The 144,179-nt window shown below is 43.9% G+C and overlaps 2 protein-coding genes across 2 annotated transcripts; one reads left to right on the forward strand and one right to left on the reverse strand.

Annotated features, from left to right (window-relative positions):
• The first annotated feature begins 11,426 nt into the window (after window positions 1–11,426).
• Window positions 11,427–51,903, forward strand: RASSF6 (Ras association domain family member 6). Its single transcript, XM_084627177.1, has 12 exons — window positions 11,427–11,630; window positions 16,628–16,791; window positions 17,323–17,415; window positions 36,271–36,349; window positions 37,940–38,091; window positions 40,717–40,808; window positions 41,248–41,438; window positions 44,708–44,809; window positions 47,061–47,112; window positions 47,727–47,845; window positions 47,937–48,034; window positions 49,741–51,903. The coding sequence occupies exons 3-12, from the start codon at window positions 17,342–17,344 to the stop codon at window positions 49,814–49,816; spliced, it is 1,035 nt and encodes a 344-aa protein (XP_084483303.1). The 5' UTR covers window positions 11,427–11,630; window positions 16,628–16,791; window positions 17,323–17,341; the 3' UTR covers window positions 49,817–51,903.
• A 1,374-nt stretch (window positions 51,904–53,277) lies between these two features.
• LOC311520120 (uncharacterized protein) lies at window positions 53,278–112,846 on the reverse strand. The gene is made up of 28 exons (XM_084627360.1): window positions 112,747–112,846; window positions 111,308–111,368; window positions 110,220–110,352; window positions 108,898–109,112; window positions 108,025–108,157; window positions 106,508–106,605; window positions 104,189–104,318; window positions 103,035–103,249; window positions 102,563–102,695; window positions 100,674–100,771; window positions 100,154–100,292; window positions 99,277–99,500; window positions 97,255–97,387; window positions 77,711–77,909; window positions 76,001–76,061; window positions 73,429–73,561; window positions 72,162–72,373; window positions 70,243–70,375; window positions 69,084–69,181; window positions 66,362–66,491; window positions 65,267–65,481; window positions 63,060–63,192; window positions 61,909–62,006; window positions 59,171–59,309; window positions 58,057–58,280; window positions 56,029–56,161; window positions 54,780–54,834; window positions 53,278–53,459 (listed from the first exon to the last, which is right to left on the reverse strand). The coding sequence occupies exons 1-27, from the start codon at window positions 112,829–112,831 to the stop codon at window positions 54,790–54,792; spliced, it is 3,750 nt and encodes a 1,249-aa protein (XP_084483486.1). The 5' UTR covers window positions 112,832–112,846; the 3' UTR covers window positions 53,278–53,459; window positions 54,780–54,789.
• Between the last annotated feature and the right edge of the window lie 31,333 nt (window positions 112,847–144,179).

Here is a 144,179-nt window from a genome sequence, read left to right on the forward strand (position 1 = left end):
CCTTTGAAACTTTGACACTTTATAGCACAGCTTCCCAGTGTATATTACAGTTGTATCCATTCAGTGCACTGGAGCACTCTGAAAGCCCTCATGGTGTGAAGAGCTGTACTTACCACCAGCTATATGAAATTCAATAAAAACAAGTGCAGAGTTCTTCACACAAGGAAGGAAATATCAAATGCACCACTACGAAAGGGGGAATAACTGGTGGTAGTACTGCTACAGGAAATTTGGGAGTTATAGTGGACCACAAATTGAATATGAGCCAACAATCTGGCCATTCCGGGGTGTATTAACAGGAATGTCACGTTAAGACATGGGTGGTAATTGTCCTGTTCTACTGAGCACTGGTGGGCCCTCAGCTGGAGTGCTGTGTCCAAGTGTGGGCACTATGCTTTAGGAAAGATGTGGGTGAACTGGACAGAGTTCACAGGAGACCAATAAAAGTGATAAAAGGTTTAGAAAACCTGACCTATGAGGAAAGGTTTAAAAGAAAAACTGGACATGTTTAGTCTTGAGAAAAAAGTGAGTGGGGACCTGATAAGTCTTCAAATATGATAAGGGCTGCTATAAAGAGGACTGTGATCAATTGTTAACTGTAAGTAGGATAAGAAGTAATGGGCGTACTCTACAGCAAGGGAGATTTAGGTTAGGTATTAGGAAAAACTTTCTAACTGTAAGGGTCGTTAATCTCCGGTGTACGCCTCCAAATCAAAGTCAAGCTTTTCGGAGCTACGTGTTGCCAGTCATTAGGCTGCTCAAGGGAAGGGACATGAAATGTGGGTATGTCGATGCTCCTGCTAGGAGCAGCCTTCTCAGCACAGGTCGACGTGCCAGCACACTGAAAATAGCATGTGGAGTTGCAGCTCAGGCTCTCAAACCCACTCACTCCCTGGGCCTGCGATCCTGAGCTCCAGCCCAAGCTGCGATGTCTACACTGCTATTTTTAGTATGCTAGCTCAAGCCCTGCTAGGGCAAATCTGTCTACCCAGGCTGGAAGGCTCATTCCCAGCTGCAGTGAAGACACCCACAAGGCGGGCCGTAGGGTGAGAGGTCATCAATCCATCCTCATCCTGCCATAAACCGGTTTAACAACCAGAAGGGCTTTGCTACATAACTGGGTGTCAGTGTGAATAGCCATGAAAGAGCAACATGCTTCTGACTGTTCCTGCAGCGCTGTAAGAAGAAAGGAGCCTGGCTATAGTGTCCCATTTCGTTACGGGGGTGGGAAAGCGTGCCTAGGTGTTACTCCAAAAGGACAATTAAATTTTGTATACATATTTGTTAAACCCACTCCACAGCTCATACGCAACAGGAAGTGCGGCTGATTGGGCAGCTGATTCCAGGAGCTGCTGAAGTTGGGGAGACTTGCAGGGCTGTCAGTTCCTCTCAGGAGCAGGATCTGTGAAATTTCAGGAGCTGGTTCGGAGCAAGGTGTGGGTGGTTTCCTTTGAGAGTCTGATTCTCTATGGTGCTGAACACCAACTGGTAGGTGTTAAGTACCCACTCCATTCCCATTGACTTCAGCAGGAGTTAACCATGCTCAGCAGCTCACAGGGTAGGGTTCTAGTTTGTATATCAGAGCTGTTTTGCCATTCAGCAGCTAGGACCGCTTGCTGCAGCAAATAGAGCTGTGCAAAATATTTGCCTCTCCCACACTCAGGAGAAAATCTCCTGATATGGGGTTTTATTCATTACCAACTCAACACTCACCCAGGTTCACTTTTTTAAAAAAACTTATTTGTTAAGGTGCACAAATCTGGTGTGTGAATCTAGGCCCAGTTTTGAGTGAACTTTTTGCACTGGGACTTTGGGAAATTTGCGGTTCCTCGTGGGTTTGATTCAAAATGAGGAGAAAGTCTATGGTTACAGCTGAAGTTTGCTTTGTGATTTTGGCTTAGTGTGGAAAGAACCATTCAAATCCGGCTGTGAGGTAGCCAGGCTTTAAAAAGAAAAGAGATGGGTGAAGCCAAAGATCTGGATCCAAAATGTGGGGGGACCTGGATCCAGTGTTCCCAAGTGGGCTTTTAACAGGGTGGGCTGTCCCCTTCAGAAACCGTGGAAGCCTGAAATCAGCCCACCCTGTTCCAAGACATGGCCTCTTTAAGAACAAGTAGTTCAGAGAAGGATCACCAGAGCTGGGAATGGCAGCCAGGTGTCTAAATGGTGTGATCAGCTGATGATTATAAAGGAGTACTCTATGTCTACACTACGAAATTAGGTCGAATTTATAGAAGTCGTTTTTTTAGAAATCGGTTTTATATATTCGAGTGTGTGTGTCCCCACAGAAAATGCTCTAAGTGCATTAAGTGCATTAACTCGGCGGAGCGCTTCCACAGTACCGAGGCAAGCGTCGACTTCCGGAGCGTTGCACTGTGGGTAGCTATCCCACAGTTCCCGCAGTCTCCGCTGCCCATTGGAATTCTGGGTTGAGATCCCAATGACTGATGGGGCTAAAACATTGTCGCGGGTGGTTCTGGGTACATATCGTCAGGCCCCCGTTCCCTCCCTCCCCCCCTGAAAGCAAGGGCAGACAATCATTTTGCGCCTTTTTTCCTGAGTTACCTGTGCAGACGCCATACCACGGCAAGCATGGAGCCCGCTCAGGTAACCGTCACCCTATGTCTCCTGGATGCTGGCAGACGCGGTACGGCATTGCTACACAGTAGCAGCAACCCCTTGCCTTGTGGCAGCAGATGGTACAGTACGACTGGTAGCCGTCATCGTCATGTCTGAGGTGCTCCTGGTCGCCTCTGTAAGGTCGATCAGGAGCGCCTGGGCAGACATGGGCACAGGGACTAAATTTGAAGTGACTTGACCAGGTCATTCTCTTTAGTCCTGCAGTCCTATTGAACCGTCTTATGGTGAGCGGGCAGGCGATACGGACTGCTAGCAGTCGTACTGTACCATCTTCTGCCAGGCAGGCAAGAGATGAGGATTGCTAGCAGTCGTATTGTACCATCTTATGCCAGGCAGGCAAGAGATGAAGTTGGCTAGCAGTCGTACTGTACCATCTTCTGCCAAGCAGCCATGAGATGTGGATGGCATGCAGTCCTTCTGCACCGTCTGCTGCCAGCCAAAGATGTAAAAGATAGATGGAGTGGGTCAGAACAAGAAATAGACCAGATTTGTTTTGTACTCATTTGCCTCCTCCCCTGTCTAGATCACACTGCAGTCACTCACAGAGAAGGTGCAGCGAGGTAAATCTAGCCATGTATCAATCAGAGGCCAGGCTAACCTCCTTGTTCCAATAACAACGATAACTTAGGTGCACCATTTCTTATTGGAACCCTCCGTGCAGTCCTGCCTGAAATACTCCTTGATGTACAGGCACACCCTTTGTTGATTTTAGCTCCCTGAAGCCAACCCTGTAAGCTGTGGCGTCAGTCGCCCCTCCCTCTGTCAGAGCAACGGCAGACAATCGTTCCACGCCTTTTTTCTGTGCGGACGCCATACCAAGGCAAGCATGGAGGCCGCTGAGCTCATTTTGGCAATTAGGAGCACATTAAACACCACACGCATTATCCAGCAGTATATGCAGCACCAGAACATGGCAATGCGATACCGGGCGAGGAGGCGACGTCAGCGCGGTCCCGTGAGTGATCAGGACATGGACACAGATTTCTCTGAAAGCATGGGCCCTGACAATGCATGCATCATGGTGCTAATGGGGCAGGTTCATGCTGTGGAACGCCGATTCTGGGCTCGGGAAACAAGCACAGACTGGTGGGACCGCATAGTGTTGCAGGTCTGGGACAATTCCCAGTGGCTGCGAAACTTTCGCATGTGTAAGGGCACTTTCATGGAACTTTGTGACTTGCTTTCCCCTGCCCTGAAGCACAAGAATACCAAGATGAGAGCAGCCCTCACAGTTGAGAAGCGAGTGGCGATAGCCCTGTGGAAGCTTGCAAAGCCAGACAGCTACCGGTCAGTTGGGAATCAATTTGGAGTGGGCAAATCTACTGTGGGGGCTGCTGTTATGCAAGTAGCTCACGCAATCAAAGATCTGCTGATATCAAGGGTAGTGACCCTGGGAAATGTGCAGGTCATAGTGGATGGCTTTGCTGCAATGGGATTCCCTAACTGTGGTGGGGCTATAGACGGAACCCATATCCCTATCTTGGCACCGGAGCACCAAGCCGCCGAGTACATAAACCGCAAGGGGTACTTTTCGATAGTGCTGCAAGCTCTGGTGGATCACAAGGGACGTTTCACCAACATCAACGTGGGATGGCCGGGAAAGGTCCATGATGCTCGCATCTTCAGGAACTCTGGTCTGTTTCAAAAGCTGCAGGAAGGGACTTTATTCCCAGACCAGAAAATAACTGTTGGGGATGTTGAAATGCCTATATGTATCCTTGGGGACCCAGCCTACCCCTTAATGCCATGGCTCATGAAGCCGTACACAGGCAGCCTGGACAGTAGTCAGGAGCTGTTCAACTACAGGCTGAGCAAGTGCAGAATGGTGGTAGAATGTGCATTTGGACGTTTAAAGGTGCGCTGGCGCAGTTTACTGACTCACTTAGACCTCAGCGAAACCAATATTCCCACTGTTATTACTGCTTGCTGTGTGCTCCACAATATCTGTGAGAGTAAGGGGGAGACGTTTATGGCGGGGTGGGAGGCTGAGGCAAATCGCCTAGCTGCTGGTTACGCGCAGCCAGACACCAGGGCGGTTAGAAGAGCACAGGAGGGCGCGGTACGCATCAGAGAAGCTTTGAAAACCAGTTTCATGACTGGCCAGGCTACGGTGTGAAAGTTCTGTTTGTTTCTCCTTGATGAAACCCGCCGCCCCTTGGTTCACTCTACTTCCCTGTAAGCTAACCACCCTCCCATCCTCCCTTTAATCACCGCTTGCAGAGGCAATAAAGTCATTGCTGCTTCACAGTCATGCATTCGTTATTCATTCATCACACAAATAGGGAGATGACTACCAAGGTATCCCAGGAGGGGTGGTGGAGGAGGGAAGGAAAATGCCACACAGCACTTTAAGCACAGCACTTTAAAAGTTTACAACTTTAAAATTTATTGAATTACAGCCTTCTTTTTTTTCGGCAATCCTCTGTGGTGGAGTGGCTGGTTGGCCGGAGGCCCCCCACCGCGTTCTTGGGCATCTGGGTGTGGAGGCTATGGAACTTGGGGAGGAGGGCGGTTGGTTACAGAGGGGCAGCAGTGGCAGTCTGTGCTCCAGCTGCCTTTGCTGCAGCTCAACCATACACTGGAGCATACTGGTTTGGTCCTGCAGCAGCCTCAGCATTGAATCCTGCCTCCTCTCATCACGCTGCCGCCACATTTGAGCTTCAGCCCTGTCTTCAGCCCGCCACTTACTCTCTTCAGTCTGCCACTTACTCTCTTCAGCCCTCCACCTCTCCTCCCGGTCATTTTGTGCTTTCCTGCACTCTGACATTATTTGCCTCCACGCATTCGTCTGTGCTCTGTCAGTGTGGGAGGACAGCATGAGCTCGGAGAACATTTCATCACGAGTGCGTTTTTTTTTCTTTCTAAGCTTCACTAGCCTCTGGGAAGGAGAAGATCCTGTGATCATTGAAACACATGCAGCTGGTGGAGAAAAAAAAAGGGACAGCGGTATTTAAAAAGACACATTTTATAAAACAGTGGCTACACTCTTTCAGGGTAAACCTTGCTGTTAACATTACATACATAGCACATGTGCTTTCGTTACAAGGTCGCATTTTGCCTCCTCCCACCGCGTGACTACCCCCTCAACCTTCCCCCCTCCCTGTGGCTAACAGCGGGGAACATTTCTGTTTAGCCACAGGCAAACAGCCCAGCAGGAATGGGCTCCTCTGAGTGTCCCCTGAAGAAAAGCACTCTATTTCAACCAGGTGACCATGAATTATATCTCACTTTCCTGAGGATAACACAGAGAGATAAAGAACGGATTTTGGTTGAATGCCAGCAAACATACACTGCAATGCTTTGTTCTACAGTGATTCCCGAGTACGTGTTACTGGCCTGGAGTGGTAAAGTGTCCTACCATGAAGGACGCAATAAGGCTGCCCTCCCCAGAAACCTTTTGCAAAGGCTTTAGGACTACATCTAGGAGAACCGCAAATGCCAGGGCAAAGTAATCCTTTCACATGCTTGCTTTTAAACCATGTATAGCATTTTAAAAGGTACACTCACCAGAGGTCCCTTCTCCGCCTGCTGGGTCCAGGAGGCAGCCTTGGGTGGGTTCGGGGGGTACTGGCTCCAGGTCTAGGGTGAGAAACAGTTCCTGGCTGTCGGGAAAACCGGTTTCTCCGCTTGCTTGCTGTGAGCTATCTACAACCTCCTCCTCCTCATCATCTTCTTCGTCCCCAAAACCTGCTTCCGTATTGCCTCCATCTCCATTGAAGGAGTCAAACAACACGGCTGGGGTAGTGGTGGCTGAACCCCCTAAAATGGCATGCAGCTCATCATAGAAGCGGCATGTTTGGGGCTCTGACCCAGAGCGGCCGTTCGCCTCTCTGGTTTTCTGGTAGGCTTGCCTCAGCTCCTTCAGTTTCACGCGGCACTGCTTCGGGTCCCTGTTATGGCCTCTGTCCTTCATGCCCTGGGAGATTTTCACAAAGGTTTTGGCATTTCGAAAACTGGAACGGAGTTCTGATAGCACGGATTCCTCTCCCCAAACAGCAATCAGATCCCGTACCTCCCGTTCGGTCCATGCTGGAGCTCTTTTGCGATTCTGGGACTCCATCATGGTCACCTGTGCTGATGAGCTCTGCATGGTCACCTGCAGCTTGCCACGCTGGCCAAACAGGAAATGAGATTCAAAAGTTTGCGGTTCTTTTCCTGTCTACCTGGCCAGTGCATCTGAGTTGAGAGTGCTGTCCAGAGCGGTCAGAATGGAGCACTCTGGGATAGCTCCCGGAGGCCAATACCATCGAATTGTGTCCACAGTACCCCAAATTCGAGCCGGGAACGTCGATTTAAGCGCTAATCCACTTGTCAGGGGTGGAGTAAGGAAATCGATTTTAAGAGCACTTTAAGTCGAAATAAAGGGCTTCACTGTGTGGACGGGTGCAGGTTTAAATCGATTTAACGCTGCTAAATTCGACCTAAAGTCCTAGTGTAGACCAGGGCTTAGGGTGGAGGGGAGCCTAGAGTCAGGGAAGACTTTCAGAGTGTGTCTTCTGTGGTGAACCAGAATGAACTGGGGAAGCCTGCAGGGCTTGAGACACGGCCCTAGGAAGGAGAGCTATGGAGCCCTGCCCCAAAGACAGAAGGAGTTTGATGCCAGGACTAGGAAGAGACCCAGGGGAAGGTATTTTGAGAGAGTTCCAGGGGCTGCAGTGAGACTGGCATAGGAGGAATGGGGGAGCTGAGAGAGAGGTGCCCTTTCAAGTCCTGAGACAGGAAGGGTTTAAACCTGGAAGGACCACAGGAACTGTGTGGTGTGAGGTGTTGGAAAAATTAGACCATGCTGTGAGCATGATCATTGGAGACTCCAGAGCAGTGGTTCTCAACCTGTGGCCCAATCTGCACGCAGCTGCGGCCCACGTGACAGCCACGTGACAGGTCATACAGGCAGTGTGTGTATATGTTGTGTAGATGTGGCCCACATAACACCTAGAGAGCTGCATATGCAGCCCACAAAGGTAAATAGGTTGAGAACCACTGCTCCAGAGGCATGTGTAGGTGGGGTGTGTACAGTGCCGTGTTGTGGGGTGCTCTGGGACAGTACCCTACACAACAGGGCTCATCTCTTGCCAATGGAGAGGGCACTTCACAAGTATTCTTTCAATGTCCCCATCAGGGTGACTCAGCTGGAAATGGTCAGTGGCAAGCAGTCTAAAGCATGAGCCTGATGGCATTTGAGAACAGCTGTGTCTCTGAGCTGGAGATGGGCTGTAACTACAAAGGGACTGATTCTGTAAGTCTGCATGCAGGTCAGGGGTTTTGCATCCTAGGGATTTGGTTGGGGTCCATTTTATATCTGAGCCTGAAGTTTGTTTACCCCTCTCCCCTTCTCTTCCCACAGCTCCCTGCAAGTGAGGGGAAAAGGCCACTTTTTAATGGGAGAGGAAGATGTTCTATCAAATGGAATTAATCCATGAGCTTGGTCACCTCTCCTGTGTCTGCTGTTAAACTGCTGCTGCTCTTAATGTTAGCCACAGAGAGTCTGATTGTGTCTGGGCCTTATGCAGATGCACAGTGGGGATGGAAGGAGTCTTGCCAACCTTTATAAAAGGGCCTTGTAGTCTAGGGACACTCCCGCACTCTTCCTAATAATTCCCCAAAGAGGACTGGGAAGGAGGTGGGGCCATGATCCCGTCACACTGGTGAGAACAGATGGACACCAGAACGTGGGCAAGTAAGAGTATGGTTAGTGGATGTGCATGCTCTGTGTGCCCAGCAGTCAGGGCAACATTCTGCCTCCTTGTTCTCCCTCTGGGCCAATGTAGCTCAGCACCATCCTGTACCAAGGGCTGTGGGTACAAGGCAGACTCTACCCCATTGCTGCTGTCTATGAAAATGAGGCACTGCAGAGCAACTGCAAAAATCTGGTTAAAGATTAAGAGGAGTTATATGGTTAAGCCAGTTGTTTTTAATTCCTTGTCTTCTTGCAGATGTCAACAGAAGAACCCCCATGGTGCCCCCAAGGGGGGGGGGGAAATCATGGACTGATGCTCAGCTAATGTAAATTAACTTCAAAGGAGCTATAGCACTTACAATCAGATGAGGATCTGATTCTGTAATTTGTCTTTCTTAGATTTGGATCTGGACCTGATCTCTGTTTAATAAATGTTGTTCTTTGAGTAGTTCCCTTCTCAGCAGAAATCTTTGAGAGGAAAAATCTGTCTTAAGGTGATGCATTATGTACTTATAGTAGCATATCTTTGAAAACAAGCTACACCAAATTCCAGGCTGCCTGCTTCATCTTCGAAGGACACGTTCATTCATTCGTTCTGGCTTTCCAATACAGTATTTGAGTGTGAATCCCTCTTGTTTCTTCCAGTTCTCCCAAATATCATTCACTGCTCTAGTGATTTATTTGCCAGTGACACTGGGTCAGATCCTCAGCTGGTATAAATTGATGTAGCTCCACTGACTTAAGCTAAGCTAGGCGTATTTAGACCAAATAAGGACTTTATTTTTTAAGTAATTCGCTATGTAGCTTAGTGTCTGTACACACATACGCCCTGCAACTTCCACAATAACTCCTGTCTTGTAGTAACAAAAGAAGGATGCAGCATAACTAAACTCACTCCTTTTGTTTGATATAACTATAAAGCAGGCTTGGGGGGCATGCAGATCCACTGCATGAAAGCATAGTATCTTTCCTCATCTCTCCCCTTTTGCAGCCACAACTTATGATCCAAGATAGGGCACGGCTTCCATATGTGGAGAGACTAAAAAGATTAGGACTCTTCAGCTCAGAAAAGAGATAATTAAGGGGGCAGATATGATAGGGTTCTATAAAATCATGAATGGTAAGGAAAAAGTGAATAAAGAGACGTTGTTTACTCTTTCCTACAATACAAAAACCCATGGGTCTCCCACAATAAAAACGATAGGAAGTACTTTTGCACACAACAAATAATTAATCTGTGGAACTCATTGCCATGGTATGTCATGATGACTAAAAGTAAAACAGAGTTCAAAAAAAGAACTGGCTACGTTCATGGAGGATAGGTCCGTCAATGGCAATTAGCCAAAATGGTCAGGGATACAACCCCGTGCTTGGGGTGACCGTCTACCTCTGACTGCCAGGACCTGGGAAGGGAAGAAAGGGGTGGATCTCTCCAAAAACTCCCCTGTTCTCTGTGCTCCCCCTGAAACTCTGGGACTGGCCACGGTAGGAGGCAGGATAGTGGGCTTGATGGACCCCTAGTCTGACCCAGTATGGTGGTTCTTGTGTTCCTATGTGTTCTAATTTAAAGCTGGTGGGTTTTTTTTATTTCAGGGTGTTGCCTATTTCTGATCTTCAGTGTTGTTTCAGTGGCATTATTCATGTTTGGCTTTAAAGCAAGTGAGATCAGAATTAGGCCATAGCTGGGAGTGGGGGTTCCACAGTAGAAACAAAAGATACAAACAAACCTGAGCCAAGATCAGGTCAGTCAGGCAACAGAACTTTTTCTCTTTCTGGTTAGAACAATTTTGCATTTACTGAACCACAAAAATAGTTAAAATAAAAGATTTTCCAGGTGACCCTGTGTATATTAAGCGATTTGAGGATTTATTATTATTTATTTTATGGGCATTTGAGATTGGTCCAAAACGGTCTACCTCAGCTGGTGTATATTGATGTAACTCCATTGATGGCAGTGAAGCTATGCTGATTTAGGACCTGGCCCTAAATTTTAAATATTCTTTTTCCAGAATCACCTCCCCACCCCCGAACCGCCAAATAAAGGTCCAGGCAAAAACTGGACTGTAAAAATGGTAAGTGTGGTTCAGGTTTTCAACTGGGTGACCCACTTAGAATCATTGGTTGCTTGTATCTTCACTTCAGTTCACAGGCATGAGTGTGAATGTTATCCCTTTCCTGTCTCGCAGAGCATTGAAATGTTCATGAGTCCTAAGCTGTAGTGTAAACCTGCACTAAAACTCTGGATCTAAGCACATGCGACTTTTGAGTAGCTTGAAATCTAAACCCATAAGTGTTTTTTTATACTGTCTATATCTTGACGTTAGTAAGGCTTTTGATACTGTCTCGCATGACCCTCTCATAAACAAACTAGGGAAATACAACCTAGATGGAGCTACTACAAGGTGGGTGCAAAACTGGTTGGAAAATCGTTCCCAGAGAGTAGTTATCAGTGGTACACAGTTATGGTGGAAGGGCATAACGAGTGGGGTCCCACAGGGGTCGGTTCTGGGTCAGTTCAATATCTTCATCAATGATTTAGATAATGGCATAGACAATACACTTATAAAGTTTGTGGACAATATCAAGCTGGGAGGGGTTAGGATTAAAATTCAAAATGATCTGGACAAACTGGAGAAATGGTCTGAAGTAAATAGGATGAAATTCAATAAGGACAAATGCAAAGTACTCCACTTAGGAAGGAACAATCAGTTGCACATATACAAACTGGAAAATGCCTGCCTAGGAAGGAGTACTGCGGAAAGGGATCTGGGGGTCATAGTGGATCACAAGCTAAATGTGAGTCAACAGTGTAACGCTGTTGCAAAAAAAAGCAAACATCATTCTGGGATGTATTAGGAGTGTTGTAAGCAAGACACAAGAAGTAATTCTTCTGCTCTACTCTGCACTGAAAACAGGTGGTGAATGTTTTTAGGATGCATCTGGCCAGTAAATAGCTAGTTAGCATCAACAGTTTGCCTTCCACGATAAAATCAGCGATTAAAGTGTTAACAAGAATAGTCAATCCACTTCCCTTAGGTGTGTAACCCTGAGTAGGGAGTGCTCCTATCAGCTGCTCATAGAAAGGAAAGCAAACACTCCCAACAGGCACCAAGGTGCAGGGAGTGTCTCGTGTTTCCAACACTTCCCTGCTTGTTGAGCAAAGTAACAATTAACAGCTCCTGGACTCTTGCATAAAACTGTTGGAAGCAACTGTCAGGTAGAGTACAGTGCTGTCATGCTTCGTCCGGGGCTCAATAAAAAGGCACGTGAAACTCCTCTGTTACTTTTCAGCTGGTTTTGATCACACATACAGGTAAGTGAATTTAGCTGGAGCCGCACTTCTGCTTTCTGTTCAATGTGCAGTGTCAGTAAGTGATTGGTATTACGGCATTGTAGAGACTGCGTGTCAAATTCCTTTCAGCTGGTTAGTGTACTAGAGCAAAGGAGACATGTTAGTGCTCACCTTCAGAAACGATCTTTTATAAGATGACGCTCATACTTAAAGGTAGTCCCTGCAATTCAGGATAGGCAGAGGAAAGTGTTTTGTACCTGTCTTGTAGCTAAACAGAAGCCATAAGTCTCTGGTGAGGTGTCTCTGCTATTTTTCATTAATGCTATCACAACTATATTTTCAAAGGTCACGTTGACCTTACTTTTCCCTGGTAGCAGGAATCCATAAAAAATGCTTCCTCTGCATAAATGTCAGTCATCCATTATTAGAACAGAATAGCTAACGTAAGCCTTTTATTAAAGCCCCGTGTATAATGTTTACCGAGGCAAATAGGACAAGGCATGCTTATAGTTCTATCTCTTTCTGTCTGACACTAGAGATACTGGGCCACATTCATCAGTAAACTTGAGGTGCTTTGCACTGCTACAGTGGCCCAAGCTAGCTGTAATACCTGACTTATTCAGCCAGTTAACCTGTGTTATCATACCGGTGAGTCTGGCCCTGTGTTATGCACTGAAACAGTTATGGTGGGTTTTTTTGTCATCTTTCAGGTTGTCCAAACTTATGCAAAATAACACATCATAGGAATGAACTTTATTTTCCATCAGTACTATTGAGGCACTGGGAAGAAATAAGGTCCTTCAAAACACAATCTACGTTGGGTGCTCAGGACGCTACACCTAACTTACAGCATCACAGAACAGTATAAAAGCAGATAAAATCCATTTTATGCTGATGAAAAATGGATTACTTTTTACATAACATGTTTACATCCACAAATATTAAATAAAACCAAATCAACAAAAACAAATACCAGGATACATACTGAAACAAGAAATAATCCATAAAGTACCAGACCTCATGGAACCTAAGAAAGAAAGGATTAAAGGTCACTCCTACACCCTTGTATCTATAATGTTAAGCCCTGCATCCTATGAGGTGTACATTTTGTTGTATGGTCCTTCTAATGTAGATGGCTGAACTGCACTAGAATCTGAGGCAAACAGTAAAGCTATGTGAATAAAGGATGTCTTGGTTTGGTGAGAGTTCCAAAAACTTTGGAGGAGGGAATAATTTTGGATTGACCAGATTTTTTGTTTTTGTTTTGTTTTTTGAGATTTTTGGTGAATCAGAAGATCAAATTCAGTTTGGTTTGAAAGAAAACACTTAAAAATGAAAGTTTCACTTTTGAACTTTCTTGCCTTTTCTGTTTTTAATGAAGTTGAAGGAAATATTGAAAGTCATTCTGAATTGAAAAATTAAAACGTTTTCATTTAAAAATGTCAGTGAAACATTTTGATTTTTGTTGGAATTTTTTGGCAAACAATTTGTAACTTTGACATAAATTTGACATATTTCAGTTGACCTGAATTTGCATTGTTTTTGCCACCCCCCTCCCCCAAATGTTTTCAGTTAGTATAGGGAAGAATATCTGATTCTCCTCTGACCTACACTGGTATAAATTGGGAGTAATGGCATGTAAGTCAGTGGAAATATGCCAAAGTAAAATCGGTTTGAGAGAAGACTCAAGCTCAGTATTTAACCTGTTCTTCATCACAACCTCTCTTTATATGTCAGGAGATGAAGGTACAGCTAGATAGCGGGAGAAGCTGTAAAAAGATAATACCTAATATTAACAGACTCAAAGTAATGTCACAAGAGCTGGCAACTTTGTATTGTCCTTCCTGAAGTGAACAGTCTCATCTCACTGTTTCCCACCCAATCGTCTTAAGGGCAGCATTATGCAAATGGTGCTGGAAACTCCCTTTGCGCCGTTCTGGGGAGGAGACAAACATGGAGAAGGGAGGTGATGTGGAAAACAGACAAACCAAGGCACTGGAATATGTCAGGACAATGGCTGCTTTTGTAGAGTTATGCAGTACTAAGGCTTATGCAAGGGTAAATGCTATCGTCATTTGTGCAACTGCATAATGCATGTGTTTTTGTGAGGTGCTGAATGCCCTCAACTGTCATTGACTTCAGTGTGATGTAAGGGTAAACGGCATAAGACTGATATATTGTGTTCCACCTATAGGCATAAAGAAGGAACAGCTAATAGTTTTTTCAAACCCCTCATATGCAAGTCACTCAAGAAGCTGCTGTGTTTGGTAGCTGTAGTGTTGGGTTTTAATAAAATTGGTCACAGGAAGGTTATTTTTGTTTCAGCTGAGCTGGGCTACGTGTGGGGAAAGGGTGGGGTGTTTCCTAGATCAGTCACTCTAACTAACTGAACTGGGAGAGGCCAAAGCCCTCCCTGGAGTAAGGCAACAAGGGAGGTTCTGCGATGAGGTGGGCGGTGCTGGCTGCCTAATACATGACAGCACTTGTGTCCTGAGAAAGCTGAGCCAGACCAGATGAAAGCTGGGTCTGGCCTTGATAGATCCAGGCCAGACCTGCCTTAGGAATGTGCAGAGCCTAGAGAGGAGGACCTGGGCAACCGAGTTGCTATGGAAACCAGTCAACAACCCAACTGTCATGTCCTGTTGGAGGCAAAAAGAGAACAGGAGCTGGTATGAACTGTGTGGGTTTGAGACTTGAAGTCTTGCGGGTTCCAGATCTGAGTGTAAATGCGTGTATCAAAAGAGGTACAAGGGCTGCCAGGTCTATTTCACCATGTAGCTATAACACAACAGATTGACTTAAACACCTGTTTCAGAAGAGCATTGTAAGCAGCACTGGCCAGAGAAATAAAAGTAATGAAAATTTTGTAAAATCTTCTCACCACACCCTTTCTTCCTAACCCCCCCTCCCCTCCCCCCCGGTCACTCGAAATGTTTCATCCATGTGGGGGGAAATTGTGAAAATATTACTGGTTGGTTGGTTGCCTTGTGTTTGGCCTTCATCATCAAAATTTGAAATTTGGATGGAAAGTTTTATCAGCATATCAAAATTGAGACAAAATTCAGCTCTATTATGAGTCCCCCTGAGCATATCCATGGCAAATGTCTTCAAGGGAGGGCTTTTGCTCTGTGTGTGTGCAGTGGATGATTAGGCCATCAGTAAAAAATCTTCCCCCATACAAAAGATGCTCTTCACTGTGTAGGAAGCCATCTGCAGCTCTTGGGATCCACTCCTTAACTGAATAAATGACCTGACTGCTACTATATAACAAATAATCTGTTAACTCTGTGATCAACAAAGCAACTCGAGAGCAAATAATCTAGATTTAATAATTTTACCTGTAGTGCTGGGTGTTAGAGGCAATGTGTCACTCGGCTCTTATTGGTCAGCTACATTCTGTTACATATAAGGGACAAACCTAATTGTGTATTGCTGGCCAGCCAGAGACCCATGCAACCATAAAAATAAAATTTTCTCAAAGTATGAAAAAGGGTTATTTATGCATGGTCGACTCTTTATTTTTTCTTAACTGTTATCAGTGAATAATGGGGTAGCCATCTGGACTGACACACAGGTTCCGTTTGGTATAAACTAGTGTCTAGCTATCAGTGTTAGTTAATAAATCAGATTAAATCAAATTACTTCAGAATACATTAGATGGTTCCTATAAAATACACTGAGGAAGAGAATACAATATAATGAAAGTTGTAGTTAGGGATCTCCATTTTCAGTCATCCACCAGAACATTCTCTGTTTTACAGTAATCACTGAGCAGATTTCATTTCTCAGAACGTATATTTAATTGGACTCAGCATGATCCAATGCCCACTGAAGTCAATGAGACTCTTTCAGTTGACTTCAGTGAGCTCTTGATAAGTGACTTAACTCTGAGTTTGGCGGGGGGAAAGTTTCTTGCATGCCTTTACCCATAAAGTTGTTTAATTATAGTCCCTTCTGTTCTTATTGGTTAAGTTGTAGGATTTAAACCTATGGGGACATAATGATGCATGCTAATGACTAGCTTTCTTAGACTTACCAACTGTTAGAATCCTTTCCCTACCTTCTTCGTCTAAGATCAGTATGCAGAGCCATCCAGTCCTCTGGTGTCTCCTGCTTTCGTGACTGCAAATTTTCTTTCCAGGCTACCTCAGATGCTCTTGTATGTCAAGGTGTAGTGGATGGATGGGATAAAGGTATTCTATAAATGGGATGATAAGCCTCTTTGCTTGCTAATATTTGTTTAAATGTATTTTATTTTTATTTTGGATATCTATATACTATAAATGTATCCAGTTATAAAAGATCTCTCTTCAGAGGATCAAATCTTGTCTAAAGGAGAGAGATTAGAGGCTGGCATGCACCAGGGTCTTTCTGATTTTTAATTTTCCCACTTCTCATTTCTGGCCATTCTGAACTTCACTTCTTCAAATGCTTTTATTGTATCCATTACTGCAGATGTAAAGCTGGGTTCACCCAGACCCTCCTTTGACCTGGGCTTTGTGGCCTCCAGCTCATCCACACATCTTAATGGAACTGGTCCAGGTTCACACGGGTATAAATGAGAGCAGCATTTGACATTCAGTTTTTACTCATTCCTCAAACAAATGCACACCAATTGGCTTCAATTGACATTTGCCAGCATACGGACTGAGTAAAAGCTGAGGTAAGGATCTCTGAATTTAGCCCTTAGAGATTTGAGAGATTTATATTCGTAACTTTATCTCTTCTTGTCCATGTACCACAACACAAGCCTGACAAATGATACTTCACTGAAAAAGCTTAATCTTCATTCTCTTCAGTTACACCCTTCTCAGCCTGCCTTTTATTTCTAATACCGTGGAATGAATTGAGAACAGCCAAAACTCCATAATCATACTTCCCAGGAATTCACTCTTGGAGTCTCATTGGTCTAGCTTACGCAGTGCCGAGACAGCTATATGGAAAGCAGTCGATAATATTGCAATTAGTATCCTTGGTTTCTTTTTAATACCTCTGCTTTTTTACTTTGTGTGCCACAGGACTCCACTGGATCAACTGGAATTTCTACGTTTCCCATCCAATTCCACGGGAACCTGGTTCAGCTTTACTTGCTAGGACACTTTCACTTTGTGACCTGAGGCAACTTTACATCAGTTGTCCATGAGCTAATCTATGCTGTGACAAGGATTCTAGTCTCGTCCTGGTATTGAGTCTCTCTTGTAAAATAATACTGAAGTATTTTAGAGTAGTTGCTGCAAATCGTTTGAATTAGTAATACCGTTGTAAGCTGTAGTATTTGGGAGTATTACTATACATAGTACATATAGTCCCCTTATATTATAGGAACAGTATGGACTATGTATAGTAATAGTCCTACCTATAGTGGGAATGGCCTCCTTTTATAGTGCTAGCACAGAATATATCATGTTCCATCAAAGAAAAATGACATTATTTTAATGTGAAGTCCCAAACTTTAGGAAAAACCAAGTATACAAAAACAAATTTTCCGAGTGTAGCACATGATTTGAGGACTTGAATAGCTCAGACCTAGGTTAGGGGTTTGTTACAGGAGTGGGTGGGTGAGATTCTGTGGCCTGCGTTGTGCAGGAGGTCAGCCTAGACTATCATAATGGTCCCTTCTGACCTTAAAATCTATGAATCTATTAAGTGAAACTACATTGCAAATAGAGAGATGTAATGAACAATGATTAGTACTTCTGTTCCTGTTATGTAGTGCCATCTAATCCGAATAAATGAAGAAAGTGACTATGAAATCGCAACATCTATCATCTGCTGTTTCCATCAACAAGGACAAGTACATTACTAGGTAACTTTTCTGTAAGAATATTTAATGTCTTGGTAATGATCTGTTCCACTTCTTCGTTAAGATTAGATTCTGTAAAGGAGAAATGTTGTCTATAATAATAATGCAGATGTTCAGAGCCTGATCCTACTAGCAATCTACTTTTACAGAATGAAGTCAACAGGTATTCACACATATTGGTCTTACAGAACTGGGCTTTTCATCTTTTTGATTGACTTGTACACAGACATAGAGGCCAACGTTTTCTAACATGGGTGCATAAATTAAAATTTGGTGTGTGAGAAGTGGATGCTCGTCACCTCTAAAATCCGGTTTATGGGTCTAAATATGGTTTTATAGGGTTTGGGGGCCTAACCCTTGCTCTTTTGAAAACTTGGACCAGACATCTTTCTCCAAATTGTCTACATGAGAGATGCACAGAGGCCTATCACGTCATCTGCTCCATCCTCCTACAAATGTACATGTTTGTTCGGTCAAGTCTGAAAAGTCTCCAGGAATGGAGCTGGCATTATGTTTCCCTTGGCAGACTGTTCCACAGTCATAGGGTAGATCTTGCTGTCAAGAAGTTTTCCCGATATTATACTAAACCCTGAGCTTTCTGATGCACAAGGCAACTGCAGAGATTGCACCGTCCTGTAGGACATAGAGCCTCCTCCCCAGGCAGTACCTGGCTTGATATGTGGGCCAGTGTGACAGGAATGGGGTCCATTGCCCCACCTCTTCCCTGCCTTTCTTTGAGCCCCTATGGGAAGATGTACATACCAGGGGACCCACAGAGGGAGCCGTCCCTAAGCAAGTACAGGGGTTATGACTGTCCTTTTCCCCCACTCCCTATGCCCCCATGCACAGACCCATCACAATCTGTCCCTTAGTGTTTATACTTTCAAATATCAGACCAGACTCAAACCCCCTTACTCTGGTTCAGTAGCACCTTACCCTGTGTGGGCCTGTTGATTTCAATAGCATTACTCAAGGGAACTACTCATTGTAAACAGGGACATCAGAACCTTACCCATGGCACATAATTATTACCTACCTATGTGCTCCGTGCTTAGTCATCATTCCCTTTATGATAATTCTGCTTTAGGACACCATGCGGTAGGTCTCACCAGTAATTAACCAATTTAAATTTGTGAGAGCACAGCACACGAGCTCCCGATAAGGCACTAAGCCAGCCAAAGCCTTTTGCTTCTTGTAAATACACATGTGCCTAATTAACTGGCTGAGAGACCTGGATCAAAGCAGAGGTTTTTCAGTCTTTCTATTACCATTCACGTTTCTCTGCTTTAAGGGAAATGAACATTTGAAAATGAATGGGCATTAAAATAGTGTTTGCTGACTAAAACCACTTCAGATACAACGTTCATATTGTATCTTTCCATGACGGTAACTTTGGATCTGCTGTTATTACACATGCCTCTTTCAGTACTGTCCTGCACAGTGTTCCACAACACAAGCCCATTGTCTTCAATTTGCCCAAGGGGTGGATCAAGAGAGAACAAAGGGGCGTGTGAAATGAGCTGGCTGGCATGCACAGCACGTTCTCTTCTCTTGATAAACACCCTTATTAAAGGTGCCCACAGAAAACACCAGCATAATCATGCTGGAAGGGACCTTGAGAGGTCATCTAGTCCATCCAGCCCCCTGCATTGAGGCAGGACCAAGTAAACCTAGTCCACCAAGAGCTGTTTGTCTAACCTGTTGTTAAAAACCTCCAGTGATGAGGATTTGACAACCTCCCTTGGAAGCCTATTCCAGTGCATAACTATCCTTAAAGTTAAAAAGTTTCTCTTAATATCTAACCAAAATCTCCCTGGCTGCCCAGTAAGCCAATTCTTGTCCTATCTTCAGTGGACATGGAAAACAATGGATCACCGTCCTCTTTTGTAACAGCCCTTCACATATTTGAAGATTATCAGGTCTCCCCTCAGTCTTTTTTCTCTCAAGACTAAATAGGCTCAGTTTTTTTTAACCTTTCCTCATAGCTCAGGTTTTCTAAACGTTTTGTAATTTTTGTTGCTCTCCTCTGGAATCTCTCCAGTTTGTCCACATCTTTCTTAAAGTATGGTGCCCAGACCTAGAGACAGCACTCCAGCTGAGTCCTCACTGGAGCCAAGTAAAATGGGACAATTACCTCCCGCATTTTACATATGACACGCCATAATATTAGCCTTGTTTGCAAGTGCATCACATTATTGGCTCATATTTAAGTTGTGATCCACTATAATCAACAGATCCTTTTCAGAAGTACTTCCACTATCCGGTCATTCCCCCATTTTATAGTTGTGCATTTGATTTTTCCTTTCTAAGTGTCATACTTGTTTTTATTTAATTTCATCTTGTTGATTTCAGACCAGTTCTCCAATTGGCCAAGATTGTTTTGAATTCTAATTCTGTCCTCTGACCCCTCCCAGGTGGTCTCATCTTGCAAATTTGATAAGCATAATCTCCACTCCATCATCCAAATCATTAATGAAAATACTGAATAGTAGCAGACCCAGGAGAGAGACCTATGGGCCCCACTAGATAACCTCCCCCTCTCCCCAGTCCAATCAGTTTGACAGCCAGCCATTGATAACTACTCTTTGAGTAAGATTTTTCAACCAGTTGTACACCCACTTTACAGTAATTTAATTTAGACCCCATTTCCCTAGTTTGCCTATGAGAATGTTATGTGGGACTGTGTAAAAACCCTTACTAAAATCTAGATCATAACATCTATTACTTCCCTCCTATCCACTAGGCCAGTAACCTTGTCAAAGAAGTGAGTTAAGATGGTTTGGCATAACTTGTTCTTGACAAATGCATGTTGGCTATTGCTTGTAATCCTATAATCCTCTAGGTGCTTACAAATTGATTGTTTGATCATTTGTTCTTGTATCTTTCCAGGTATGAAAGGCTGACTGGTCTATAGTTCCCTTGGTCCTATTTGTTCCTCTTTTTAAAGATAGGTACTATGTTTGCCCTTCTCCAGTCCTCAAAGATAATGCTAACTATTCTGAGATTGTTGCAGCTAGTTCCTTCAGTATCCTCGGGTGCATTTATTCAAGTCCTACTAACCTGAATATGTCTAATTTATCTAAATATTCTTTAATCTGTTCTTTCCCTTGCATTCCTTCCCCCTTGTTAATATTGTGTTAAGTATCTGGTCACAATTTTATCTTTTTAGTGAAGACTGAAGAAAAATAAGCATTAAACACCTCACTCTTCTTGATGCCATCCATTATTAGCTCTTCTTCCCCTCCATGGAAGAATCTATGCTTTCCTTCATCGTTTTCTTGCCCATAGTGTATTTATAGAGCCTTTTCTATTGCATTTGATGTCCCTTGCTAGGAGTAACTCGTTTGGTGCTTTATCCTTCCTGAGTTTTTGTCCCTACATACTTGTGCTATTCTTTTGTACTCATCCTTAGCAATTTGACCACATTTCACTTTTTGTAGGGTTCCTTTTTGATTTTCAGGTCATTAAAGAGATCCTGATGGAGCCATATTGGCCTCTTACCATTCTCCTTCTCTTTCCTTTGCATCAGGAGTGTTTCCTCTTGCACCTTTAGTGTTGTCTCTTTGAAGAATGGCCTGTTCTTCTGAACTCCTTTTCTCCTTAGATTTTCTTTCCATGGGACCTTACCTACCAGTTATCTGAGTTTATTAAAGTCTGATTTGTCCTCATCCCGCTGCTCCCATTCCTTCCTTTCTTTAGAATCATGAAATCTATCCTTTCATGATCACTTTCACCCAAATTGCCTTCTACCTTCAGATTCACAGCCAGTTCCTCTCTGTTAGGCAGAATCAAATCCAACATGGCTGTCCCCCTGGTTACTTCCTCCACTTTCTGAAACATAAAGTTGTCCCCAGTACAATCCAAGAATTTATTGGATATTTTGTCATGTTACTTTTCCAAAAGATGCTGGGGTAGTTAATCCCCTGTAATGGGTTTTACAAACCCCATAATGAGCCTAGGCAGAAGAAAGAGGAGAGTCTCTCCCGCTTACAGGCAATCCGCTTGATTGCACCTCCACACAGCTGCCAGAACTGCCAATCATGGAGACAGGCACCCACAGCTGTGACCAATATAGAAAACAAGACAGGCTGTAAAGGGGAGAGTACGGAGAAGGAGGCAGAAAGGCCTGAGATAGCAAAGGGGTGACAGCCCTATGCCAGGCTGCCTCTGAGAAAGCAACCAGGAGACTGCAAGCCCTGGAGTTGAAGGGCTGATAGACTCCATTTAAGATGAGAGTTCCTGGACTGAAAACAAACTGAAGAGGGCTGGTTAGGAGAAGCTGGGACCCCTCGGAAGTCTACATCAAGAGATTCTGACACCCCCATTACTACCAGGTCTTATGTCTTGGATATATTTCTGTTTTGTTCTAGAAATGCCTCATCCGCCGCCAACTTCTCTTGATTTAGTGGTCTGTAGTTGACTCCTATCTTGACATAGCCTCTGCTTTTTCCACCTCTTATCCTCACCCAGGGGCTTTCAACTGCTCTGCCTCTCAATTCCTTCTACATCTCAGAGTAAATGCATATATCGCTGACGTATAATGCAACACCTCCTGCCTTCTTCCCCCGGCCTGTGCTTCCTGAACAAGCTACACCACTCTATACCAATATTTCAGTCATGAGACTTATCCTACTAAGTCTCTGTGATGCCAGTTTAATCAGAATTTAGCTTATGGACTTCCAGTTCTCCGTGTTTATTCCCCATGGTCCCCCGTTTGTATATAGACATCTAAGATGTTGAGAAGATTCCCACACTGTTATCCCTGTTGCTGCTCCTATGACCCTGTTGTTTGTAATGGATACTGCTTGTCATAACATTGTTTTGTAATGTGATCAATAATGTCACAATTCAACAAGAAGAGGGGTTGATTTTGAAATAGATAATGGAAAAACAGCCCAACTCTGAGGACTGGATTCTGCCCTGCATTAGCTTGAGGAAGACTTCATATCTAAAACTCCATGATGGGGCCATGCTAAGGACTGAAGAGCCTGTTTGGGCTCAGAGAAGAGGGCATTAAGGGCCTTGTTTGGGGTCACGGAGATGGAGAAGGGCTTCGAGAATAGGCAGGAGGGAGTATGTATTCAAACCAAACCTTTAAGTGATTAGATTTGATTTGGGGAAAGAGGGTGAAGTTTCAAGCAAATTCTTGTGTTTTTTCTAAATGATTTCACCCAACTGTAATCTGAACACTGTTCATACTCAGCAGTTTTTAATGACAAATGTCATTAAGTATCTCAGTGCCCTCACTGAAAGACCCAGCCTCCCACCAAGCATAGGGATGTCTGTGCTTAAAAACAGTGGTTGAGAAAATCAATGCCAGTTACGTGATTTAACCACACGGCTCCCTGTAGTCAACTTGAAAAATCTTAACCACTCTGTGTATACAAATATATAGTAAGTTCCTTATATTTTAATAAGGAAAGAAAATTAACATCACTTAAGTCAAGTCCATTTTGGTCTTCTAAACTATTTTCCAAGGTCCCACAGTCAGGCAGAAAGCATACCGGACAAGTAAATCTGATCTGCTACCAAAGTTCCCCTATAGGACTTTATTTCCAAATGGTTTGCACAATTTTAGTCACACTGTTTATTGCACTGATGCACCTGATGATGAATCTGATGATGTTTATTGCACCTGATGAGGGTGTTAGTTTTTATTTATGTCAACTCCCACAGACAGCTGTCAGTGGGTGTTTTGCCTGAGCAAGCGCTGATTAAAGTTGAGTAAAGATTTTTCAGGATTAGTCTCTATTTTAACCTGATATAGAGCCAATCTCAAAAGTAACCCCCACAGGGTCATGCAATGCCCTCAGTCCATGGCTAAAGTTCTCATTGCTGTCTATAGGACTTGCAGCATGCATGGATCAAGGGCCACATATGGCCCTCAGTGTTAGACCAAAGCTGTTAAACGCTTTCTTTATCCCTTCTCCAGCAAGGAACTGGCAACCTTTACAGAAAGGAACCCATCAACCAACCTCCTAGCTGTTGAGTCATCACTGCCAAGTGGATGGATTATGCACAGATTAAAATGTCATAATTAAAAGCTTTCAAAGCATGAAAAAAAAATTTCATTCATGACTTTTTGGAGATTCTTGCATTCAGGATCAGCAGGAGCTCAAATGCTACATATTTCTGAAAAAAAGTGCTGAATTTTACCCTCCAATATTTTTGAGGCACCTGCATGGTCAAAGACATTGTTGACCCTAGTCGTCATCAGTCATACGACAGGGAATTTTTTGCTTGCTTGTTTCTGTCATGGTTCAGGGCAACATTGCCTATATTCCCCCTCTGTGGCTCTCGAAGGCACCCACTCCTGACTCCTCAGCCCTCATTTGGGTAGAGACCTGTGTGTGTCACCCTCATGATCAGAGGTTTTCATGCCGCATGGTACCCTGCCTACACTGTTATCTCCTGCAAACGAGAGCATGCAAACAGACCAGAGTCTGTGCTTTGCTAACTCGCCGAAGGCTATGAGCACCTGTAATTGCCAGCAGTCACAAGTTACCCCACAGCCCTTTCTAAGCAAGCACATTTATTATTAAGGTGAAAGCATTGCAGAGAAGATGTTTAAAAACAATAAAAGCACCTGCACACATGCTAAAAAGCTTACTGGAGATCATCCCCAATTCCAGCAAGGGCTGTGGTAGGAGTCAGTCCTTCAAACCCGAGAAAAGGCTTTTTCTGTTTATTACAATTTCACAACAGTCTAGTGCACAACTGGTACCTCCTTCTTCCACCCCCAGGAATAGATAAGTCTTTCCTTTATACAGTTTTGGCCTTTGATCATGAGACTCTGGGAACAGTTAATCAGCAGACAATGGTCTCTTCCTCAGGGCACAGCTTCAAAAAATTCCTCTGGCAAACCACTTGACACTGTTTTGTCCCAAAAGTCCATTCTTGTGTGGCCTGTTGGTCAGTATAGTCCCTTGAAGTTTATAACACTTTCCAGGGTTCACATCCCCCTTCCCCCCCTAGAGAGAGGTTACGTACAATTCTGGCCCACAATAATACCTAAACCGTTCATTTAATGCAATGGACCCTAACTATACTTAAACTTAATTCGATAAGGTCTCCCAGAGATATTACAGGCAAATGTCTTATCTGTCATGGTTTGTTTCACTTCTCTTTGTATTTCAAGCTTTCTATTTATTATTTTGTTCTGGGATGACTCAAACATCTTGCTGTTTTTTCCTGGCTGATAGGACACAAAGGATGAATGACAAGCAAATCCAATTCAATACAGGGAAGTGTTTTCAACATTCTCACTATGATTAAAGGCAAGGACAAATGGCAGCTAATAGTTGCTTGGATTAGCCAAAACCCTTTGGCCCCAAAACTGCTCTCCAGTTGGGGGAGCTACTGTAAACATTATTTTTGGGGGGATCACTTTGGTCAACAGGGCTGTTGATCCATACAATAAGGTCCTATTCCAGAGCCAACTGAAGTCAATGGAAAAAGTCCTATTGACTTTAGTGGGCCCTAATGCCTCAATCTAGTACTGAATAAAGGGCGCACCACCAAAGAAGAGATTAGCTTCAGGAGCCACTTCAGACCTATGCTCCTTAGGAAAGTACAATACAATGCTGTTCTGTTTAGTATCTTTCAGAGAGACTGTTTTACCTCATGCTTTGCATGTGCAGAGATGGGTAATACAATTAAATACAATTAAATACTAACAGAGGAAGAAACAGAGACAGGGCAAGGAAGAAAATGGGGTTTGAAAACAGAAGAGCTGGTAGGCTGCAGAGACAGGAACATTGTTACATATGGCAGAAACCTCAGAGAAACCTCTTACTTTACTTGTAGTAAGACAGTGTAAAGGAACAGACAGAAGGGAAAGTACTCCTGTCTTTCATAAGCCCACCATGTATTATTTAATACCTTTCTAAAGTAAAAGGCTGCAAATCTTGTATATAGCTAGTCTACACCGCCATATGTTGCTATCACTCTCACCCTCGTCCTCCTTTGTCCACCATCTTTGCTTTCAGTTATACCAACTTTTGTTGCTTCTCGTCTTCAGCTGTAAGCTGTTTGGGACGAGGACTGTCTGCTGTGAATGAGGCAGAGCAGGGACTTGGATCTGGGTCTCCCACATCCCAGGCAAGTGTCCTAAAAGCGGGTCGGGAAGAGTTTCTCTCTCTCCCTCTACCCCCTGAACTGAAAAGCTCATGTTTTGGACACAGACAACCCCCACTCCACTTCCAAACTGAAAAGCTCAGTTTTCGATCTGAAAATGGACATTTCACCAGAATTCAGTTTTCATGAAAATGTTGGAAAAGCTTCATTTTCACATCAATGCAGAACAAAAACAAATGTCAAAACCTTAAAAGTTGCCCCAAAACAAACTTGTGATCCTCTGATCGGTTCTACTATCCATCAATATGTTAATCATTTATGCGTGCTTTCTGGTACTTGCAGGCACAAATCACATTGGAGGAACATCCAAGTAATAGTTGCTGGAGGAAAATGGGAAGCTGGTTTGAGACACTGTTCAAAATCAGGCTCTTAGTCTTTCACATCAGGCTTCCCTATTCACTTATTTACTTATGATCACTTATTCAGGACCATACAGTGTCCTCGATCAATACAATTAACTCCCATTGCCAACACTAAACGTTCTACTTGCTTGTGAAGGATTGTACACTGCAAGGCCTTAACAATATATAGATATTGTACATGGTTCTTCTTTAGGTTCCTGGTCAACTAAGGGTCAGTTCTAATATTTACACAGTAATCTGTTGCTCTTTATGATCCTGTGCGTGATTTAAATGTCACTTTTTCCTGACACTACTATAAATATATTCTTGTAATTTTCCACTCCCTCTGTAAATCATCATTGGCAAAGGGATTAATTAAATAATAGCTCTAAGAGTAGGTGTGTGCAGTGTGTTTTCAACAAATGTGTACATACCTTTTGTTTACTTGGGTGAGTTTGCAGATGCTGTGTGTTTGCTTTGCTCACAGACAGGTTTTTATTAATATTTATTGTGCTTAACGGATTAGGCCCTCTGGCAGTGATTTGCATGGGTTTGTACCTCTGGTTCTGCTTTCAGTTTCAGGTTTGATCAAACCCACAATCTAAAATCAATCATCAGCTGAAACGACCAGCTTTCTCCTGATTCATAAATTCTGCCATGCTTGTTCAAAATCCTCCTCAAATTTGCTAGCCATGTTTAGTGAATCATTCAATGGATGGTTTGAATTTCAAATATATAATATAGCCTGAAACGTAGTGAGTTTCCCTGGGTTTGGTTTTCACTGCAAACGTTTTGCACAGCTCTAGTCTTAAACAAATTATGGTAAACTTGTGTAAAACCGCCACCATCATACTCACCTTCCATCTCAAGGGCCTAGTATGTCAAAAGGGCGTGCCTGTCTGTGGTTCTTGTGATAAGACACAATTTGTCAGATGTGCACTCAAGAAGAAAGGAACATTCACCAGAAAGGGTCTGCATGTGAAGGGTCCCCATTCTGGCTTAGAGTATTTTCCTTTTTTCTAGGTTGTGAGTGTGTTTTAAATCCTGACACAATGGGATTTAGACACTTATTTCCTCCTCCTGCCATTTTTAAATGCCAGCTACCTATAAATAACATCAAGCAGCAGGACCAGGGGCATTCAGTCTGCTTTCCCTCATATTTTCATTGCAAGATGTCAGTGCAGGAAACTTTGTGCTCGTTACTAATTGGTATGCTATTTTAGGCCTGTGGTTTATTGTCTTTGTCCTGGAAATATTGAAAGGGCAGCTATCTTCATTCTCATGCCCATTCCCCCTGAATGTGGAGTGGATACATTTTTCTGTAACTCTGAAAGCAAAAGAAAAGTAAGATAGCTCGTGTAGTTATTTAATAGCTCCATCAAATTAAGGCAGAATAAACATACAGTTACCAAACCCCCATTAATATTCCTCTCACCAAAGAGAACTTCTTCAAAGTAAATAAAATGAACCATAGTATTTATTTAAGGCACAGTTTTCCTGCTTGCTTCACTACTCATTAATAGAATCTGGGTACAAAGTGCAAATTACTCTCTAGCACCATTATTGCTGGTACTGAGTCAAACTAAAACAACATCATAGGACCTAATCACACCAGCCACGCCATCAGGGGCTCGTTCACCTGCACATCTACCACTGTGATATATGCCATCATGTGCCAGCAATGCCCCTCTGCCATGTACATTGGCCATGTACAGTCTCTACGCCAAAGAATAAATGGACACAAATCTGACATCAGGAATCATAACATTCAAAAACCAGTATGAGAACACTTCAACCTCTCTGATCACTCAGTAACAGACTTAAAGGTGGCAATTTTGCAACAGAAAAACTTCAAAAACAGACTCCAACAAGAAACTGCTGAACTTGAATTGATTTGCAAACTAGAAACCATTAACTCAGGCTTGAATAGAGACTGGGAGTGGCTGGGTCATTACACTAATTGAATCTATTTCCCCATGTTACGCATCCTCACACCTCTTGTCAACTGTCTGAAATGGGCCATCTTGATTATCGCTACAAAAGTTTTTTTTTCTCCTGCTGATAATAGCTCATCTTAATTAATTAGCCTCTTAGAGTTCGTCTGGCAACTTCCACCTTTTCATATTTTCTGTATGTGTATATATATCCTCTTACTATATGTTCCATTCTATGCATCTGATGAAGTGGGCTACAGTCCACAAAAGCTTATGCTCAAATAAATGTTAGTCTATATCCTCAAAAAGAACAGTAGTACTTGTTGCACCTTAGAGACTAACACGACTGCTACTATGAAACCTAAAACAACCTTGACTATCTGTCACAGGGCCTTCAGTTGCCCTCACACTAAGGGACCCCTGCACCCACAAATCAGCATGAGACCTCTTCTGGGTGCAATCACCAGTGCCTTTTATTTACAGTGTCAGTTCCCACCACCTTCTGTTTACAGATGGCTCCAAACTAGCAACCTAGGAGGGGGACAGCTAGTTTCTCCAGCAAGCAGGGACACCCAGCCCATAGCTTCTTTCTTTCTCTTCCTTCCTGCCAGCCCTATATAGCCCCCTGGCTAATGAGGCCCGGAGGTGCTTCCCTTCTATCAATTAGGTGTGACATACCGAGCCAGCCCCAATTAATGCTTCTTAATTGGAGCTGGGCTAACAGAGGGCTGGCTCAGGACCTCCTGGCCAGCACCCTGTCACACGATCCTTTTAAAAAAATTGATAGAAAAATGCAGGTCAATATTCCAGAGGGAAATATGCCTCCAACAGGATGTGTGGTAATCACTAACAAACTGCCACAAAGCTATAATGTGTAACTGATTAACATACCCTTCTCTCATATCATACAGTGGCTTGTGTGTATAGCAGCCCTGTTCACTGTTAGTATATGTTAAACTCTGCATATCTGCTCCTTCAGTATTGGAGCTAGGGGAGATGACTGCCACCTACATGTGTTTTTAACTTTTAACTTAGAACCCCTTTGCATATGGTAAAAGCACAAGCTATTGCATTATTTCAGAGTAGTAGCCGCAAAAAGAAAAGGAGTACTTGTGGCACCTTAGAGACTAACAAATTTATCTGAGCATAAGCTTTCGTGAGCTACAACTCACTTCATTGGATGCATGCAGTGGAAAATACAGTGGGGAGATTTTATATATTGCATTCTCTACCTTTTTGTTTTTGAATATCATGAATGAGATCCAGCCCCATTGAAGTCAAAGGCAAAACTACAGTGGAATAATATTTTGCCCCATATATTTGTCCCAGAATTGTTCAACTGGAGATCCAGATTTTCAGAATTCTGTCTCTCATTTTCACAGAGATTTGCATTCTCTGTGGATCTACAGTAAAGGTTTTCTTTCCTGTCTGTTCTATAGCACCATCCCAAATAAGGAGAAACTTAACATTTTACACTGGTCTTCTTTACCTTGAATATTGTCACCCAGAGTTTCACAGGCCTCCTGGCTCTACTCCTTTCCATTTGGAAAGTTAGAGGTGTTATTAAGTTTGATATCTAGGAGCAGTGCAAAGTTTGTAAATTTCCTAGACTGGATGGACTATGTAAGCTTTATTTCCAGTATTCTTCCTTTTCTGGCTGTGCCTCACTTATTTTATGGTATACCTCCTCAGTAGTATCAATCTGCCTTACATTTTGAAACAAATGCTATTCTGTGGATCATGGTCTTAGAAAAGGGTCAGGGCTGTGAATTCTGAGTGTTACCTGGGAATGGTGGACACTAATTGAAGCTCTCCTTAACAGACTTCCTAAGGGTATGTCTACACTACGGAATAAGGTCGAATTTATAGAAGCCGGTTTTTTAGAAATCGGTTTTATATATTCAAGTGTGTGTGTCCCCACAGAAAATGCTCTAAGTGCATTAAGTGCATTAACTCGGCAGAGTGCTTCCACAGTACCGAGGCTAGAGTCGACTTCTGGAGCGTTGCACTGTGGGTAGCTATCCCACAGTTCCCGCAGTCTCTGCTGCCCATTGGAATTCTGGGTTGAGATCCCAATGTCTGATGGGGCTAAAACATTGTCACGGGTGGTTCTGGGTACATACCGTCAGGCCCCCCTTCCCTCCCTCCCTCCCTCCGGGAAAGCAAGGGCAGACAATCGTTTCGCGCCTTTTTTCCTGAGTTACCTGTGCAGACGCCATACCATGGCAAGCATGGAACTCGCTCAGGTAACCATCACCGTATGTCTCCTGGGTGCTGGCAGACGCAGTGCGGCATTGCTATACAGTAGCAGCAACCCATTGCCTTCTGGCAGCAGACGGTGCAGTATGACTGGTAGCCGTCCTCGTCGTGTCCGAGGTGCTCCTGGCCACATCGGCTGGGAGTGCCTGGGCAGACATGGGCGCAGGGACTAAATTTGGAGTGACTTGACCAGGTCATTCTCTTTAGTCCTGCAGTCAGTCCTATTGAACTGTCTTATGGTGAGCAGGCAGGCGATACGGATTGCTAGCAGTCCTACTGTACCATCTTCTGCCGGGCAGGCAAGAGATGAGGATGGCTAGCAGTCGTATTGTACCATCTTCTGCCGAGCAGCCATGAGATGTGGATGGCATGCAGTCCTTCTGCACCGTCTGCTGCCAGCCAAAGATGTAAAAGATAGATGGAGTGGATCAAAACAAGAAATAGACCAGATTTGTTTTGTACTCATTTGCCTCCTCCCCTGTCTAGGGGACTCATTCCTCTAGGTCACACTGCACTCACTCACAGAGAAGGTGCAGCGAGGTAAATCTAGCCATGTATCAATCAGAGGCCAGGCTAACCTCCTTGTTCCAATAAGAACAATAACTTAGGTGCACCATTTCTTATTGGAACCCTCCGTGAAGTCCTGCCTGAAATACTCCTTGATGTAAAGCCTTTGTTGATTTTAGCTCCCTGAAGCCAACCCTGTAAGCTGTGGCGTCAGTCGCCCCTCCCTCTGTCAGAGCAACGGCAGACAATCGTTCCGCGCCTTTTTTCTGTGCGGACACCATACCAAGGCAAGCATGGAGGCCGCTCAGCTCACTTTGGCAATTAGGAGCACATTAAACACCACACACATTATCCAGCAGTATATACAGAACCAGAACCTGGCAAAGCAATACCGGGCGAGGAGGCGATGTCAGCGCGGTCACGTGAGTGATCAGGACATGGACACAGATTTCTCTGAAAGCATGGGCCCTGCCAATGCACACATCATGGTGCTAATGGGGCAGGTTCATGCTGTGGAACTCCGATTCTGGGCTCGGGAAACAAGCACAGACTGGTGGGACGTTGCAGGTCTGGGACGATTTCCTATGGCTGCGAAACTTTCGCATCCGTAAGGGCACTTTCATGGAACTTTGTGACTTGCTTTCCCCTGCCCTGAGGCGCATGAATACCAAGATGAGAGCAGCCCTCACAGTTGAGAAGAGAGTGGCGATAGCCCTGTGCAAGCTTGCAATGCCAGACAGCTACCGGTCAGTTGGGAATCAGTTTGGAGTGGGCAAATCTACTGTTGGGGCTGCTGTGATGCGAGTAGCCCACACAATCAAAGATCTGCTGATATCAAGGGTAGTGACCCTGGGAAATGTGCAGGTCATAGTGGATGGCTTTGCTGCAATGGGATTCCCTAACTGTGGTGGGGCCATAGACGGAACCCATATCCCTATCTTCGCACCAGAGCACCAAGCTGGCGAGTACATAAACCGCAAGGGGTACTTTTCAATAGTGCTGCAAGCTCTGGTGGATCACAAGGGACGTTTCACCAACATCAACGTGGGATGGCCGGGAAAGGTACATGACGCTCGCATCTTCAGGAACTCTGGTCTGTTTCAAAAGATGCAGGAAGGGACTTTATTCCCAGACCAGAAAATAACTGTTGGGGATGTTGAAATGCCTATATGTATCCTTGGGGACCCAGCCTACCCCTTAATGCCATGGCTCATGAAGCCGTACACAGGCAGCCTGGACAGTAGTCAGGAGCTGTTCAACTACAGGCTGATCAAGTGCAGAATGGTGGTAGAATGGGCATTTGGACGTTTAAAGGCGCGCTGGCGCAGTTTACTGACTCGCTTAGACCTCAGCGAAACCAATATTCCCACTTTTATTACTGCTTGCTGTGTGCTCCACAATATCTGTGAGAGTAAAGGGGAGACGTTTATGGCGGGGTGGGAGGTTGAGGCAAATCGCCTGGCTGCTGGTTACGCGCAGCCAGACACCAGGGCGGTTAGAAGAGCACAGGAGGGTGCAGTACGCATCAGAGAAGCTTTGAAAACCAGTTTCATGACTGGCCAGGCTACGGTGTGAAAGTTCTGTTTGTTTTTCCTTGATGAAACCCCCTGCCCCTTGGTTCACTCTACTTCCCTGTAAGCTAACCACCCTCCCCTCCTCCCTTTGATCACCGCTTGCAGAGGCAATAAAGTCATTGTTGCTTCACATTCATGCATTCTTTATTCATTCATCACACAAATAGGGGGATGACTACCAAGGTAGCCCAGGAGGGGTGGTGGAGGAGGGAAGAAAAATGCCACACAGCACTTTAAAAGTTTACAACTTTAAAATTTATTGAATGCCAGCCTTCTTTTTTTTGGGCAATCCTCTGTGGCGGAGTGGCCGGTGGCCCCCACACCACGTTCTTGGGCATCTGGGTGTGGAGGCTATGGGACTTGGGGAGGAGGGCGGTTGGTTACACAGGGGCTGTAGTGGCAGTCTGTGCTCCAGCTGCCTTTGCTGCAGCTCAAACATACACTGGAGCATACTGGTTTGGTCCTCCAGCAGCCTCAGCATTGAATCCTGCCTCCTCTTATCACACTGCCGCCACATTTGAGCTTCAGCCCTCTCTTCAGCCTGCCACTTACTCTCTTCAGCCCGCCACTTACTCTCTTCAGCCCGCCACCTCTCCTCCCGGTCATTTTGTGCTTTCCTGCACTCTGGCATTATTTGCCTCCACGCATTCGTCTGTGCTCTGTCAGTGTGGGAGGACAGCATGAGCTCGGAGAACATTTAATCTTGAGTGCATTTTTTTTTCTTTCTAAGCTTCACTAGCCTCTGGGAAGGAGAAGATCCTGTGATCATTGAAACACATGCAGCTGGTGGAGAAAAAAAAAGAGACAGTGGTATTTAAAAAGACACTTTTTCTAGAACAATGGCTACACTCTTTCATGGTAAACCTTGCTGTTAACATTACATACAAAGCACATGTGCTTTCGTTACAAGGTCACATTTTGCCTCCCCCCACCGCGTGGCTACCCCCTCAACCCTCCCCCCTCCCTCTGGCTAACAGCGGGGAACATTTCTGTTTAGCCACAGGCAAACAGCCCAGCAGGAATGGGCTCCTCTGAGTGTCCCCTGAAGAAAAGCACTCTATTTCAACCTGGTGACCATGAATTATATCTCACTCTCCTGAGGATAACACAGAGAGATAAAGAAGGGATGTTGTTTGAACTCCAGCAAACATACACTGCAATGCTTTGTTGTACAACATTCCTGAGTACGTGTTACTGGCCTGGAGTGGTAAAGTGTCCTACCATGAAGGACGCAATAAGGCTGCCCTCCCCAGAAACCTTTTGCAAAGGCTTTGGGAGTACATCCAGGAGAGCCACGAATGCCAGGGCAAAGTAATCCTTTCACATGCTTGCTTTTAAACCATGTATAGTATTTTAAAAGGTACACTCACCGGAGGTCCCTTCTCCGCCTGCTGGGTTCAGGAGACAGCCTTGGGTGGGTTCGGGGGGTACTGGTTCCAGGTCCAGGGTGAGAAACAGTTCCTGGCTGTCGGGAAAACCGGTTTCTCCGCTTGCTTGCTGTGAGCTATCTACAACCTCCTCCTCATCATCATCTTCTTCGTCCCCAAAACCTGCTTCCGTATTGCCTCCATCTCCATTGAAGGAGTCAAACAACATGGCTGGGGTAGTGGTGGCTGAACCCCCTAAAATGGCATGCAGCTCATCATAGAAGCGGCATGTTTGGGGCTCTGACCCGGAGCGGCCGTTCGCCTCTCTGGTTTTCTGGTAGGCTTGCCTCAGCTCCTTCAGTTTCACGCGGCACTGCTTCGGGTCCCTGTTATGGCCTCTGTCCTTCATGCCCTGGGAGACTTTGACAAAGGTTTTGGCATTTCGAAAACTGGAACGGAGTTCTGATAGCACGGATTCCTCTCCCTATACAGCGATCAGATCCCGTACCTCCCGTTCGGTCCATGCTGGAGCTCTTTTGCGATTCTGGGACTCCATCATGGTCACCTCTGCTGATGAGCTCTGCATGGTCACCTGCAGCTTGCCACGCTGGCCAAACAGGAAATGAGATTCAAAAGTTCGCGGTTCTTATCCTGTCTACCTGGCCAGTGCATCTGAGTTGAGAGTGCTGTCCAGAGCGGTCATAATGGAGCACTCTGGGATAGCTCCCGGAGGCCAATACCATCGAATTGTGTCCACAGTACCCCAAATTCGAGCCGGCAAGGCCGATTTAAGCGCAAATCCACTTGTCAGGGGTGGAGTAAGGAAATCGATTTTAAGAGCCCTTTAAGTCGAAATAAAGGGCTTCATCATGTGGACGGGTGCAGGTTTACATCGATTTAATGCTGCTAAATTCGACCTAAAGTCCTAGTGTAGACCAGGGCTTAGTATCAAATTTGAGTTGCTGGGTCTTTAAAGCTCCAACCCCTTTGCCAAATAAATAGATTAGAGAACTTCCAACTGGAAGTCGTGAGTCCAAGCTGCGAGAAATGAAACTCATTGTTTTGTTCTTCAACCAGATGAGAAAAAGGGCCTGATTCTGACAGCCCCTCTCACACTAGGGAGTACTTTGCTCTGTAAGTAGCTCCACTGATTTCAGTGAGATTACAAATTATCCAGCGTGTGTAAGACTTTCAAAATGCGGTCCAAAGTGTTTTGTGGTAGCTTTAAAAATTTGAGCATAGGAAGCAAAAACAGAGAAGTATTGAATTGCTATCTCATAAAGGTGATTTTTTTCTGTATATGAAGCTGAGATCTATCCTGCAGCTTCAACTATTCTGAACTGTATTTTTCATGTTTCACGTCAACCTAGCTAAATAAAAAATGAGACAAATTGTTATTGTAACATTGTTATTTTAATCACACAGAAATAAAGCAACTGAGAGTAAAGAGTCCTTTAGGAACCTTATATCTCTCCTTGTATGTAAGCATTGCAATAGGGTCTTCCTTTCATAATCACAAAACATGTCTGCAATCATAATTTTGTGCATATAAGATTGTGTGGATAATGTTGTTCCTTTGTATTATTTGCCACATGACATTGTCCAGTACTTTGTGATCATCTAGTAAAGGACCCTGCTGAAAGATAGATGTGCAAAGAAGGCACAGCTCCAGTCTTTCGAGGAACACTAGCTCTGAATTTCCAGACTCTTGCATGATTCAACTTTCAAGCTTAACATTACAATACTGTAGATTTAGAATAGAAGTGTCCTCTCAACTGTAATTTGAGGGTCTCTACTGCAACACCAGCATATAAAAATGCTTAAGGGGAAGATTTTCAAAGGCACAAAGAACATTTAGGGTACATCTATATTTTGAGCTATCAGGTGTGATTCCCAGCTTTCACAGATGTCTCTGCACTATCTCTGCTTGAGCTAATGCCTAAAACCAGCAGTATGTCAGTGGCGGCATGGATGGTGACTCACTCTAGCTGCCCAAATACTTACCCCGGGCAGGATTGTACTTGGGGCAGCTGGCCCGACCGGCCACCAGTGCTGCCACAGATGCACTGCTATTTTTAGGCACTAGCTCAAGCAGAGCTGGCGCGCGTATGTCTCCGCAAGCTGGAAATCACAACTCGCAGCTCAAATACAGATGTATCCTTAAACACCCAATTTCCATCTTCCCTTTGAATGGTTTGAGAAACTATTTATATTGATTTATAAGCAATGTTTTAACTAGGACCTGTTCCAAGCGCTATACTAGACAGTCTTCAAAATGTCTTATTTTCTCATGAGCTAGCAAATCCCCCAATTTTAGTGTTCCAGTTACCAAACAAGCACTTCTAACTGCAGCATGCCCAGAGTTCTGAAGACAAGTTTTGGAATCAGTTGTTCCCAGTCCCGTTATGTACTGAAGAAGACATTTTGTTATTGTACAGTATACTTGTTTTATATTGTCATTGTAAAGTGTCTGTTCCCATTAAATTACTGTATTTGGCCAACATTTCAAACTTGGGTGCTTTAAAATTGGCTGCCACCAGAATTCATGGCCTGATTTTTCAGAGGTGCTGATTGCCCCACAATTACCACTGACGCCGGTGCAATTGTAGAAGCTGAGTGCTCCTGAAATCTAAATACGGATTTAGAAGTGTAACAATATTTGAAAATGTTGACCTTGACATCTGGATTTTATGGTACTAGAGAGATTTTTAAATAGTCTCATTGTGTTCTCTTCTTCTAGGGATCAACTTAACTCTTTACTGAAGACGTATAACTATTTTTATGCTGACCAAGAGAATCTGCAGCTCTCCTGTAATCAAGTAAGGAATGTGAGCAAACAGAACTGTCTATTTGAAAAGCACAGCAGGAGGAGGTGCTAACGAGTTCTTGGTACATACTGCAGGTGAACTGTGGAACATGGGATTTCAGATACCTTAGGAGTGCATTAGTGGCACATTAATGTATAAGATGGAGTGTGCGTCTTCAGTTATAACATGAGTCTTTACAATATAAAAAAGCAAGCATGACAGCCAAATTCTACAGTCCCATTCTTCAAGAGTGGTGGAGCACTGAAAGTTACAGATCGAGGTTAGGTGAGTCATGAAAAGGGGAGGAGTTATTGACTCAGCAGCAGGAGCTCCCTGCCACTCCACTCTTTAGATCCCAGGGAGTCCTACTCGGAGAGCTTGACAAGGATCCAGAATCATCAGCTGAGGGAAGTAGGGTTGTGCCAGGACTCTCTGTACCTCCCCCAACCCAAGGGAGGAAATTGCATGGTCATTGGTGCTCAAGTTTGCTGTAACTTTTTCAGCATCCTCCTCAACACAGGGAAACCCCCAATAGGCCTCTGGGGTGGTAAACACCCATTTTTTCATGGTTTGTATGTATAAAAGCATCTTCTGTATTTTCCACAGTATGCATCCGATGAAGTGAGCTGTAGCTCACGAAAGCTTATGCTCAAATAAATTGGTTAGTCTCTAAGGTGCCACAAGTACTCCTTTTCTTTTTGCGAATACAGACTAACACGGCTGTTACTCTGAAAGCAGTCAGGGTAGATCTTGGTAGCACAATCCTGGCATGGGCCATAGGGGCCAGGGGCTGGTGTGGAGGCAAGGGACCTCTGAGTGAATGGGTCTTGTTTCTGGTGTGTCCCCCAAGATCCCCTGGTTTCGAGGTCTGACTCACTTATCCTCTTCCACAGTGGAGAGCCTCCACTCTTCTGCCTTCACGGGAACACATGGGGCCCTCAGAGAAATAACCCTGGGAAAATAATCTGTGAAGGGGGAGCATATGGGCTTCTCAATCTGTACTCTGTCAAAACTCCGTGAAGTCATTAAGAATTTTGTCACAGTAAGGGCGCTACGCAAGGACAACAGGATTTTGGCCTGATGCAAGGCCCACTAATATCAGTGAGTATTGGAGTGGGCCCTTTCCCCTCAATTTACAACGTAGCCCTGCAGTGTGGTCCGCAATCCACTCCATGATTGCAAAATCCAGGCCAGGACTTAAGCAGACCCTTTTTGGGGACACACCAGCCCGGACTTGGTTCCTCAGTCAGTGAGCTAGAGTGCCAGGGTTGTCTATATCCACACAGCAAAGCTCTACCTGGGCTCTCCTACCCAAGCTAGCTTGAATCCAAGCTTGGGGTGGGTAAGAGTAGCAGTGAAGACAGTGCACCAGGCGTTTCAGGGTGGGATAGTGAGTCAAGTACGTACCCAGGGTCTGTGCCGGGCTTGTGCTAACCAGAGGCTACCCCTTGCTGATACCTTCAATAAAATGCACTTGTCCTGCTGGCTTCACCATCTGACAGGCGGGACTTGGCTCTTAGTTTCAACTGTTTCCTGCAACTTCACATGGAACCTGGTTCCCTGGGCCCGTCATAACACTGCACTCCTGGATTTTTTTTTCAGCCAGAAGGCAGCAAACCAGTTATCGAAGGAATCCTGGCTATTTTTTGGGGAGTACGTTGTCCCATCTGGTTAAAAATCCAAGATGAGAAGCAAATTCCACCTTTTGTGACTCTGAAGTCGCCGGAGCTTGTGGGTTTGTTCCCTAGTAAAAGGTAATATATTAACTTCTGTAAGCCTTATGCAGGCTGATGTTCCCACAGTCCAACTGTGAAGATAAAACAAAGATGACATTTGCACACCAGATTCTGTGAAGGCTCTGCCTGTCTTTTGCCTGGTGGAAACCTGTGCAAGGTTTCATTTGTTGCTTGTTTGGCCTTGTGGCAGCTTCTGCAATGCAGAAAGCAGACACTTTAATATCATGAATCCAGGCTTTAAAGTGGGATTTAAAAGTAGTTCCAAAAATCAATGACCTAAAGGACCCAATCTCCTATATGAGCTACTTGCATACCTGAGATGGGGAACTCCGCGCATGAATTCCCACTGTATTCTGCCGTTATGGTCGGGGAATGGCACATTTGCTTCCCTCCCCTCGAACCAGCAGATCCCCTGAGACAAGTGAAAGTTGTGTGCTTCCTCCTGAACCCTAAGCAGGAGCATCGCTGCTAGGGAATCCTCCTCCATCCTCAACCCCTTAAGGGCCCCTTTGGGTGAAAGCCGACTGAATCAGCATTAATTTAACCCACTAATGTCCCACAAGTTTCAGGGTGATGAAATCACAGAGATTGTCTGTCCCTGCCTCCAGGGCATAATTCTCAAATACAGCTGAGCAACCTGATTTCAATAATTTACCTGATGACACTGCCTACAATGCCATATGGCCCATCTGTGACTGCTAGCAGCAGATATCCCCAACAGCCGGAGCTGGAGCACTAAATGGAAAGGGTTCTGAGTTACTACAGAGAATTCTTTCCCAGGTGCCTGGCTGGTGGGCCTTGCCCACATGCTCAGGGTTCAACTCATCGCCATATTTGGGGTAAGGAAGGAATTTTCCCCCAGGTCACATTGGCAGAGACCCTGTTTTCTTTTGTTTTTTTGCCTTCCTCTGTAGCATGGGGCACGGGTCACTTGCAGGTTTAACCTAGTGCAAATAATGGATTCTCTGTAACTTGAAGTCTTTAAATCATGATTTGAGGACTTCAGTAACTCAGCCAGAGGTTAGGGGTCTATTACAGGTATGGATGGGTGAGGTTCTGTGGCCTGCAATGTGCAGGAAGTCAGACTAGGTGATATGATGGACCCTCAAAGTCTATGAGCTGAAATCCAAAACAGGATTTTTTGTTTGATTTTTTTAGATAAAACACCAAGGTCACGGAAGTCATGGATTCTGTGGCTTTCCATGACTTCTGCAGTGGCCGGTGCTGGCTCAGTGGCTGCCCTGGGACAGCTGCAGCTGTTTGGGTGTGGGAGGGGGCTCAGGGCTGGGGCAGGGGGTAGGGTGCAGCGCGGCACTTACCACCCACCGGCATGTCCCTGAAGCTCCTAGGTAGAGGGGCAAAAGGGCTCCGCGCTCTGCCCATGCCTGCAGGTGCCACCCCCAAATCTTTCATGGCTGCGGTTCCATTGGCAGGAGCAGCACACACAGGCCCCTGGCTGCCCCTCCCCTAGGAGCTGCAGGGACACATGGAGCCAGGTGGGGAGCCTGCGAGCCCTGCCAATTCTCTTCTCTCCCCCCCGGCCCCCAAAAGGAACAGTGCAGGTCCTGGGCCATGCACTGCTGCGTGCCACCCCCACCCCGCCTAGCACCAGCAGGGCTCCCAGGCCACCCCCCAGCAGCCTGGTTCGCTCCCGCAGAACACCTGCGGCCCCGCGGCTGAAGTTTTAGTTAGGAGTATATAGTGAAAGTCATGGACAAGTAATGGGCCATGAACTTCTGTTTACTGACTGTGACCTGTCCATGACTTTTACTAAAAATACCCGTGACTAAAACATAGCCTTAAGTATGAGCCATCCACTTGATGATATGATCAGATTATTCTTCAAATATAGTTTCTGACATGTTTGCCATTATTTGTTGCAATATATTTTCATGCAAGTTGTTTACTGCAGTACTTGATCAGTGCTGTAGTTGGTCAAAGACTATTTGTCAAATAATTTAATGAATAAAGGAATTATTTATACAGAGGAAGTTGGGGCTTGTGGTTAAGGTACTTCATGGCACTTAGGAGAGCTTGGTTCCCACTGGGCCACAGATTTCCTGTGTGACCTTGGACAAGTCTCTTATTATTGTTTTATTTATATTATCACAGTGTCTAGGAGCCCTAGTCATGGATCAGCACCCCATTGTGCTAGGAGTACAGATCTCTCTGTGGATCAGTTCCCCATCTGTAAAATGGAGGTAATGAGGCCTCATTGGCCGGTTTTGTCTATACAGAGTATAAGCTCTTCAAAGCAGGAACTGTCTCATACTATGTCTCTGCACAGTGTCTAGATCATTGGGACTTTCATCTCAGTTGGGACCTCTACATGTAACTATAAAACCAATAATAATAAAGTTAGAATAATTTGTCTCATTTTTTCCGTAGTTGCCCTGTTCCACTTAGGCTGATGAGCAACTTGTGGTGCCCTTGGTCCCACAATTCATGTTTAGTAAAACATGATATTGTGATGTGCTAAAGTTGCCTACTTTATACAATCAAATGAAAGACTCTAACATGATGTTTACAGTTCTGAACAGGAACGGCCATCTGTTACGTGATGCTTGGCTGGAGCCTAAACTGAATTCACCTCAATTAAAAAAGAGTATCAACCTGTAAATATATGCTTGATCCCTGTTTCAGGGGGATGATGCGCTGGGGAGAAGTTCATAATCTCCATCACATTAGCGAAGAGACACCAAGTTCTTCAGTAGAACCCCCAAACCATGAGAAAGGTCAGTGTTCTTCATATATTCATCAGAAAGTCCTCTGATGTGATACAACTGATGACAAACTGTAGCCCTGTCTGTGGGGAGGAGTAATACGAGACATCTTGGGATATTTAGACCCTGCTTGAATACACTATAATACATAGTAGTGATGGCAATACACCTGCTCATTACCTATATAGCAATCAGCCCATAATAATGAATTATGCTGTCTCTACGGAGATTATCCCCACAGACTCAATGGAATGACATACTGTTACTGGTGGCCAGTTCAAACAGCCGATAACTCTGACTGCTTTATGAACACTACAAACCATTATACCTTCGTACCAGCATCACCTATTGGCAAACAGCTATAGAAATGATGCTGCAAGCAGCACTAGGCTGTACTAAAAGGGAGGTGAAGTAGCTCTACACTGTGCTGATGATGTTTTATTTTGTCCAGGTTGCTCCTCTTATGAGAGCAGCACCCTGAAGCCTAGGAGTGTGCAGGAGCTCAACTCCCTGACCCCTCACAGAACCAGAACCATGAGTGATGCTGCACAAGTGAGGAAAAGGGAAAATTCCCCCACAATAGCAAGAAAAGACGTGGAAACACACAGGTTCTCCATTAATGGGCATTTCTACAACTACGAGGTGTGAACGCTCTCCTGTGCTAAAAGTTACTGTGAATGCGGCAGAGAACTGATGGGGTGAAATGCAACGATTTGTTTAAGGCTTGATTCTGCCTTAACCATCATCAGGTGAAGTGTGGCATGAGAACCCAGCAGCCCAAGCCCCCAGAGAGCTCCCGCACAGTGCGCTTGGCCATGTCTGCTGCACCGTGCTTAAGGAGGGAGCAGTGTCCTCCCCCCTCTGTGTCTGGCAAGCTCGACTGGCTGGTAAAAAGGGGGCATGGAGTCATAGCTCTGCCCACCCCCCATCCCTCCTTGCCCTGCTCCCAGCACCTAATACTGCTAGGGATGCTGTATGCCCTGGTCTGTGTCTATGTCAGAGAAGGCAGGCCACAGAAGTGTGCCTTGCCCTTGGAAGAGAGGTTTGGGATGGTCCTTCATTCCTGCGGGATTTTGTTCGGCAGCCTTGGACCAGCCCCCAGGCAAGCTCTGTCTCCTGCAGAGGCAAGCGTTAGCCTTATGGCAAATGATTCCATTGTGCCTGAGAGGCGAGACTGTCGCCTTCACTCCCAGAGCTTTAACCGATCTTTTAGCTATCCTGGGCCCAAACCATTGAGAGCCTTGAAGCAAAGGGCCAAGACTTTGAACCTGACTCAGTAGCCTCTGGGAAGCCAGCGTAGAGAGCAGGGAACTATGCATCTTTACTGCGATTCTGGACAGTACCTATACAATGGTCACTCCTTGTACTGGTACCGCCCTGCCCTCTTAGAGGGGCCCTGGCTCCCTTATGCATATCCACAAGGGCTGAACAGAATCTTTCCCAGGTGTGTTTGCTCACTGGGATAGCCCCCTGAGATACATCTCCCAGTTTTACAAGGTCGACGGCAGTCATGGGACTTATTCCAACATGCAGTAATTCAGCATTGTCTCACCAATTGTAATTGTTGTATACGACCTTAAAATGTTTGGGTTTTTTTAACGTTTTACTCTTGTTTTTCACCTCATTAATTTTTTTACCCGACATTAATTTAAGGTCTATTATCATAGGTTGTGACATGACAGGTACATTTGCTTCAGTTTCCTCTTTCAGAGTCCCCAATAAATCCACTTCAGGCTCACTTTATTAAATAATACCCCTGCTTGGGGCCAGTTTATTACCAAAACACAATTCATTGATTCCTCAACAAAAATCCCAAGAGCAGTCCATTTCCCATATCCCCCAAACCTGGTCCTTTCAACCCCGCTCTCCCCAGCAAGTGTCCTGCCAGTCTCTCTGCTGGAAGTCCTTCCATAGCACAGTCCAGTGTCTTCCTCTTCTGCCACCCCTAGGCTCCTCATTGGCCCTCTTCTGCCTGGATGGCTAGCCCAGCCCTTCCAGCTGGAGCCCAACCCCGCTCTTCCCAGCAGGAACCCCCACAGCCCCTCTGCTGGGATATCATCTTTACCAGGAGAGTGTCCCTCACTCTCCTGGGTCCTCTCACTGTTCCCCGGGTCCAGCTCTCCAACCTGGAGACATCAGTGGGTAATCCCCTCTGGTGCTCCCCTTGCCTTTCAGTCCTCTCCAGCCCTGGTGCTCTGGCTTGGGGAGGTCAGCTGATAAACCCCTCTTGCTGATTTCCTTCCTTCAGGCATCTTCCCCCAGGAAACACCTTCTGGCTCTGGCAACTGTCAGCTTTCCCTTTTCCTGACCTCACTCGGCAGCTCTGATTCACCCTGTCTCTCTCTCACTGGGTGTCTCCAACTCACCAGGTCTTGCTCTCATCCTGGTCTCTTTTGTCTAGCTGCCCTGATCTGTTATAGTCCCAGGTGCTGCCCTACCCTTTTAATTGGCCATATTGGGAGCCCCTGCTCTGGCCCACAGGCTCTGGACCTATTTCATTCCCCGGGGCCAGGCACACTGTGACAATCTTTACATACAACAAGGTTATAACCATAGTCTTTGGCCCTACTGAACTAAGCTACTACACTTCAACCTCTCTGGTCACTCAATTTCAGACCTAAAAGTCACAATTCTCCAACAACAAAAACTTCAAAAACAGACTCCAATGAGAAACTGCAGAAGTGGAATTAATTTGCAAACTGGACACCATTAAATTAGGCTTGAATAAAGACTGGGAGTGGATGGGTCATTACACAAAGTAAAAACTATTTCCCCGTGCTAATTTTCCCCCTACTGTTACTCACACCTTCTTGTCAACTGTTTGAAATTTGAAATCCTGATTATCACTACAAAAGTTTTTTTTTTAAACCTGCTGATAATAGCCCACCTTAATTGATTGGTTTCATTACAGTTGGTATGGCAACACCCATTTTTTCATGTTCTGTGTATAGATATCTTCCTACTGTATTTTCCACTGCATGCATCTGATGAAGTGGGGTTTAGCCCATGAAAGCTTATGCTCAAATAAATGTGTTAGTCTCTAAGGGCAGGTCTTAACTACCCACCGGATAGTGGGTAGTGATCGATCTATCAGGGATTGATTTATCGCATCTCATCTAGACGTGATAAATTGATCCCCAAATGCGCTCCCCGTCGACTCCAGAGCTCCAGCTCACAAGAGGCAGAAGCGGAGTCGACAGGGGAGCAGCAGCGATCGACTCGCCACCATCCTCATGGCCAGGTAAGTAGACCTAAGATACGCTGACTTCAGCTACTCTATTCGCGTAGCTGAAGTTGCGTATCTTAGGTACCCCCCGCTTCCCCCGTGTAGAACAGGGCTAAGGTGCCACAAGTACCCCTCGTTCTTTTTGCTGATACAGACTAACATGGCTACCCCTCTGAAACCTGAGCCAAATTCAGCACTCATATGTGCTGGGAAAATGCAGACTAGCTTCATTAAAATCAGTGGAATGACCCCCAGAGTTAGTGATATAACTGAGATCAGAATTTTGGCCTATTGTTTTTAGTGCTAAGAAATAAAAACTATAACATAGGATTTTGCAGTAGAAATGCTATCATAGGTATAACTATAGTAGCTCAGAATATCTTCATAATATTCTCATTAATTCTCATTATATTCTTTCTTCCTTCCTTTATAAGAAGCTAGAAAAAAAACAAGAACCACGCATTGCATAAGTCTGTTCACAGAAATATGTCACACTGAAAAAAATTGGGACTATTTACTGCTTTTAAAATATGCATAAGTAGATTTCAAGGAGCAGACAATTTCAAGCAAAGAAAGAATAATATACACATGTTGCATGACACGATGCATCATATTGTCCCAGATCAATTTTAAACCAGTGTGTTTTCATCAAATATCACATTTTGTTGTTGCTCTTGGTTTTTAGACATCCGTTTTCACTCCAGCCTTTGGATCAGAAACTAAAATAAGAATAAACAGTAACATGAAAACAGGAGAGGTGATTGAGCAACTACTACAGAAATTTAAGGTAATTCTCTTTGTGTATGCGCGCATACAAAAATTGAATTCTGGAAAAGATAACCAGAATATAGAAATGCCTTCTGTCGCCGACTGTATCAAAGGACAGAAATATTAAGGAGACTTGCCACAAACAGAAAGTGTAGCAAACAAAGTGTGCTATTGCCACTTTTAAGGATGAAGGTAGGTTTTATTTTCCTTAGGCTTCATATGTGCTTTGAGACTAATGGCAAGTGTTTGATGCGGTCGTTACTCTAGTTTCCAGAGCAGGAGAAACTAGAGAATGACTTCATTAGAACTACATTTATGGGAAGGAAAGCTGCACTATTCTTTAGCTTTTCCTAGCGAATGACTTCATTATCACCACATTTACAGTAAGGAAAGCTAATCTATTGCTTAATGCACATGCCCATGTCTCCCTCTAGTGACAGGCCCTCACAAACATGATTTGCTTATAATTCGTGGCAGTTCATTAGCCCACACCAGTCAGGCTACAAAATGTATTTTGAAAACTCTTTTTTACTTAAATCTGGATATGTTTATCAGTCAAGGACAAACTGATTTGACTTAAATGTCACAATTCACTCTCTCTAGTAGCAAAAGAGGCTCAATTCTTGGTATAACTAATAGTGCCTCCTGAATCTGCCTTGTTACTATGGCAACCTACCATCCAGGATTCACTTTATAAGGGTGTTGCTGTGGTAACCACTGTTTGGTGCAGTCATAGCAGGATTGTAGCAGTTAAACCCACGCTGCAGGGGGTTGCAGAGGGAAGGGATGGGGCTTACACCCTGTGCCTTCCCAGCCTCAGCCCCCACGGGGCAGGCCCCGTGCATGGGGAGCCAACAGTAGCAACTCCAGCTGCCTGGTCTGCTTGCTGCTGTTTCCATATGAACAAGGTAAGCTTTTAATAGCTATTACATTGGGCGGGGTGGAAATAAATATTTTGTGATTTGTGCCTCCCCTGCAAAAAAAAAAAAAAAAAAACGGTCACCAGGTTCCCCAGCTTACAGCAAAAGAAGTTTTCCTTCAGCTCAAGTGGCAAGACCTGTGTTTCAGTGAGGAAGGTCCCATGTTCAAACCTCACTGATAAAATATGGCATCTGGATGTATGCAGCCAAGGAACATCACAGGAGCAGAAAGGCTATTAAAAACAGGCTGCAATGATCTTCTATTCTAGCGTGATTAGAATAATCCTTCCTTTGGAAGTGATGAATTTGCCCTACTGTCTTCAGTCAAAACTCTCATACGTTTTCATAACTAACATGTGCCACTAGCCCCATGCCCAGAGCTTCTCTTATACTTTAGTGTTACATAAAATATTGCCAAAAGAACAGTTCTAAATTACGGAAAATAATCACCTATCTGCAGTTCTTGCCATTTCAGAATCACTTTATACTGGAGATAATTAATAACAACAACAATAATAGTGCCTAGCTTTTATATAGTGCGTTAGAGCTTTCTAATCTGACCTCACTGCTGTACAGCACCCTTAAGTGAGAAGTCAGTGAAATGCAGTGGAACATGATGTGAAATAAAATGCTAAAAGGAGAATGTGGACTTTTATGAATAATACCCATAACTAATGGGACTACCGTTTCTGAAGACACCCAACAGAGACTAAATCATGAGTTAGATGTAAAAAGGACTGAGAATTTCGTAGTGTTATTCAGGCAAATAGGTGGTAGTAAATCCAAATTCTCTACTGCGGTGTCTGTACAGCTGGTAAATCTGATTGTCACAAAAATATTTGTATGGAGTATTACAGTGTTTCCAGGGAAACAAGGGAGTAGTGATCCATTACTTTTTTGTGAGATGATCTACTGTGGTGATCCATTACTCTTCTGGAAAGTACAATGGTAGTTATATTAATGACATGGTAGCTGGGGGCAAAGGGAAGGAAAATGGTACCTTAGTGTGAAACCTTATCCAAAGTCCAGATAGGGTGACGAGATGTCCCAGTTTTATAGGGACAGTCCCGATATTTGGGTTTTTTTTTATATGGGCTCCTATTATCCCCCACCCCACCCCGTCCCAATTTTTCACACTTGCTCTCTGGTCACCCTAAGTCCAGAATGTTTAAGGGGGCCACCCCTACTAATTTTTCTATCTACTGTCAGTACTGACAGCCCACTGTGAGTTAAGACCACAAATTTCAGGTGCATCCCTCATATCTGTTGACAGTTTAATGATGGGGAAATGTAGCATATGTGAACCCTGCCATTCAGTGCATTGAGTCAAGTTTGGTTTTTCTTTGTCAGATTGAAAACAGTCCACAAGAATTTGCACTTTATATCATCCACGCATCAGGAGGTAAATAAAACAGTTTGCTTCTCTGTGGCTCCACGGCTGATTAGACTTCCAATGGGCTTTGGAGGCTGCTCATATCGCACACAAAAGGGATAAGCGTTGGAGTCTTACCTGTGCTCTGCCAATTGGGAATTGCGTTGGTCTAAAAACATTCGTGAAGACCTGGTGCAGTCTCTCAGTGGAAAACGGAACTTAATTTATTCATCATATACTTTGTATATCTAACGTGTGTCAAGTTAACTTTGTTATTTTAGGAAAAGCAAAAATAGGCTTAAGAACCTAATTTTAGATAAAATGCTGCTCTAATTTACAATCTGTGAAACCCCACTGAACACTTTGCCTAAATATAAGTTTAGGGCCCTAATTTAGGTGCCTGGTTTGGAAATTTTGTCCTGAGATCCGTAGGACCATATGCTCCCATCGATCTGCATGTGGCACTCCCATTTATGTTAATAACATTTGTGTGTGTTAAATAAGAGCAGTGCATGTCCAAAGTATGAAAGTAGTATGTCTAAGCAAAGAATTGGCCATACTATTTGAGTTAGATATTAGTTACTGCTGCTGTATGTTGTGCCAAAAATGAACATGCATATCAATTCATTTGTTTTCATTCCCAGAAAAGAAAAGGCTCAAGAACACAGACACTCCACTGCTGGAGAGACTTTTACAGGGTCCCTCAGAAAAGATTGCCCAATTTTTTCTCATGGACAAGAATGCAGAAGAAGTTACCAGTGATGTATGTGATCCTCCTCGTTCTGCATATTTCCCAATACTCTTCCCATTTAACACACCTCACTGATGTGCATTTCTTGTGGTCCCCACAATAGGTTGCTCAGTACCTTAAATTTCATGTTCCTCTTCTGGAATCCTTTCTGCACAAACTAGATGAAGAAGAAGAACGGGAGATTCAACAGACAATTGCAAAGTAAGTAGGAGTAAACGAGGTAGGTTTGCTTTATTTGTTTGCAGTCTGAGAAAATACACTGCTTTCAAAGTCATTGGTAGGTGCTACAAGGTAGCACCTAGATACAGCGTGGTGCTATATTGTGGCTAGCTCTGCACAGGTGTACAAAAATAGACAGAGGGCGCAAGTAGCCTTTCTCATTCCTCTGGCACACCTGCCAAGTAGGAACCACAGTCTCACTGATTCCCATCCCAGTGTGCAAGACCTGTGGATGTCTTCCACTGACAGCCACACTGGGCCCACTGGCCAGCAGAGCATGCACACTGCACCCTTTAAATGATGTTGCAGCTCCCATTTAGATTGCACAGCCTCAGTGCTCCCAGAGATATTCTTGCTAAATCCATCAGAATGCCTCCAGGGACTGCCACTGGGCAGGAGCACATCTGCATCACACCCACACCCAAACTCCGGGGCTGTGGCTGTAAATGCAAGAACAAATCCTGTAGTATTTGCATAGCACTTAGCAATGATTTGCTAATGAGAAGAAGGGAGGGTCAGTGGTGAGGGTGCTAGCTTGGCATTCAGAAGACCCAGGTTCAGTTGCCTGCTCACCCACCCCCTCAGTTCTCCAGTTGTAAAAGGAGAATTGTAGTGCTCCCCTTTTGAGGATAAATGTATTAAAGCAGAGATACCTGGACTGAGGCTCGGGAGCTGCAAATGGCTCTTTAATGTGTCTCCTCTGGCTCTTTGCAGAATATGATATTAAAACACTGTGTGATTTAATTATTAACCAATAAGGATGCTTTTACTATGTTATTAACCAATTGTAGTTGATAAAAATATAATACTTGGTCAGTCATTTCGCTGTGAGAATAATACATGTATATACATAAACTAAATATTTCCCCGTTATACGGTTTAAATATGAATAGTGCTATAGTAAATGAACCAACGAATTCACATGACTGTGGCTCTTTTGGGTACTGTTGATCACTAATTTGGCTCCTGAACCACTGAGATCTGAGTATCACTGTATTAATGATTGTGATCAGAGACTATAGTAACCCTGATCTGGATAGATCTATAACTCAACACCCCTTAAAAATTCTCTTCAGCTAGCTGACATGAACTTTCCTGATGCCAGCCAGGGACAGACCACAGTCATGGGCACTTTAGAAATGCAGATCAATAGCTAAGGCTAGGTCTACACTGGCAATGGAACGACAAAATGTTTGTCTTTCAGAGGTGTTTAAAACCCCCCTTGCCAACGACAGACGCCAGCATGCACAGCGCTTTGTCGGCAGGGGTGCTCTCCTGCCGACAACGCAAATGCTGCTCGTTGGGGGTGAAAGTTTTTTGTCGGCAGGAGAGCCAGCAAACAGCGACTACGCTGCGCAGTTTTTAGCGACACAGCTGTAGCAACACAGTCATGTCACCAAAAGCTGTGTGGTGTAGACAGAGCCTAAACATGTAAAGGACTTGTCACTGAAGTCAACAGAGGTATGTCAGTTTAAACCAGCTGATGATCTGGCCAAAACAAACAGGACAGGGAATCTAGAAAAATTCAGGCCTTTTCTAACAACAAAGTTGCCATTTTCCATCAGAATTTTTTTCTGATGAAAAATTTCTGACCCATTCAAATATTGAACTGAACATTTGGGCTGAATTTCTGCATAGTTCAGTATGTTTTGAAATGATTGCACTCTCTCTCTCTCTCTTTACCGCAGATACGTTAGGGAGAAGGCTATTATACGTCAGCACCTTGACAGTAAAACAGTAATAAAAACGGAGACTACCGTATAATGTCACAGCCTGCAGCTGATAAAACACTTCCTGTAAGCCAAAGGAGACTTAATTTTATATCCTTTATATCCTTGGAAATATTGAGAATGTGACATCTATAGCACATGGGCCTGTCAAGTGGGGTGGGGTGTGTTGCTGGTGACTGTGCATCTGGGATTGAAAAGAAACTCCACTGCAATCTGAATGGGAATTAAGAAGAGCTGATAAAAACCGTATTGTTCTCTAGCATGGGCACTGCACATTCTGAAAACTTGTGTAACTAAAACTTCAGAAAGGAGAAAAGCCAATTAAAAGGGCACAACTTTGAAACCTGTCCACTTGCACCCCACTAGCCAGAGCATTGTGAAGATAGATAAATATCGTAATCCCCCAGATGGCGTAAGAATCATACAGAAAATAGTCATCAGCTGTCTTTGTTTGAGAGAGATTGTTTAGTCTGAGTCTGGGGGTACTCATTAATGGATCTAGGGCCAAATTTACAAAGGTATTTAGGCACGTAAGCAGGTGAGGTAGCTAAATCCCATTGAAAGTCAATGGAAGGTAGGCGCCTAAGTCCCTTACCTTTGTAAATCAGACCTTTAGTGTTTTAGCTTGAATAATAAGATCTGAAAAAGACTCTTCCCCTCATGCTTTGTATTTAATCAATTGATTAAAAATAAGAGATAAATTTTTCACTTGAAACTCCTTTTTAAGTCACGGTGTAATGAGCTCTCTCTAAACATTGTTACAATTGATCAGTTTCTTCAAGACCCCACAGAGGTATTTTCTTTTGGCTAAGAAACAGATTACTTTCCTATTTCCTTTTTCCTTCTTCTTGTTTAGAGGCTATGGAGGGCTCTGTTCAGCAGGCAAAAATATGTGCAGGCAGTACGATCCCAATGAGTACTGGTGGGGCAGACTAGCATAATTCAACCATGTCCCTGAGGATGCAGGGCTCAGGCATTGTGGGGCCACAGCGCAGAGTCTGTATCAGTCTCTTCCTTAATATCATTCACTTGGATCACGCATCCCAAGCATTTTGCTAAGGCCAAACTTGCCAAGTTGTAAATAAAGCCCATATAAGTCATATGAATAACTCACTGCCCCCTGTTATCATGCTGTGTTTGCCTTTTGTCTTGTGGTTTCTATGTCCCATGCTGAGCTGTCACGTACTTATACAGGATAAATTACACAGGACAAACACTGAGGGGTTGCTTTACCATAATGCACAATATGCTGCTGGAGAACATAGCGGAATAAATTACACAAATACAAATACCAACTTTATTCTTGCCTGAGATATTGTAACTTGGATGGTGTGTCAAAAACGAAAAGCACCTGTGTTAATGGGAATTATTATTTGTTATCAGCAACTAGTTTATTTTAATGTACAGCTTCTTGTAACTCTGCCTGTGCACTTTTTATTAAGGTGCTTATTTTTTGGCTAAAACCATTCAGCAGTCAAGAATACTTAGTATTAAATATCTCAAAGCTAGAACTGTCAATTCCTTAAGCCAATAAATGCAGCTGCAGTATTTGAAAAGTTTCATTGCCAAGCCTTAAAAAATGGGAAATGTGAGCCAAAAGGTTTAGGCTTGTAAAGGGTAGGCCACATTTCAATAAAGTCTGCACCAGTTTACGGTTTTGGGTCAGAACCAAGTAAATTAAATGATTGTGTGGTTTCCACCCAAAACCAAGCACAAGTTACAGTTTTAGCTGACAGGTTTCAGAGTAGCAGCCGTGTTAGTCTGTATTCGCAAAAAGAAAAGGAGTACTTGTGGCACCTGAGAGACCAACCCATTTATTAGAGCATGAGCTTGCGTGAGCTACGGCTCACTTCATCGGCTGCACATTGCGTTTTCAGTTCGCTTGAAGATATAGTGTAACCTTTGGCACTGGGTAGATGGAACTACAACATACTGAGGTATTATTGTATTAATGTAACTGGAGTACAAGCCTTCTGACTGATTAGCAATTATACAATTTATTTTATTGTTTTCATCTTAATACAAAAAGGTATTTTTTTGTAACTCTGGTCTCTCTCAATGGTTGGCAATGTATCCAGTGCATAATATGTTTGAATAAATTCTAATGAGTTTTATGTAGAATGGCCTATGGAATTCAGCCTAGTAACTGTTGAGTAGTGATTTATGAATACAGAGTATGAAAATGTTGACATATTAAAATATGAATAACTCAATGACCTTGCTGAGACGTAAAAACTCATCAATGTACAGGTCATATGGGAAATGGCTGGGAACATATCAGGTCTGGTCCCGCAATACCTACATACACACAGTTCTTAATTTAGCAAAGCACTTTAGCATTTGCTTGACTTTAAGTAAGTGCTTAAATCCATTGGCTTTCATTGTTTAACCAAATCAGGCCTAAGTAGAGGGGAGTTTTGCATGTACATAAAAGCTGCAAAATTGGTCCCACTGGAATGTAAATGGCTAGTTTTAAGGTACTTTAAATCTAATACGTCTGTTTTCAGATAAAATAATCCCATTCCAGTGGATAAATTGAGAGTAAAAGTTAGACCTTACAAAGGTTATCATGGAGGAAAACAGGCTCATATCCAATTATCCTTATTACATTTAAAGTAATGCCTCAATTAAGGGGAAAACTAGCCTATTTACATGGACCTTGGCCACCCTCTCATTGTGCATGTTGTTCCAAGTGACAGATTTATCTTCCATTTGGTGCTGCAAGATCACGAGCAGATACAACCTTGCAGCCCATGCTTTCATTCTTGTTAGGGCTGATGTGAGAAAAAGGCTGTAGAAATACAGCCCCTCAGAATGACCCTATCAAGTTACACTCCTGTATGTTGGGGCATATGTATCATTTTCAGAAATCCCAGTACTTAGCTTTAATGTGCTGTTCCTGCTTGGCAATGAGCCTTTAAAAATATAGTTACTTTTATGTCTGTTTTATTTCTACTCTGTCAAACTCGTCAATGCGTGAAATACAAATGAAAAGTAAAAGAGGTAAGTGTTCTAAAAAAACAAGACTAAGATATACGGCGAAGACTTCAAAAATATAAGAAACCAGAAAAGAAAAAAATTGGCTGTGATTCAGTAAAGAAATGAAACACACGCTTTAATTTTAAGAGTAAGTGCCACTGACTGATGAGACTGAAAGGCAAGTACATCCTTTAAGTGTGGTGTCGTCTGATTGAATCCCTTCCCCTTTCCTTCGTCTGTGTGTTGTGTATATGTAGGTTGTAAGTTATTCAGGGCAAGGGCCTGTCTTCCCAGGTTTGTAGAGTGTCTAACACTTTTGGGCATTATAAAAATACCTATGAAGCCTGGCATGGCCCTGGATAGATTTTCTGCAGTGTCTCCATGACCTGAACTGTTAAAGAAACAAAATTACCAGTTTGTAATGGTACCAACCATTTGCAAACATGGCAACGATTTTGTAGAAAATTGTTTGAGTGATTGTCCAATGTGATGAATCAACTGGCCAGGACAAGGGAAGAGTTTATTCAAAGCTTTATTCATCACTGAATGAAAGGCAGCAATGAGAGATGAAAGTAAGAGCAGAATTGCCTTTGTTTCTTTGAATCAGAGAACTATGACAGAGACAACTAATAAGAAAGCAAGCAAATACAGTAAACAGGGCAGAGATTAACTTTATCTCCATCTTCTTCACAGGTGAGCTATGAAAAATGAGAAAAGAGTTACTTACAGTGGTAAACAAGAAAGTGACTTTCTATTTTTGGTAGTGATAAATCACTTTAAATGAGCCACATTAAATCTGAACATCTAGGTATATCTGTTTGCAAACCTTTGTGAGGAAGGATCTTCTTTTAGAGATATTTGTCTTTTGGTATTTGACGGCATCACATACCCTCTGTTCATTTATATGGATAAACAGGAATGCCAAAACAGCCCCTGTTACAAGTTACAGCAACCTCAGGGAGGTTTCCAGGGAGCCACTCTGCTGCAGGGGTTTGCCAGAGTGTAGCACATTCCAACTCTGCGTCCAACATATCCTTCATCGGCCTTTATAGCAGTCTTTTGCTCTACATCTGTTCAGGATGCCCAACAAGACAGTCTTCAGGTGCCTTAAGGCAGCTTTCTAGTTCCCCTTGTGCTGTTATAGCATCATGTGCATTAGCAAGTTCAAGTAGTGAATGTCTATACTGTACTTTCAACAAAGTGCTATTAAAATGCTAAGTTAATCTATGATGATGATTATTATGCAGTGACACACAGGGTATTAACAGGGGCTAAGGGGCTGGCCCTTACACACTATGAATCAATGGAATCTACAGTTACATTAGCTTAGCTAAAAATTATAACGGCTTTCAATTCTTATGCTGCACAGAATAAACCTGGAACAAGAAGAAGCCCAACCTCCATGATACCGGGGCCTTGTCTAAACATAGAAGTTGCACCAGTTTAATTTAAATCGTTTTTCTACTCAGTTTAGTTAAGCTGATGCAAAACACTGTGTGGACACTCTTAATTTGGATCTGAGTAGCTTACTTCAGCTCATTTTCCCTGTCCCTAATCATTCTGAGCTAAATTGATGTAAGCCAGGTGTCTATCAATTTAAAGAGTGTCCACATGGCCTTTTGCAACAACTGAATTAAATTGATTCTAAAAAACACACCTTTAGTTCAACCGATGCAATGTTGTGTCTAGAGTGGGCTTAGTGTTCCACAGCTGGCCAGATGCATTATGGGGAGTTTATACCTATCTTTGAGGCAGGTAGCATAGGTCATTGCAGGAGACTAGATAGCGGATTAATTATTAGGGGTAGAGCCTCACTTGGTGTGAATTGTCACAGCTCCACTGACTTCCACAGAGCTATGGCAAATTACAGCAGCTGAGAATCTGCTCCTTAGTCTCTTCCACCACGGCAATTCATAAGTTCCAAAGCACCCTTCATGGAAATTGGGAATAGACAGTCTCACTATTAAAATACTGTTACTCCTTTATGTAATTCAGAACATATTTCCCACTGCGGTTACCTGTGGTGTTTTATTGTGCCACCAAAGCCTGACTTTTTGCTATCAGTTTTGGACCCTAGGAGAGAAAGACAGAGATTTATCGGTGTGACAATCCTGGAAGAGAATGTATATTTAGATAGACAATATAAGCATCCTAGCTTTAGGAGCATTTCCTGTCATTTAGAAACATACAGTTATACGTGCTGTATATACATAAAGTTGCAACATTATCTCCAAGAAATTTCACACAATCCCCATATTCACTTGGATCAACTCTGAAATACTTCAGTTGAACCCAAAAGGAAAAGAAAATCTCACTGTATTTAACACAGTTAAGGCTGCTACTCCTGAACTGAGATTTTTACTGAAAGATGCTGCAGTTGTTAGAAAAGTATTTAAAGTACAGATCCACTTGGAAATGGGACTGGAAACAGTGGCCCCTTCTACCTCTATAGATCTGCTTGTTGTGTGGATTCAGAGTCTCAATGTCTTCCTTTTATTGACAGAAATGAGTGTTTACTGCATTTTACCCCTTAGAGCCTTGCGGAGCAGCTACAGTTTTGAGGGAGAGAGTTGGATTCCATTCTGGCTCAAGCAGTGGAAAGGGGACTGGTAACTAAATTCCAGCTACGGAATATCCATAAAAAGGGGAGAGTGCACTCTAAGAAAAAGATGCACAGAAATAGGGTGGGGAGGAGAGAGAAGCAAAAGGAGGTGGTTGTGTGATTTAACAGTAAAATGAATCTCAACCAATATGGAAAAGAACAGGGAGACAGGGAGAGAAATGGAGCTAGGTGAAAGAAATTGAGAAATTCAATCACTAAAAATCTAGGAAACAACTGCTTTCACCTAACTTTGAGAATATACCACTCCTCCCTTTCTCAGAGCTGGGCTTGAGGAGAGAGATTTAAATTAGAAATTATCCTTCAGGAGAAACTGTTAGATTAGATTTGAGAACCTGCCCTCAGGACTACATCAGTGAAGTGTCCTATAGGCCTTCAGGCTCTTGACACTATTAATACAGGGTGTGTTCTGTAAGTGTAAACTTCTGAACATGAGCAAAAGGTTAATACTAGATGTATCTTAGGCAAACTTACATTCTTTGGCATTTTGGAATTTATATATTTAGATGCGGGCAATATGGTTCCTTCTTTAAAAACCTGAATGGAACCATTCTGGCTAGCCGTAGTTGTTTTTAAAAAGCAGATACTTACACCTCCCAGGCCTGCCTTCCTTTTTGATTAAAGATACATGATTTGATTAAAGATACCTCTTCTGTAAAGCATGCCTCGTGGTCTTCTGCTTTGCAGCACTTTTCTCTCATGCCCAGAAAAGATGTAATGATGGTCTTCAGTTGTTCTTCTGTAATGGTGGGCTTATATTTGATGACCCTGATGAGCAGGCTGAAAGGAGAACAAACCACAGCAATGCCTACTTAACTTAAAGATATATAGCACATGAATTGCCACCAAAGAACTTCTATGCCCTCAAATCTACAAATCCTTATTTCAAAGTTACGTTATCACCTCCTTTCCTTTGTGTAGTTTCACTGGGCCTGGTCACTGCCCCATGGACGAACGGGCAGGTAGGTGGAAATCTCTGCACCATTCCTCAGTACAAAGTAGTAACCTTTGCTTGCAAGGTTGATTGGCCCTGAGCGTGTATGCAATCGTGAAAATGGTTTTTGTAGCCACCTGTAACTTTAGCGACTCCAAGGAAAAGAAGGGCCCCTCCCCGCACCAGGACCTCAGAGTTCTGCTTGTTTGGGTGTATGACATGAATAGTTTTGGGGGAGGGCAGACCAGCAGCCTGACTGACATGCTAGACCAACTAGCTACAGGCACCAGATGGTGCCCCTATGGGTGGCATGGTCCATATGTGTGCACTGTCCCCACACAAACACAGCTCTTGGGGAAGAAAGTTAATTGCCAAGGTGTCCATTTCCAGCAACAGGATGAGATGCAGCTCCTTAGTTGCTCTCTGTGGGAAGAAGAGATGGCACACTAAGACCCCAGGTCTCGTTAGTTCTAAGGTGTGTCACAGAGCCACTGAGAAGAGAGAAATATTTGGGTTCTTCCACTTTTGGGGGCCAGGGGATGGCCCAGTGGTGCTCATTGGAAGTTGGGAGAGCCAGGTTTAGTTGCCTGTTCTGCGCTGATTTCCTGTGTGACCTTGGGCAAGTCACTTAGCCTCCAAAATGCCATGTATAGACAATGCCAGACGGAGAGTGGGAGCAAGCCTCCTAGCCCAGGTTGACAGACGGGGGTTAGCAGGGCTCACACGAGCGCTCTATAAATAGCTGTACAGAGAGTGCTTTGAAGTTGCAGCTTTGGGCTCTGAAGACTAGGGAGTAGGTGGGCTTCAGAGCCCGAACTCCAGGCCAAGCCACAACTACCAAGAATTGTCTATTCAGCTATGTTTAGAGCAGTAGGGCAAGACTGGCTTGGAGGCTTGTTCCAAAATGCTGTGTAGACATACCCTCTGTGCCTCAGTTCCCCCTGTGTAAAATGGGAATAATACTGCTCCACCTCAGAGGTGTCTTGGGCTAGAGACCTCAGAGATTGTGAGATGTTAAGATACTACAGTTACAGGGCTATATAAGCACCATAAACAGCCCTATTTATAAAGTTGGTTGTCTTAATGTTAGTGTCCTAAATCCATATTTCGGTAGATAAATGCCCATTTTAGGAACTTATGTGCCGATTTAGGGGTCCAGATATGAACATTTAGAGCCCTAACATTTCAAAATGTAGTTAAAATTAGGTCACTCAGTTTTTGAGTGCTCATCTTGAGACCTCTTAAAGGGGCTTGATTTTCAGAACATGCTGAACCCCCTTCTTCTGAAAAAAATCAGACCTCTTTCCAGCCTCTCGTGTTAGGCACCCAAAAATAAAACTATGGTCAGCTTTAAAATTTTACACCGGAGGGATAAAATTTTCAGTAGCACCTATGTGATTTAGGAGCCTGAGTCCCACTGATTTTACCCATGGTGCCTAAATAGCAATGTAGACACCTAAATTTGAAAATTAGTTGCTTACAATAGAAGGCAGACAAGGAAACGAAGACCAAACAAAAAATTGAACAACACTTCCGGCAGCAGGGGTGGAAATATAGAGAATTGGTGAGGAGAAGAAATAAGTAAATATTTCTGGAAGAACAAGCTTTTAACAAGGGATGTGAAGGAGGAAGAGGAAACAGAAGGTGCTAGAGAGAAAGCTGGGTAGACAAGAAGAGGGTGAATAGTAGCAGGATGGTGGTACAGAAGCTGGGGCAAATAGAATAAACAGGAATATCTTACTCCTGCTTCTTTTTCTGTAGCTCTGTCTCTTGAGTTGCACACAAGTCTTCATGGAAGGTGAACAGATCAGGAGTCAATGGTATGGGCACATACTTCTCATCGATTCCCAAGTTGCTAATGCACACCCTTCTGAGAGCATAGGAGTTACTACAGCACTTACAGACATTAGGGTTTATAGACCTGGCATAGTGTCGTCTACATATTTGGCCAAGAATAAGGTCAACCTGTATGGAGAGAGAGAAATGTTTTTTACATTGGCATTTTAAAAAAAAATAACAGACACATGCTATCCTTGGTAATTTCATGAGGGTTTCAACCTTATAAATGAAAACCTTTATAATTTAAAGCAAATTCCTTCAAAGAGCACCAGCTCACATTCCTATTGAAAGCTGAGTGGTGCCATCAACACAAAATGAGGCCAGATTTTCAAACAGTGGCCTCCATGCCTATGCAATTTTATGCACTGTCATCTGTGCACACAAATTATGGAATTTACACGTGCACTTGATTGGTTTGCACCAACAGGGATTTTCAGGTGTATGTACATGTGACACTGCAAAAAACTGCATATGCTAAAGTACACGTGCAGGCCAGTTTGTGGCCCTTTTAATAATTTGGCCCATGAGATAGATGTATCAGTGATGGAATAATGATATAAAGTTAATCATCCCAAGGGAGCAATGTCATAGCCAGGCCATATCTGCTCACAGCCTGGTTCTGCTCCCAAGATATGCAGGAGACAGGTGCTACTGACTGCAATGGGAACAGGATCAGAATTCCAGTAGGTGTAACTAATGCCCTGACTCAGCAAAAGACATGCTTCACTGTAGCCTGACAGTTTTGTTTGCAAAACTATAGGCCAGATCCTCAGCTGGTGTGAATCAACATAAATCGATTGACTTCAATGGTAATATGCCTGTTTACACCACCTCACGATCTGTCCCTACACCGCAAGGCCAAGTCAGTGACCAGTTGTGCATTTTGCTACCTCATGGGGGTTCTGAGTTAGAGCTTCTCTCTAGAGCCTCTGGGCAGTGGGAGATTGGGAATAGTGGGGAGACAGCAAGATTGCCAGGAACAAGCAGGACTGAGATAAGGAAAGAAACATACTCACGTGTCCCTCAGCACAAGGAAATATTTTGTCCTCACTTAGATGGCAGCACATGGCACCAACTGCTGCCATTTCCTTGGTGAAGTGGAGCAGCTCTTCGGATGACAGCTGAGGCATCTTCTTGGTGTAACGGACAAGGAGCCTGAAACAACAACCTCTCAATTACCGGTGGTTCAGCAGGTTAGTAATTGATGAGCCAACTCCTCAGTAGGTGGAACTCCAACCATTCACGCTAGCTGAGGGTCTAGCCCAATGTTTTAAAAGCTAGTTGCTTTCCATTTACAGGGGTGTAAGCAATAAGAATCAGGTCCTTTGTGTTTGCCTGAGAGTTCTCTCACTCACGGCCCAGTTTCTTCTGTTACATCAGGTATTGGAATAAAAATGAAGGTGATGTCACAAATTCAACATAATGGGCCTGATTCTGAAACTTGACAAATACCACCACTCTACCATTGCCTTCAATGGGACTCAAGGGACCGCATCTGTTTGCAAGACTGAGCCCTATGTGACTTCATGGGAGGCTGCCATGGGGCAGAAGATTGGCTGGAAAAGAACCCACTCTTCTTCATATACAACGTTATCATTAGCAAGTATGGCAAGACAAACACTGAATACGGAGTGAAAGGTGAACGGGTTGAGGGTCAAGCCAGGTTTGCTGGGACATTTCTCCTGTTCCAAAGGCCTTTTTAAAAGCAGATGTGTTGATTTGAGAGGGACCAGACAGAGAGCGCAGCATATCCTGTGCTTCGCTTCAGAGAAGATGGGCCCAGTTCAGCAAGGCACTTAAGAAGATGCCTAACACTACAAGTCGTACAAGTGACTTCATTCAGAGTACTCCCATGCTTAAAGACCGGTTTCAGAGTGTAGGCGTGTTAGTCTGTATCAGCAGAAAGAATGAGGAGTCCTTGTGGCACCTTAGAGACTAACAAATTTATTTGAGCATAAGCTTTTGTGGGCTAAAACCCACTTCATTGGATGCATGCAATGGAAAATACAGTAGGAAGATATATATATACACAGAGAACATGAGAAAATGGGTGTTGCCATACCCACTATAACAAGAGTGTTCAGTTAAGGTGAGCTAGAAGAGTACCCAGAAGTCACCTACTACAGGACAGGCCCAACAAAGAAAGTAACAGAACGCCACTAGCCGTCACTTTCAGCCACCAACTAAAACCTCTCCAGTGCATCATCAAGGATCTACAACCTATCCTGAAGGACAATCCCTCACTCTCACAGATCTTGGGAGACAGGCCAGTCCTTGCTTACAGACACCCAACCTAAAGCAAATACTCACCAGCAACCACACACCACACAACAAAAACACTAACCCAGGAACCTATCCTTGCAACAAAACCTGTTGTCAACTCTGTCCACATATCTATTCAGGGGACACCATCATAGGACCTAATCACATCAGCCACACTATCAGAGGCTCGTTCACCTGCACATCTATCAATGTGATATGTGCCAGCAATGCCCCCCTGCCATGTACATTGGCCAAACCAGACAGTCTCTACATAAAAGAATAAACGGACACAAATCAGACGTCAAGAATTATAACATTCAAAAACCAGTCGGAGAACACTTCAATCTCTCTGGTCACTCAATTACAGACCTAAAAGTGGCAATACTTCAAAAACAGACTCCAACGAGAAACTGCTGAATTGGAATTAATTTGCAAACTGGACACCATTAAATTAGGCTTGAATAAAGACTGGGAGTGGATGGGTCATTACACAAAGTAAAACTATTTCCCCATGCTTATTTCCCTTACTGTTAATCACACTTCTTGTCAACTGTTTGAAATGGGCCATCCTGATTTATCACTACAAAAGATTTTTGTTTTGTTTTTTTCTCTCCTGCTGATAATAGCTCACCTTAACTGATCACTCTCGTTATAGTGGGTATGGCAACCCCCATTTTTTCATGTTCTGTGTGTGTGTGTGTATATATATATCTATATATCTCTATATATCTTCCTACTGTATTTTCCACTACATGCATCTGATGAAGTGGGTTTTAGCCCATGAAAGCTTATGCTCAAATAAATTTGTTAGTCTCTAAGATGCTACAAGGACTCCTCCGTCTTTTTCCCATGTTTAAAGTTAGTCCTGTGCTTAAGAACCATGCTGAATTAGGGCCAACACCAGCAGCGTTGTAGGTTTGTCCACGCTCCCTGTGCCCTAATGTTCGTCAACCCTGACATGGTGGGACTGTCACCTGGGATGAGGTGGTGGTTTAGTCTATCCAAGCTTTGGTCCCTCTCCTCCACAGCTAGATTATTTGTTAATACATACTAGTGGGGCATATTACAGCACGCGGAGAAAGAACAGGGGCCTATGAGAAAGGGCAAAGCAACTCACTTTGAGCCATACTAAGGCTTTTAAGTCAGAGCTCAGGGTTCAGAATTCAGCCAGACTGAAACTGCACATCTCAGTGATCAGCAAACCTGACCTGTATTATACACAGGAGACCAGGCAGTTTAACAATGTATTTATTACCTTCCCACTTTATGAGTGGAAATATGGACCTAATTCATGAGATAGAATGTTACCTTGACAAAACCTAAAGTTGTTTACACCAGACCTGAGGCTGGTGTAAATCAGCATAGCTCTACTGATATCAATGGATCCACGCTGATTTGCACCAGCTCAGGATATGGCCCCCTGTTTTTTAAAACTGGTAAACAAGGGTTGGATGCTCATTAGGAAACTAAAAAAACAAAACCCAAAACATACGCGTTTTGGAGGAAGTATTCTCCCAATGTCTTGTAGAGGTTGCAGTTTGTTGTTAGCACTTCCTGGCTTTCCTGGACTTGTTTTTTGAGAATTTCTTCCTGAAAAACAGTGTAACTATATTGTTAAAGCGGTTATTGTGCAATGCAGAATACTACTGCATCACAATGCAGCTTTGATTATCCACAACTTCCTGTTATCTGACATATAATTATATCGCTGCTGATTGCATTAAAATTTCCCTCTGCTGTCTGAAGCCTCAACTATCTGAACATAACTCATGCATAGACGATAAGCTGCTACATCTCTTAAATAACTGAGTTGACAATTATTCAGGGCAACATCCCTATGGGTCCTGGGCGACCCTAACTACCAGAAAGGGGAGCTCCAGGCCATGCTGACCAATGTTGAGGACAATCAAGTCCGTGCATAAGGGATGCATTAGGGATACTGAGTAGCTCATTGGTTGGAGCCCCCAAAGGCCCCAAAGGGCTCAGGGATTTCACAGACTTGAGATCTCCCTTTCTTGGCACCTCTCTCTACCCATGTGAAGATCACAGATGGGGCAGCACCCCAGCAGTAGTAGCTCCCTAGGAGCCATCTGCATGGAGGTGCAAGGAAGGGGCAGAGGGATCAGTGATGTGGGACTTAGAGTGCGCCCCTTAAAAACAAGTGTTTGTATGTGGAGAGAGGGCTCTGCTGCTGTCCTCCCCTACTTCCTGTTTTCCAAGAGAGGGGCTTACGTGTCCCGAATGGGCAGGAGTCCCTCTCAGCTACCCACTCCAGTTTGAACAGCTAGCTTACTCTAGAATCAGTGCCCTGGGAGAGCAGAAGAGAGCTTCCAGTTGCTCCAGCTGCCACTGAATAAGCAGATGCTGTCCCCCGCATCTCCTGCACAGGGATGTTCATTCCCCAGCAAACCCCACATGGTTCAAATAATGGAAGGGTGAGAAGACTCCATTTGCCTTCCCATAGACTGGAGAGCATAGAACCTTATTACAATTGTTCTCTTCCTCTAGGAAACCATGGGGTGCAGTTCCAGACCAGGAGAGTGGAAATGCTTCCAACTCATGCCTCAATCAGCATCAGACCATGACAGTTTGTGAACTCCGCTCAGGCCTCCCGATTATTACATGAAGTACAGTGGCACCCACCCCTTTGCCGTAGCACTCGGCAGGGTTACTGGTTGTGCAGCAATTTTCCAGTAATTCCTGGTAGCCTTTACCAACTCTTAAAAGCATGAGATGGGAGAACTCAGGATGGCGTCTTGAGTATTCATAGACAAATCTGCAACACATGAACGACGTCAGCATTAGAAGTTAGGGCCCCTTCAAAGATTCATAGATTTTAAGGCTAGATGGGCCATTACTATAATCTAGCCTGCCCCCCTGCAGAACACAGGCCCTAGCATTCCACCTGGTGAGGCTAGCCCAGCCACTTGTAGGTGAACTAGATAGAGCACATCTCGCTGAACAACTCCTGCCATTTGGCTCGTCCGACACGTGCTTATTATAGTCAGTTCGGATTGTTTAGCACATAGGGGGGAGGGATAGCTCAATGGTTTGAGCACTGGCCTGCTCAACCCAGGGTTGTGAGTTCAATCCTTCAGGGGGCCATTTGGGATCTGGGGCAAAATTGGGGATTGGTCCTGCTTTGAGCAGGGGGTTGGACTAGATGACCTCTTGAGGTCCCTTCCAACCCTGATCTTCTAGGATTCTATAATATGCTTTGATGATAAGATGTTTTTCTTCTCAGGAAGCTTTTAGGCTATATGGTTGAAGACTACAATTTTTTTTAATTTTTTTTTTAGTTTATTTGAAGTTAGAGGCCATTCATGAAAAATTTGGCCCTATTTTAGCACAGGATTAATGTACAATTTGTATGTGGCCACTGACCATACATGCAGATTTGATTTATTTGCAGGGTTTATGGTAAAGATTAGCTTATTTATTTATTTATTTTTGGTGTGCAGAGCTATTAGTCCTGATCCTGCTAGGTGCTGAGCACCTCCTGGTCACGAAGTTAATCTAGCTGTTACTAGAACTGGTTGGGGAATGGCTTCTAATTACAATGAAACATTTAGAAAATGAAGATTCTTCAACACTGGCTAATTTTTTTGATGAGTTGTTCAAATTTTTATCTCCAACAATGGCTTTTCAGGGTTTTTTGTTTTTGTTTTGGGGGGCGGGGAGAGAATATGAAAAACTGAAAAATGTTGAGGAAAATGGAAAGAGACAATTCTTCCCGCTCTAACTATAAGACATTTTTGAAATGCATAGCTTGGCTTTATCCATTTACATCACATCTAAATGCTTGTGAAATTCTTTCCAACAAGGAACCAAGTCCTCAGATATGGTGTAATACAAGTGAAGTAATTGGCTTATACTAACCCAGAATCTGGCCCAGAAGATGTTGGCTTTCACATTCATAAACAAAAGCATTGTATTTCATTTGACCTAAACAGCTTCTGGGTGTACATCTGGGATGTGATCATGCTTCCATTAAAGCCAATAGAAATTTTTGCTATTGATTGCAATGGGCATAGAATCAGAGCCAGAATTGGACTAAAGCAGACATGTTTAGATAAAGATCTGGGTTTGGTTTAGGCAAGTTTATGGCTGAATCGGGGCTAGCATTGGAATCTGGGATTGGAATGGACAGCACTGGAAATTTAAGATTTTCACCCTGTTCTTGGTCATGTTCTACCAACCCAAATAACGGAAAACTTATGAAATCAGAAGTTCCACATTTGCTCCCATCCCATTCTCAAATTCAGCAGCATTGAAGGTTCTGGTTTTTTCCTTTCTCTAAAAAAACGATGGAATTAGCAGTATTCAGGTAAACCTCAGTAAAACCAAATAGCTCTGTGTTTATATTTGTGCTAATGTTTTTAAATATTCTATTAAGCCCCCTTCAGAGCCAAAAATAACATATTTCAGAGTAGCACAAGTACTCCTTTTCTTTTTTTAAAAATAACATAGTATTTCAATTACTGGATGATGGAATTATAGAACTATGAAAAAAGCAGATCTTTCATTGTTTTAGTCACGTAAAAGGCTTACAGATGCATTAATAAAAACCTAAGACAAATGTAAAGGCAAATACAAATAAAGGCCAATATTTGAAATAAAAACCCCTTGAAAATTAGGCATACTATTTTTGTTGTTGTTTCTTTGCAATAAACCTACTCAATGCCTAAACCAGACTTAATGGGTCAAGATTGGGCTTCTACACTGACTGCATTCCCACACACAGGCTTAGCTCACAAGTCGGAGTTTTGCAAGCAAAGCTGGCCTCTAAATTGGAATGCTGGGCCTGCAACGCTTAAATGACAGTCAGAGTAGATTGAGAGCTGCATTACTTGGCCAGGAAGGCATCTTTTTCCTTGGCAAAGTGCTCACACACATCTTTGTCTTCTATGAACTCCCTAACTGTGGGAGACAAGCCTGCAGGTCTGTCATCATTTTCCAGGTGAACTATGCATTCGCTTCGTTCCACCTCTGACTTTCCACAGCAGTCGTTGAGTTTCGTTGATATGGTATCTTTGTGGGAACAGGCATACTCTGTCAGCTTTACCTGTAAAGAAATTTAAAACCACTGATACTTCTATCTGGGTTTTCTCATTGTTTTGCAGTGGGAAACCCCTCCTTCAATTGTGACTTAATACAGTAGAGCGTAGAGAAGTCCCCAGGTGATATAAGGGCCCCATTAATATCTACCTCCTAGCAGTTTCAGTGTTTTTCATCTTTACCACTCAAGGTGTTTTTTTGTGGAGGGCATGGGGTTGTTTTACAGATGGGGAAACTGAAACACAGAGAGGTGAATTGAATTGCCCAAGGGCAGACAGTGAGTCAGCAGCAGAAGTGGGACTAGAACCCTAGGCTTAGGCCACTGCTTTATCCACTAGGCAACACTGCCTCCCATTGTACTAAGCACTGTACATACCCATAGTAGGAGGCAGTCTCAGCCCTGAAACTATTAAATCTAAATAGGCAAGACAGACAAAGAGTGGGAGAAAGAATTGCAACATGCAAGTAGAAGATGCCTTGAAGGTATTTAGGTGCCCGACTTCCATGAGATTTAGACACCTAACTACCTTTGAAGATGTGGGACAGAGAGATTAAGTGATTTGCCCAAGGTTACACAAGAAGTCTGTGGCAGAGCCAGGAACTGAACACAGTTTTCCTGAATCCCAGTCTAGTGCTTTAGCCACAAACTCATCCTTGTGCCTTATGCTTTCTGCCTATTTCACTGTAAACAGAGTCACATGGGATAATTGAGTAGGATGAAAAATTCTCATCTATGTATAAATCCTTCAGGCTTTAAACTCCTAATCTGGAGAACAATTAACAGATGCACAAAAGATCAGCAAAAAGGAACAAAACTAGAAGGAAGAAAACCCACTATCAGACCTACTTTTTTAAACATAGAAGAGGTAAATAAATTATTCTTTTACCCTCTCGTGTATACAATCCATCATGTCACCGTGACAACACTCCGTGTGTAAGTGAACAACATCCGTTACAAGTTTGTTAACAGTAGCAAAATCAGCCTTTGGAAATTTTTGGCTGACTTGAACAAGTTTCCTAGAAAGAATAAATACAAGTATTGTTTAAAACTTAGAATGCAATAATATGGTCCCTAGCAGTTTATTATGGGTGGGATTTTCAAAAGCACTCAGCAGTGGCCTGCCTCTGCTACCACTGAAGTTAATAATAAAACTGCAATTGAATTCAGTGGTAAGGAAATTTGGCCCCCAAATCCCACTGAACTTCAATAAGAGCTGGTCACTTAATTCCCTTAGGTCTCTTTGAGAAAAAGACAATGACGTTATTCATGAGTATAAAGCTGAAGTTACACATTGGTGAATCAGGCCGATAACTGGTACAGAGTGACCACAGAAACACTAGTTGGGCTGCATTCTTAAGTCACACCAGCGGTCTCCAAAGGTCTGGACTGGTATACATGAGAGCAGAATTTGGCCATTATTTTACAGCTGGTTTCCTCCTAAAAGATAAGAATTTAAGAAAATTATGCTACACTTATATGTTCATTTGCATGCCTAATTTGCATTCCCAATTACACATCCCACAGGCCATCTGCATGTAAAAGTTGGGGTGGTGGAGTGTACAATCATGGTAACTGTGTGTTCAGGTGTTTTTGTGCAGCACATAAAGTTTGCTGCAAATCTGAGCTGTACGTTCTGTTATAAAATGGACTCCAGTTAGAGTATACTTGTTGCTCAGAGGGCAAAGCAGTAACATTGAGTCCCTGCTCTTTACACATATCAGCCTCCATCAAATGAATGTGCACAAAAATGATTTATTGTGATCTAAGTAATTTAAGTGGGGCCTGCAACCATTAAAGCTCTGTGGACTTTCATTTTATGGCAATCCCCTTCCTTTCTCTTTGGTAATCCCTAAAGTTGCCCATGGCTGCTGGCAAGAAAATGGAATGGCAAGATATAGTCATATCTGAGAGGATAATGTTTTCCCCTGCTTGCAGATGGAATTTAGGGACTTTAAATAATTCTGCAAAGAAACACTTAGAGCTTAGGTTCATCCCGTCAACCATCCTAGTACACAGTGGCAGGAAAGTCCACAAGGAGGGTAGCTACGGTGATGCAAGGTGACTCCACTGATGGGCCCTGAGCCAGCCAACACAGCCACATCAGCACTGGCTGGGGAGAGGGGAAGATTAGTATTAGTCCTAGCAGGGTGTGCCTGTTTATTACATCCCCTATACAGCCTACAGCTTTAGAGCTTCATTCCACTGGCAACTGTGGTGTGATGGGGTATACCAGGCCCCCTGCTAGAAGCCTCACGGTGCTACCACACCCTGCCCCAGAAAAGGAGCAATAAAGGTGGGTCCTCCAGGCCTGCCTAGAAAGGCTGCAGGGAAGCAGCTAATCAGAGCGTAGCAGGCTGAGACAAAACCGGAGCTGCAGGGGCAGAGCCCCTCCTTTCCTTGGTGGAGACCAGAGAAGCAAGGATGGTGCTTGTTGCCGGAGCTCAAGGAAGACTCAGAAGATGGGTTTGGTGCTGCTGGCATGCCATGAGGAAGAACTTCAGTCCTGAGGTAAGGGTAAGGGTGAAGGTGAAGAGGCTATGTGAGAGGCCTGTGTGACCCAGGGAATAGCAGCAGCAGTAACTATTACAGGAAGCAACACATGGCTGCTATTTATAGGGTCCCTGGGTTGGGACCCAGAGTAGTGAGGGGGGCTGGGTCCCCCCACTGGCAGGGTGGCCTAAGCGCCAGGAAGGGGACAAGGCTTGTTTAGAGGCCCAAGTGAAGGGCAGGACTTAGTCTCCAGAGAAGAAGCCCTAGGGCACTGCTCTATGCCATGCCTTTAAAGCTAGCCCAGAAAGGGCAGAGGACAGAGCCCAGAAACCTGGATAAAGACGTTACCAATTGCCCAGAGATGGGGCTGAAGACCTTGGAGAGAGCCAACCATTTGTTGGACTTTGTTACCTCGGAAGGGGTTTGTTAGTTCAATGCATATTAACTGTGTGCTGAGCCACTGAAGACCTACCTGACGAGGGCAACAGCCGATGGGGGCACCGTGAAAAGAGAGAGAGTGAGTGCAGGTCCGCACCTGCTGACCGGAGGCGCTCATGAGAGGCCCCTGTCATAGAAGATAAGTTTAAAATTATAGAGTGATGTGTCCTCCACTTCCTAGAAAGGACCATAGTGTGTGCGGGGAGGGATTCATTCGAGTTCTGATGCTATTGGAAATGCACCTCCTGTGAGTGCTGCTTGTTTAGGCCTCCATCACCAGGCTGCACAATGCTACATGGTGTCTTGCAGGGGAATCCTCCCTGAAGCCCATCCATCCTCACTGGCACAGGCAGATGCAAATTGAACCCCCTTGCACCAGCTCTAGCCAGCCAAGAAACACTCGGGTGCTAAACCATCCTTATCTCTGTCTCCTCCAGAGACCACTTGAGAGTGGTTGCCAAGGAGAAGAGCTACAGTCTGGAGACCTGGCATATTTTTTTTTAACATCTCAGGGCCCTGCCTTGTATTCTTTGCACATCTCTTTCACAGTCCCTTCAGTTCACTTTTGCTTCTAAAGATGAGCAGTAGGCTTCTGGCAGGTGTACAGTTTTGTGGGGGAAGGGGTCTTTTTTCCAAGTAACCAAAATGTTGTACATTAAATAAACAAGCTACAGACTTACAGAGCCTTTAAGGTTCTTTCTCCAAACTTCTTCAGGATCTCACATGTCTGTTGCTCTGTCAAGCCACTTTCTTTCACTGGCTTCATCACAGATGGTGCCTGTTATAAAGATGAGGGCAACCATTTTAAAAAAAAATGAATGAAGAAAGCGGAATCAGAAATAGAGAATTTTAACAGAAACACAAAAGGGCCTTTTCTTGCTTAGCTATAAAATGTCCAACAAAGCAAAAGGAAGCTGCATGACATAGTTTTCATTCACGTGGCTGGATCACCAGCCCCTTATTTAGTTAGGGTTTCTAATGGTCAGCATTTCACAAAACTTTTATTAAACACTACTCTGTGTTTTTAAACTGTGCAGTTATGGATAATCTGATGTGATGATATATAGTACATATGCCTCCTTCTTAAGAGCTTCATTTTGCAAAGTGCTGAGAGCCTCTTAAAGTACTCAACTCTACTATACTGCTGCCAAAGATGTTAGCGGAAGGTGAAGGTTCTCAACACCATGCAGTATCAGGCCCCAAGCCAGTCAAATGCAGCTATTCTAATAATACAATTAGCATTCTCCCATCCTACTGCACCAATATCTGTCTGACAAAATAAGTACATCTACCTGAGATTCAATAGTGAGAAGGGCCACATCGGTGCTACGCAGACAGGCAGAGATAAAGAGAGAAAAGAGAAGATACTTTGTTCATTTAGAATAACAGGAAAGAGGAATTATGATAACAGAATGTTGACTGAGATTTTCAAACACTCTGGGTGACTTAGATACAGAAATTCCATTAATGTTTGGGGAAGTTGTGTCTAAATCCCCTACACTGCTTTGAAAATCTCAGTCACCAATCCTAAAATGGTGTCCTCTCTTTGAAAATAAACTTTTTGTTGTTACCTTGAAGGCAGTGGGAGCTGCCAGGGCTCAGCACCTCTGAAAATCAGACCATTTTTCTTAAGAGTCGAAGGCCCAAATTCAGGAAAGCCGTATGCACATGCTTAAATCCTGTCCTGAATGGAGGTGATTGCTGGAATCGGGGCCTAAATAAGGGTTGAGGTGACTAAAATGGAAAAAGCTGACCTTCAGCTCTGCTTCAAGCATTTCTCTAGTTATAGGAGACCACTAATCAAAACCTGAAGTAACTGTACATATTAAAATAGAATACCTTTTCACTGAAACATGCAGCCTTGTCATCAGCTTGGCAGCAGCCTTTCATCATCTCCTCATAATGACCAGCAGCGCTAAGAATTGTTGGGGAATAGAGGAAAGGATGCCTTCTGGCAAGTTCATAGATGTATCTAAAATGGAAAGGTACCTTGAATTAACTTTGAGCATAAGCTCCCAGGGCAGAGTCCAGATGATTTGGGTGGGTTGTAAAGTGTCATATGCACTTACGCTGCTCTATAATTAATAAATATACAGCAAAGCCTGTTGTAACAGCCACCCCAGTCCATGCAATTTTCCTGCCAATATAACAGGGAACAGTAAAATGCAATGGGATTTAAAATGAAGGAATTCTGTTGCGAAGGGGTGCTAAGATTTTACTAGAATTTAAGGGCTCAATCCTGCAAGATGCTGAGTGCTCTAGGCCAGATCCAGCAACACATTATTGAAGCACATTCTTAACTTTAAGCATCTATGACTTCAAGGGAACTTCTCATATGCTTAAAGTTAAGCCCAAATACGTTGCTTGATCAAACCAGTGTGGTTGGCACCTTGCAGGATTGAGTGCCATGAAAGATGACCACAGTTAGCAGGTCATAGAACAGGGTTCATAATAGAACAGTAATTGATGTTTGTTCTGGGGTATAATGGCCCTTTTGGAGCAAAGTGGGGCAGAAGACCCCATTCTGGGGAGTTGAAATGTAAAAAGGTCTTGAATGGGATAATGGGGGTGGGGGGGGGGAGGAGCTGAGATGCCAGTTAGTTACCTGCCAGCACCTGAGGGGGGAAAGGTACATGCCAGGCTTAAGTAGTGATAACGCCACCTGCGGAAAGAGCTGAATGGAGGTTCTTATAAAGGAAGGAAACTCAGGCATGCAAAGGAACCTGCTGGGAAGATCCAAGCAGGAAGAGTGTGAGGAAAGCAGGGTGGCCAGGGGAGACCCTGACTAAGCAGGGGAGAGAAGTAAGGGGAATTGGAGAGAGTGGGTAGGGAGGGGCCCAGAGAAGTTTCAGTGCAAGTGAAGGAGCAGACTAGCTGTTCAGTACAGGGTCGCTGGACCAGAACCCAGAATAGATGGTGGGATTAGGTTCCCCTACTGTCCCCAGGGAAGGGGGCATACAAGCCCCTTGCAAGGATTATTGAGTGGGAGGGCTGCAGGCTGAGCCACAAAGACATAGCTTCAGAAAAGGCAGAAAGATTCTTTTTTTCTGTTAAGATGTTTCTGGGGCTTCTAGTAGGGTTGCCAACCCTCCTGGTTTTGCTGGGAGTCTCCCGGAATCAGGCTCTATCTCCCAGAGGCTACTGAAGCCAAACCGGGAGATTTTAGGCAGGGGGTTGCCGCATGCTGCCCCAGCCCCAAACGCCAACTCCGCAGCTCCTATTTGCTGGGAACTGTGGCCTATGGGAGCTGTAGGGGTGGTGCCTGCAGGCAGGGGCAGCCCACCCCCAACTAGGAGCCGCTGTCAGAGGGATGTGCCGGTCACTTTTGGGAGCCGCCTGAGGTAAGCGCTACCTGGCCGGAGCTTGCACCCCTCACCCCCTCCTGCACCCCAACCCCTTGCCCCAGCCTGTTGAAAGTGGGTGAGGGTGAGGGAGAGTGAGCAATGGAGAGAGGGGGGATGGAGTGAGCGGGCGGTGAGGCCTAGGGGCAAGGGTGTTTGGGTTTGTGCGATTAGGCAGTTGGCAAGCCTAACTTCTAGTTTGCACAAATGTGACTCCGGAAAGGTTGGACTTAAGATGGTGACTCAGCCAGAGGGCCAAGTCACTGGCAGAGAAATCTCCGCAGGGCAGGCATCCGCAGAGAGGAGAGAGTAGCTGTGGCATGCCCACCCACAAGAAGGCACCTAGCAGTCAGTTTACAGAGCTGAGGACCACTGCATGTAACTCATTCAATTCTAATATAAAATTAGTTTACTTACAAGCCCAGAAGTGCTGCTCGATTCTCTTGGTACTGTTTGCATCCCTCTTCAGGGTCTGGTTTTTTAAAAGGAGGAATGAATCCTGGTGTAGAATTTTTATGGGATAGAAAACATTCATTTCTTTCAGGGTCAGCTTTAGTACAACATGCAGCTAACCCATATTTCTTAGGAAGGCCTTGCTCATGGCAGATTTCATCCAGGAAAATGGCAGTCTGTGGAAAGAAGAAACATTTCTGTTTGTCAGTAGTTGCACTGTCTTTCCTCTTGTGGAAAGAACATTTAAGACCACGAACCATTGACAGAGCCCTAACTAACACAAACTGATTATTTTTTTCCTTTTTTATTCCTTTCTACTTTGACTGCAATGGGAATTGGATTGGGCCCTAAACTTGTAGGCCAGGTTTATCAAAATTGGTGCCTAACTTTAGGCTCCTAAATCCACATTTAGGCAACTAAACAAGTGGGATGATTTTTAAAAATAATGAGCAACAAGCAGCTCCCACTGAGGTTCAGATAATCTTCAAATCTTTACCCAAACCAAGATTGTTTGTCCACCTCCATATTGTAATATCAAGTATGACAAGATACAAAGCCATGTGTCTTGTGCATCTCTGATTAGAATTGAAACTGTCTGATGAAAAGCATCCTCCTCCCTACTTACAAAATAAGTTCAAGGAGCAAAATTCAGATCCAGATCTCAAGCTCCCCACAGAGCTGAGATGCTCGGATCCAGGGTTTTGGTTCAGCCCATTATAACAAATAGGAGGCATGTGCACAAATCCGATCCAGATTTGGATACTGAAACAAAATTTCAAGGATATTTGGATGCAGTATTTTTGTTCAGACCCCATCTCTGACAGAAAGTGAGACTGTTATGAGTCAATTGCTAAAAACAAATTAAGGCTCCTTCCTTGCTGGTAATGAGTGGCACCAGCTGCTACTAAATTTAGTTGCATTGACCTTAGATGCCCAATTTCTGTCGAAACAGACTTTTTTTAAAGATACAGACCAGGATTTTTCAAAAGTGACTAATGATTTTGGAGGACTTCAGTTTTTCAGTGCCTTACTTGAGATGCCCTAAAGTGAGCCCTATTTTCAGAAAGTGCTGAGCACTCATCCTCTGAAAATCAAGCTCCTTTGAGGCACCCCAAGTTGGACATCCAAAATTGAAGCCCCGAAAATCACGAGTCGCTTTTGAAAAATCTTGGTCATGATAGCAATACAATGACATTGTCTTGGCCACGATACCAATCCTATCTTTGCTTACCAGCGGTTTCAGACATGCTGCGTCTTCCTTACTGGCGACACATTTTTGTGCAAAGTCTGTAACATCTTTTACCATTTTAGCTGCTTCTTCATGAGTGCTTTCCTGCACATTCTGAGCAAACATGACCATGGCACTGCAATAAGATAATACGGTTACACACATAGCTAGCTACCAAAAAGCAAAATGGATTTCTTCAAGCTGCGTGAGTGCTACATCTGATCCAGAGATCAAAACTTCCTCATAGGAGCTGGTGTATTGGCAGGGCTGGAGGACAGGTCTAACATAGAACCTGAGATGCAACTAAAGACAATGTTTCCTGACCTACTGAACCATGGTGGGAAAGTCAGTGTGGAATCAGACTTACAGTCATGTTTTTCCATTGTGTAGTGATAAAGTATGATGATGGTGGAGAGGGGGAAGGATGGCTGGCTCAGTGGTTTGAGCATTGGCCTGCTAAACCCAGGGTTTTGAGTTCAATCCTTGAGGGGGCCATTTAGGGATCTGGGGCAAAAATTGGGGATTGGTCCTGCTTTGAGCAGGGGGTTGGACTAGATGACCTCCTGAGGTCCCTTCCAATCCCGCTATTCTATGAAGATCCATCTCAAACCTACAGGACAATGGTCAAAGAAGCTCAATGCTGAACCACTAAGGCAGTTTAAATGAATTTGCCTTTCTGTAGCCATGGTAGAGCTAATGCATTGCAATAGAGACTTCCATTCCCCCATGTGTCCATTAGCATGGCAAATCAGCCTCTTAAGTTCATATTAGTTGTATATCATATTTAGTATTTCATAGAATATCAGGGTTGGAAGGGACCTCAGGAGGTCATCTAGTCCAACCCCCTGGTCAAAGCAGGGCCAATCCCCAATTCCCTAGATGGCCCCCTCAAGGATTGAACTTACAACCCTGGGTTTAGCAGGCCAATGCTCAAACCACTGAGCTATCCCTCCCCCCTGTTTATTTCTCCCTCTGATCATTAAGGTTATTTGTATGACACCTTGCTCCTATTTTTTGTCGGTTCTGCTTCCCCCCCACCCACCCCCTCGCCCCCCGCTTTCTGAAATGAAAATCCTCTGATATATAAAATATAAAATTAGAAGTTAGGAGGCAATCAAATTCCACCAAGACTCTTGCCGTTACAGAAAACTGATAGTGTGAAAGACCTTCACATCAGCCTTACCGATGATCCACACTCATTGTTCCCAGGCAAGGCAAAAAACCCTGAGATCTCTACCAATATATCATGGAGGGATGGGTATGCTTTCTTGACTCCAGATTTGGCTGTCAGCTTAACTCTGAGTAAGAACCATCCTAGTTAACCATCTAATCCTACTTAACTATGATAACTGCTGATGAACTCTCAGACTTGGATCCTGCTATTATGAAAATGCCCTTAAGTTATAAACACTGAGAAACACAGAGAAGGTGAAAATGTTTGATTGAAAATTCTTCTCTTTGAAAGCTTGATGAACAACCGTTTCTGTTTTTTTTCCATAAAGCATCAGCTGCACTTCATAAGGAATCTGTAAATATCTGCGCTGCTTGGAAGAAACAAGAGCTTGTCAGAGCTTGAACTTCCCCGGTCCCTATGCTGCATAGGCGCATTGCAAAGAGTGGTCTCCAGCTGGCAGTTCTCTTTCCTCCAGGTATTATTGCAGAAAGGCTGTAAAAGTCAGTGGACTACAGTAAGGGCAGGGAAGAAATATTGGCAGGATTCTGCACAGTTGCATGGATGTCCAGGCCATCTTTGGAAGCAATGTAATGTGTCTTCCAAAAACCTTATTCTTGTTGAACTTGACAAAACCTAACTTCCCTGTAGTTTTGATCTTGGCTTGTCTCTAGCTGCCGTGTTTCCTATAAGCCAGAAATAGTCTTTTCTTTTAAAACTCTTGTTCCTTTTATCATTGCCGTTTGAAGTATCTCCTGGAGGTGAGTTTAGGAACTGGTGGGGGTAATGGGTAGCTAATACTTGGGACTAGATGGTGCTGTTAGGCTCAGCCCTGTACCAAGGGTGGTGTATGAGCTGCACTGTCGCAGGAGGCACTATACTTCATCAACAGCCCTCTGAGTCCTAATTTCTCCCATGCTCCTCCTTCTCTAGAGGGACAGCAATCTGCTACTGGCATATAGACCCTCCCCTGTGCCAGCTCACTGAAGCATTCCAGCACTTCAGCTGGGGGAAGGATGCAACTAAGGTTCTGCCCACTCTGCTTCTCCCCACCTCCACTCCCTTCCTGCTGGCTCTAGCTGAAGACTAACAGGTGCCCAGGGCCCATTGACCTTGGCTGTGGATACGCAGGTGCCAGAGTAGTCTGCATAGAGCTGTAAGGGACGGATCTTATTGCCCCGCTTCCTCATAGGTGGGGGCAAAGGCCAAGTCATCTCATTGGTCTCACTTTCTTTGATATTTGCTCTGACTTACTTTGCTCTGAAAATCAACTTTTATTCTGCCAATTTTTTAAATGTATTTTTTTTCAGCATCTGGCTCGTTCATTCTCTTTCATTTCCAAACTGGATAAAAATACACTGTAAGGCTCACACTTTCAGCAGGATTTTTATCAATCACACTTACACGCCTTTAAAATTCTCCTCGTGTAGGTCTGTAAAACAATGGCCAATGGTGTGTTTTTCGTCTGAAAAAGAAGATAATTTGGTCTTTGAGTCACCAAATGTTTCATACACGTATTTTATGAAGCATTTTTTGATCTGTAAAGAAAGATAGTTGAATAGTTAGGGTGCTACCCAGACCCAGAATCACATCTCCGCTCTGTCAGATTTCCCATGTGACCTTGGACAGGTCTGTTAGCCTCCCTCTGCTTCTGTTCCCCATCTGGGTAATGGGGACAATAGTGTTTTCCCACCTTACACGGTTGTTATGATGAGAATAAATATGCTAATAATTAAGTGTTCTGATACTTTGGTAATGTTAGGCCAAGTACTTAGTACCTCAGAATATCTTAAAACCTTGCTTAGTTATTTAAAGGGATCTTTGATCACTGGCCAGTTGGAGTTAAAATGGGGAATTATGTATTTAAAGTTAAAGAGCTAAAATCAGCACTACATGAGTGGCTAAAACGCCTTTTGAAGTCAATGGTGTTCACCCTCATACACCCAGGGTGAATTTGGCCCAGTGAAACAAAATGGGTCTTAGCGGCTAAAGCTAGCAAGCAATTTTTTTCCCCTTTCCTAATGGGCCCATTCTTGGACATATGGAAGACAGTGATTCAACCGCAGAGGAGCGAGAGTAGCGATTATCTGAGAATGTAGCCAGAAAGAAGTCTGTGATGAAAATCTAACTATTTGCCCATGGGCATTTCTGGAAACCAGGCTTTCAACCAGGTATCTCAAGACTGCCTCATTTTTCTAGGCATCTTCCAAGATTCTTAGTGGGCCCTTTTAATTACAGAGGACTTGCCTCTGCATTCTATAAAGTAAGTAGCTCCCAAGATAAAAGTGCAATCAACATGAGTATGATGAAGCTGTGTGTGTTTAAAACCATCCTGCATATTGTACACCTCTAAGTAAATATTATACTGTCCCATATATTGCACGGATACTCAAAGCATTAATAAGCCACAAACCGGAGAATGATCACATGATTTTGGAAAAAGGTGGCACAGAAAATATCTTCTAGATTTTAAATATTAAGGACTAGATTCTGCCACCTTTACTCACTAAAACTAATTGCACTGCTCACAGAATAAGATACCAATCAACTTAAGCAAGTGTGGCAGAACTGGGCCCGAAATATTCACCCAGTTTGTTCTTCAAAACATATTTTAAAAAACACTAGATAGCGCTAATAGAACTAAGACACTTACTGACAGGGGTATCAAACTGCGCATTACATATAAAGTCCAAATCCTGTTTACCTTACTCATGCAAATCTCCCACTAGCTCCCAATGATTTGCATGAAAAAGGTGAGCATGATTTGGCTTGAAAAGAGACTGTGTATTTGCAGAGTCTGACTTAGAACCTTCAATGTGTTCTAAACCATGTTCACAAATCCAGTAGGTAATCGTGGTCATTGTATTTGAAGTGTAGTAGCCTATTTTGAGAAGTCAGACCCACTGTGTGCTTTTGATCTTGTTCCTGTGTAGTCAGAGCCATTATATAATTGTGATGTACTATTCACATGTATCAATTATAACTGTTAACTTTTTATATTACCTTTTTGTTTTAGAATGGACAATGACCATATGAGATCCCCAAATGACCACACCAAGTTGTGTGTTGACGTTCTATGAAAGCTTATAGTTAATGTACAAGAAATATTCTTACCTACATCCCGATATCTTCTGGGCAGGGTTTTTGATTCGGTAAAGCTTAACAAGAAAATAAAAGAAATGAATGTTCCCCACTTCATGGTGTCAGATTTGAGGGGGGCTGGAATGTAGGTGAAAGGTAGACAGACAGAGGAGAGAGGTGTTTCTTTTATACTCTTCTCAGGTAATGTCTGGTTAATGAAAAAACCCTTTTGCTGTCGTATATGACATGAAACTTTTGGAATATTCCTGCTAATAATTAAATAGATAAAATTATTTGCTTATTATGTTTGTTAACTGGGCATCTTGTCACAAAAAGGCCTTGTAAATTCATTAATCTTTCAGAATTTAGACAAATAGACTTTTGTAAATTACCTTATCACACTACAAACAAGATGTTTAAACAAACTATGTTTTTTCATTACTGTGCTCTTTATCCTGTAGCCGATATGCTGGTGGGGGTGGAAGAGTCTGTATATGTTCAAAGGTGAACTGTTCTGCTAGCAGTGCATAGGTGGTGCCCTGTCAAGTGAAAGACCCCGAGTTCAGAAGTAGACTTGTGACTCTTGCTTTCTAGATTGCTGAGCAAGCTCTTACCCCAGCTACAGTGCCACAGTGGTGGAAAATTTGGCGTAAGGTACCATGTAAGATACTCGATCTCCAGAATTATCCATTCACACTAGAACATATTCAAAAACTTGAAAAAAAGTCTCTAACCTTCTCCCAGAACTTGAAACAAACCTGATCTGAAGGCTGCAGAATGGAGGGGAAATACACACTCACAAAAAATCCTTTTATTTTAGTGACGTCTGTTTCATTTATTCATGCTACAGTGGTCACCATTAATAAAGGATTAGGAGACACATAATGTAGTTTTGAAATTATAACAAGAAACCAGATAGGAAGGGCTGGAGTAGTAGCTCTGCATCGAAAAAGCAAAGTTGTAAGAAGCAGAGATAGCGTAGCTTTCAGGATTGTTTTCAATTCTTCTAATGAAATTTCTTGTTCCATGCTACGAGAAATCAGACATGATATCGGAAGCTGACTGATACTGAACCAATATAAAAAAGAAGAGGGGAACACAGCAAAATCCAGCCCTCCCCAAACCTTTCCATCTGAGAAGCCCACAGAATGGCTAACGAGGAGGGGAACGTCAATAGATGCTGAAGCGCAAAGAAGCTTCATGCACGGAGGTGAAGTAACTTGAGCTGAAAGTATTTATAAACCATTGTTCTTTACTCGGGAAGGAGGCTAACTTAAAATGATTGATCATTTCATTGCACTCATTTTTGGAATGAACAAATAGGTGTATTTTTTTTACCCAAAGAGATCTGCAGAAAACCTGGAAGCCATTGTAAGGGCCCCTTTATGACCAACCAGAGCACTGTGGTTTTTGGTATCTGTCAGGAAGAATGCATAGGAGACCACATGGTAGTGGGGATTTTAAACAAAGAACTTTCAGAAATGCTACATTAATGCCTGACGTAACTCTACAAGAGGGGGTACGAACTGCTGCATCAGCCTCAGTTACTCAAAATGGAAATCACCCCATAAGAAACAGTGGAAGGATGGCGCAAGAAGCGGCAAATAGAAAAATCCCATGGCAAAAAAGGGAACCAGTTTAAAATATACATCTTAAGAGCACTGGGCTCTCTGAGCACACACATGACAGGGGAAGCACAGGCCAGGTGAGGATAACCAGTGGAAGCATGCACAGGAAACATACGGAAATCACTGGGGGCATCTCTGTTAACGCAGAGGAACTGTAACACAAGGGCGAATCATGCAAGACTAGGAAGATCCAACTCAGAGAAGCACAGCATTACCCAGTGGGCCTTGAAAAGAATAGATAGCTCAGTGTGAGGGGGGGAAAGGGACACATCGGTTTGGAAGCCAAGGACTATTCTACATTTGTTCAAATTCAGTCTTTTGTCAGACCCACAGCAGCAGGTCAGAGAACAGTTTTCTCATCCAGAAGAAATAGTCACGGACGGCAGGCCATGTCTTGCCTTCTCTGAATTCCCAGCGCTTGGGATGCAGTGTGATTTCACGCATGTTACACCCAGCCCCGAGAAGGCACTAGAATGCTAATTTCAGTGCATTAGTCCAGTGGTTGTTTTCATTTGGTTGTACCCTGGCTGAGGATCTGTGCATCCGGTCCTATGAACAACACCTTCAAACTGCTTCTTGTGATGAGATAGCAGACTAGCCTACACCATTCCCCTTCAGTCCCAGCCACTCCTCGGCCTGTTTTGTAGCTTTCATTGTCATTTCCTCATCACACTGATGGTTTCTTTCTCTCTTGTGTTTGCTCCCTAGGATCCATAGACAGATTATGAACCAAGCCGGTCCATCCTGGGGATTCCTGCACACAGCATGAGTTCCCCCAGCCCAGATCTGAGACAACCAGGAGAACACCAGAGGTGAAGGGTAGCTGGACAGCCACCAGACAGTGAGCAGGGGACTCGTACACTGGGTAGATTGTTCCTGTTCTTATTAGGCAAGGATGCATGGAAGGGCTGAGGAAGGCTGTCAATCAGCCTGTCACACGCACTTTAATGCTGCTTATGCTCCTGCCAGGATTTGGCTCCGGGACTCTCAGTTGGGCACCTTCCCCAAGCACTAATTCCAGTGTCGGGAGTGGGGCACGAGACACTCCTTTTAAGTTCCTTTCAGGTGAGGTGTTTAAATGGTTTAGATGAGCACTAATGAAGTTGTACAGAACAGTGCATGATATAGATGCCTGTTAAACTTGTCAACCATAGAAGCACCTGTGCTGAAGAACACTCCTAAGGGCGGATCCGACCGATGGATACCTTCCAAGTAAAGGAGAAGACAGAGTAAGTCCTATCTTGCCTCTGACTAATAAAATGAGTCTGTCTGGGGTGTACACCCCTCTCTTCTCCCAATGTTGCCTCCCTTGCTGTACAAACAGGAAAATCCCTCTAGAGGAATGTGTATTACCTGGGTGATTGATGTGTTTTAGTGAGTAGCACTCTTTCCTCTGCATTGCTCCTGAACCAGTGCTGGAGCATGACGTGCAAGGGACCTTGGCTCTGACGGTGATCTCTTTCAGGTGAGAGACCCAGTTTTCCACTGCCCTGCAGATTGTATTGTCATTTATACCTGTGCAAAATGCCCCCAGCCCAGAACTCTCCCCTCCCTTCTGCCATGGGCAGGGTTTATGCCCGCTTTGCACTGACACAGATGACTACACAGGTGCAAGGCGGTAGAATCAGGCCTGAGATGTATAACTCAGGTCCTGGGTGTAATGCTCCCCATATATAAAGCACACGCTCTTGGTGTAGATGTCTTATATTTATGGTTACAGGAAACTACAAAGAAAGAACCAATATAAATCTCCATCAGAAAGAGAGCTGAGTATGTTGCTGACTCTGTAGTCCTCTTGGATCCCTTACATCCCTGCCTCATGGGAGGCCAGCATGCAAACTTTCTGGCATTTAAAAGTGCACTGACCAGAAAACAGAACTCCGTGTGCTACAAAAATCCCATGGCCCTCTTTGCAAGTGTAAGGGGGGTTAATTTTGACAACCTGGGTTTGAGTAATTAGTTACTCTTTCTGTAGTTAGGAGAAGGTATATTTCACTTTCTTACACCCTAGTGCAGCATTGCTCTGTACTGTTTAAAGACAGCTGCTTTCAAAGCAGCGAGGTGATTGTATTTCACAGACGGGTGAAATGAACCCTGCACACAGAACAAACAAGTTTAACCAAAATGTTTCAGTAACCTAGTTCAGCTGCATGGTTTCAAGGACATCTGAAATCTTTGGGAAAGCAGTTTGAGTAAGTCAGGGAGCAATATCCCACACAGTACACATGCTTGGGTCTGTGGATGAAAGGTGTTCAAATGTGTCACACTTACATAATTAAAATGGTCATTATTTTTATTCAAGAGCTATAAGCTTAAACCCCATTTGCCATGTGTAAAGAGCTGCTTATGATGATCTCTTATTTCTCATCCTTTGTCTAAGCAGCATAATTGATCTTGGTTCTGCCCTCTCTACCGCTGTTACCAGACATCACAATTTTCTAACAGATCACTAAATTAAAACCAAGAGGCAGGCAGGAGGGGGAATTAGTTCTCCTGTGTTATACATCAAGCCACTTTCAACTCCCCTCCTCCCACAATGTCTTTTTAGCACTGTGGAATTTCCTGAAGCAATACAGATTGCATTCTTCAAGATGCTGAGCACTCCTCAGCCCCCACTGAAGGCCTGATTCAGAAAAGCATCTGTAGGCAATACAGCCCTTAAGCACATGCTTAACTTAAAACAAATACTTAAGTCCCATTGACTTGCATGGGACTTAAGTACATGCTTGACTTTAAGCATTCACTGAAGTACTTTCCTGAATCAGGGCTGAAGTCAGAGTAGGAAGTGCCTCACTCCTCTAAGGAGTGCTCAGTTGCTTGTAGAGTCCATCCCTATAAGACTTCGGTAGCAATTTTGAAGCGTCCATCCCTATAAGACTTTGGTAGCTCTTTGGTAGCAATGATAGTAACACGGAATAAGCCCCATCTAGGTAATGTAAAATAAACTCTGTTTATATATCCCATCACAGCTATTTTTGTGGCTGATGGACCTCAACCCCCACCCATCACAGTCAATGGGCAAGAAGTTGAATTTGTCAACTCATTTGAGTATCTTGGCTCCAATGTCACCAAGCAAGGAGATTGTCTTGCTGCCATGAAGTAAGGTGACACTAAGTATTATCTAAACAAACACCCATCAGGGATGGTCTGGCTAATACTTAGTCCTGCCTCAAGTGCAGTTGACTGGACTAGAAGACTTCTTGAGGTCCCTTCCAGACCTACAATTCTATGAAACATTTAATCAGCACTGCTATGCATGTTATGCTCACTCTTTGAAGCCTCTGTTGTATTAATGCCACAAGTCAACTTGGACTATGACATGTATCTACCAAGCAGCAATGGCGTCTGTGCTGTGTGGCTCCACAGAGGCACAAATGCACCTGCTGGATGCTTTTGACATGAAATAGCAATGATGTATTGAAGGCATATGGTGGTGTCATGATGTAATGAATGAGGATGTCAGGCATTGGACCAACCAGCCACCAATGTCTTCCCAAGTGACTTCATATTGGCTCAGGTGGCTTGTCCATGTGCTCGGTATGCTGGAGACCATACCAGCCCACTACCTTTGTGCATTTATCTAACAAAAGCTGGATGGAGTAGACCTCGTGGACAGCCTCGCACATGCTGGAGGGATGTCATGACCCCTGACCTCTCATGCCTCAGCCTTAAAAAGAGCAGGCTGCAACATTGACGGGAGACCAGGCTCTCTGGAAACAGGTGATCCAAAGTGTGCACTCTGTTCTCCATGAGCAAGAGAATTAAGGAAACGAATGAATCTCTGCAATTAAACTGTCATGTTCCAGGCTGATGGTGCCAGTGGCTAAGGTCCTCACCTGGGAGTTAGAAGACCTGGGTTCTGTTCCTTGCTGTAGTATTAATCTGCTGTATGACTTTGACCTCTCTATCAGTTTCCCAGCTATAAAAGAGAGGTAATGATAATTACCCTTCCTTGTAAAGTAATTTGAGGATGAAAAACTATATGTAAACTAAGTATTGTTATTACTATTCCAATAATCCATGAAAGTAAAGGGTCAATGATTATTTTGTTGGAGCAAGACCTGCACGATCCTGCAGCATCTAATGAGTAAATGAGGTGAGAACCTGCTGTAGAAAGTCTAAGTCCATAATTCAGACTCTCGGGGAGTCACTGTGAATGCAATTTGTGTAGGATGTTGTCATTATAAGTATTCGAGAAATGAATGCTGTTAAACCACCTGGTTTGCTGTCTGCTTTACAAGACGTCAATTAAACTCCTCTGCTCTCCTTTTCCTCCTAGGCGGCAGTAAGGAAAAGTCCTGTATGGCTCAGGCATTTTTTAAGCTGCTTCATGCTGTCTGAATGGGAATCTGCCTATCCACAGTCAATGCTCTCTTTCAGTGGGGGGCGGAGGAACATACCTACAGTCCTTGTCTGTACTGTCTGGAATAAAGGAATACGTCATGTCACACAGTGAGCTTGGAAGTACGTCAGACAGTTTAACTGACACTTTAAACTGTTGGGGACAGATCTTCAGTTGGTGTAAATCGGCACAGCACTGTTGACTTCAGTGAAAGTATACCACAGGGGTGGCCAACCTGTGGCTCTATGCGGCTCTTCAGAGGTTAATATGCGGCTCCTTGTCTAGGCATCGACTCCGGGGCTGGAGCGACAGGCGCCAACTTTCCAATGTGCCGGGGGGCGCTCACTGCTCAACCCCTGGCTCTGCCACAGGCCCTGCCCCCACTCCACCCCTTCCCGCCCCCTCCCCTGAGTCTGCAGTGCCCTCGCTCCTCCCCCTCTCCCCCAGAGCCTCCTGTATGCCTCAAAATAGCTGTTCGGGAGGTGAGGGGGGCATTGATCGGCGGGGCTGCCAGTGGGTGGGAGGCACTGGGAGCAGAAAGAGCTGATGGGGGGCTGCTGACGTATTATTATGGCTCTTTGGCAATGTACATTGGTAAATTCTGGCTCCCTCTCAGGCTCAGGTTGGCCACCCCTGGTATACCAATTCATGCCACATGAGGATCTGGCTTTTAAATACTTACTTTGTCAAATGTGTTAACTGCAATGTCCTGAGAACTTGTGAAATGGCCCTTAAACAACACGAGCTTACTGCAAAAATGATTACTGATTAGTGCTAATGCAACACCTTTTTAATTGCTTGAATGGAAAGTGAATTACAAATTCTGCAGTGTTTTGGAAATAACACATTGCAAGAGATGGGTAGGACAGGGAGTGGACTTCCTGGGGAAATCAACAGCTCTTGAACAGCATCAGTGCTCACAATGTTAGGCTTGTGAGGTCAGGGGACAGCTTGGAAAGGAAATATAGAGTTCAATGAAACTGATGATGCAATTTGCATGAAACTTCTCACATTTTTTTCAATATTTCATTTTATGTCGTTTATTTGGCGGGGTTGGGGTTTTTTTAGTCCCCATCATTTCACTTTTCCCAAAACTTCAAGGAGCCTGCAAGCCTTTTGCAGACTGGCCTGTTAAATCCATGTCTAGCTCAAGGTAGCACATTTTAAACTTCACATGAAGACACACTCCCTGACAGCCATCGTTAAAACAATAGACGGACAGTCACATGCACGTTTATAATACATTCTATACACAGAGACATGTGCATGTACATAATAAATACCATGTGTCTTAGGTGACCAATCAGACTCAACCAACCCAGCTCAAGCTTTGAAAAAAGCAATGGGAAAATCTGCCACATAATCTTTTCAAGCATCTTAATGAAAACACACACACACTCATCAAACAAATCTGAATTTTATTAAAAGTCTCTTCTGTTTTGCAACCCCAAAACTGAGCCTATTTCAACAAAACCTTTTCATATGAATATTTTGTCTGTGCTACTTGAGAGATACCTCTCCTAAGAAAATGAGTGAATTAAACTATTCCTACTTAAAGCAGAATAAAATAATAAATCCGTTAATTTAGGCCTCAGTTCAACAAAACATACATGGTTAAATTTAGGCATGCACTTAAGTCCTCTTAAAGTCAGTGGTACTTAAGTACATGTTTGTTTAAGAGTTTTGCAGGATAGGTAGGGACTTAAGCACATACATAAGTGCTTTATTGAATTGGAGCCTAAGGGTATGACTACACCACAGAGCTATAGCAGCATACCATATATAACCCTGTAACATAAACACAGACTGCAGAGACGGAAAGGGTTGTTCTGTCCTTGTAGGAACTCCACCTCCCAGAGCAATGGTAGCTGGGTGAACAGCAATAGTGTTTCATCTACCTATCTGCGTATCCACTGGAGATTAGGTTGGCATAGCTACAGTGGTCAGGGGAGTGTGGATTTTTTTAGCACCCCTGAGTGCATAGCTATAGCAACCTAAGTTTTAAGTGTCGACCAGGCCTCAGACAGAGGAGGGAATAATATTCACCCTGTTGATAGACCTGGTCAGAAAACAAAATTTCTACTTCACAGGAAATTCCAAGATTTGAAGAAAAAAAAAATCCATTCCAAACCTTAGTGAAAACAAAAACATTGAAATTTCCCACAAAACAAAATTAAAAAATCAATTAAATTGGGGGAGGTCAATCTAAATCTTTGGTTTTAATAAAATTGAAACATTTTATTTCCATTTTTACAGTTAAAATGCGTACTATAAATTCCTAAACAATCACTTTGAAACAAAAAAAATTAAAATATTCCATTCCAAAAATTTCAAAATAGAACATTTTCACCTTATGAAAATGCTTTGGGGTTTGTTTGTTTGTTTCCTTTTTTCCCCCAAAAATTGCTCAAAATCAACACATTTAGACAAAGTAATTCACTAGCCACAAATCAGCATTTTCTGATGGAAAATCATTCTGTTCAAAAATTTCTGAGTGATTCTATTTGTGGCCCAGCACCGGAAGCATGGCCACATGGAAGTAAGTAGGCATAGAGCTGGTTGTGGGAGAAGTGAACAAACAGCACATCAAGACTGGCATTGATGGAGCAGAGTGGATAAGAAGTGATGCAGAAAGAGACACGGGCAGATAAATAGGGAGAGTCAGAGTTTGGCAGGCTCTTGAAAGCAAGAATAAGGCCTTGAAGCCAAAGTAAGCACTAGATGAATGGGATTAGAGGGAAAAATATTGTCCTCTATTGAATCAGGGTGCTGACTTTGTGCATCTGATAGTACTTTGTATATCGTCAGCATCACTGTTTCCCCTGTAGGATCAGTCTCTAGGCACGTTGCCCTGTTTGTGTCAGTCATTCATACAGCAACTGGAGAGAGCATTTTTTAAAAAACAAACAGGAAATTGTTACTATAAAACACCAAAATTGGTGAGGGGGATCCAGGACAGGGTTACATTTTTTTAAAAACTGACTAGATTTCAAGCTGATAGCACCCCTCAAAGGGTAGTAAAACTGACATGCATTTTCCTCATGTCCCAAATATCAGCCTTTATTCAGGCAACTAAACGTTAAAATGACATTGCAGACCTTATGCATTTTGGCCGGTGCACACGTGTGGACGAAGGGCTAGAGGTTACAGGTCTCTCCCTATGTCTTCCGAGGAAATTTCAGCCAATCAGTGGCTGAGTTTGAACTCAGAGTCAACATTTAGCCAGCAGTGTGCCCTCCTCCCACTCTTCCTAGCACTGGCAAAGAGTACAAACTGCTGTCCTGCGCAGAGTTGTGAATACTTCACATAGCCAAACGCTTTATTATTGCACTAACAATGTGAAATGGCTCCTGTGTAAATCATGTGGTTGTTTACAAGAGAAGGGGTGAGGAGCAGGGAGATAGGCCTTGATGGGTTGCATATCCAACGCACACTGTGCAATGGCGAATATGGGCCCAGAGGCCCATTAAATCAGCTAGGGTGCACCTAGCCTGGTCGAATTAGAAATAAAGCCCACCTGTAGGGGTGCTCCTCTTTCCCCTGCCCCCATAAAGAGCTGGGTGAGGGAGACCCAGAGAACAGAAGATGGAGAGTTTTTGCTCTCCGGGAAGCAGCCTGAAAGAAAGCTGAGATGGAGAGAAAAGCAGATAGGCTTCTCTGGGGGTTAGCTGGAACCCTGAATGGAGCCCCTGCGTGAGGAGCGGGGTTTGTTGACTGAGGTACAGAAGCCTGTCAGAAGACAGTCTAGAGCACTAGAGGCACGCCTGTGATGAGGTGGCAGCCAGCTGAGCCTAGCCAGTCCAAAGGTTTGGGTTTGTATGTGTTTCTTTTGCACTCCGGTAAAAGACACTGGCCCTAGAAGGGGCAGGGCTCTGCAGTGATCTGGACAGAGGGCCAGGGTGCTCTTGTGGCTGGAGCTGGCCACGTGATCGTGGTAGGAAACTGAGGCAAGGGTGCTGCAGTGCCACAACCAGCTAAGGGGGGGGCGGGGTGTTGAGACAGCAGCTCTGCCACAGAAACTCAGGGATTTTGTCTGCACCTCCCTGCAGTGCTGGTTCAAAGGGGAACAGCAAAAGAGGGAGACGGTGTATCTACTCCAAAGGGGGATTATAAAATGACCTCACAGGGGTCAAGGTTTATCATCTGTGTCTCCAGAACAGATTTGCTCAGGTTCCCAAGTAAAGGATGTCAGTTGTGGTTTTTCCCAAGCTGTGAGCCCTGCAAACTCAAGCTGGGCTCTTACCCGCTCATGAATCAGCATTGTAACAGGGTGGCCTGCTGCTTCGAGGGCCTGTGGCCAGTCAGCCCTGTTCATTTAGCTCTATCCTACCACAGCTGGGCAGGTGTGCGACTCAAAAGGAGGAAGAGGAAGCTGCGGGAGAAGGTGGCCAGAATCCCCTGGAGAGGGTGGACTGGGTGAGGGGGGGAAGTCTTCTCTGTCTAGCCCTGAGGCAAGAAAGCCCTAAGGATTACCACCATAGGGGGGAGCTGGCCTAAGAGGAGGAAAGCCCAGCATTCAGGCTGGCTCAGGAGGAGAGTGGGCAGGCTCCTCCATGTGGGACAGGAAGCTGGGCTCAGGATAGGAAGTGGCTGCGGGCTATAGCCTGCCAGAGCCCTTGGTAGGAAGCTAGACCTGGCCTAGATGGTTGGGTTGATTGGAACCCAAGAGCTGGCAGGCCATTGCTGCTGGGACCCTGCCTGTAAGGAAGGAGGCTGAAGCCTGAGCCTGGTGGGGCTGAAGACTCTCTTGTTTTGATATTGTTTCTGGACTTGGAGTAAGGGACTCTGTTACCCTGGAACGGACTAAAGGCTTTAAAGTAAGTTGGTTGGAGGGTCAAGCCTAGGGTTGCCACGTGTCTGGTTTTTGACTGGAAAGTCCGGTCGAAAGGGGACCTGTGCAGTCTGGTTACCAGGGTAACCGCAATCGGCCTCCATTGCCCGGAGGGCAGGAAGAGCAACTGCTGCAGGAGGAGCTCAGTGGATGGGCAGAAGCTTAATCTGAGGAACTGGCTCCCAGCTCCGCTGAAGAGTTAGGTACCAGCGCCGCAGAGGAGAGGGATCCTGACAACGCGTGGCATTTGAGGCACGGAGCCAGCGGCCGGGCTTGCCACCCATGACTGCCTGTCCTGCCTTCTCAGTCTCCCGGGATCCTGATGGCCCCTTGCTCCGGGGACAGCTGCACTTCCGCCCTGCCATGCCCCAGTTAGGCCGGCAGGCTCCACATCAGCTTCTCCCAGCCTGGCTCTGCAGGTGGCAGATTTGTCCCGGGGTGTGGAGAGGGCGACTGACGTGTGGGGGGGAGCAACAGAGGTGCCTGTAGTGTCCAGTTTTGAAAAATTGGAAAATTGTCAACCCTAAGCCGACTCTACAGTGGGAGTAGACCAAACAACATGGTGGGGAAGCTGAGGCAGAGTGGCTGCAATGCCACACTGTGCCTTGAGGGGGCTCTCCAGGATGGTGAGTCTCTTACAGTTACTATTAATTGTGGGGTGTTTGAAAACTGTGTTAATATTACAAGCTATCATTTCAAGCTTTAAGGACTTACCCTTGTCCTGCGTGCAGGCTAGGGGACTTCCCTAAGGGAAGTGTGCAATCTGTGTCTTCTGCAAAAGAGCTAGCCTGGGGCAAGGTGAGTTGAGGTGTGCCTCTTTGCCAGAAGCCAGGTCTACACTGCAAACTGAGTGATGCAGTTATGCTGACCTAACCCCTGGTGTAGACAGCGCTATGTTGATGGGACAGCTTCTCCTGTTGACATAGCTACTGACTCTTGCAGCGGAGGATTAACTACGCCGATGGGAGAAGCTCTCCTTTTGGTGTAGCAGGGCCATCACGGCTGCACTGCTTTAAGTATAGACCTGCCTTTAGATAGTAGCCTGCTATGCCTCTGTCTGTATTTGGTTGCTGTGTGTGTCAGGGTTCTGAACCCTTACAAACAAAGCAGCGTTTCGTTGCAACCTTTCACAAAGAGAATTTGTTTTGTTTCTAACTCTCTGCGTATATGTGGTGAACCAAACATTAGTAAAGATCCTGCAAGCTAAATTACATCCTCAGTAATACCAGTGCAATCCCATTGTCTCCCATTTTAATTCCTCACTAAGTGCTGTGCAAAATCTTGTCACCCATACATAGACTGCAGTGTATGAAGGCTCTGCGTTCTGTCAGCAACGTGGTGGCTGCTGAAAGAAACGGCTAAATACACTCCACTGAGGCTTTGGCCTCATCTCCATGAGAAAGTCACACCAGTCAGCCCCTGTGAGGATGCTGTTACTTCAGTTTAAGTGAGGCTTGTTTTGGTTTAGCCGAGGTCAGTACCTTATGTGTTTTAGATGTCTCTAGAGGCCTGAGCATTCGGGGACTGAGCTGGTTTCTCATGTTGTTAATAATAGTGCTGGAGCTGGACCAGCTTTGCTGCCAAAGCTGACTCCTCTGTGCTCATTGCCCATAATGAAAAGAATGCTCCTGGTTCCCATTTACACTGAGGCCCCCTTTATACCATTCTGGTAGCAAAAAAAGAAGCCTTAAAATGGGTGTAGATTACTTTTACACTCACTGCGAGACCATTTACACTGCCAGAGAAGTGCAAAGCTGCCTTCGAGTAAATAGGAACCATGGTCAATGTTTAAAACATGCAGAAATCCCATGTTTCTTCTGAGTGAGTTCTCTCTGCCTTCCTGGGGCAATGCCTGCTTCCCTTTTTATGACAGTACCAACTATGTACCCCCTGCTAAATTCTTGCTCCATAACCATGTGCTGCTTTAAATACTGTGTGAATGCTCTGATTTGATGCTGCTGCGTGCTCCTCATCCTCTAGTCTAGGCAATACTAACCATGTGCTGTGGTTTGTTGAGCACACACTGAAGTTAATGGAGCTCAGCCAGCTGAGAATCTCCCCCATTCTGTTACTGAATGTAGCTGCATGCTTCTGAGCAAAGTGAACTGCAGTGAACGGGTAACACCTGTTCTTTCTTCTCCGTACTGGCTTGCTGTTTACTTCCAGATGCAATCCAAGTTGTTGGTGATTTCCTTTAAGGCTATAAGTAACCTGAGACCTGGCTATTTGAGAGCTTGCTTCTTACCCTATGTCGCCATGCAGAGAAGAGGAGCTGGGAGGCTCTTGCTGATGGTTCCTAGTGTGAAATACTATCCTGAGCAACCTGTTTTCTCTCAGTTGAAGGCCTTTAAAAGTGCTCTTTAATTCACCAGAGCCCAAGCTTGAGACACTTCAGATCAAGGAGTTCTTATTTCTTTAGCCTAGGTCTAATTTTGGGGACATGCTTTTCTCTGTTAGTCTTGACAAAAGGTGGCTTTCAGGCAGATTTATGTACCACCAAGAGTGCTGAAATGAATTGTTATGCAGCAGCAGAACTGACTGAAACCTCCATTACCTTGCACTAGCCCTGCTGTATGCATTACTGCTAACCCAAGCATTCAAAAATCATAGGCCTAGCTCTCAAAAATCATGAAACTGGCTTAATATTTGGTGGGGGGAGGGGTTAATTGCATCCTGGGTTTCGAACCTTCAGGGTGCTCTCATGCCATGGTTTCAGGTTACGTTTGCAATCATGAGGGCTAGAAGCTTTGTGGTTTTTTTGTTTTGTTTTGTTTTAAATAAAAGCTGAGGTTTTCATGAAACCATTTGCCTGCCCGAGCTGGTGCTCGAACCCCACCACACATCACAAGCGTTGGCCACAGTGACATTTGGAGGAAATGACTAGAGCTTTTGGAACAGGAACTTCAATGCAATGCAGTTTACAGAAGCAGATAGTCCACTCAGCCAACCCAGGGGCCACATAAAACCACCTTGTCCCTCGTTTGGTTCTGTGCCAAGCCCAGCTCAACCAGATCTGGTATGTGCTCCTGTTTTCTGACCCGAGAGAGGGCAGAACAGAAGAAAAGTCATAGTCTAGGCAATTGGATAAGTACATGGTCACTGTGAGACCCACAGCAAAGGGTGCAAGGGACAGAATGATCACGAGCTGGTGAACACTGAGAAAATTTGAAGAACAAGCAGACGGTTCATCATGGGGACCCTACCTCAGAGAGGTTTTGGGGAAATGCTCCACACAAATTAAAATCAATAGGGCTCAAGAATTGATAACACACCTCGAAGGGCTACAGCACAGCAGCAGAATTTCAGCAGGTGTTGTGGTATTGTATCGTTCTGTAGATCTTTGTAAAGCAGCATCTATTTGTTAGTGACAAGTAGCTCATAAATGCATACACACTAGTAATAGCTAATGCAAGTGCTGCCCGTCTTCAAGCCAGTCTCATTTGCTGTGATGTAAAGCCCTCTTTGGGCATTCTGGGCCACCGCACAGGGAAATGTAGGGGCGCATACATGTAGAAATGAGAATCTTCCATCCTTCTGTCCTCTCTGCCTGTTTTTGTGATACTGCTATTTGACCCCACTCCCCTGCCCCCTGTACCACACATATTAGCCCTTATAGTTCCACACTGAAGATCATCCAGATCTGAATAATTCCCTTGTGTGGAGCTGGCAGGATTACCTCTAAAAATAATATCCACTGTGAATGTAGCTTTCCTTTCAGTTTGCGGCTCATTCATAGAATCATAGAATATCAGGGTTGGAAGGGACCCCAGAAGGTCATCTAGTCCAACCCCCTGCTCGAAGCAGGACCAATGCCCAGTTAAATCATCCCAGCCAGGGCTTTGTCAAGCCTGACCTTAAAAACCTCTAAGGAAGGAGATTCTACCACCTCCCTAGGTAACACATTCCAGTGTTTCACCACCCTCCTAGTGAAAAAGTTTTTCCTAATATCCAATCTAAACCTCCCCCACTGCAACTTGAGACCATTACTCCTCGTTCTGTCATCTGCTACCATTGAGAACAGTCTAGAGCCATCCTCTTTGGAACCCCCTTTCAGGTAGTTGAAAGCAGCTATCAAATCCCCCCTCATTCTTCTCTTCTGCAGGCTAAACAATCCCAGCTCCCTCAGCCTCTCCTCATAAGTCATGTGTTCTAGACCCCTAATCATTTTTGTTGCCCTTCGCTGGACTCTCTCCAATTTATCCACATCCTTCTTCATTCATGAATGGATCCTGACTTTTGTGAACATATTTGGCATGCACCGAATAGTAGTCTAAATCAACAATTGTCAGCCTAAGGGTGGTCAGCTAACTGTTCACTTAGACCCTTAACTGTTTGCATCGTGAATTCATCTGCTGAAACTTCTTAAACTCGGAGCAACAAACTGTGACCAGCAAAGAGTGAATAATTTACTTCTGGTACAAACCTTTGGATGAATAATGATTTGTGCTCAAACTCATGGAACTTTCAGGATTCAGCAACACTTTTTCGTGACTACCTTGTGGTTGTATACATAGTCTTAAATACAGAATCACATGAAGCCATGAATAATAGTGACCTGGACTCAAGGCTTTCATTCATGAATCGGCTTTTTACATTTTCAACCAGTTCTGCCTTTGTCTCCGAATATCATCTGACTGAACATCTCACTGCTCTCCTGGGCATGTCCTCTGCAGTCTAATCAGGTGAAGAACCAGGGCTTCTGAACTTCAGTCAGGGTCAGTTTTACAGGCAGGTAGTATTGCCCATATTACATGTCAGAGCTGAGGGTCTCCAAAAGAGACATCAGCCTGAACCAGATGGGAAAACATGGGACAGTATTAATATGTACTAGAGGTGTTCCAGTAAATGTACTAACCCACAGCTATTTACTAGAACAATGTAACGCTTCAATGGTTTTCAGTCAAACAGAGTTTTGTGACCTCTGTGCAGTGCAAGAGCACTGATTATGGTGTATGTTTTGAATGAGGCATCTCTGAACTTAAAACCACATTTGCTGTCTGTGGCTGTGTTTAAGAGAGAAATATATGAGCTGCAAATCCAGATCTTTATCCAAATTTTCCCCAAGTTTAGGAATATTAGGAGCCATCTTTACTGATGTAAAATGTTTGTTTTGTAAAAGGCCAGATTCCGATAGCTTTATTCATGTTAACTAGACTAGAATGGTTAGACTAGAATCATCTGGTGGTCCCTCCTGACCTGAAACTCCTGATATTCTACATATAGCCTCTTTAGTCAATAGAACAGTTCAGTTAGTGTTACTGACCAGGGTAAGGGTCTCAATATCTGGCCCAAAGTAATATTACAATCATTCATTATAATGATTGTTACACTAAAATTTTACAAGAGATGGAAAAGAAGGGACAAGGGGGATCCATCTCTAGTATGTAAGTGTTACAATATGAAACCATTTGACTATAGGGTGTTGCAAACCTTTTGTATCACAAAATTAATCAAGAGACTAAGACAATGAGGACTTGTTTACAACTTGTACTTATTGTTAACAGCTGAGAAGTTTCTGAAGAATCTGTGGTTCATAAAACATTCAGTATTTTTTTAAACAGCATTCTAAACCACATGTAAGTGTTGTGGGGGCAGGAAGCAAAGTACAGGAGAAGTTGCACAGATGAATTTCACCTTTCTCCATTGGTGACCTGGGTAGAAGGAGAAACAAAAAGGATGACTCGGTAAAACTAAAATGTACATCTAAACCACCAATAATTGTATATGACAGACAGGGTGGGTGAGGTAATATTTTATTGGACCAAGTTCTGTTGGTGAGAGAGACAAGCTTTTGAGCTTAGAGCTCTTCTTCTTTTCCCAAATCTGAAGAGCTATGTAAGCTCAAAAGCTTGCCTCTCTCACCAAAGAAGTTGGTCCAATAAAAGATATTTCCTCACCCACCTTGTCTCTCTAATATCCTGGACCAACACGGCTACAACAACACTGCACACAATAATTCTGTCTGTCTGATAACCAAAGGTGACACAATCCATTTGTGAAAGTACATGTGTGGTAGTTAAGAGTTCTGTTCACATCATCTGCTTGGTTTTTTTGTTTTGGTTTTTTTTAAAAAATACAGTTTAAGATTGCAGGATCAGAGCCTCTGTACTCCAAATTATTCACATGCTTAACTTCACACACTAGGTGCTTGATTCTGTACTATTCAAGTCAATCAGAGTTTTCCATTAACTTGAATGTGAGCAGGATCTTGCCCTATGAAATCATTTGGGACTGCTCACATCACAAAGTTAAGCATGTGAGTAACTCCTTGTAGGATTGGGACCATAATGCTTCTCAGTGTTGTAAGTCAGACTTCCATTGTCAGCTCAGCATAGGAATGTCCTGAGCACAGCTACATCTGTGCCAGAAGACCAAGTTAAAGCACAGAGCTCCCCAACTCAGTTAGAGCCTTGATCACGTCCACACAAGTTGTATTTGTGTTCTATCTCCAGTCATGGAACAGGGTTAAGCTACAACCCACATTTAGCCATCTTGTAAAGGGATCAGTAGAGAATCATACTGTAACTATATATGCAGTTGGACAGGTCTACCATGTTTCTACAACTCTATGGATCATGTTGCCGTAATATCTGAACACCTTACAAATATTAATTTATCCTTCTAACATCCCAGTGAGGTACTGTAAAAACTTCTCCCATTTTGCAGGTGAAGAACTAAGGTAAGGAGAGACTGTGACCTGCCCTCAATTTAGGAATAAAAACTGGATTTCCAATTCCTAAATCCCAGTTCAGTGCCTTAACCCCCAAACCCATCCAAAACCATCCATTCTCTCTTGCTTTGATCAATATGCAGTCTTGATGATGGTTGTATGGCTATCGCAACTAACCTATCTGGGATGATTTAGAGGTCCAAATACAAGTCAAAATCATGAATGAGATTTACAGTTCATAGTTTGGGTTTTTCAAAAGAGCCTAAGGGAGTTAGGCACCCATCTCCTTAGGTTCCTTTGAAAATCCCAGCCTGATCTTTGCCCTGGTCTAAAAGGTGAAATGTATGAAAATTACTATGAAGGGTTCTTTGTCAGCATGTATCATTTAGATTAAGAACCCTAGAATTTCAGCAGAATGTTGATTATTCTTCGGATTGGGCTCGCCAAAGTTAGTGAGATGTTCAGTGATGATAAAGGAGTAATTAGGAAACCCCTTCTGAATTTGGGAAGAAAATTTTGGCACATTCTCTGTAAGAGCAAAAACCACATACATAAGGGGCCAGGACCATCTTTTTGTTCTGTGTTTGTACAGAACCCTAGAACAATGGGATACTGGTCAATTAGTAGGCCTCCTAGGCACCATGGTAACACAAATAACAACAAGGGAGATATCTGACATTAAATTATGAGCATATTTGTTCTGAGCAGTTAAATGCACAGAGATCCCAATAGATATATATTGTTGCTGTTACCTGAAATGCTTTAGACTCCGACAATTCCTAAAATGGCTTTAATTTCAGCTATCAGTTTTGGATCCTGGAAAAAGATTACAAATATTTACAAGAGAGAATCAAAGAAAGGAAATTGCATAGTATTTGAGCAGGGAGCTTCTATAAGCTAAATTCTACAGCCTGTGTTACACAGGAGGTTTGACGAGATAATTATAATGGTCCTTGTCCTGAAGGACTGGAAGACCTGTGGCAGTTTGCCTGGGAGAGGCTTGCTGCAAGAGTTCATACTTTATTCTGCAAACTCAAAGTGATAACACGTTTATATAGAAATTTATTTCCAAAAGATTAATATCCTATCTGCCTGTATTATGTCCTTGCATTTTTAATGTACCCACCTATGTGGTATCTGAGTAATGAGAAAAAAATAAAATACGTAATTAGTCTAAAATACCCCAATTCTATATTTCAGTTATACGCTCATATGAACATATTCAATATATGGATGATAATGGAAGTAGCATTAAAGGATAAATCATTACTAAAATTGGATGGGGGACCATTTTAAAGGGAGGGTATGTGTCATGAGAGCCAACTGAGTAATTTAAAATAAGAATATTTGACAAATTTTAATACTTTCTCTGAGTTGTCTGTGAGTCTTAAATTATTTTTCCAATTTCTGTGAATAATTCTTAGTAGGTCGCTCGCAGGTAGCTTTTCCCAAATATTTTATTTTTGAATTTTGAAATTTGAACTGTTTTGACTGGACACAAGTCACGTTGCACACTTCTGTCTCCTGACTGGATAAGCATAAAGCTTAGAACTTGCAGAAGTTGCTTTCTGATACTGTTCTCCAATATTTGCTTAAAATTAACAGTCTCTGTGATTGTCTGCCTGAATATTCAGCAAAAGCAAAAATCAAAAGGAGTTGGAGGGCTTAGTCAAAGGAAACTTGTTTAAAAGTTGGAATGAATATCCACAGAACATAATTTGCCCAGCTCTTCCTCTTTCCATGTTATTATTCAGACCTCTCTGCAATTATACAGATGCAGTTTTTATTTGTAATCCTTAAAGCTCCTATTTTGGAAATCCTAGAAGAATCTTTAGCACAAAGGGAAAATGTTGGATGCAAGCTCAAGCAGATTTAAACATATCTTTTAGATTAAATAAATTCTCTATGCATGCATACACACACACACACACACACACGTATGTATATATATTGCTGTAGAGTATATCATCTAGGCAAAATTATTGCTTCTTCACACACAGAGCCATTCTAGGTTGCTGAACATTTGATTAAAATGTATATATTGACATTTTCCATGCGTGCCTTTAATCAAGAATATACCCTCAATACATGAAAATAGTGAGATACCTCTACCCCAAAGCATGCCTCGTGTTGTTCAGCTTTGCAGCACTTTTGTACCATGCCAGTAAAATCTGTTAAGATTTTCTTTAGCTGTTCATCTGTTACAGTGGTCTTTAGTTTAATGAGGTTGACAAGCAATCTGAAACAAACACAAAATACAGCAAAGTAAAATTAATACTAGTTATTGTGACTTGAGTTACCAATTTGTAATATCACATTTCCCTGATTCCTGTGCAGATCCAGGGCCTGTTGTGGCTTTACAATATTCTCCATATGGGCCTGAGCTGATGTTCAGTGAAGTTTAAGGGAGTTTTTCCATTGATTCCAATGGACTTTGGATCAAGCCTAAGTGCGGAATATAATAAAACTATGCAGAGGAAACTTTAAATAACCACCAGCCCTGCTTCTGCCACTCCACCTACAACTCCAGCCTCATGACACTGTTTGTCCACTGCTCCCACAACCACCTTCATCCCTTTTGCAACATTGCCCCTATGTCTGGAATAGACTTCTTGCACAGATTGGCAAAAAGCCACCATCAAAGTCCCTCTTTAAGGCCTAACTCTGCTAGGATAACTATGTGAAACTGGCCAACATAGACCCTTTTTAGTATTCAGAGAAAATAACACCTTACTTAGCATTGCACAGCTATGTATTGGCTCATGCTGAATAACCATGTCCTCTTATTGATGTTATCACTGCCTAAAATCGTTCTCACATGCTGCTGGATCCTAAAACATAGAAAATTCTTCCTCTTTAAAAAACAAAAAAACTAAGCTATATGACAGGTTTCAGAGTAGCAGCTGTGTTAGTCTGTATTCGCAAAAAGAAAAGGAGTACTCGTGGCACTTTAGAGACTAACCAATTTATTTGAGCATAAGCTTTCGTGAGCTACAGCTCACTTCATCGGATGCTCAGATAAATTGGTTAGTCTCTAAGGTGCCACAAGTACTCCTTTTCTTTAAGCTACATGAGTTGACCGTGAAGTGAATTAACTGGACTATTGGAAATTATTGCTCAAAGTTTCAGTGCAATGGGTCAGATCCTCAGGTGGGGTATACTGGTATAGTCAGTTGACTTACACCAACTGAGAATTTGGCCCACTGAATGCCTACAATTGTGAAAATAGTAGCTGCAAAGCCCTGGCTAGGTATAAAATTCATCACATTAGTAAATGATGATGTGTTGACAAATCGCTGGTAAGACTACCGTAGTGCTATTGTAGCAAATGATTCCACACTGTGTATGGAAAATTTTAGAGACAAGGTGTGGGCGAGGTAATATCTTTTATTGGACCAACTTCTGTTGGTGAGAGACAAGCTTTCGAGCCACACAGAGCTCTTCTTTAGGACTGGGAAAGGTACTCCCAACATCATACAAAATGCATGGTGGAACAGATTGTTTAGAAATGAGCAGTTACAATATGTGCAAGGGACCACTCAAGGTAGAGTGGCCCATTAACACTTAGCAATCATAGGACAAAAAGAGGGGGTTAGCGGGTTACAGATTGTTGTAATCAGCCATAAATCCAGTGTCTCTGTTCAGTCCATAATTTTTAGTGTCTAGCAGAGTAATGAATTGAAGCTCCCAGGCTCGTCTTATGAAGGTGTTGTGCAGGTTTCCTTTGAGGCTGAGGACTGAAGGGTCAGATAAGGAGTGATCGCTTTGTGAAAAGTGTTCACCCACAGGTGATAGTGTGTTTTTTGTGTTTTATCATTTTCCTGTGCAAGTTCATTTTGAGAGCGTAGTGATTGTCTGGTTTCACCCACCTTACGTTTTGCTGTGACTCTGGGAGTACCTTTCCCACACCTGAAGAAGAGCTCTGTGTGGCCCAAAAGCTGGTTTCTCTCACTAATAGAAGTTGGTCCAATAAAAGATACTACCTCACCCACCTTGTCTCTCTAATATCCTGGGACCAACATGGCTACAACTACACTGCATATGGAAAATTATGTTAAACTGTGACTCTCCTTCTCTATCAGAGCTTAATCCTAAAATCTGCTGTGAATTAGCAGACAGACATCTTACGTTAGCTGTTTTATATGCTGTGTTTCAGCAGGAGCAGTGCACAAATCTTCATGGAAGGTGAACAGTTCAGGGGTGAATTGAGGGGGCTTGTAGCTTTCATCAGCTCCCATCTTGGTGAAACATGGTCTCCTGTCAGCATATGAGTCATCACAGCAGTGTGTGACTTTTTCATTTATAGGTGTAGCCTCCTGTCTCATGCACATATCCTGAATCACCACGCTCAGCTGAACAAAGAGGAAGAGCAATAAAACAAGGTTCACAGCACTCTTAGCTTTAATGCTAATAAAAGCAATGCATGTTCCTAATGTTGCAATAGTATAGGCAGGGGTGCTGGCAGCTTTCACTTCTTGTTAAGCAGAGCTCCCATGAAAACAGAATGAAAACATTCAGTCATTCTGGAACTTTTCAGACTTAGACAAGTGATTGTCCTAGACAAAAGTTGCCCTTTCTAAATCATGGTCTCTCCCATTGGGTGCTCTTTGCTAGTTTCACAAGTGGCATCATTTCCTAGCAAGATGAGCCCACTGCCAGATCTAGATCCTTGTTCAGAAATGCCTAAATCTTTAAACTGCTTTCAGATAAAACCTATTTCACATGGTAACCAGCATTTGGGGAGATCATCTCCATTGCAAATGGGGCAGATTTCCACCTATGCATTTGGAAGCCTAACTTTAGGCTTCTATTTAAAAAAAAAGATATTGGCCAATGTCTCCATGAGAGAGCGTACTTTGTACTTCCTCCTTAACAGGATGTTGAACCTTCGAGAACAATATTGCTGCTCTCTCTGCATTTGGGCAGAATACCTAGAGTTGTAAATGTGCAGTACACAGAAAACACATAAAAAAGAAAGCTACAGTAAAGAAAGAAACGTACTCACATGTTCTTCTAAACAAGGTATGTGTCTAGCTTCAGGTTGCTGACAGCACTTGCTACCAGCGGCTGCCATTTTCTTTGAGATTTCAATCAATGTTTCAGGTGACACTTGAGGCATTTTCCTGGTGTAGCGGCCAAGGATACTGAAATAAAAAATATTCTAGCCTGTTCAACTATGAAGAAAATTTTTAAATAAAGCACCTCGATAGGGCTGTTCAATGAAATACAAATATATCGGTCCAAAGCTGAACTAATTTTTTGCATTCTTAGCCGTTGTAACAGAAGCAGCAATGAGTCTACTATTACATACACTATGAAAGCCTACATTCCTGTTCATACCATAACTTCTAAATACTCTTCTTCTTAATTGGAATAATGGCATCGTCTGCACTGCCAGCTGAACAAACGCTAATGGTTAAATTGTACCCTTGTCTTATTCATTTGGGTCTGGAGAATTTCACCTTTATAAAATCCCGAACATTCACTATATAAACATGAAACCACTCCAAAACAAAGAAACATACACTTTTTGGAAGTCATGTTCTCCCAAGCTCGCAAGGAGATCACAGTTAGTTTTTATTATTTCCTGAGTCTCCTGGATGTGACTCCTGAGTTTCTCTTCCTGCAAGTAAATATAATCATTATTAGAGGCAGGTTATTTATCTAAGGCTCTCATTAGAGCGTACACCCAACTCACAAAGGAACTCCTATCTATCCCATTTAGGCCCTTTCTATTCATAAATATTGTATAATTTCTGAGGTACACCTATGGCCCTCATCACCAGTGTGTCTGAGACCCTTGCAATCATTACTGTATTTGTCCTCACAACACATCTGCGTGGTAGGAAAATATTCTCAATATACAGATGGGGACCTGAGTCACAGGCAGCCTAAGTGACTTGCCCAAGGGCATGCACCAAGTCTGTGGCAGACTAGGGAACTGAATGTTATATCCTGAGTCACAGACTACTGCCCTAACCACTCTATCATCCTTCCTCTTGAGAATGACCTTTGACTTGTAGGAACTTGTTCATTATTCAGAATTATTCACTCCTAATGTGAATGTTCATTTAGACAGTATACATCGTATTTCCTCTGTCTATGAACGTTCTTGTGAAAATATTTTTGCTCACACAGACATCTGTGAAAAGTGAACAGAAGGTTCACAAATGCTATAGAAGCAAATAGGTGGGTTTCAAATGGAAAAAAGTGTTTGTGCACCACTTTAGTTTTAGTGCAGTTTTGTCCAGGTTTGCAAAATCATAGCGCCATAGATTTTAAGGATCAAAGAGAATAGTATAACCATTTATTTTGATGTCCTGCCTATCACAAGTATAGAATTTCACCCAGTAATTCCTGCACTGAGTATAATAACTTGTGGTTGAACTAGAGTATATTTTAGAAAGACATCCAATCTTGTTTAAAAGTCTCCAAGTAATTAGCAATCTATTACCCAAGGATGTAAATTCTTCCAATAGCTAATTATTCTCACTGCAAAAATTTGCAACTTATTTTCAGTTTTAAATTTGTATAGCTTCATCTTCCAGCAATTGACTCCAGTAGCACTGTAAAAAGAGCTTATGCAAGTTGTCACCTTCTAACAAATCCACTTCCATTCTGTCTAGTTAGAATGTCTCACTGAATGGTAAACTCTTTGGGAGAGAGACTGTTTATATACATTTGTACAAGGCCTAGTACAATGTGTCCCTGATCCCCACTGGGGCCACTGCCATTGCTGCCATTAGTCCTATTAGGTTAGCATAGGGTTTTGAAAGTGGATTCAAATCCATCCATTGACGGGGGTGGGAGGGGAGGAAACGCTTTGACTTACTACATACAAGATGTCTGGAGTTTTGTTTTATTTTTGTATCTTTTTATTAAACCAATTTAGTGTTAGTAAAAGTTACAGGGCTTTTAACTTTGGAGATCGTTCAATGGATTAAAAAGAGAACAACAAAATTAAAGGCGACATATGTTGTTCTACTAACATGCCTTAACCCTCAATTTGAGGGACCGTTTCTGGAATCACAGAACTATCCATTCTCCGTGTTCACTGAATCTTTAGCCCCTCTGCAGAAGTTAACATATAAGATGTCTCTATGAGGTTGCTTTTTTGAGGGGCATACATGTCCATTAGAACTTAACGATCTCAGTCATTTTACATGGGCTCGGGGTGCTTTATGGAGTTACTCTAATTCTTCATTCATTCATTCCAGAAAACCATAGGTCTTTGTCATGAATGACAAACACAGAAATGCTATGTCATCTATGCAAATCCCAACTAATCCCCTTTATTAATCCCCAGTAAATCCCTAACCATCAGAATCCTATCGGTCACGATCAACTCATGAGAGTTCATCACCAAAACATTCTAATGTTTTCCTGTTATGTGTGATTGAACAGTAGAACTTACTGCGTGACTGTAACATTCAGAAGCACTCTCTTTTTTGCAGCACTCTTTCAGGATGGATTCGTAGCCCTTAGCAATCCGCAAAAGCATCTGACTAGAGAACTCAGGATGCCTTCTCGAATATTCATAAAGAAATCTGGAACATGAAAACTGCCAACATTAGAGTTTAAGAATGTAGTAGCCTCTACTGGATAGAAAATGGATAGAATTTCAAGATGCCATAAGCGATAGGTCAGCCACTCAAAGAACCAGACAAAGGAATCTCTCCATTATATACTTGATTACAATACTCTGCAGGACAGATCCTCAGGTGGTGTAAAATGACAGTTCAGAGACGTCACCAGCAGGACATCTGGCCCTTTATATTTTAGTCATTTCAAATAAATCTACTTCTGGCCTATCAGTCCCTCTGCGTACATACAAACGTAATGAGCTAAGGCTAGACACAAGAACATGTGACATTTGCTATACGTACTCTGCCATGAAGACATCTTGCCCTGCAGTAAAGGGTTTGCACACCTCCTTGTCTTCTATGTACTTCTTAGCTAGCAAGGGCAAGCCTTCAGGTGTGTCATCAAACTGTGCCCTAACAACACACTCACTTCGTTCCACCACTGGCTTCTCACAACAATCTTTTATTTTACTGGAGAAGAGGTCTTGTTTAGAGCAGATATAGTTCACAACCTCTGCCTGCAAAAGGAATGATACTGTGTCAGTTAAAAGGCCTTTATAAGCAACTACTTATTTTTAGTTTCCCAGTTGCTTTTCTTTTTCCAGTTTTGAGGCCAAAGTCAGAGCTGAGCTTGCCAATTTGTTAAGGAAATGGGAGACTCACTAGAGAGGGGAAACAGTTTTTTCAGGAGGCTACACCAGAAACTCCATTAGGCTGCTTTCTGCCTAGTGAAGAGCAGCCAGAGCTAATGGAGTTCCAGCTGTAGACACTGCTGTCTGCTGAAACATGGTTGGAGCCATGGCAACCCTGGGCCAGCATGGGGTGGTGATGTCCCTTCCTTTGTCATTAGAAAGCTAGAGGGGGTGAACAGTCAGGAGAGTTTGTGCCCACTAGAGCACATGCCTCTCCAGTACCCAGAATAGAACCCGAGATCTCTGAGTCTCCCTGTTCCTCCGCTGTCAGCAACTATCAATGAAACCCACTGGCAAAGTGTCCCATCCCCCAAACTGATTAATGATCTACTACTACTACCATCAGTTACTCCATAAATTCAAGTGGCAGAGGTCTTTGTGGTGAATGGAAAAGTTCCAGTCCAACATGACAAACTATGTTTAAAAAATATTAATATGGAAAAAATAGTATAGTAAGTGTCACATAATTAAAGACTGTATTATAATACATATACACAAGCAGGCCAAATTAAGGTGGCACAGGCAAATTTATTCCTGGCATTTCCTAACTTTTTTGAATGTTTGACTTTGCAACCTTACTGTTCTTTTAATGTAACAGATCCAGAGTTGGTGTAAATTGGCCCAATTTACACTAGCTGAGGATCCAGCTTTGACTTTTTAAGGTGCCAACCAGCGAAGAGTGTATAGGTGTATCATTGTAAGGGAACAGGCAGTGTTCTGATTTTTTCAAATATGTCAATATGAAGCAAAAGCAATGTAACTTACCCTGTCATCTGTACATTCGATCATGTCACCAGCACAACACTCCACATGGACATGTACGATATCCTTTACAATTTTGGAAATCTCTGAAAATGAAGCCTTAGGAAATTTTTGGCTAATTAAAGCAAGAGTACTAAAAAGGGGAAAAATCAGAAAAATGTCTGATTTAAAGCTCTGTATTGAAAATGAAACTTGCAAGTCATTACAATTTAGGTTACTCTAAATCATGATGGATTGGTTTAAATAAAGCAATTTTAAATCATTTATTTTAATCATGACTTAAATCAGCAAACAGAAGAGCTTGAATTAAATCAGTGATTTTCATTTTGTTTTGTATTTGTACTTTTTTAGGGTTTCCACTCTACCCCTAAAGAAAGTCTCATTGGCTGGTAATCATTAAAACATGTTGATTTGTAACCAAATATAGCATTTACACTAAACTTGGTCATCTTCTGACTGACTAGGAGGACACACTTTATCTATACACATTTATTTAAGCAATTATATAGCTAAATGTACATTTAATCAGAAACTTAATTTTCACATTTTTGATTGTTAACAAATGGTGAATGATGCATTTCTTATTTACAAGAAGCTGATTAACTTTGTACTTGTGATTTGTGTCAAGCTCTATTTGGGTGCAAATTCAAATTCAGTTAAATACACAAAAACAGCATTTTACCTTGTTTTTTAGTTAAATAAAACTAATGATTTTAGAACTAGTATATCTCATTCTCTCACACCTCATTTCTGTTCATAGATTGGAAGAGGAAAACAAGCTTTTCTGCTGTTTGTTTGTTTTTGTTTTTTAACTCCCATTGGCTTCTTAACTTTAAATGACTAGTCAGTGAACTGAACTGAAAACAATATTCTCACTGCACCCATAGAAGAGGATTCTGCTGTAATTTCTTAATTAAGTTTTTCAACAAACTGGTTCCAGGGTCTTATATAGTAACTACTACCAGGTGAGTGGCTTGACTTTCTTAAAATCTTGGCAGCAGCCATGTACTGTTTCATATATATTTTATTTAATCTAAATGTTTTAATAGATTGTAATACATTTAGGCTTTAACATAAGATGCCATAATTTCAAATTTAATTTTAAATAGGATTATTTTTAAAAACTTGTATTTAATTTAAATGAAATACAACTTATTTTTTAATCACTGAATTGTATCCACCCTGCTTTAAATTACGCAGGGTTAAGGGAAATATTTCATCACTGGGAGTCTTTAAATTGGTTCCGTGTGTGTGGCTCTTCTAAAACAAATGCACTAGTTCAACTTCAAGGTACTGGGCTACTTGCAGGAATCACTGGGTGTAATCTGTCTCTTCTGTTATGCGGAAAGTTAGACTAGATCATTAGACGGACCCTCTACTGACCTTAAAATCTATAAATCTGCAACTGAACTACAATTCTGCTGGGGACGGGGCTCCCTTCTGTCTTCTGGAACAGGCTCCGGATTCAGGGACTAGCAGAGGAGGGGGGTTGTGGAGCTATAGGAGTTATAGCCTCCTCCCCACCCCAGCACTGCCCAGCTCCAGCTTCTGGCCTCCAACCTGGGCAGGGCCTCTGGCGGGGGGAGGTGGAGCTACCATTTACCTCAAGGGCCTCAAGGGGAGGTGCAGCCCCTCCAATTTCCTGTCTAGCCCACCTCAGCCATCCACACACCCTCCCCCAAAAGAGGTTGGTGCCGTCCCTGTCCGGATTGATTGATTGATTGATTTTTGTCATTTACAAAAGTGCCCATCACCAAAATCTCCAAGCTATATATATATATATATATATATATATATATATATATATAAATTTGAAGAAAGGTAGATTAAGAACATCAGAGTCTCTGATTCTGAGGTAAGTGACACCATCCTATGCAACTCCATAGCTGAGCGAACAGTTTGGCAAAATGAATTCTAGAGATGGTTAAATCTGCCTTTAGCCCATGTGGCTAGCCTTTCACTAACATTCACCATTAACGTAAAAAATATAATTCTTCCTTAGTGTGTGTCAATATACTAAAACTAACCCACAATTCTATTAGACATTGAAATCAATGGGAGCTTAGCAGAAGCACAGTAGGAATTGGCCCATAACTGGGAAAACGCTTTCCTGGCCTAATCTTTACACTGGATTTCAGAATGGCTGTCAGTGCTAGTTATTCCTTCTGCAAAAAGCACCTCCACATGTATTAGAAGGAGGAGCATCAAACTCAGCACATGCAAACAAGTTACTGATTTGTTTCTGATGCTTTTCTCTGATGTGTCTTCAGGTCTTATGACAACTACTCGATTTTTATTCTAAAGTAGGGGTCAGAGACTTACTTTGCCTGGAAAGTTCTTTCTCCGAACTTCTTCAGGATTCCACAGGTGTAGGTGTACTTCTTGCTCAGAAGTAGGACTCTTTCCTTTATCAAAGAAAGCTAGAGTAATAACAAGCACATTGTTAAACGAAATGATCACATTTCATGGATTAGAAAAGAAAAGGCTGGCAGCGCCAGTTTAGAAACACAAAGGGCTCTTTCCTGATTAACTAAAAGTCCAAGCAAACCTAGAGTTCATTAGGCAATCCTTAGCTCCAGCCCTTTATTTTCTGTGTGGGTGTATTGTGCACCCAAATTCTACTACTCGCCTCCTGTGTAAGAAGCACCTTGCTCTGCAAATAGCTCAGTTGATTTGAATGGGACTACACAGCCCTATGCTCGTAGGACTGTATGCTACTCTCTGTGCCACCTACCTGACCCACCACATTGAAATAACTGGGAGTGAATAATCACTGTGTCTGAGTATTAGTAAAGGCAGAATTTAGCCCATAGCATTCTAAAAGTAGGTTAATGGCTAGATCGTAACTTCCCCATAAACTGTATGTCAAGGGAGATACTCTGCTACAGATCCATGCTGGTACCAAATCATGAGAGTGCATGCAGTTGAAAAGAAAGCAGAACCAAAGCTGTTAATGTTTCATGTCCTATCTGCTCAGGGCAGGAAGTACAGTGACTGCTTACCCCTGCATGCCTGGACCTAAGGTGTGTCTTACTCCCCCTTGCTCTCCTGTACTGCATGCTGCTCCATCACAGTCTAGACCCAGGCAATAAGCATGTGATTTTTTTCCTAAGGAATGTATATTGCCAATATTTAGTACAGTTGAGCAATAATGATCACGGATTGACAGAAAGGGTTGGGAAAGGGATAAAAATCTTGCAAAATTTTTGATGGTAAAAATATATACTCGTATCATGAAATTTCAAAATGTGAAATTTTTCAACCCTCTGTCTGTAACATACTGATTCGTTCATGAGCAGATAGTTTTCTGTGAGAGGTCAGGTAGTATTTATTCAGACGAAGATCAGTTTTCACACACAAACATGCAAAAATGTGATTTCCTTCCCCCCGCCCCCCACCACACACACACACACATTTTGCTGCATGAAGCCACCCACTTTATGAAAAGTTCACAAAAAGCAAACTTTCCAGGCAATTAGATGACCTGGAACATAACTATAACTATTTTCATCTAATTTTTATCAATATTTCCCCTGCCATTTTCACACACCACTACATTCAATGCCAGTAATCTGTCATTTGTGTGCATTGCTTTAAAAAAAACAGATTAGTGTATACAGATACGAGGGGGGAGAGAGGCAGATTTTAATTTCAAAATTCCTAGAGATTATTGTAAAAAAATTGACAGAACAAAATTATTTGAAAAATGTTATTAAACAAGATTTGTTTGTGTCCCCTTAAAGTTAAAATTGTTCAATAAACAGAAGTACAGTTAAGAGCAGAAGGAAACTTTTTAATAGTTAGCAATATTTGGTTTTTCACACTGAAAATCTGAATACCTTTCCATCCAAGCAAATGCTAATGGTGGCCTCTTTGCAACAGTGTTCAATTGCATGCTCAACGTCAACAGCCAGAGCAAGGATTGTGGGGGCATAAAGAAATGGGTGCCGTCTTGAGACCTCATAAATGTGACTGAAAAGAAAATGCAAAACAATGTGTGTTACAACCAGCAACAAATAGCCTCTAGTCTATAGAAAGCTTTTATTAAACAATTCTATACTAAAACAAACCAGTTCTAGCTCTGGTAACTACCAATGATACATGCCCAGTTCTCAGCTGTATTGCAGATTTTTGTGTGAACTCCTTACATTTTCAGCTGCTCAGATTTTTGTTAACATTCTTTATTCGTTTATTTATTTGGGGGAGCAAAACTTGCAAAATTCCCTGATTTTTTTTAAAGGGAAATAAACAAAAAAAATCCCTTTTAAAGGGGTTTTTGGGGAGAGCAGACTGCAGCTTTTTTCTCTCTCTTTTTAACATTTCCCTGTCTCTCTTCAGTAACAAAATGAGAAAAGGAACAAGGGGAGGGGAGGTGGAAGAGAAATCCAAAAACCAGAAATGAAGGGGGGAAAGGTTTGCCAAAAAGCAAGATTTCAAAGAAAATTCTCAAATGAAAAAATTCAATCCAGTCTAGCAACTACATTCAGTGAAAATTTTCATTAAAATTTCTAATTTTGACCAGCTGTATATTCTAAAAACTGCATAAGTGACCTAGTCGAGTGTTCACAATGTGTGTGTGCAGCGGTTTCCGCACACACACAGAGGCAGTTTTTCTAAAATGTGCTCCTGTGTGGCAGGATAGCACAGGCAGCATGGTGAACACTGCTTTTCTCCACGACTAAAAATATATAATATAAAATCAATGTTCTTACTGTGCCATAAACGACTCTTTGTTTTCTTGGAATGTCTTGCACATTACTTCAGGCTCAGGTCTTTGATATGGAGGAAGGAACCCTGGAGAAGAATGTTTGAATGACAGGAAACACTGATTTCTTTCGGGGTCAGCTTTGCTACAGCAGTTGGCCATTTCGCCATATGCTTGACCAAGCATCTCTATTTTGCAGATTTCATCCAGGACAATAGTAGGCTATAGGGGAAAATACATTGACTAGGGTCAGAGTTAAGGTTGTTCATGGAATGTCTGATGTAAATTTTCAGTCATCTAGATTTTTATAAATACATCTAATCTGAAAAGAATTAGAATTCATGAGCCAGAATCTCACCTGGTGTACATTGACACAGCTCCATTGACTTAATTAGAGTTTTGCCAATTGAGATCACCTGAAAATCTGGTCCTATATTTATATTACTTTAATTTACCATTTTAATGCTTTATTATTGGGATGGATTCACTGGAGGTTTGACTTAGTAGGCTCTAGAACAAATCCTGCTCACCTTATGCAGGTAGCCTCACTGCAGTCAATGAGCATATGTGGGTGAATTTGGGAAGCAATTGTTATTCCTATAGTTAAATATTAATTTGGGCAGCCTTTGAGATGAAGCCATAGGATTCCTGTTAGTTGAATTACCAGTTAGAATGAGCTAGAATACAGTTCCAAACTGGCACATTAACTATAGTGCTGCCTATGAGCATATGTTAATGTGGCTGAGCCCAAGTTGCAAATTTCAGGTCTGGTTCCAAATTTCAAAGCATTCAGAATTCAGGTGTTTTCAGATTGTGATTGACTTGACTGGGCAAGCATCTGTGGAAATTTAATGCACTCAGGCTAAACATTTTCAAAAGTGCCTAAGGGCTAGATTTTCAAAGTTATTTAGGTACCTGAAGATGCATAGATGCTTAGGTGCCTACTACTGGGATTTTCTAAAATGCCTAAGTAAACTAAATACCTATATGCATTTTAGACACCTAAGCATCTTTGAAAATCTGAGCAAAGACTTAAGACCCCGCATCCCATTGAAAATGAATGGAACATAGGCTCGTAAGTCATTTAGATGCTTTTGGAAATCCCACTCTCAAAATGTAAGAGAATCAAGCACCATGTTTCAGAATATATATACAATGGAGAGTAGCTCGCTAGCAGTATCAAAACCTGAGAGTCTTAAAGTTTTGTGATGAAATACCAATAAGTGATTTTGGTTCAGTATTAAAGATTGCTACTGAGTGCTTTATCATAATGCTGTATTTGCAGTGTAAACAGAGAAGAATCACAATAACAATGGACTCTTTGCCTACCACTGGTTTCAAACACTCCGGGTCCTGCTCATTGGCAACACACTTGTGTGCAAGATCCATGACATCCTTCACCTGTTTAGCTATCTCTTCATAAGGGCACTTGTAGAGATACTGGGCAAATGTGATCAGGGCACTGAAACACAAAGCATATTTGTAAAGATGTAGATAAGGAGGAGAAAAAAACTTCCCTGAAGTGCTAGTCTTCTTCTGGATTCAGAGACTTTGCTGGTATCTTTGGTAACCAGACAGAGAACCACTGAGTGAAAGAGGCAGGCAAGAAGTTTGCTGTAGGCTCAACAAAATTAGTGAGGGCCAGATGTTCCAGGGGCCTCAGTACCAGTGTACACAAACTTGTATGCACTATCGTGCAAATGGCTGAGAGCAAAAATTGTGCATTCAAATGTCAAACAGATGCCTAAACTGAGAAACCACATAATCATATTTCCACAATCAGTATCCTTCCTTGTCCATTCCTCTTCCTAGTGTATGGTTTATCTTAACACTTCTCTAGCAAGACCATGACATAGACTATAAGTGCCTTAGACCATGGACTTTTCTTCTGTGTGTTTCCTGGAACTTGTACCCAGCACACCTGTAGGTGCTATAAGTTAATTATTATTGTCATTGTTGAATAATGAGATCTTCTGTTATCTCCATCATGCCTAAAAACCACATAGGTCAAGCTGACTTTTCTCAAATAAACATCCGTTTGATCTATAAATGTGACTCCTTCAGTCATCCAGAGGGAATCACACTACCACACTACTCTTAGGCCCTAGCGGGTCACTGAGGGACTCTGACTAAATCTTGCAAGGAGCAATGTATTGTGTTGCCACAAGGCCAGACAATGATACTGTCGCTCACCCCTGAGCATCAACCAAATGTAGGATTGTGACTGCTTCAGCAAGCAAGTTTTATCCATATATTATCTAACTGGACATTTAGAAGGCTAAAATTTCTGTCACATTCTTTGTTTATATGTCTCGTGTATTCTATTGATTCATCTTGATGGGGTTTTTTGGCCAACTAAAAATGTAAAATGATGAGGATGATTATCACTACAGAACATAACTCGAATGGTCACTTACGCTCCTTTAAAAGTATCTTCTTTTAAATCGTTGAAACGGTGGACAATCTCACTCTTGTGTTCTGAGTGGAAAAAGAAAAGAGAACAATGAGGATCATTTTTTACATTAGCTATGTATAGAATCGTGCCCCTATAGTGAATATATTCTGGGCATTTGGGGTGGGATTTTCAAACATGTTCACCATTAACCTAACTCTTGAACTCTGGCAATTTTCCCACTGATTTCAGTGGGATCGGAGAAAGGCCAATGCTGAGCACTTTAGAAATCCCACCACTTGCTAACCTGCATTTCTGCTAACCCTGTATTCTCCCTCTCTCTAATCTCATCTCATCTGGCCCACCTATTCCACTTGCCATTGGCTACCCTGGCCTCTTACATGTGCTAATCTATCCTAAGTAAAATATTCCCACCACTGGCATTTTTCTGATTTAGTGTTTAACTGCATAAGTATGTTCCTATTTCAAGTATAGGAAATAACTACCATGAGTATGTCTACACTTCAGTATAGACACTACCTGTGCCGACAGGCTGGGTTCTCTCATTTGCATAGATAATCCACCTCCCCAAGAGGTGATAGCTCAGTCAACAGAAGAATTTTTCCATTGACCTAGCACTGTCTACACAGCGACTTAGACTGGAATAACTCTGCCACTCAGGGATGTGGATTTTTCACACCCCTGAGAGACATAGTTATGCCAACCTAATTTTCTGGTGTAGACCAGGCCTATAACTATTGGCAAGTGTGGACTTTCAATGACAACCATTGTACTATTCAAACTGGAGATGAGATGAGGACGATACATTTTGGTTTGGGGATCTGTTGGAAGAGTTTTTATTTTGCAAACTCAAAATTAAAGCCAGGTTGGGTTGGATTCTTGTTCCACTGTATGCAAATCACCATTGTCCTCAGTGAGTGGAAGTGTCATATAAAAGATTTCAGTTTGGCCTATCTGCAGTGAATGTAGCTTATGATTATACAGCATTGTTCATTCCAAGGCTCTTTGCAAGGTGTGTGCATAAAGCAATTATTCATCTACCACTGTACTTCATACACCTCTGGGGTGGAACTTGGCAGCCATTCTGCCCTAATAACACTACTCGGTGATTTTTTTGAAGCAGTGAAGAACAATTACGCTAACTGAAAGTAAAAGAGAGACTTTCACTAGATAAAACTTAATTACTACAGGTGTTATCTGGAAGGATATTGCTTCAGGCCTACCTAAGATTATGGGATTTCTACATTCCTTTTTGGGGTGTGATTCTAAGCCTCCTGAAGTAAGTGGTAATTGTTTCATTAATTTCCATTGACTTTGGATCATGTCTTTAAAGTTCAGTTATGAAATGGCAAAATTAACTTCAACCAGTCACCAAAACAATTATAAAATACAAGGTTTGCAAAGACAACATGAAAGCAAGTAGCTAATATAGAACTTTCTTACCTGCATCTCTAGCAGATCTTTTCAGATCTCTGGATATACCAAAACTGAAGAGTAAAGTAAAAGAAATAAATGCTAGCCACTTCATGGTTGCAGCTTATTTTTTGGGGATGAATTATTCAGGAATGGTAGAAAGACTGATGGAAAGAGCATTGATTAATATACTCTTCTCAGGCGGTGTCTGTAAAAGATTAACCATACACTAGACACTATCCATTTGGCCTGAAGATTACAAAATGGGAAATATCCTTGCCAAAAATGAATTTGATAAAATTATTTGCTTATGAAGTTTGTTACCTGGAACTTTTTGTTTTGAAGACCTGGTAAATTCATTAGCTTTCCAACACCCAGACAGAAAAAGATTTGTGTAAATTACCTTCTCAAATGACATAAAAGGGATTCAAGGGATCTTATTAATGTATCATTTAGCCTAATCCCATAAACATGCATATTCGTAGCAAATATTTATACAAAAGTGATCTGGATTAATGGTGTGCAGATAATGGTTTGGCTAGCTAGGAATATTAAGTTCAGGAATTAATCTGTAATTGCAGCTATCTAATAAACTATTTTGAAATTAATTTTTTTTATAAAAGATGAGGTACCAGACTCATCAGGAAGCACAGATGCTTTGCACTGCTCCAATGGCAGACATACACTGGACACTTAAGATGTATTTATGGTTGCTTTGCATGATTAGAGTAGCAGAAAGAAGTCAGAGCTGCTGGTGAATCTGATTCTCTATTTGGCTAAAGAAAAATATCACAAGTTGATGTGACACATTGATTGATTGATACATTGATTCCACATTTAATTGGCCCCAGAATTCTCAGAAAAACAAAAACTAAAGATGTGGAATGACATATCCTGTGCTTGTGTTCAGATTCCAGGACACTTATGGAAACAAAGATGACACTGAACCTTAGAATGTACATGTCCCAAGGGAGAAAGAGCCCCATTTCAGACAATGTATCTCTGTTGTCTAGAAGATGGGATTGACCCTTCCCCATTGTGTAGGACCAAATAGCAGCCCACAACTTCTGGGAGATGACCTGAGGTAACATCCACGAGGAAAGCTGGTCAAATAGTAAAAGATGTGAGTTGTGCAGTTTTGACATGAGTTTGAGTTCTACATTTCATGGGTTTAAGTTATTCCTGATGATCTGAACAACTGGCAGAGAGTTGTGAAAATGTTTGCAAGTCACTAGTTTTAACACACATCAAAAAATGATTCATCCCAGGAGTGCTTTATTTCTTATTCACAATTCTCCCATTTTAAAAAATGTCATTCCACTAGTCAGAGAGATTTGGGGCCCAACCATGCAATAGGAATGATGAACAGTGATTGGTTTGCAAAGAGTTTTATGACTGACTGACGCATAGGCTGAAAAATATTTGTCCAAACTATTCAGTGAGTATTTTTGAATAAGAGAGCTAGACTGTCAGATGGTGTAAATTAGCAAAGCTCCACGGTGGGGAATGCAGTGATTTGCACCAGCTGAGGATTTGGCCCATAGTTATTTTAAAATAGGGATCAGTTTATGAATGGAGAAAGGGGATGACCTCATAACAAATATTATCCACAATGAATAATGCAACCATTCATAGCCCGATTACATAACTGACTTTCTACTGGACCTCTCAACCTCTTTGTTAATCACCCTTTAACTTTCCTCCAGTGAAGTGGTAGTCTGACCTAGAGTGGGCAACCCTTTGATTTTGGCTGGGAGGAATGAAATAAGGCACTGGTGGAAACAGCCTTAAGCATATGCAAAGTAGAAAAAGTAGGAGAGTAGCACACATCATGGATAGGCTTGAAAGAATTAGATTTTGTTCAGTAAATGTTGATAAACGTCGACTTCACTGTACAGACACAGCTGACAAAATATGTCCCTCAATAATTATTTAAACTTTCAGATAGGCAAAGGAAGAAAAATTCTCCTTGAAAACTTATTAGAGTTTGATTTATTAAGGCTGTTTACTTTGTATATTTTGACAATTTGTCTTTTAACAATTATGAAGATATAACTTTTTAAGACAACTGTCATTAAATAATGATTGACTGACACCCCCTATTGTCTGACACCTCCCGCCCCCAAAGTCTCCTGCAACTGTGAACATTTAAATCAATAAAAATAAAATGCTGAAAAATAAACATTGAAATTATATAAAAAAAGAAAAGGAGGACTTGTGGCACCTTAGAGACGAACCAATTTATTTGAGCATAAGCTTTCGTGAGCTACAGCTCACTTCATCGGATGCATGTAACTGTAGCTCACGAAAGCTCATGCTCAGATAAATTGGTTCATCTCTAAGGTGCCACAAGTCCTCCTTTTCTTTTTGCGAATACAGACTAACGCGGCTGTTACTCTGAAACCTGTCATTATATAAAAAAAAGTGATTCTGCCAAACCTAGTCATGGATAAATTTAGTACTTTCTCTTCAGGATTAACATGATGACTGTGCTAAATGCCCATTTGTCAAATGTTCCATATTTGTACAGAAAAGGTAGGAGCTAAAACAGCCAAGCTACAAGCTCTGTGTAATTCTAATGAATATGATCAGCCTATCAATACATCTTCTCCAGCCTCAATCCCAGTCTGTATGCTTTCCTCTCTCATCCCAAAATGGGACTCTGAGCTATCCCTCCTGCTGGGAGTTTTTAACCCCTTAATCTACCCCCACTATCCAAGTCCCTCCTATGATGGGATGTACCAGGGCTTTTCTGCCCCCTGCTGGCGGCATCACCACCCTGACACACCCACATGGAGTGGGAACATCACCTGGGAAATAGAGGCAGCAAGTTTAGGTCTCCAGGCACTGCCTAGAGAACCACTCAGGCTCTGGTACTGGTGGAACCAACAAGACTTAGTCCTCCAACAGCTGGGAGGAGACCCAGCAGGTGAAATAAGAATGCTTGCCTTTTTATTATGAAATGCTGGGTGGAGCTGGACCAGAACAGAGTTGCTCCCCAGTGCTAACAAAAAACATTCAGGCACTGGTCAGAACCTAATTATTCAATGGCACCTTCAAGTAAAAACCTGTGACAAACTGGCAGTGGTGATGGTGCTGTTTAGAAGGCTAGGTGGCCATTTTTTGTCAAATTTCAATTAACTGTTACAGGAGTAGCAAAGGGCTTACTCCACACCTTGCTCCTGCAAGCTTTAATACCCCCTGACTCCTCTCAGTCCTCTTCTCAGCTTCTCTTACTCTCTGACCCTGAAACTCACTTCTCTCACTGTGTGGTGGGGAGTGCTCCCCCTACTGGTCCTGCAAGAACTGAATTGCTCCAGGTGAGCCTAATCAGACAACAAACAGGTGAGCGTTAGGCTGGAGGCAGCTGATTAGAGGGAAGCTCACCTGTGAAGGAACAGATGGGGTTTCTACAAAATCCAGGAGGCTGGCACAGAAGGTAGTAGGTTACAAACTAGGCAGATGGGAAAGGCAGTAGGAAGTTGTCACTCCCTGGGAAGAGCAGTCTTGGAGCTGGTACACCCAGAGAAAGGAGTGGAACTAGGAGTTGGTAGGAAGTAGTCCAGGGAAGGAGTAGTGAGGGCTGGAAGAGTAAAGCCCAGAACTGCTGAGCTGAGGGTCCCTGGACTGGAACTCAGAGTGGAGGGCAGGTCTGGGTTCCCCTACCAGCCACTGAGGGAGTGGCATTGGGGCAGTGAATGGCAGACTGCCTAGGACTATTGGTGGACTGCACCCCAGAAGGGGGAACACTAAGTGACCTAGCCAGAGGGCTAAGTCATGAAGAGGATGCTGTGGGTCAGGACCCACAGAGCTAGAGAAGCTGCAGACCAAAGTTGGAGTGACAGCATGCAAACCGTTGATGGGGATGATGACTTCAAGAGCTAATCCCCAGCGTGTCCCAGAGGAGGTGCCTGCACAGTGGTGAGTGGAGCATTCCATGACACACTGGAGTAATTTCTGTTAACCTTCGAACATAATATGATATCCCTTTGGCTATTAAAACCCTTGACTTTTCAACTACTGTCCCCACTACTTTTCTTCCCTTTGCCTTGAGAATGAGGTCTTCTCCCTCTGATTTGACTTGCATTCCTCTAATTCCTTCTGGGATCTTGTGCAGTTGTTACTATCCCCTGCCTTACTCCACTGAAATTTGTTCTCTCGGACATGGTTAGGAAGAAACTTCCCATATGGGCTGGTAATACCATAATTGTCTGCTATTAAGTCTCTTGTAACTTTCTCTGACACACATGGTTCTGGCCATTGTCCAAGACAGGACACTAGACAATATATACCTTGGGTCTGCTCTGACGTGGTACTTCCTATATTCCTCTTTTCTTATGTTTTTTTCAATATTTGCTTAAAATTTTCTGGTTTGGGGAATGTTCCTGCTTGTAAGTGTAAAACTTTAAAACTAATTTTAACTGTTAAAAGTCATTTACCATGAATAGTGTAACAGTTGTTGCTGGGGAGTTACTTGAACTAGCTGCGTTGTTCTGTTCTTTGACCTGCCTTTCCTCTGCATTCCCCTCCAATCCATCCTTCATGCCAAAAGCATCTTCTTCTCTTGTCACTTTGACCATATCAATCCATCTTCAAACACTGTATGGTTGCTGGTTTCCCCTGATTTTTTTTCTCTCCTGCTGACTTTCATGATCCTGCACAGTCTATCCCTTGCTCTCTTTATCCTTCTTTCTTTCTAGCTCACAGTATTCAGCCCTAGCCCCCATCCCTTTGTATCGGTCTCCCACTGTGATTTCCATGCCTTCACTATGCCCCTCATGCAGATGGTTCCATGCACCAAGCAAACTCTTTGCCTTCGAATTCCTCCTCAAAATACACTTGACTCTTACCCTACTTCCAGTTCCCACTCGCGCACCATGAACTATGGCTGTCTGGATAGTTTGTATTTGAGCTGGTGTGACCCTCTCAGTGGCATGTGTTACACTTCCTGCTCTGTGCCCGTCTACGGAGGTTGCATGTTATTACAGTCCCCAGCTCTAGAGCCTTGGCTCTTTAGTTCAAACTACAGCAGCTTAGGGTCTTACCTCTGATGGTCTCTGGTGCAGTCTCTGGTGTGTCTGCCAAGAAGGCAGCTATCACGCTGGTAGGTTTCAGTCTATTCTTTTCCTAAAGTGCCAGCCATAGAGTTGGTGCTCTCCCGCCCCCAAAGTCAATAACAATGACGACAACAACAGTGATTTGGGTTCTATATAACCCATGACCTAGAGGAAACAGGCTCCACAGGCTATTCTCTGGCCCTTTTAAGAACCAGACCATAAAAATATATACTTACTCAGCAAAAGACATAAACTAATGGCTCATGTTCCCAAGTCATCCTTGAGTTCATGGGGTTATGAATGTGTCCCTTACATATTGATAGGAATTTCCTGAATAGGTAGGGTTGCCAATTTTCTATTCGCACAAAAACAAACACCCTTGCCCCAGCTCTGCCCCTTCTCCAAGGCCCCGCCCCTGCTCACTCCATTCCCCCCTTCCATCTGTTGCTCACTCTTCCCACCCTTACTCACTCATTTTCGCCAGGCTGGCTCAGGAGGTTGGAGTGTGAGAGGGGGTGAGGGCTCCGGCTGGGGGTGCAGACTCTGGGGTAGTGCCAGGGATGAGGGGTTTGCAGTGTAGGAGGGGGCTCCAGGCTGGGGCAGGCAGTTGGGGTATGGGGGTGTGTGAGAGGGGGTGAGGGCTCTGGGTGAGGGGGTGTGGGCTCTGTAGTGGGGCTGGGGATGCAGGATTTGGGGTGCAGGAGGGGGCTCTGAGCGAGAACCGAGGCATTTGGAGGGCAGGAGAGGGATGGGGCATTGGAGGGGGTCAGGGGCGCAGGCTCCAGGCGGCGCTTACCACTACTTCCAGGAGCTGCTTGAGGTATGTCCCCCCTCCGGCTCCTATGCCGAGGCATGACCAGGCAGCTCTGTGCGCTGCCCCGTCCTCAGGCACTGCTCCCATTGGCCGCGGTTCCTGGCTAATGGGAGTGTGGAACTGATGCTTGGGGCAGGAGCAGCATGCAGAGCCCCTGGCTGCCGCTACATGTAGAAGCTGGAAGGGGGGACATGCCGCTGCTTCCGGGAGCCACACTGAGCCACGGCAGGCAGGAAGCATGCCTTATCCCCACAGCACAGCGGACTGGACTTTTAACAGCCTGGTCAGTGGTGCTGACTGGAGCCGCCAGAGTCCCTTTTCAATTGGGCATTCCAGTCGAAAACCAAACACCTGGTAACCCTATGAATGGGGCCTCAACCCGGCAAATCACTTAAGCACATACTTAATGTTAAACATTGAGTGACCCACTTGAAGTCAATGGGACTTTCTGCTTGGTTAAAGTTGATATTCATGCTTCAGTGAAAGGACACTATGATATCAGTGCTACTCAGTGCTCAAAGTTAAACATGTGTTTAAGTGTTTTACAGAATAGAGAACAATAAGCCTAACACAGACAAAAAATAAAAAACTAAGTCAAATTTAAGGTTGAGAGGATATGTCAGTAGCTGATTGTAAAACATAGAAATAAAAAAAACACGAGAAACCCATGTCATTCAGGGTAAAAAGTTAAGGATTTTTGTAAGTCTTTGAAAAGGAAAATGCTAGTTAAAAAATTGCAGAGTTGGTATGGCTAATATTCCTTTCCAGAGAGACTCCAAAAGAAACAGATTTCCAGATCCACCGTGCTTCCAAAGTCTTGGGCAAAGATTGTCTTAGCTTTCTATTGCTACCATCTACACTAGCCATGAATCCTTCAGTGTAAATGTTGTCTGACAACAGGCAGCCGGACATTAGAGCAGGGATGGCAGACTTCTTCCCTCCTAGTGGCTGGATTTGAATCAATGCATACAACCTGAACACATGACCAGAGCTTAAGCTCTAACCAGGTCTCTCAGCATATGTCTACGTTGCAATTAACACCCTTGGCTGGCCCATGTCAGCTGGCTTGGGCTAAGGGGCTGTTTAACTGCAGTGCAGTCGTTCTGGCTTGGGCTGGAGCATCCTAGAGCCCAGTGTCATGACCCATGGGTCTCAAACCAGGGTCTGCAGGATTTATAGATGCAGCCACACTCCAACCGTCCATCTGGCAGCCTGCTGATGCTTGTTTCCCTGGGACCCATGAGGCCCAGCCCCAGATGTAGGCTCTGTCCCTGCGCTCCTAGTGGCAGAGTCCCAGAGCAGTTGATTGGCCTGGTGAACCTACTTAATATAGCAGCAGGAACAGGGAGCTGCCAGAACAACTGGGCTACCCCGTTCTGGATTTTGTTCCTTGTACTTCCCTGGCTTGATTTCCTAGCACCGTGACCCAGCATGGCTCCTGGCATCTGATTCATGATCTCCAGTTTCATTCCTGCTTCTGACCTCCTGGTATCCTGACCAAGCTGATTCCTGGCTCTTTCTGTCTTGTGACTGTGGACTCTGGCTCCTACTACTTGGTCTGGCTGCCCACAATCCAGATGTGACACCCGGGCTCTAGCCCAAGCCTGAACATCTATGGCACAATTAAACCACCCCATAGCCTGAGCCCCACGAGCCTGAGTCAGCTGACGTAAGCCCGCCGGGGGTATTTAACTGCCATGTAGACATACCCTAAGTGTCTGTAGTCAGTAACTTTTCGTAAGCCTAGAAGGAGATGCTAGTATTTGTACTAAATCTAGCATATCAGGAAGCTGCCCTTAATGTATCTTATTGACAGCTTCCCCTTCCCAACCACTGTCTTGCTTTTTGAGGGCGGGGAGGAGTGCAAGGGAGTTTGTCCTGTGAAAAACCTAAATTGCACCAACAGCTTTGCAGCCAAGACCTTTCTTGGTGAGAACATATGGAATCAGAACATTTTAAAGGGTGCTCTACTTTGGAAATTGAACTGGAGCCAGACACGTCTCAGGGCTTGTCTACATGGGGACAATTAATCCAAATTAATTTTCAAATTGGATTAGTTAAACCCTTAAATCCTTGTGTGGATACTGTTATTTAGAATTAAATTGGCCTTCATTTGGTTTAGCTTAGCCCATTTCCAAAAGGTGTCCACACAGGGATTCAACACAGTTTGAGTAATCCACTTTAAATTCATGCCTTTATTTAATTCAGATTAATTTTCCTGAGTGTTCCTATGTAGACAAGCCTTTTAAAGGTAGTGGAAGAAAAGAAGACTCTCAGAATTATACAAGCACTTCACCATGTTAGAAATGGGGACAGTTCTTAACAAGATTCCAGCCACTCTGTGCTGATCCAGGGCAAAGAATCTGACCTTTTCAGCTCAGACCTTTACTTAAGCAAAACTCTCAGTGAGGAAAAGTGTAGTTTTGATTGCTAGATCAGACCCTTCATCCTATTATCAGATCTGCCTGACAGTTCCTTTTTGTCAAGAACAATCCGTTGCACCAACAGAGGCTATTTTTGCTAACATGTTAGCTTTGGAATGCCCAAATATTAAGGAATTAGATATTAATTCATTTTTAACTCTGTAGTACTTGTCTTAGACTCGAAGGGTGAAATCCTGGCTTACTAAATTCACTGGGAGTTCTGCCATTGACTACATTAGGGGCCTAGGTGCTAAAACAATAATCATAGGGTATGTCTACACTACGGAATAAGGTTGAATTTATAGAAGTCGGTTTTTTAGAAATCAGTTTTATATATTCGAGTGTGTGTGTCCCCACAGAAAATGCTCTAAGTGCACTAACTTGGCGGAGCGCTTCCACAGTACCGAGGCTAGAGTCGACTTCCGGAGCGTTGCACTGTGGGTAGCTATCTCACAGTTCCCGCAGTCTTCGCTGCCCATTGGAATTCTGGGTTGATATCCCAATGCCTGATGGGGCTAAAACATTGTCGCGGGTGGTTCTGGGTACATATCGTCAGGCCCCCGTTCCCTCCCTCCCTCCGTGAAAGCAAGGGCAGACAATCGTTTCGCGCCTTTTTTCCTGAGTTACCTGTGCAGATGCCATACCACGGCAAGCATGAAGCCCGCTCAGGTAACCGTCACCCTATGTCTCCTGGGTGCTGGCAGACGCGGTACGGCTTTGCTACACAGTAGCAGCAACCCATTGCCTTCTGGCAGCAGACAGTGCAATACGACTGGTAGTCGTCCTCGTCGTGTCCGAGGTGCACCTGGCCACGTTGGCTGGGAGCGCGTGGGCAGACATGGGCGCAGGGACTAAATTTGGAGTGACTTGACCAGGTCATTCTCTTTAGTCCTGCAGTCAGTCCTATTGAACCGTCTTATGGTGAGCGGGCAGGCGATACGGACGGCTAGCAGTCGTACTGTACCATCTTCTGCCAGGCAGGCAAGAGATGAGGATGGCTAGCAGTCATACTGTACCATCTTCTGCCGAGCAGCCATGAGATGTGGATGGCATGCAGTCCTTCTGCACCGTCTGCTGCCAGCCAAAGATGTAAAAGATAGATGGAGTGGGTCAAAACAAGAAATAGACCAGATTTGTTTCGTACTCATTTGCCTCCTCCCCTGTCTAGCGGACTCATTCCTCTAGGTCACACTGCAGTCACTCACAGAGAAGGTGCAGCGAGGTAAATCTAGCCATGTATCAATCAGAGGCCAGGCTAACCTCCTTGTTCCAATAAGAACGATAACTTAGGTGCACCATTTCTTATTGGAACCCTCCGTGAAGTCCTGCCTGAAATACTCCTTGATGTAAAGACACCCCCTTTGTTGATTTTAGCTCCCTGAAGCCAACCCTGTAAGCCGTGTCGTCAGTCGCTCCTCCCTCCATCAGAGCAACGGCAGACAATCGTTCCGCGTCTTTTTTCTGTGCGGACACCATACCAAGGCAAGCATGGAGGCCGCTCAGCTCACTTTGGCAATTAGGAGCACATTAAACACCACACGCATTATCCAGCAGTATATGCAGCACCAGAACCTGGCAAAGTGATACCGGGCGAGGAGGCGACGTCAGCGCAGTCACGTGAGTGATCAGGACATGGACACAGATTTCTCTGAAAGCATGGGCCCTGACAATGCATGCATCATGGTGCTAATGGGGCAGGTTCATGCTGTGGAACGCCGATTCTGGGCTCGGGAAACAAGCACAGACTGGTGGGACCGCATAGTGTTGCAGGTCTGGGACGATTCCCAGTGGCTGCGAAACTTTCGCATGCGTAAGAGCGCTTTCTTGGAACTTTGTGACTTGCTTTCCCCTGCCCTGAGGTGCATGAATACCAAGATGAGAGCAGCCCTCACAGTTGAGAAGCGAGTGGCGATAGCCCTGTGGAAGCTTGCAACGCCAGACAGCTACCGATCAGTTGGGAATCAATTTGGAGTGGGCAAATCTACTGTGGGGGCTGCTGTGATGCAAGTAGCCCACGCAATCAAAGATCTGCTGTTATCAAGGGTAGTGACCCTGGGAAATGTGCAGGTCATAGTGGATGGCTTTGCTGCAATGGGATTCCCTAACTGTGGTGGGGCTATAGACGGAACCCATATCCCTGTCTTGGCACCGGAGCACCAAGCCGCCGAGTACATAAACCGCAAGGGGTACTTTTCAATAGTGCTGCAAGCTCTGGTGGATCACAAGGGACGTTTCACCAACATCAACGTGGGATGGCCGGGAAAGGTGCATGATGCTCGCATCTTCCGGAACTCTGGTCTGTTTCAAAAGCTGCAGGAAGGGACTTTATTCCCAGACCAGAAAATAACTGTTGGGGATGTTGAAATGCCTATATGTATCCTTGGGGACCCAGCCTACCCCTTAATGCCATGGCTCATGAAACCATACACAGGCAGCCTGGACAGTAGTCAGGAGCTGTTCAACTACAGGCTGAGCAAGTGCAGAATGGTGGTAGAATGTGCATTTGGACGTTTAAAGGCGCGCTGGTGCAGTTTACTGACTCGCTTAGACCTCAGCGAAACCAATATTCCCACTGTTATTACTGCTTGCTGTGTGCTCCACAATATCTGTGAGAGTAAGGGGGAGACGTTTATGGCGGGGTGGGAGGTTGAGGCAAATCACCTGGCTGCTGGTTACGTGCAGCCAGACACCAGGGTGGTTAGAAGAGCACAGGAGGGCGCGGTATGCATCAGAGAAGCTTTGAAAACCAGTTTCATGACTGGCCAGGCTACAGTGTGAAAGTTCTGTTTGTTTCTCCTTGATGAAACCCCCCGCCCCTTGGTTCACTCTACTTCCCTGTAAGCTAACCACCCGCCCCTCCTCCCTTTAATCACCGCTTGCAGAGGCAATAAAGTCATTGTTGCTTCACATTCATGCATTCTTTATTCATTCATCACACAAATAGGGGGATGACTACCAAGGTAGCCCAGGAGGGGTGGTGGAGGAGGGAAGGAAAATGCCACACAGCACTTTAAGCACAGCACTTTAAAAGTTTACAACTTTAAAATTTATTGAATGACAGCCTTCTTTTTTGGGGGCAATCCTCTGTGGTGGAGTGGCTGGTTGGCCGGAGGCCCCCCCACCGCGTTCTTGGGCGTCTGGGTGTGGAGGCTATGGAACTTGGGGAGGAGGGCGGTTGGTTACAGAGGGGCTGCAGTGGCAGTCTGTGCTCAAGCTGCCTTTGCTGCAGCTCAACCATACACTGGAGCATACTGGTTTGGTCCTGCAGCAGCCTCAGCATTGAATCCTGCCTCCTCTCATCATGCTGCCGCCACATTTGAGCTTCAGCCCTCTCTTCAGCCCACCACTTACTCTCTTCAGCCCGCCACCTCTCCTCCCTGTCATTTTGTGCTTTCCTGCACTCTGACATTATTTGCCTCCACGCATTCGTCTGTGCTCTGTCAGTGTGGGAGGACAGCATGAGCTCGGAGAACATTTCATCGCGAGTGCGTTTTTTTTTTTCTTTCTAAGCTTCACTAGCCTTTGGGAAGGAGAAGATCCTGTGATCATTGAAACACATGCAGCTGGTGGAGAAAAAAAAAGGGACAGCGGTATTTAAAAAGACACATTTTATAAAACAGTGGCTACACTCTTTCAGGGTAAACCTTGCTGTTAACATTACATACATAGCACATGTGCTTTCGTTACAAGGTCGCATTTTTCCTCCCCCCACCGCGTGGCTACCCTCTCAACCTTCCCCCCTCCCTCTGGCTAACAGCGGGGAACATTTCTGTTTAGCCACAGGCAAACAGCCCAGCAGGAATGGGCTCCTCTGAGTGTCCCCTGAAGAAAAGCACTCTATTTCAACCAGGTGACCATGAATTATATCTCACTCTCCTGAGGATAACACAGAGAGATAAAGAACGGATGTTGTTTGAATGCCAGCAAACATACACTGCAATGCTTTGTTGTACAATGATTCCCGAGTACGTGTTACTGGCCTGGAGTGGTAAAGTGTCCTACCATGAAGGACGCAATAAGGCTGCCCTCCCCAGAAACCTTTTGCAAAGGCTTTAGGACTACATCTAGGAGAACCGCAAATGCCAGGGCAAAGTAATCCTTTCACATGCTTGCTTTTAAACCATGTATAGCATTTTAAAAGGTACACTCACCAGAGGTCCCTTCTCCGCCTGCTGGGTCCAGGAGGCAGCCTTGGGTGGGTTCGGGGGGTACTGGCTCCAGGTCTAGGGTGAGAAACAGTTCCTGGCTGTCGGGAAAACCGGTTTCTCCGCTTGCTTGCTGTGAGCTATCTACAACCTCCTCCTCATCATCATCTTCTTCGTCCCCAAAACCTGCTTCCGTATTGCCTCCATCTCCATTGAAGGAGTCAAACAACACGGCTGGGGTAGTGGTGGCTGAACCCCCTAAAATGGCATGCAGCTCATCATAGAAGCGGCATGTTTGGGGCTCTGACCCAGAGCGGCTGTTCGCCTCTCTGTTTTTCTGGTAGGCTTGCCTCAGCTCCTTCAGTTTCACGTGGCACTGCTTCGGGTCCCTGTTATGGCCTCTGTCCTTCATGCCCTGGGAGATTTTGACAAAAGTTTTGGCATTTCGAAAACTGGAACGGAGTTCTGATAGCACGGATTCCTCTCCCCAAACAGCGATCAGATCCCGTACCTCCCGTTCGGTCCATGCTGGAGCTCTTTTGCGATTCTGGGACTCCATCATGGTCACCTGTGCTGATGAGCTCTGCATGGTCACCTGCAGCTTGCCACGCTGGCCAAACAGGAAATGAGATTCAAAAGTTTGCGGTTCTTTTCCTGTCTACCTGGCCAGTGCATCTGAGTTGAGAGTGCTGTCCAGAGCGGTCATAATGGAGCACTCTGGGATAGCTCCCGGAGGCCAATACCATCGAATTGTGTCCACAGTACCCCAAATTCAAACCGGCAACGTCGATTTAAGCGCTAATCCACTTGTCAGGGGTGGAGTAAGGAAATTGATTTTAAGAGCCCTTTAAGTCGAAATAAAGGGCTTCATTGTGTGGACCGGTGCAGGTTTACATCGATTTAACGCTGCTAAATTCGACCTAAAGTCCTAGTGTAGACCAGGGCATAGACATGTAGGGCTGGAAGGGTCTTAGCCCTGGTCTACACTACGAGTTTAGGTCGGATTTAGCAGCGTTAGTTCGGTTTAGCCCTGCACCCGTCCACACTACAAAGCCATTTTTTCCGACTTTAAGGGCTGTTAAAATGGTTTCTGTATTCATCCCTGACGAGTGGATTAGCACTGAGATCAACCTTGTTAGGTCGAATTTGGGGTAGTGTGGACCCAATTCAACGGTATTGGCCTCCGGGCGCTATCCCAGAGTGCTCCATTGTGACCGCTCTGGACAGCACTCTCAACTCAGATGCACTGGCTAGGTAGACAGGAAAAGCCCCGTGAACTTTTGAATTTCATTTCCTGTTTGGCCAGTGTGGTGAGTTCATCAGCACAGGTGACCATGCAGATCTCTTCAGCACAGGTGACCTTGGAGTCCCAGAATCGCAAAAGAGCTCCAGCATGGACCGAACAGGAGGTACTGGATCTGATCGCTGTATGCAGAGATGAATCCATGCTATCAGAACTCTGTTCCAAAAGACGAAATGCCAAAATATTTGAAAATCTCCACGGGCATGAAGGACAGAGGCTATCACAGGGACCCGCAGCAGTGCCGAGTGAAACTTAAGGAGCTTAGGCAAGCCTACCAAAAAACCCAAGAGGCAAATGCGACCTTGTAAAGAAAGCACACATGCTATGTAATGTTTACAGCTTGGTTCACCATGAAAGAGTCTACCCATTAGTTTTAAAAAAAAAAAAGACATTGTTCTCTAAAATCTCCCTTTTTTTCCCTTCCGCAGCTGCAAATTTTTCAACGCTCCCCCTATCATCTCCATCCCAGAGGCTATCAAAGATTAGAAGCCAAAAAAAACGCGCTCGCGATGAAATGTTCTGAGCTCATGCAGGCCTCCAGCACTGAAAGAGCCCAGCACAGTGCATTGAGGAAGACCAGGAAAGCACAAAATGAGCGAGAGGAGAGGTGGCGTCAGTGTGATGAGAGGAGGCAGGATGCAATGCTGAGGCTATTGGAGGATGAAACTGATGTGCTCCGGCATATGGTTGAGGTGCAGGAAAGGCAGCAGGAGTACAGACCGCCATTGCAGCCCCTGTGTAACCAACTGCCCTCCTCCCCAAGTTCCATAGCCTCCTCACCCAGATGCCCAAGAACACGGTGGGGGGGCCTCTGGGCACCCAACGACTCCACCCCAGAGGACTGCCCAAGCAACAGAAAGCTGGCATTAAGTTTTGAAGTGCAGTGTGGCCTTGTCCTTCCATTTTCCCCTCCTCCCGCACCCAAACCAGTGCTTCCCTCCTCCCCTACCCCTCCTAGGCTACCTTGGAAGTTATCCCCCCCCCCATTTGTGTGACGAATTAATAAAGAATGCATGAATTTGAAACATCAATGACTTTATTGCCTCTGCAAGCGGTGATCAAAGGGGGGAGGGGAGGGCGGTTGGCTTACGGGGAAGTAGAGTGAACCAAGGGGGTGGGTTTTCATCAAGAAACAAACAGAACTTTCACACCGTAGCCTGGCCAGTCATGAAACTGGTTTTCAAAGCTTCTCTGATGCACAGCGCACCCTCCTGTGCTCTTCTAACCACCCTGGTGTCTGGCTGCACGTAATCAGCAGCCAGGTGATTTGCCTTAACCTCCCACCCCACCATAAACGTCTCCCCCTTACTCTCACAGATATTGTGGAGCACATAGCAAGCAGTAATAACAATGGGAATATTGGTTTTGCTGCGGTCTAACAGAGTCAGTAAACTGCTCCAGCACACTTTTAAACATCCAAATGCACATTCTACCACCATTCTGCACTTACTCAGCCTATAGTTGAACAGCTCCTGACTACTGTCCAGGGTGCCTGTGTATGGCTTCATGAGCCATGGCATTACGGGGTAGGCTGGGTCCCCAAGGACAACTATAGGCATTTCAACATCCCCAACTGTTATTTTCTGGTCTGGGAATAAAGACCCTTCCTGCAGCTTTTGAAACAGACCAGAGTTCCTGAAGATGCGAGTGTCATGTACCTTTCCCAGCCATCCCACGTTGATGTTGGTGAAACGTCCCTTGTGATCCACCAGAGCTTGCAGCACCATTGAAAAGTACCCCTTTCGGTTTATGTACTGGCTGCCTTGGTGGTCTGGTCCCAAAATAGGGATATGCGTTCAGTCTATCACCCCATCACAGTTAGGGAATCCCATTGCAGCAAAGCCATCCACTATGACCTGCCCATTTCCCAGGGTCACTACCCTTGATAGCAGCAGCTCAGTGATTGCATTAGCTACTTCCATCACAGCAGCCCCCACCGTAGATTTGCCCACTCCAAATTGATTCCCGACTGACCAGTAGCTGTCTGGTGTTGCAAGCTTCCAGAGGGCTATCGCCACTCACTTCTCAACTGTGAGGGCTGCTCTCATCTTGGTATTCTTGTGCTTCAGGGCAGGGGAAAGCAAGTCACAAAGTTCCATGAAAGTGCCCTTATGCATACGAAAGTTTCTCAGCCTTTGGGAATCGTCCCAGACCCGCAACACTATGCGGTCCCACCAGTCTGTGATTGTTTCCCGGTCCCAGAATCAGCATTCCACAGCATGAGCCTGCCCCATTGCCACCAGGATGGCCAAATTGCCGGGGCCTGTACTTTGAAAGAAGTCTGTGTCCATGTCCTCATCACTCTCCTCACCGCGCTGCCATTGCCTACTCGCCTGCTTTTGTAGGTTCTGGTTCTGCATATACTGCATGATAATGCACATGGTGTTTAGAACAGTCACAACTGCCGCGGTGATCTGAGCGGGCTCTATGCTTGCCATGATATGGCATGAGCAGGAGAGCAGAGCGGCAGTGGAAGGATGACAATGCTGACAGCAATATGGTGCCCGCACAGAAAAAGGTGCAAAACGATTGTCGGCCGTTGCTTTCACAGAGGGAGGGAGGGGTAAGCTGGAAGCAGATGGTGCTGATGGCTGGGAGAGCAGCCTGAGGTAGGATGGCCCCCTCAAGGATTGAACTCACAACCTTGGGTTTAGCAGGCCAATGCTCAAACTACTGAGCTATCCCTCTGCCAATATTCCAAGCAGGACTGAATCTCCATTAGACAAAACTTGAAGAAGAGAATGACCTGAGTAACTCCCATTTATGTGCAGGCACCCCTGACAGACTTTACCGAGGTCTGCCAGGAGCACCCATGTCCAACCAGGCGCCCCCAACAGACCTTACCGAGGTCTGCCAGGGAGCACCCATGTCTGCCCCGGTGCCCTGACCAACCTGACCAAGGCCGGCCAAGAGCACCCAGGAGACAACGAGGATGGCTACTAGTCATACTGTACTATCTGCTGCCACAAGGCAATGAGCTGCTGCTGTGTAGCAATGCAGTCCCAGGTCTGCCAGCACCCAGGAGACATACGGTGACGGTGAGCTGAGAGGGCTCCATGCTTGCTGTGGTATGGCATCTGCACGGGTAACCCATGAAAAAAGGCACGCAATGATTGTCTGCCATTGCTTTCACAGAGGGAGGGAGGGAATGGTTGCCTGACGATATATACCCAGAACCATCCGCGGCAATGTTTTTTGCCCCATCAGGCATTGGGATCTCAACACAGAATTCCAATGGGCGGCGGAGACTGCAGGAACTGTGGGATATCTACCCACAGTGCAACACCCCGGAAGTCGACGCTAGCCTTGGTACTGTGGACGCACTCTGCCAACTTAATGGTCTTAATGGTTTTAAGTGGGGACACACTCAATCAACTGTATAAAATCGCTTTCTAAAAATTCGACTTCTATAAATTTGACCTAATTTCATAGTGTAGCCATACCCTTAGAGATCATTTAGTTCCACACCTTACTCTGAGGCAGGACCAGGTAAACTTAGGCCATTCCCTGAGTTCCTAACAGGTGTTTGTCTAATCTGTTCTTAAAAATCTCCAGCGATCGGGATTCCATGACTATCCTTGGAAGTCTATTCCAGTGCTTAACTATCCTCACAGTTGGAAAGGTTTTCCTAATATCTCACCAAAATCTCCCATGCTACACGGTAAGCCCATTACTTCTTCTCCTACCTTCAGTGGAGATGGAGAACCATTGATCAATGACAGATCCATACAGAATATATAAGTGCAATGCACATCTTACTACATGGGGAAGAATCCAACAGGTTAGCTAACGTGGACGGGGTTATCAATGTCAGCTCCAAAAGTATAAAGATTAAATAACACTTAAAAACTAAAAAGAGGAAAAGAGATAGTGAATGAACACTGAAAAAGGCAACTCATTGGGTGGGCTTTTCAAAAGCTCTCAGTGTTGGCCTCACTCTGCTTCCACTGAAATCAACAGTAATCCCATTGAGATTCCCATAGGGAGCAGAGTGAAGGCAAAGCAGAGTGTTTCCACCCCTTGTGACTGGTCCTGTCACATTCCCACTAGGATTATAGTTCTATTTCCTCTTATCAGTCAAGCTACTTCAAATCTGCCAAACAAATGTCTTCCGCTGTTGCAAGTGTTTGGCACGGAAGGGAACTTTCTCTACGTGCCCAGCCTTGCAAGGTGATGACCACTTCCTGTCAGGTCCTGAATGACCTCAACCCCCATCTAAAGGCCTCTATTGACAGAGGGTATTTGAGGGCTCTATCTTCCCAAGGCAAATACAAGATATATCCATAGACTGTGTCCGCTCTCAACCTGAGGAGAGACTCCTAGAGACTTGTTTGGAAAAAATAATTGACATCTGCTGCTTGTTATGGAGAGTGAGGAATGTGAGCTGGCAGAGCAGCAGTATTTCAAATCGAGCAGGAAAACAGGCAGGCTTTTATACAAAAGCGACACAGCACTGAAGACTTCTGGGGAGATAGGGTGAAAAGAAAACTGGCTTGTGCTTAGAGTATAGATCTTGGTGATCGATGGGTTCTATCCTTGGACGTGTTCCGTAAGATTCAATCCTGCAAAGTGCTGAGGGCTTCCAGAGATGGGCCATATGCTGTCCCTCCCACTGAAGCCAATAGGAATGGAGGCGGCACAAACCCACTCAGGAAGAACTCAACTCTTGTTCTGCTCTGAGCCTGTTTCTACATAGGGAAAACAGATAATGATCCTGATTGCCTAATACCCTATTCTGATTTGGTAGAGCTTTACTCCTATTCTGCACTATGTAAATTACTATGCAGGGTGATGGAGAATCTGGCTCAATAATTTTTGAGTCCCTGATGGAAAGCACCACTGAAATGCAAAGCATCGTTAGTTTAAAAATGAGGGGCCTACTTCTCCTGTGCCTTGCACTTTGTGTCATCATATACGTCCCCATTTAGCCCCATGGCTTAAACTGTGGCTACACATGCATGCAAAGTGAGGGTAAAATGCTGCCATATTGGAAGAGTTAAAAAGTGAAAGTGATTGAAAAAGGTGCAAAGGAGTGAAGAATCAGACCCTAAGGTAGCACTTTGAGGGATGTATATGGCTGTAGAATTTTAAGCAGGTCTTCAAAACCGTAGGTGATTAACATCTGTTTGCTACATTGAAATGCAATACAAAAAAAAAAAAAATCCAGAAAAAAAACCAAAACTGCTACCTGCTGCATCATGAAATTGGTTTGGAATTTTCCCTCACAGTATTGTGCAGTGTTAGCAAGAATACTGCTTTTCTCCTTGAGTAAATATGTACTTTTCTACCTGCAGGGTCCATGTTTACTTCCAGATATCATCTGTTGTCTGTCCTGTACTTCGCGCCAACATTTTTTGTAACTGCTGAAAAAGAGATTTGGGTTCCAGTGTTCATATTTACTTTAAAGATATTAAAGGTTATCCCAAACCCATTAATTTCCTACATTTCCATACTGTTCTAAACATCTGGAGGTAAATTTCCAACAAAAGTATCCTTGCTTTGCATGCATGAAAATGACAATTGCACCTTAAAATGGATGCTTCTGCACTCAGATTTGCTTCTAAACTGGTGAACCCCTAGATGTGCATGACTGGAAGCATTTGAGAATACTCTGCATGCTTCCATAGATGACTCAGTTCTTAGCATCTCCTGGGGCTGATTATTCACCTTTGCATCTCTAATAAACATGGGGAAATAGTTTTACTTTGTGTAATGACCCATCCACTCCCAGTCTTTATTCAAGCCAAAGTTAATTGTATCCAGTTTGCAAATTAATTCCAATTCAGCAGTCTCTTGTTGGAGTCTGTTTTTGAAGTTGTTTTGTTGAAGAATTGCAACTTTTAGGTCTGTAATCGAGTGACCAGAGAGATTGAAGTGTTCTCCAACTGGTTTTTGAATGTTAAAATTCTTGACGTCTGATTTGTGTCCATTATGCTCAAATAAATTTGTTAGTCTCTAAGGTGCCACAAGTCCTCCTTTTCTTTTTGCGCATGCAGACTAACACGGCTGCTACTCTGAAACCTCTCTAAATATAGACATTTTCATTCAACATGACACTATGATACTATGACAAGTATACACATCTGGCTACACAAATACCCTTACCCTTCACTAATTGTTCATTACTGACAGGCGGGAGGCCAGGGCTGAGGGGGAAAAAAACGATAATTGCATTTGTAAAATTAGTATTTCTACGAGTAAGTCTGCTATCTGTCTCCTAAGGCAGCGTTTTGTTGGCCAGCTGCTACTGGTAAAATTCTGACCGTCCCTTAATAACGTATTGAAATAAAGAATCTCACTACCGATGAAATGTGAGGTCGGAGACAGCAGTTGACATAGTTTAGGGCCTCAAAATGTCGTAATTCCTGATCAGGCCTAATGATACGGAGTATATTTGATTCAGAAAAGACGTATATTTTGAAAAGGTTTTCCCCAGGAAAGAAATATTGTTTCTCTTGCTATTAAGAATACAGGCAAAGGATTTGTTGTTATGTATTACCTTTGGATCTAGGACCTCTCATTGTGCTAGGTGTTGTACAAATACACCGCAAACATCATACAAGGCCGATGTTTCAGAGGGATCCAATGACCAACTCCTGCACACATATGGCTAGGTTCTGCGTCATACCATGGGCTATTTTACACCACGAGTCACGTACCCCATGCAGGTGTGCATGGGTCATGCTGTAGCCTCAGCCCCCTATTGCAGGGATTGTCAAACAGTGGGTTGGGACCCCAAAGTGGGTTGCAACCCCGTTTTAATGGGGTCACCAGGGCTGGTGTTAGACTTGCTGGGGCCTGGGGCTGAAGCCAGAGCCCTACCACCTGGGGTTGAAGCCAGTGGCAGACTTAGAGTTAGTGGGGCCCTGTGCTCAGCTTCATTTTGTGGGGCCCCCCTGGGGACCCTGCCAAAAAAAAGAACATTCTCTCTTATCTCCCTCCTGCCCCCATTTTTCATTCTTTTTTCCTTCATCCTCCTCCTATATTATAAGTAATAGGAAGTAAATGAAAATAAAGTGAGGTACCTTGATTGGTTTGGTAGTCTAACTTTTTTTTCCACAGACCACTTGAAAATTGCTAAGGGTCGAGGCAGACTACTTAATGATCTTTCCAAATATTGTTTATACCGTTAGTTAACTATTGTAAAGTGCTTTAGATAAGAGCGCTTTATAAAAAAAACATAAAAAAGCATTGGGGTGCGGGGTCTGGCCAGGATTTAGGGTGCGGAAGCGTGTTCAGGGTTGGGGTGTGGGGTCTGGGAGGGAGTTCGGGTGCAGGAGCAGGCTGGGGGTTGGGGTGCGGGGTCTGGCCAGGAGTTAGGGTGCGGGAGGAGGCTCAGGGCTGGAGCAGAGGGTTGGGGTGCAGAGTTGGGCTGGGTGTGTGTGGGGAGGGGGCTGCAGGAGTCAGGGTGGTCAGGGGGCTGGGGGTTCATGGGGGGGTGCAGGAGTCAGGGCTGGAGTTGTGGGGGGGGGTGCAGGAGTCAGGGCAGGGGGCTGGGAGGGCTGTATAGGGGGTGGGGGAGGGAGCTCAGGGCTGGGGCAGTCCCAGTCGCACCGCTGGGCTGCCTTACCTGGCTGGCTGCCCCGCCGCTGCTCCTGCTCACTGCCAAAGGGAGCTGTGGTGGCAGCAGCACGTGAGAGCTGAGGCCCCCCCTGGCCTGCCACTCCCTTGCCCTGGCCTTTTTCCAGGGGCCGCCGGCAGTAGGGCGCACGAGGGACTGCACCTGTGCTGCCCGGCGTCCAGAGGAGCAGGGCAGCAGGACAGGCGCGGATGGACGCCGCACCAGGGGAGCAAGCCTGCCTCCCCTACAGCGCCCCCCCAGCTGTCCCCTCACCTGGCTGCCTGCTGTGACACAAGGGGCCACCAGCGCCAGCCTGCAGCAGGAGCCCTGGGAGCCAGCGGGAGCCCGGCTCACTGGCTGGGAGAGCGCACCGCACGCTGCGCCTCCAGCCTGGCTCTTAGACGGCCCCCTCCCTGCTCTCCCCCACAGCTTCTGCCCTCGCAGCGGTCCCCCCCGCAGGGGGTGCTGGACGGTGCTGGGCTGCCTGGCCCTGGGCCCCCTGTAGTTGTGGGGGCCCCCGGGCCAGGGCACTGTGTGTTTCATTGTAAATCTGCCTCTGGTTGAAGCCAAAGCCTGAGGGCTTCAGCCCTGGGCAGCAGGACTCGGGCTTCAGCCTTGGGTGGCGGGGCTCAGGCTACAGGCCCCCTGCCTGGGTCTGAAACCCTTGGGCTTTGGCTTTGCCCTTCCGCCTGGAGTGGTGGAGGTTGAGCTTTGGCTTTGCCCACCCGGGGTGGTGGGGCTCAGGCTTTGGTTCCCCCTCCTGGGGTTGTGTAGTAATTTTTGTCAAACAGGGACACGGTGCAATAAAGTTTGAGAACCGCTACTCTTTCCCTGCTGCCTCAGCCAGGATTCCATTCCACCACCCTTAACAGAATGCAACATGCATTCCTGACTGCACCAGGGCTGCGAGGCTAGCTGCAACAAATCAGAGAGAAGAAAGGTCATGGCCACACCTTTGACCTGTATCCTGATTATGGCTGACCTCTGCACAGGATCCATGGAAAGGAAAGCTTCTTGTACCCTTGTCCCACACTTGGACATAATCTGGCCTTTAATATGGGGAGTGGAAAGGGATTTGGGATATGGGGGGTGGGAAGTGGGGGAATTGCCCATATTTTAATAGGTTTCAGAGTAGCAGCCATGTTAGTCTGTATCTGTATTTTAATGTACTTAACATTTCTGCATGAAAAATAAAATAAAACAAAAGAAAAATCCAGATGATTTTCAGGTGCCCAACTTGGAACACTTTGAAGAGATCTGATTATTTCAAGTCGATCATATGAATGAGATGTCCAAACCAAGGCAGCTGAGTTTTTATGAGCATGGCAAACATCTGATATTGATTAAGGTTTTTGATATTGGGAATCTTGTCCTACCATTTGACCCTGAAACGCACCGAAGACAGCTCCTATGGAAGTGATAAAGTGGTTGTCCGTGTCATACTGTCCATGTGTCTCAACCATAAAGAAGCATTGTGAGCATCACTGCATGAGAGTCTTTTCGTTTCACACCCCATTGCTTCCTAGATGTTGAGACAGCATTCCAAATGCAGAGTTGGCCTTAGCTGTGTGATGGGTAATCTCATCATGAATTGTGGCATTGTGTGACACCATGCTCCCTCGGTAGCAAAACTCCTTCACGGACTAGAGAGGAGCATTGTTGATCTTAATATTTGCATAGATATGCACACCCCTGGCACAGGCTGTTAGGGTTCTTCAGTTTTCTTCAGGCTGATGGTGAAACCAAAGTCATTGATAACATTCCCGTTACTTTGCTCATGCAGTCAATCAAATGAGCAACAAAATGAAGTAGCAATAAAATGAAGGCTGGATCCTTAGCTGATGTAAATCGATGTTGCTCCATTAAAGTGAAGGGAGGTAGGCCACCATTTGAAGTAAATGAATCTGCCCTTCTTTATGCCTGTAGAGGATCTGGCCCTTGGTCTTCTCTTTTCTCAGCTTGGTTGAAAAGTAAATGTTGTATGGTGAACAAGGCATAAGGCTTTTATCTGGGAATAACTGAATGTTGTTGATATCTTCCAATAGAGGATTAGGTAAATTTTGTTTGTAAAAAGTGGATTATTTTACAGACTTTATATAAACCGGGAGGAGAAGTCACACATTTCATTGCTTCTGTAGGATGAGTGCACTGCACACATCAAGGGCTTTCTTCCAGTCCTGCCTCCCATCCCCCTCTATTGCAAAGACTCCCTGCAATCCTCTATCTCATCCCTCACACCAAGGATTCTGTGTCTCCTATTTCTCCCCTGCCCCTGCCCTTCAGCAGGGCCCCTCATTCTCCCTCCACCACATGCCAGGGGTTCTGTGTTCCTCCATTCCCCCATCCCTCTTCTTCCCCACCATAGCAGGGGCTCTGTATCCCCATCTTCCATACCATTCCCCCACCTTCTCCTCCATGTCAAGGGCTCCATGTGTAGGGTGACCAGATAGCAACTGTGAAAAAACAGGACAGGCGGTGGGGAGGAGGTGATAATAGGCACCTATAAAAGAAAAACTCCCCCAAAACGGGACTGTCCCTATAAAAATGGGACATCTGGTCACCCTACTCCATGTGTTCCCTCTTCCTCCCACTTGACGTCACCATTCTTATTTCTTTCTGGGAGATAAGTCATTAGGGTGTCAACATTTTTAAACTCTTGGGATGATAGGCAGAGCTGCGATGGGGTGTGTTATGCAAGAATTGATCTAAAGACAATAACAGAGGTGGCTGAAGCTGGTTCATCCGCTAATCAGATGATAGGGGCACCATGTTTGCCCCATTTCCTCCCTCAGTTTTCTGACTCTCACCAGAATCAGTAGGGTTCTGCTTATTGGAAGCTAGAACACTCCCTGAAACTGAATTGACCCAAAATGGCATTCTAAAGTTATCGCATTACAGCCAGCCAGACAAATCGACAAACTGAGAGATGCCATCGAGTTGAACATAGAGCACTGATTCACTCATCCAATTGCTACACCAAAAAAGAAAAGTCACAATATGATTTTTAAAAAAAATCTATGAAGATTAATTCTTCAACATTGAGGTGCAAATTCAAATCTACATTAAGAGCCAAGTTTTGAAAGGTTAGCGCCCCCAACTCTCTGCCAAAAATGGACACGTAAAAGTGCACAAACCATGGTCAGAATGATGAATGCACAGAGTGACGAATGCACATTGTGCATAGAATGATGAATGCACTTTTGCATATGTATTTTGCTTTGAATCCCAAATGTCTTTTCATTTTGGCTCTAACCCTCAGTAAATCGCCGAGTAAGTGATTAGGTTTTTAGAACTATGACCAGCGACCAGTCTTTTTTGTTTGGCTTGTTTTTTCCTGGCAGATTGTTTGCTGTACTTATCAGTTTGATTTTTTTCTAATGTTTGGCTTACATGTTTAAAAAAAAAAAAAAGTCAGACATTGACAAACAGTAGGTATGCATCTTTTATTTGCGACTAGATGGAGACTTCGCTATAGAATGTGCTAGAATGAGCAGAAAATGTTCATTTGAATAGAAAACAAAAATGTGAATAGGGTAGTTCCTTTGATTGCTATAGTGGCTAGGACGTGCTGATATGTATTAAGTAATGTGCTACAACAGGGCCATTTGCTCAGGAGAGCTGTCAGGCAGTATTGTCAGCCTTTTGACCTTAATGCTTGTTAAAAGTTCCTGTAATTAAAAATGTGTAGTTCTCTGTCTAGGAGAGCTACAGTATATGCTATGGCTGGATCCTTCCACTGTGCCTAAGGGATTAGCGCACCACTTCCCATCAGGAGTTAAATTGCAATGGGAGTTAGGTGCCAAACTCATTTATGTGCTTTTGTAAATCCCTCTAGGTATCTATCTGCCTTTTGAGGTGCCCAAATACCAGGTTGACTCTGCACCCTAATGCAGAGAGGGCGTAGGGCTCTTCACTTTCCAGCTGCCTTTGCCACTGTATTTTTCCATGTACAAATGACACACACACTTATCTCTCGTCAGAATATCCTTTACTTTAGATCAAAAGAACAATAAAGCCGGCATTATCTGTGAGTGTTTCAGCATTGTCAACCCCAAGCATTTAAAACCTGTGAGTCAGGCCTCAAAAAAATAATACATTACTTTAAATATCATGAGATTATTTTTGAATTTTTTTAAATTATTTCTAAGCCGTTAGGATGCATGTGTGTCACTTTTTCAAGCTCTTCTCTATGATCTTAGGGTGACAAACTTAAAAAAAAGTCAGCTGAGATTCTCACACAATCACATGACTTCAGAAGTAGGGGGCTTTAGGAAAAATGCCATTTATTGCCAGGCTGGTGATAAAATCAGAAGAGTTGGCAACACTGGCATCTCTTCTTGCCTCTGCAGCAAGCAGAGACAGGCTCATGTCCATTTTCACACATGACTAGTCAGAGCAGATGCAAGTCACATGTGCTACATCTCCCTCTTGCCTCCGAATAAGCCCCCATTGGTCAGGATCAGTGGGGGTGTCCTGTTATTGTATAGGATTTGTAAGCACCTCATAGTCAAAGACTTGGCTAATTGCTTTTGAAGGACTTAGTCTTTTAGTATGGTTAATTTTCCTTTTGCCTGCACAGGACTGAGCTGCTCCTTAGTATTCGAAGTATGAAAACAATAGACAAATAGAGGCCTCTGGTGCACACACAAGCCCTATTGGCGTCCATGAGTTATGCATGCACATACGAGCATGGACACCATTGGTCCGGTTTAGATCCGGACAGCCCCAGTTCTGTATCTGTCCAGGGCGGCTTAGCCCTGGATGTGGCTTTCTCCAGTAAATGAGGTCTCATAGCCCTGGCTCCATTCTGAGTGGGAATGTCTACACTACTGCTTTTCGCCCCGAAGCAGAAGCCCAAGTCAGTTGACCTGGGCTCTGACACTCTCAGCTGCAGAGGAGTTGGTTTTTTTGGAGTGGGGAGGGGTTTGGCCCCACAGCGCTTGTTGGTTTGGACATGTGTAGCTAGATCTGAAAGGGCAAAGAACTTGCAACAACATTCCAACCATGGCCTCAAACACAGCTGAAAGGATTGCTAGGCCTTGATGCTGCAGGGACTTGCCTAGTGCTCTGGCAGGAGCTCAGAGCTGTTGTGTTCCAGTCCTGGTGCGAGTGGGGTCTGCACAAGGGCACCAGAAAGGGTAGGTCTCTCGCACAGAGCAGAATTATGTCTCATGCCCTTTGCATCCTTCCTCTTAGAAGCTGGGGTAAAAAAGCAATCAGGGGTGGTGCAATCAGGGGTAATGCATCAGTGAATCAGGTCCGCAGCGTCCATCATTTTTATGGGCATGTGAGCTTTTGCAAACTGTCTGCCGAGAGAGGTTCCTTTTCAAAATGTGGCTTTATGGGTCATATGTAAAACTAATATTTTGTTTGTTCCCCTAATCTGCCACTCTGCCCATTTCTGACATAAAGCAGTACCTTTACGGCAATTCAGGGCTGATGCTTCCTTCAACGAAGACCTCAACACACAAATAACCCACTGAAAGGGGATCCATAGTTGCCATACCTTAGGCTTAGAACAACAAATGTGGAAGCTCTTGGCTGGTAACCTTTGCTACTTTGCTGATGAGACATATTTTTATCAGTTTCCATGGTGTTACCCAGGAAACTTTGAACTGACATTTTTGTTTTGAAAACTTAGTTATTGTACCTCCTGGTCACAAACACAAACCGCACTGATATGGACTTAGGCTGTTGAACAGTGTCCTGCCACCCACAAATGGAAAATAACTAGCAAGTTGGTCATTAGACTCAACAGCACAGAAGATTCAGCATTTGCTAAAAAAAAAACCTTACTGGGGCAACTTTCAAAGTTATAGTGCATTCACTGACTGGACTTACTGTTGGGTTATTTTTATTTTTTTGCTTCTTTCTCAAAAATAATTTTATTTGGCTCATGCTGTCTGCAAAAGGGTGTTCATAGTCTGTCTACTTCCTTCACCTTGTCAAGGGAAAGGATCAGAGAGCCAACTCCTTCCATATATTTATTGAACCCTGACTGTAAATAATTAAGGACAATGACCCACTCAGAAGGAGAGAAGTTGGAGATTCATAAAGGGGTAGATTTTTAAAACCTTTCCCCCTCTTCTCTTCTGCCCTCCCCTGCAATCCACCATTTGCAGGTACAAGCAACTGTGGGCACAAATTATATCATTTAATCTACCTACATATGGGCAAAAGCAGGTAGTAAAATACCTAGGGTGGGATCAGTGCTAGCCTCACTCTGTTCCCGCTGGAGTCAGTGGTAAACCCACTGACTTCAGTGGAAGCAGTTAGGCTAAAACTGAGCGATTTGGAAAATCCCACCCCTGCATTACCTCAGTTGCACCTGCAGATTACCTACAAACTTGTTGGGTCAAAAAGGGAGACAGGGACGAGGCTGGATGAAAATCAGGCCTTTTATATAAGGAATAAGACACTCTAGATTACAGAATCATCCAGGTCAATTCTACATGTAAACTCTGGTTCTGCAATTGGATCCACACAGATGAGCCCTTACACATGTCTGGTTTCAATGAGGAGCCATGCCAGGATAGTCCTTGATCACGCAAACACTTACAGACACACATTTAACTATATGCACGTGGGTAGTCCCATTGATAAAGTTAAGCATGTGAATTGGTGTTTGCGGTCTTGTTAGTTTGGATGTCTGAAGAATTTCATCTTGGTTATGGGTAATCTGCTGGGCAAAATATTCTTCATGAAAAAGGAGAGGGATTTTGGGAAGGACTGTATTCACAAAGGGTAGAATTTTCAAACTTATGTAGGTGACTTAGGTTCCTAAGTCCTATTGATTTTCGAATAGAGAGGCTCCTAAGTCACTTTTGAAAATGTTGCCCACTAAGTGACTTTAAATTTACAGAACTTCAGCAAAATTGCAGTAATCTTGTGAAATTATTTGAACTTGCAAAATAATGATGATGAAGTTTTTTTTTGTGTGCAAAAATTTAACTTCTCTGTAAGAATCCTCTTCAATTTTGACCCAGCAGAAGCAGGTTGGAAAAGACCTCCTGGAAGCTGGATAGCATCAGACAGATGTCCTTCACAGGCATACTATCTCATAACGCACCAGACTTGGCTCAGGACGGAACATCATGACATGTTCGATGGCCTCTACGCTGTCCAAGCGACAGCATGAGAAATACCCTAACCTTTGTGCAAACTTTTCAGTGCAAGGATGGCGACAGTTGCAGTTTTCACATGAGGCAGGTCACATAAGTCACATAGTATTGCCTCACTTCTCTCTAAGCTGAGCCGATTCCAAACCGTCAACATGTTCAGCAGGAAGCATGGCTGGTGTTTCTGTCAGGAAAAAGCTGCGGTTAGAATTATTACAACCCAACACTTCAATAGAGCCCCAAACTGTGGTGTTCACGCAAATGGCCTGCTGTCAGCTTGGGGGAGCATGGAGAAAAACTGCCGAGCCCTTCAGTTCAGCCCTCACACCACTTTGCTTGCTGTTCTCCACACTGGGGCACAACTGACCCATAATCATTCTTAGAGGTGGGCAAAAGTAGCAATCCAAATGAAAGCATGCAGATTTAGTCTGATGGCATTAACACCCCTTTTGCTCATTCTGAGCCCAGTGTGCTGCCGTCCCTTTCAATGGGGAACACTTACTTACACATGATTGCCTGCTAAAATCCAGGGGAGTAAGGACTGCACAATCAGGACCCGACTGCAAATGTTCAACTGAATACATTTTTGTTCTCCGAAACGTCTGGGGAAAGGGGAAGTGTAGTGAAGTTTAGTCTGGATTTGTGCCAGGAGCGTTCACAAAGTCAGCTGGAAGCTCTTTGTGGTTTGGCAGTCATTCATTCAGGAAGCAGAAATGGTGCCATTTGGCTTATGTGATCAGTCAGACTGGACAAACTTATGTCTCGCAAATACTGAAAGCAAGCAGTTCGCAAGCGTTCCCTAGGTCGAGCGATGTTCACAAACCAATGGTCTGCAAATAAGAAACAAATTCATATGAAGAAAAGGAGTACTTGTGGCACCTTAGAGACTAACAAATTTATTTGAGCATAAGCTTTCGTGAGCTACAGCTATGGCTGAATGCATCTGATGAAGTGAGCTGTAGCTCATGAAAGTTTATGCTCAAATAAATTGGTTAGTCTCTAAGGTGCCACAAGTACTCCTTTTCTTTTTTGCGAATACAGACTAACACGGCTGCTACTCTGAAATTCATTTGAATTTGTCTGTTTGTAGATAAAATTGCAAACAGAGCGGGAGGCTAAATTCATCAAATCCACAGTTGTCTGTGCATAGGTCACCCAACTCTAATCCTGATATAGTTCCTTTCCAAGCTATATGAGATTATTTTAAAACCAGCATCAAAGCACCAATCCTTACAGGTGCTTGCAGGTACCAGAACCCTCACAGGGGAACTGGCAAAATTTCCTGCAGAAAGCAGTTTACAGCATTCAGTACTGGGTGCTAGCATAGGTTCAGAGCATGCCTCCTTGTGTTAGTCAAAAGGGATTCACAGCACTAGACTCAGCCAGGACAAGGGTGCCATCTCCTGTTAGAATAGCTCTTCTGCACAGAGAAATTTTATGCTAACATAAGGCAGAAAAATTTTTGCAGTTTGGTACAAAGAAACTCACAGTCATAGCTACTAAAGGCAAGGAAAGGTTTTTACTTCTGGACAGAGACAGCATTCCCACAGGCTGCTCCCATTCAGTAGTTGGCTGTTCTGGCATACACGACTCTTGGGCCTCTTCTATATATTTCATTACATTGGGGCAGGGCGTTATAACAGAGTAGTGCCCCGGTAGTATTTTCAGCCATGGGTCCCATGTCTAAAAAATTCATCAACACTCAGGCCCTAACTCTGCAACAACATAGAACTTTCCTTCTCCAAATTCCCACCAGGGAGGGATGGGAGAAGCCACCATCTCCCTTCAACACCCACTGGGAGAAGGAAGGCAGAAGCTACTGAAACAGTCCCCACAACCTATCTGTCAGACCATACGGGCAAAGGAGGAAGTGCTGGGACAAAATAGGGAAGAGGCCTTCTCTAGTGGATAGGTCACTGGGCTGGGACTCAGATGAACTAGGCTCAATTCCTGGCTCTGCCATTGATGTGTTGTGTAACATTGGGCAAGTCACTTCACCTCTCTGTGTCTTACCCCACCCTTTGCCTGTCTTGTCTATTAAGATTGTGTGCTCTCACGGCAGGAAGTGTCCCCTGGCTCAATGAGTGTCTGATTTTTAGTTGGAGCCTCTGGGTGCTACTGTCCTGCTAGTACTAATAATAATCAGTGACTTTAATTTTTAATTTTCATATTTTACTTTAAAAGAACTCTCAAAAAATGTGCTTTGAGCTGAGGTGCATTGTGTACTAATGTGTTAGTTGAGCGGGTCACAAAAAACCATGTAGGTAATTGTCCAATGAAAATACCATGAAAAAATTGGAGGATTGGGCCAAAAGAAATCTGATGAGGTTCAATAAAGATAAGTGCAGGGTCCTGCACTTAGGACGGAAGAATCCAATGCACCGCTACAGACTAGGGGCCGAATGGCTAGGCAGCAGTTCTGCGGAAAAGTACCTAGGGGTGACAGTGGATGAGAAGCTGGATATGAGTCAGCAGTGTGCCCTTGTTGCCAAGAAGGCCATGGCATTTTGGGATGTATAAGTAGGGGCATAGCGAGCAGATCGAGGGACGTGATCGTTCCCCTCTATTCGGCATTGGTGAGGCCTCATCTGGAGTACTGTGTCCAGTTTTGGGCCCCAAACTACAAGAAGGATATGGATAAATTGGAGAGAGTCCAGCGAAGGGCAACAAAAATGATTAAGGGTCTAGAACACATGACTTATGAGGAGAGGCTGAGGGAGCTGGGATTGTTTAGTCTGCAGAAGAGAAGAATGAGGGGGGATTTGATAGCTGCTTTCAACTTCCTGAAAGGGGGTTCCAAAGAAGATGGCTCTAGACTGTTCTCAATGGTAGCAGATGACAGAACGAGGAGTAATGGTCTCAAGTTGCAGTGGGGGAGGTTTAGATTGGATATTAGGAAAAACTTTTTCACTATGAGGGTGGTGAAACACTGGAATGCGTTACCTAGGGAGGTGGTAGAATCTCCTTCCTTAGAGGTTTTTAAGGTCAGGCTTGACAAAGCCCTGGCTGGGATGATTTAACTGGGAATTGGTCCTGCTTCGA

Source organism: Lepidochelys olivacea, assembly GCF_965140295.1.
Source record: "Lepidochelys olivacea isolate rLepOli2 genome assembly, chromosome: 4".
NCBI lineage: Eukaryota > Metazoa > Chordata > Testudines > Cheloniidae > Lepidochelys > Lepidochelys olivacea.

Bases quoted from the DNA above. Each gene is read 5' to 3' on its own strand.
- RASSF6 (XM_084627177.1), top strand. From the start codon at position 17,342: ATGAAGAAAGTGACTATGAAATCGCAACATCTATCATCTGCTGTTTCC. The intron at 17,416-36,270 runs GTAACTTTTCTG...CTCTTCTTCTAG, and splicing joins AAGGACAAGTACATTACTAG to GGATCAACTTAACTCTTTAC. The intron at 47,113-47,726 runs GTAAATAAAACA...TTTCATTCCCAG, and splicing joins TATCATCCACGCATCAGGAG to AAAAGAAAAGGCTCAAGAAC.
- LOC311520120 (XM_084627360.1), bottom strand. From the start codon at position 112,831: ATGAAGTGGCTAGCATTTATTTCTTTTACTTTACTCTTCAGTTTTGGT. The intron at 99,501-100,153 runs GTGAGTACGTTT...CTCTTTGTTCAG, and splicing joins TACCTTGTTTAGAAGAACAT to CTGAGCGTGGTGATTCAGGA. The intron at 65,482-66,361 runs GTAAAAGAATAA...ATTTCTTTACAG, and splicing joins TGGATTGTATACACGAGAGG to GTAAAGCTGACAGAGTATGC.